This window comes from Semicossyphus pulcher, unplaced genomic scaffold (assembly GCF_022749685.1).
Source record: "Semicossyphus pulcher isolate SPU_LCO1_2020_fin unplaced genomic scaffold, fSemPul1.0.p SCAF_12, whole genome shotgun sequence".
NCBI classification, from domain to species: Eukaryota; Metazoa; Chordata; class Actinopteri; order Labriformes; family Labridae; genus Semicossyphus; species Semicossyphus pulcher.
The window spans coordinates 10118821-10259346 of record NW_027211626.1 but is presented as its reverse complement, the minus strand read 5'-3'; the positions used below and the strand labels follow the sequence as shown (position 1 = coordinate 10259346).

At 40.7% G+C, this 140526-nt stretch overlaps 11 protein-coding genes across 12 annotated transcripts; 4 read left to right on the top strand and 7 right to left on the bottom strand.

Moving 5' to 3' along the window:
• The first annotated feature begins 421 nt into the window (after nucleotides 1–421).
• On the top strand, nucleotides 422–1898 carry sfr1 (SWI5-dependent homologous recombination repair protein 1). The gene is made up of 3 exons (XM_069658625.1): nucleotides 422–775; nucleotides 950–1315; nucleotides 1403–1898. Exons 1-3 carry the CDS (start codon nucleotides 680–682, stop codon nucleotides 1589–1591), a joined length of 651 nt encoding a protein of 216 aa, XP_069514726.1. The 5' UTR covers nucleotides 422–679; the 3' UTR covers nucleotides 1592–1898.
• Nucleotides 1661–19677, bottom strand: cfap43 (cilia and flagella associated protein 43). The gene is made up of 38 exons (XM_069658624.1): nucleotides 19649–19677; nucleotides 19222–19475; nucleotides 18959–19055; nucleotides 18682–18849; nucleotides 18343–18493; nucleotides 18003–18147; nucleotides 17781–17857; nucleotides 17558–17689; nucleotides 17329–17448; nucleotides 17146–17223; nucleotides 16860–17008; nucleotides 16548–16651; nucleotides 15572–15721; nucleotides 14548–14702; nucleotides 14234–14398; nucleotides 14013–14143; nucleotides 12584–12749; nucleotides 12188–12298; nucleotides 11113–11190; nucleotides 9826–9951; nucleotides 9638–9742; nucleotides 9438–9554; nucleotides 8718–8918; nucleotides 8393–8599; nucleotides 8143–8229; nucleotides 7912–7992; nucleotides 6303–6431; nucleotides 6083–6202; nucleotides 5740–5847; nucleotides 5454–5540; nucleotides 5287–5375; nucleotides 4952–5162; nucleotides 4651–4763; nucleotides 4345–4504; nucleotides 4020–4184; nucleotides 2918–2998; nucleotides 2685–2838; nucleotides 1661–1946 (listed from the first exon to the last, which is right to left on the bottom strand). Exons 1-38 carry the CDS (start codon nucleotides 19675–19677, stop codon nucleotides 1771–1773), a joined length of 4977 nt encoding a protein of 1658 aa, XP_069514725.1. The 3' UTR covers nucleotides 1661–1770.
• Nucleotides 19678–20122: 445 nt separating this feature from the next.
• On the top strand, nucleotides 20123–23523 carry LOC138588544 (glutathione S-transferase omega-1-like). The gene is made up of 6 exons (XM_069658732.1): nucleotides 20123–20222; nucleotides 22013–22121; nucleotides 22229–22451; nucleotides 22555–22656; nucleotides 22804–22910; nucleotides 23167–23523. Exons 1-6 carry the CDS (start codon nucleotides 20195–20197, stop codon nucleotides 23315–23317), a joined length of 720 nt encoding a protein of 239 aa, XP_069514833.1. The 5' UTR covers nucleotides 20123–20194; the 3' UTR covers nucleotides 23318–23523.
• Nucleotides 23524–24270: 747 nt separating this feature from the next.
• On the bottom strand, nucleotides 24271–29091 carry itprip (inositol 1,4,5-trisphosphate receptor interacting protein). The gene is made up of 2 exons (XM_069658731.1): nucleotides 29005–29091; nucleotides 24271–26873 (listed from the first exon to the last, which is right to left on the bottom strand). The coding sequence occupies exon 2, from the start codon at nucleotides 26802–26804 to the stop codon at nucleotides 25197–25199; it is 1608 nt and encodes a 535-aa protein (XP_069514832.1). The 5' UTR covers nucleotides 26805–26873; nucleotides 29005–29091; the 3' UTR covers nucleotides 24271–25196.
• Nucleotides 29092–30357: 1266 nt separating this feature from the next.
• On the top strand, nucleotides 30358–31530 carry LOC138588870 (cholesterol 25-hydroxylase-like protein). The gene has a single exon (XM_069659117.1). It carries the CDS (start codon nucleotides 30358–30360, stop codon nucleotides 31165–31167), a length of 810 nt encoding a protein of 269 aa, XP_069515218.1. The 3' UTR covers nucleotides 31168–31530.
• A 3057-nt stretch (nucleotides 31531–34587) lies between these two features.
• Nucleotides 34588–42237, bottom strand: fas (Fas cell surface death receptor). The gene is made up of 9 exons (XM_069658052.1): nucleotides 42105–42237; nucleotides 41557–41654; nucleotides 40976–41110; nucleotides 39519–39639; nucleotides 39328–39398; nucleotides 39122–39223; nucleotides 38917–38945; nucleotides 38586–38613; nucleotides 34588–36132 (listed from the first exon to the last, which is right to left on the bottom strand). The coding sequence occupies exons 1-9, from the start codon at nucleotides 42173–42175 to the stop codon at nucleotides 35846–35848; spliced, it is 942 nt and encodes a 313-aa protein (XP_069514153.1). The 5' UTR covers nucleotides 42176–42237; the 3' UTR covers nucleotides 34588–35845.
• A 21280-nt stretch (nucleotides 42238–63517) lies between these two features.
• LOC138588433 (phosphatidylinositol 3,4,5-trisphosphate 3-phosphatase and dual-specificity protein phosphatase PTEN) lies at nucleotides 63518–75086 on the bottom strand. Of its 2 annotated transcripts, XM_069658560.1 has the most exons (10): nucleotides 74297–75086; nucleotides 69205–69289; nucleotides 69048–69092; nucleotides 68902–68945; nucleotides 68487–68725; nucleotides 68005–68146; nucleotides 66391–66459; nucleotides 65672–65838; nucleotides 64728–65009; nucleotides 63518–64635 (listed from the first exon to the last, which is right to left on the bottom strand). In XM_069658560.1, the coding sequence occupies exons 1-10, from the start codon at nucleotides 74373–74375 to the stop codon at nucleotides 64450–64452; spliced, it is 1338 nt and encodes a 445-aa protein (XP_069514661.1). In that variant the 5' UTR covers nucleotides 74376–75086; the 3' UTR covers nucleotides 63518–64449. The 2 variants fall into 2 exon arrangements, with proteins under 2 accessions (XP_069514661.1, XP_069514662.1); XM_069658561.1 differs by lacking the exon at nucleotides 66391–66459.
• Nucleotides 75087–77429: 2343 nt separating this feature from the next.
• LOC138588453 (bifunctional 3'-phosphoadenosine 5'-phosphosulfate synthase 2-like) lies at nucleotides 77430–88643 on the bottom strand. The gene is made up of 12 exons (XM_069658589.1): nucleotides 88484–88643; nucleotides 86112–86226; nucleotides 85753–85988; nucleotides 85529–85667; nucleotides 85274–85392; nucleotides 83605–83718; nucleotides 82548–82659; nucleotides 80406–80611; nucleotides 79977–80112; nucleotides 78854–79122; nucleotides 78523–78752; nucleotides 77430–78013 (listed from the first exon to the last, which is right to left on the bottom strand). Exons 1-12 carry the CDS (start codon nucleotides 88508–88510, stop codon nucleotides 77872–77874), a joined length of 1845 nt encoding a protein of 614 aa, XP_069514690.1. The 5' UTR covers nucleotides 88511–88643; the 3' UTR covers nucleotides 77430–77871.
• Nucleotides 88644–90320: 1677 nt separating this feature from the next.
• Nucleotides 90321–97466, bottom strand: LOC138588582 (multiple inositol polyphosphate phosphatase 1-like). Its single transcript, XM_069658786.1, has 5 exons — nucleotides 96859–97466; nucleotides 96581–96775; nucleotides 94301–94398; nucleotides 93634–93764; nucleotides 90321–91234 (listed from the first exon to the last, which is right to left on the bottom strand). The coding sequence occupies exons 1-5, from the start codon at nucleotides 97445–97447 to the stop codon at nucleotides 90862–90864; spliced, it is 1386 nt and encodes a 461-aa protein (XP_069514887.1). The 5' UTR covers nucleotides 97448–97466; the 3' UTR covers nucleotides 90321–90861.
• Nucleotides 97467–98980: 1514 nt separating this feature from the next.
• LOC138588953 (multiple inositol polyphosphate phosphatase 1-like) lies at nucleotides 98981–102882 on the bottom strand. Its single transcript, XM_069659210.1, has 5 exons — nucleotides 102321–102882; nucleotides 102047–102241; nucleotides 101470–101567; nucleotides 99453–99583; nucleotides 98981–99359 (listed from the first exon to the last, which is right to left on the bottom strand). The coding sequence occupies exons 1-5, from the start codon at nucleotides 102880–102882 to the stop codon at nucleotides 98981–98983; spliced, it is 1365 nt and encodes a 454-aa protein (XP_069515311.1).
• A 4030-nt stretch (nucleotides 102883–106912) lies between these two features.
• On the top strand, nucleotides 106913–129690 carry sgms1a (sphingomyelin synthase 1a). Its single transcript, XM_069658946.1, has 6 exons — nucleotides 106913–106999; nucleotides 122886–123768; nucleotides 123851–123968; nucleotides 125543–125696; nucleotides 126428–126594; nucleotides 127286–129690. Exons 2-6 carry the CDS (start codon nucleotides 123161–123163, stop codon nucleotides 127460–127462), a joined length of 1224 nt encoding a protein of 407 aa, XP_069515047.1. The 5' UTR covers nucleotides 106913–106999; nucleotides 122886–123160; the 3' UTR covers nucleotides 127463–129690.
• The last annotated feature ends 10836 nt before the right edge of the window (nucleotides 129691–140526 follow it).

Here is a 140526-nt window from a genome sequence, read left to right as displayed (position 1 = left end):
TTAACCTGGAAAAATCCCATCCAATGACCTTCTGATATCTAAAAAAAAAAAGAGCTGTATTAATCGTTTCTTAATTATTTACTCAAATATATGTGTTGTTATTATTTTATGTACTTGGTTCTATTAAACATCTAAATGACTTATATCTAGGGTGTCTAACAGAGTTTCTGTAGTTTTTTTTCTAAGTCCTACTTAAGCCCCTTGTATGTGTAAATTAACTTTAAAAAAGGAGAGAGGAATAGTGGATACTTTTGCGTTGTTTAAAGAATAACATGGAAATTTGGGGTCTAAAACGTGTCTTCTGCTGTAACGTATCTAGTTGGCAACAACTTCAATTCCCGAGATGCTTTTCGGCAACGCGTCATCGAATTTGGTCCAATCGCTGACTTTGGAGGTTTTCTTGAGCTGTAAAATACGGAAACACAAAAACCTTCAATCGCTTGCGCCGTTTTTATTTTGTAGTCGTTGTTTAGTGGCACATGTTTGTGCTGGTTGCTCACGAATTATATAGAAAGCGTTCACTACGTCCTGCGTAGTGTTGGTTAGTTTATGTTATGTTAAAAAGCGTTTTTCGCGTATGTTGAGGTCGACTAGCTGTAAGTCATCAAGCCTGCTCAGGTAACCCTTACTGTATTAACAGCAAACGTTATGTTTACATGAGTCAGATCAAGTTTCACCGATGGAGATCACTCCTAAAGCAGCCAAATTAAAGTCAGTGTATTCTTCACCCTGCGATTCAGTGGAGGCAAGCCCCTCTGAAAACAAAGAGGAAAAGGTAGGTTCAAGTGTAATATGTCACAAGTCTGTAGTCAGGTGACGATTGCTTGCTTTTCTGTAGCTGGGAAATATCCAGTGAAAACTATACTCTTGTTATGTCACTATTGATTAGAAATTATATAATATCTACTATTATCAATTATTGGTGATTCATTCATCGTCATCTTCACAGCATCATCAGAAGCTAAGCTCCTCTCTGAAGGAGAGGCTGAAGAGAACAAGGCGCTCCTTCACCTCGCCCTTCTCTGTGGCCAAGCGCCTTTGTGTGGATGAAGAGGAGGAGGAGGAGGAGGAGGGCCGACAAGTTTCAGCAGATTCTCGGGAGACAGTTAATAACTCTCACCTGATCATTCCTAGTGTTGATGTAAACAGGAATGAAGTGGGAACAGGGAGTGAAAAGTTTGCTGGACACATTCCCAAACCAACATCTCCTGTTTCAAAAGACTTCGCACAACAAAGAGACCAACTGAGGAAGGAGGTTAAAGACAAGATGGAGACTCTGCGCAGACTCAAGATGGTTCAGATGTACAGAAGCAAGGTATCAGCTGCGTTTAAAATGTCTGTGTTGCTCCTCACATGAAAATAATGATTTTTTTATGACACATCCCCCTGTCTCTCTTTCTAGAATGATTTAACACAACTCCAGACCTTGATTGACAAGTGGAGAAGCTGTGCTCAGGCTGCACTGTATGAGCTCCAGACAGAAGTCCCCATAGACGGACAAAAGGCCAGCCTGTCGGAGCTCATCGACCTCTTTGGTCTGGATGATGGTATTTTGCACTTTGATCGCACAGAGGAGGACTTCACTACTTGATAAATGTTCTTTGAAGCACAGTGTGCAAAAATGCTACAAAAGAAAAGTCAGATTTCAAATATCCTGAGTTAACTTATTGTTTTATTTGTTGCTACTATACTGGTTAAGTTGTAAATGTTTAACTGCTTTATGAGAGAATAATAAATAAAATCCGTTATCTGTTAAAGAGAAGTCTTTGCTCAGTTGTGTTTCAGCTGATCAAGTGAAGGAAAGTTCTTCCTCCTCAGACGCTCCACTTCTGCTCTGAGGAGAGCCAAGTCCTCCGCCTGTGCTTTGGCAAAGTCCTTCAACTTCGACCTCTGAACAATTTCTTGGTAGCGCTCCTCTGTTGTTGCTGCCTGGTTTTCCTCTGAATCTAGATGCCAAAAGACAAGCCATATATCAGAAGAGGTGGCAAAAGTGGAATCTTTTTAAAAGAAAGTTGGTAAAAGTAGATTCAACTTCTTCACCGAAGCAAAGGTGATGAAGTACAGGTAGTAAAGAGTAGAACTTTACAGGACATTTCTTTTGGCCCTCACGTCATATTTGGGAGACTATTAAATTAAAATTATTCTTTCAAACAAATTTTAAGAAAAACTAATATACTAGAAATAATTAATAACTACTACAATGTGCAAATCAGTTGGACAGGGAATGTCTTGCAGCTGTTACAAGTTCTTTCTGTTCTTCACAGACATCACGTTGACTTGACACCTCTGCAGTCAAGTTTCTTTGTCTGTCTGCTTTGTTTTGATTTGTCTCTTCCATTGTATTTGTCCTGTTGTGTCTGTCTGTGTGATTAACATGCTAAGAAGTTTCATGTGTTGTTTTCCCATCAATTTATGTTGAAATCGGTCTTGGTCAAATGAATTCAAGCTGAAGTAATGAGGTAGTTTTTTAAATGTCAAAATGAGATATTTGTGTGTTTTAAATTAGGGGATAAAAGTAAAAAGTTGTCGGCAAAATATATACTCAAGTACAGCACAGATAAATAAAAACTGTTCTTCAGCACAGTTACAAAGTATCTGTACTCACTAATTACAATCAGTGATTATCAGTCAGAAAGTCATTTGCAATCTGATTCAACTGGGCTAAAATTATGTTTTTCTTTTACCCATTTCTTCGTAGACGTGTCTCCTCTCGGCCACAGCCACCTGCATGTCGGGTAGCTGCTGTTCTACAACTTCAGTCTTCTTAGCCCTAACTGCTGCCTGTCTGTAAAGCTGTTCAATCTTTTTTTTGCGGCGCTGCACACTCTGTAGATGAGTCTAAAAATACAGAATAATATGTATTAAAGTACACAAAACACTGCTGATTAATGAGATCACATATTTACTTTTCTGTTACCTTTTCCTGGAAAGCTATAGTTTTCTCCAGAGAGGAAAGCTGCTTGGACACGCGACTGTCTTGATCTGTGTTGTCCAGGTACTGTGAAAAAAAGGGGATAACTGACATGTATGAACTGAAAAGAGCAGCAACATGTGTCTCATCTGGGTTTTCTATCAAGTTGCTATTCTTGCGCTTTTGTCGAAAGATCCCACAACAATCGTGGAAGAAAAAGCGTCATAAAGTGTTCACGATCAGTCAGGATGGGTTTGTTTATATTCAAAGTTTTTCTTTGTCAAGGATTCGGGGCTTAAACAATGACGGGAAGCTGTTGCCACGTCTCTGCAGAACCACCTGAAGCGTTTTGCCAAAGGAAACTGGCATTCCGGCCTGGAACATGTTTCTGTGTGCCAGGCCATGCCATGAATAAAGGATGATGGATGACTCATTTGATTTTTATGTACTTTTTCATTGCTCAACCTCTGTTTATATCCAATTTTTATCAATAACTCACAGCACTCCTTGTGTTTTATGATGTGCTTTAAGGGGTTAATTGATTGCAACACTGAGAGAAGTGTCTTCTTGTCAAGCTTAGTGGTCTGTATTTAATTAAACTGCCTCAGATTGACATTTGCTGCCAATTGAAGCAGAAACAGGCTTTTCTCTGACCAGGAATTTAGAATCATGGCATGAAAATGGCTGCGATGTTAAAACAGGAATAAAGACAGCATACATAGTTTTTAACCAGTGTCCTACTATTTGGTTACAGCTTTAAAAGATGCTAAATATGAAAAATAAAAGGGGTGTGGAGCCTGCATGAACAGGGAATGTGTTTGTGATAATAGATCATCCATCTGTATTCGGGGATGGTAACAATTTTCTGTTCGCAAAACATCTGCTGCTGCCAAAACCAAAATACCTGCCTTTATATCGCCGACTGAGGTCTGGCCAGGAATGCTAACAGGGCTAAAGTTTCACCCCAAATGCAGAGATCTCATTGTCTTTTCAAGCAGATGTTGAACTTTTGACGTATAATTAACACGTCAGAAGTAGATTCAAAATCTATTCACGAAGTGTAATTTTCTTCTCATCTCCAGTAGCAAAGTATCCTGATTACACTCACATCCTGTTGCTCCTTAGTGAGTTGTAACTTCTGAATGTCCCTCTTCTTGTTGTTGAGGTCCTCTATCTGCATCGCCATCCTCCTGTGCTCCCACTGCAGCTGGATGATGCCCTTACGGAAGTCTTTGCACTCCACCATGGAGGCGATCTTCTGCCCTCCGAGGGTCTGATCAAATAGATAATCATTTATCAAATACAGGTGGATTTGAACACAATTTGGCACCTTTTATCAAACAAAAAATATTTCTTTGTTTTATTTTCATTGTTATTGCCTTGCCGTCAGAGTGTGTGTGCATGTGTGTGTGTGTCTGGTGTTATAGGCTGACCCTGATGGTTTTGTTGAGCTCTTCCACCACACTCTTGGGGTAAAGCAGAGAGTCACTGTAGTCGGCAGTCATGTCCGTGATGGACACCTCCAACTGGTCGGGTTTGAGCAGGACCTGGACCATGAAGTCTGTCAGGAAACGGTTTTTCTCCTTATGCAGACTAGAGACAGAAGGACGATAAAAACCACCAAAACTATTGTTACCGATTGTGGAGGATCAGACAAGATCTCAAATTAAAGACTTGTCACTTGTCTCAGGTCATCGTAGAGGAGCAAATGCTTATCAGAATGAATGGCACAATCATACCGTTCAAGCTCATCAGAGAGATTTTTAATTTCCTGTTGAGCAGCCTTATCCTCATCCCTCCTCTTCTGCAGGAATGCCTGCAGCTCAGCGAGAGTCAAAGCATTTACTTTTACCTGCAAACGACATTTGGAAAACACAAAAAACTCTGTATATTAACTGGTCTGAACAGGGCATTACAAAAGTAGTATATGGTAAAGATCCTACATCAATACATAAGTCCTTGTAGATTCAGTTAGTATACAGATTATATTTGTAGTGTGAAATGCCTCTAATCTTTAACCTTTCAATGTCCTCATTTCACCTTTTGCTCACTCTCCACTTTTGCTCTGCGAACAACACAAAACTTCTCCCAGATCGATCGGTTCGAGCCTTCCGGCATATTCTCCGGTGCATCCAGCTCCTCCATGGCCTTCAGCATTTTCCCCAGTGCCTCAGGAGCCAGAGAACCGCACAGACGCTGCTCTTTAAACGGGTTGGAGTTGTTGTCGGTCTGGATCCTTATCTTTTGAACCCTGAGGCATAGAAGACGGGTGTTTGCAACAACTGTTAATCATTTCAATTTCTATATATAAGGCTATGAGTGAGCACAACTGCTATTTGAGTCATGTATATAATTAAGTCGTGAGTATGACTAACCTGGGTCGACGTTTGAATAACTTGTACAGGTGATCGATCACATGGCCTGGAACATTCACAAAGTCCTTCCTGAACTCTTTATCAAGAACCTTTGGAGACGTGGATGGATGTTATTCTCTTTATGTGCATACAGTCAATATGATTTCAGTGTTTTATAGCTGACGTACTTTGTCTTCAGCTACAATGTTGTTATAGGTGTCATGAAACAATTCTACTTCTTCTTCATGTCTCTTCACCTTCTCGCCAATTTCATCCTGTCAGAGAATTACATGTTGATATAAACTGGCAGTATTTAAGCATAAATAAATGAAACTGCTGCACAGGTTAGCTCTTGCAGAACAAGCCTGAGCGATGGGCGATGTTGTACTAGAATTCACTCAGATGTCTCCCAAATTACTGAATCTGAAGGCAGTCATAAATTCCTTCAGCGTTACTGTGCATGACTTTTCTGACCTTGTATGCCACCGCGTTTTCAAGTTTGAGCTTGAGCTCCAGCTCTCGATTTCTCATCTCCCCTTCAATGAGGACTGAATAGACAAGATAAGTGATCTTGAGCTCTTCCTGGAAAATACATAAAAGACAGGATATCTTTAAAAGGTGACACATACAAGAGATCATATGTCATAACTCCCACGAGGAGGAGACCACAAGCAGAAGAAAGGCCCTTCGTGATGTGTGAGGAAAAGAAAAATGAGGTGATGTGAGGCAGATTGACTTCATGGGTGTGTTACGAGTCTGACCATGTGTCTCACACGTGTACTGGGTGTGCGTGTGTGAGAACACTGTGCTGGCTCACCTGATATATCGCCATTTCACATTTCAGCTTCTTCTCAAAGAGCTGTTTCAAAGTTTCATCAAACTTTTGAGTCGCATCTTTGGTGGCGGCCTGCAGTTTTTTTATTTCAGTCTCCATTGACTGCAATTACAAAGTTCACGGATGATTTACATTGATCAATAATGAGAATTTGATCATTTTTCTGATCATAACAATGACAAACTGCTAATGACTGTTATACCTTTTTGTATTTCTCCTTCTCCTCACTCAGGTCTTTGGCTTTCTTCTCGTACTCTTTATAGACTTTCCTCTCCTCCTCACTCCAGTGGATGGCAGGTCTGGTCAAAACAAACTCAGGCGGAGGTATTTCCTGTGGAGTCGATTCAATAGAAACTATGTGCCCCTTTGTGCTGATTTGTCTAATTCAACTGACAGTGCTTAGAAAAGAATTTAAGTTTCAAAAAAAGACGTCATTCGCCTATTTGATGAGGATTAACACTCTGATTTTGGCTGCAGTGAGATGTTGAGTTCTGTGTACGTCATAAGAAACGACTGCAGGAGGCAGGGGAGATTTATTTTTTCTGCTCTTGTTTTGTGTCATTCTCGCCAAGATTTTCAAGCTGTGTTTAGTTTAAACTCTGTGATACAATTGTATTAAAAATAAACATGCAATAATCTCTTTTTTTTATCTTCCATTTTTTTTCTTCATTAATAGATAGCATAGCTTAGTTTACTATATAAATAATAATAAAAAACGTGAAATGTCTGTTTTCTCTTCCACAGTCTGAGGAGAGATGGTTTACTTGTTTAATGTGGGACAATGAAAATGAGCAAATCTTCACATTTAAGAAGCTTGTTTGAGCCATTTATGCAAAGAATATCGCAAAGTAACTGTTCAAGTAATTTAATTGGCTGTTCTGTTTACACCATATATGATTGCACTCAGCCCCTCATTGGTTAAGGTATCGATCATGTGGTCTGAGCATGTCCGAGTAATTTAGTCGAAGCTGTTGTATTTTGAGTCATTATTTTGCACAAGAGAAAAATATCTTCAGTAAACAGTAAAATGAAGAACGGACTACGGAGTTTTATTGAAGCAAGATTTACCTACACGCTCGCACTCTATAGCGTTGTGTGCATTAGTTAATAATGGGCGGAGTCACACTTACAAAGCTGAAACCAGAGAATCCTAATATGTGATTAAAGACATGTAACTATTCTTGTAGACAGATTTAAGCCTGCTGATTTACTAATAAGCATCTGCCCCATTTTGCTTTTTGATAATAGGTGTGAAACAAATAGACTTTAATTCCTTTTGTAATCAGCAAATCCTCCAAAAGGCTGCAGGTGTTTTAGCTTCTTCAGGACGTGCTCTTTGTTCTCTGTTGTCATCAGGAAGCCATGATGTTTAACCTGTTTGTAATACTACTTTAATACTAATTTTAGACTGCTGGGTGCTCCTTTGGTTTTTTATATTTCTTATAGAATTTTTATCCTTTTATTAAGACTGATCCTTTTATTGTTTTTACCCAGTTTGTCTATTGTCTTTAATTATTCTCGATCTTATGTATAATTTATTGTTGTCTGTACGTCGCTGTTTTCCTGTCTTCTATGTACAAGCTGCTCTAAATCAATTGCACCTAGAGGAATTAATCAGGTTGTTCTGACTTTGAATTGAACTTGCTAACAGCTCCTTACATCAGCTTAGATTTCACATGGCTTTCTGTAATTTCAAATGTGTAAAGGAATCTAAATTAACTAAGTGAGAAGATAATATATGACAGAAAACAGAATGTCTGTTATTCTGTGTGATTCTGGCATCAATCTATTACATCATTTTTTTGACCCACCATTTTCAAGATGTTCTCTTTTTTGACTTCAAGCGCTCCATCCATCATGTCATCAAGAGCCCTGTCTCTCAGGTTATCCCCCTGCAAGAAAGAGACAAAAACCTCATCAAGATGAAACTAATGAACTTCTTCTTACTATGAATGCAGCTTGTTTGTGGCAGTATGTGAAATGTTTGTACAGATGGACAAACATGAGTCGAAAACAAAAACATATTTATCGCAGCAGCATACTTTGGCAGCCAAACGTCTCTGCTCTTCCAACTTCTTCCTCTCCTCCTCCTCTTTCTGCTCTGGGGTGAGGTACTTCTCTGCTTTTATCTACAGTGGGACATAATATAGCTTGACTGTGAATAAGTACTTTTTTACATTTGAAAAAAACAAAACAAATAAACCACAAAGTAGTTATATGTGTATGCTTTGTTCGTTGAACTATATATGAACTCTATCAATCGTTCAGATGTTTCTCGAGGAGGTCAGTGACCTCGGAGTCATCCACGGTGAGCAGCCTCTCTGGCGACTCGCTGACGGTCAGACTTGGCTCCCACAGCGTCTCCTTCATGTCCAGTTCCAGCATGATCTCCCTGATTTGTCGATTCCTGTCCCTCATACGGCTGAGCTCCTGCACCTTCTGCCTGTGCACTGCATCAAAGTCGGCGTTGAAACCGGTTTTGATGCGATAAATCACATCCTGCATACAAGAGAGAAATTTGACACAACTACAAAATGACAAAACACATTTCTTATAATTTTTCATGTGCTCTTTGTTTGACACCCTTTTTCCAACAGTTTGTAGCACAGGTTCCCACCTGTAGCAGAATGATCTGGTTGATCCTCTGTTCTGTGGTTTGCAGACCAAACTGATCATAGATGTGCGGGTTTGAATATCCTAACTGAGCGGAGAAACTTCCTGTTACAGCGGCACTCTCTGCCCCGTGACCTTCCTCCCCCTGCTCTTCCTCCTTCGCCCCGGGCGTGTTGGAACTTTTCTTCAGGCTGCTCTGCTTCAGCTGAAAGATGGGGGAAAAAAACTCTGACTGAGAGGGCTGGAATAAACATGGAGGAGGGAATCTGTGGCTATAAGATTATAAACTTCATCCCGAGAATATTATAGCTACGAGAACTATCTTAACAACTCTCCTCTGGCCACGCAGCCATAAATCTAGGACAGTTTCAACAGTGGTGGATTGGCACGTATTCAAGCATTTAAAAAGTTACAACAGTGTAAGTTCACGCGTAGGACTGTGATTCGAAGCATCAAATTATTTTCCAGCTGTAAACCTGTTTTGACTTGAATGGTTTACCATAAAATGTTCTTCCAGAGAGTGTAATCCGACGTACTGAAGAGGCTGCATTGTCACTTTCGATGCGTTGTTTGCTGTGACTTTGCATGCTGCCTTTCTGTTTCTTATTAAAGACAGTAAATATATCATCTATTACTTTCTAACTCATCACACGTGCTTCTATCTGCAGTGTTAACAGGAATATAAACCACAGATTGTTCAGGCCTGTGGATCCGTTTTGCTTACGGTGCAGGCAGCTCTTTCAAACTTCCTCATATTCTGAACCCTGCGAAGGTCCTCCTCCTCTTCCTCTGTGTGCTCCTTCAGAGGGTAGTTTTTCACCTCGTGTTCAGAGTGAAAGGCCTGTGGTAGACAGCCAAAGTGATTTAGAGCTCTGAGCACTAACATACTGTTATAATTAAGCACTTGTTCTTGAGCCATCTTACCTTTATTGCCTTGCCTTTGACCTTCATAGAATCCCAGCACTCTTTCTTTAGGACATCCCGGAGGTAACTCTTTGCCAACATGTCCTGTTTGATTTCATTTTTCACCTACAATGGGACTGTGTTAAGAATCACTGCCATCTTTACCTTAAAAGCTAAACATTGCATTTGTGTTTGTGCATTTGAATTACCCTGATCACTTCCTGCTCCACCATGGCCTCCAGCCTCTTTTGGTCTTCAACATCCAGGTTGAATTCTTGGAGTTCAAGACGCTCGATGTCTGGCAGGGTCTCATTTTCACGCATCATGCCCTGGATCTGACAACACCAGAAACACAGGCAAATGGTCAGACAGAGTTTTCATTAACATTAAAACAACTCTTGTGACCATAATTTTGTACCTTAGTACCTTAGATAGACTATTGAATGTATTATATCTTTAAAGACCCCCTCCAGTTTAACCTTGTAAACATCTCCATTTGGTGTTCTTCATGCACTACAAGACATATCAGGGACAACATCAGCATCATCTCCATGGCTGGGCCTGTCTGCTTTTAAACTGCAGTGTACCAAGGACAGGCTGAACAACATGTTTTCAGATTGGCAGGTTTGAGACGTCTCAAACCTAAGGAGCCAAACCTGTTAATGAACGGGGTGATGCTATGCATTTCATTATGTGTAACCTATGGCAACCACTTTGGCGATGCTCGAGCCAGCTGTAACCGTCATCGTCATTTTTGCAAACTCACTACTGACTAACATTAACGTTACTAATACTAACTACTACATTTCAAGCTCGCTAAGTTTCAACAAGTTGCCACTCAATGACGGCAGAGATGGGGTTTGTTTGGCGGTTTGAAATGTGCATAGTGGGCGGGGACTATGCAGATTTGGGAATTTTTAATGAGGGAGAAGGAGGAGATGCCTTGGGAGGACTTTTACAAGGTAATTAATTTAAGTAAAACATTTTTTTGAGTATTAACTTTTAGCAAACTGTGATCTTTATGTGCTAGAGACAAATAAAACTGGAAGTTAAAAAGGATTTAAATGGGTTATATATTCCTCATAGCCATTACAGCTGTCTGCTCCATAGCTTTTAAATATATGTACTTTCTTTTTTTATACTTGAAAACTATCTCAATAATGTCTTTATCACGAGAATTTCACTTACAGTTTTATCCTTTTAGTTTTAGAGTGTTTTTCTCTGTGATGAACTGTAATTTGTTTTTCTCAAATTCACTCTGTGTGAATGTGTTTCCCTGGGTGGGGAGCTGCTGTATGTAATTACGGGTCTTATTGAATTAAAAAGCACGAGCCTAACATGTTAAATGATGCAGTATTTCTGCTTACATGCACTGTAGATGTTTAGTCAGCAAGTTTTGTGTCGCAATCACTTCTTGTTTTTTTCTTCCTAGAGAAATGATGAGTATCTTCTCAAGTAAGGATCGAGATGGGAATAAATCAGTGTCATAAACTTACAGTGTCACGTAAATCTTTGATGCTTTTCCTCATCTTTTTCTTTGTGTCAGAGTAATGCTCGTTCTCTTCTTTTATAACCTGTTGAAAGTATACAGATTGAAAAAACAGTAATGAAGCATGTACACTGATATCAATGTCTCATCAATCAAAACGAAACGAACAAAATCAAAAAGAAAACTAAATAACAAACCACACAACCTGTAATTTAAAATGTATATATTATCACTCAGGGAGGGGGCTGCACGGTGGTGCAGTTAGAAGGTCACCGGTTCAATCCCCGGTTTGGGCAAGGTGGGCCTTTCTGTGCGGAGTTTGCATGTTCTCCTCGTGCATGCATGGGTTCCCTCCGGGGTCTCCGGCTTCCTCCCACAGTCCAAAGACATGCTCGGAGGTTAATTGGTGACTCTAAATTGCCCATAGGTGTGGGTGTGAGTGCGAAAGGTTGTCTGTCTCTATGTGTCGGCCCTGTGATTGACTGGCGACCAGTGTACCCCGCCCTTCGCCCAATGGCACCTGGGATAGGCTCCAGCCCCCCGCGACCCTGAACAGGATAAGCGGTATAGATAATGGATGGATGGATGGATCACTCAGAGAGTAAAACAATTTATATGCAATCCGTCGCTTCAACATTCAACATGCTGCAACTTGACTAAGACAGAAGTCCTCACGGTGCACATGAGTCAGATCATAAAGCATGTTGTAGCATAAAAGCAGGAGTGAAAGTGTCTGTGCAACTTTCAACCAGGTGTGAAACCCACAATTCAAACACTGCCATGCCTTCTTATCAACTATTGTTATCAACAAAGCACTTAATGCTTATCTGTAATAGCACATAAACACTGGCTAATTTTTTCGCTGTATAATAATAGACGATAAATCAAGCTGTTGCGCAGAGAAGAACTGTGTGCCAAAAGCGACACAGCTGCTTTTTAGATATCACACACAGGTGCAAAGGCAACTTTCATAATCTTCCACCTGCAATGTAGTAAAAACACAAGAGGGAAATCTAAACATAGTTAACATGATACACATGTTATGCCACCACCACAAATATTAGAGCGTGGTAGTCACTGACCGCCTCTCGTCTGCTTTCCAGCCATGTGAGGTGTGAAGGTGGAGCAGACAGCAGGCTGTTATAACTCTCATCCTGCTCCGTCACATCCACAGTCTCTGCTCCGACACCGACCTACAGTGTTAACAACACCGTGAAGAATAACACACACAGAAGATAAAGATGAAAGCATTTTTTGACACAGTGCTAAAATGTTAGCATAGTTAAGTAATGAAGAAGGCCTTTAAACAAGCAATAAATAACATAATTTAATATGTTTTGATTGTGTAACATTGGAACCAGAGCTGAACCACAGTGCTTTAATTAAAAACACAAACTTGTTCTTGTACCGTTTTCAAAAGCAACAAAAACCAACAGACTTAGTAATGAAATAAAGAATTAAAAACAGAACACATTTACCTCACATCCCTCTGCTTTTTCAGCGCCAGGAGTAGACCCTTTGTCCCACTCAGGCAGCTCAATGAGGACTGGATTCTCTTTACTAAATATTTCCTTTAAGAAATGATCCATAGATTTGCTGTACAGAGTAGCTTCATTTGTCTTACCAGCATCCAAACCTTTGTTTCTGTATGGGGTCATGGAAAACATGCACGCATGAAAACACAGATATATGAAGATATTTGTTTTGGAGGTTGATGGACAAATTCATACAAATACATAAACAACCTATTTCTTTAAAAGTAGGACTTTTTGATTCCTGATGCCATTTTTATATTAAAAATCAATGTCACAGTTGTTGTAAAAGTTGTGTCCAAACAACTAAGATTGAGATGGAACAAACTGTAAATACAACCTTCCTCCGGAAACTGAATAGAAAACATAATGTGGATATAGAAACATTCTGATACCATTTGTACAGTAGATTTTAATCCCTAAACTTGATTATTGATCACAATTTAAGCAGTTGATGGGTTAGACACAGTGAACCAACACCATAAAAGGAAAGTTCACTTCAATTGTAATACTTACAACCTTACAAGTGTTGAGAAATAAAGGAGTCTGGGTAGACTTAAGCTTAAGCACATACAGTACTGTTGCATTGTTCTGACCAGACCTGATCTTATACCTTATATATGATCTTAATGTGTTATTTTTGCTTAGTGTCACATTTCTTTTATTGCCAAGTAGGTTAACACATACAAGGAATTTGTTTTGGTGATTTTGGTGCAGAACAATTAACACAGAACTAGAATAAAAAAAGTAAAAGACTTAAATAGAATAAGATAAAAAAAAAAAAGGCAGTAACATAAGAATAAAAATATTAAAAGCAATATGTATAATACAAAATATGTACAACAGGTGTAATTAAATGTTGTACAGGAAATATGCAGGATATTAGTGAGTGCAAAAAGCTTACAGTATAAAGTAAATAGTGCAGTAATGCTCTTAATGTTCTTAATGCTCTGCTTTTAACTGTGTAAGGCACTTTGAATTGCTTTACGTATGAACTGTGCTCCATAGATAAACTTGCCTTGTGATTTAAGATAGTCGAAAAGTAGTAACAGCTTAATAAAAAAAGGAAAGGTTTTTCAACTTGAGAACTAAAGTATGTTGAAGCAAGTACAGGAGGCACATGTGGAATGTGAGAAGGATCTGATTCAGTGGACGAATCAGTGCTGAGAAGTGTATAGCCATGACCCTCCTCGACCCACCACTTATGTTGTATTTATTTACTATTGTCCGTCTTGGCAGACACTAAGAGAGGAAAAATCCTGCTTTATGTACTCTATATAAACTCCCTGAGAGTGACATCACGCCTGTGAGCAACAGTTCCCTCTACTGTTCACAGTGGTGCATTATGTAAGCGTGACGGAGTGCTGGGATTTACCTGAGATTAGAGCACAGAAGAGAGTCATCTTTAACGCCAGCAGTGAGGAGCGTCTGGCTGTCTGCAGAGAAGGACACACTCCGAACGCCACCAAGACGGTATGAATGACACTGAAGCTCAATGTAACGCTCCTGCATGTGCAGAAACAGCATTATAACACACACTATGAACAATAGAAACTTTATTCAAACGTCTACAAGAAAAAATAAATGAGCTCCCACCATGTTAGCAGTTTTTCTGATGCGTAAAAGGCCATCTCGGCCCACAGAAGCCAGCCATAAATTGTGAGGAGACAGAACCAGAGAGGCAGGGCCAAGAGGATGACCCTTCACTTCCTGCTCTGGTGTCAGCTGGACCACCTCCTGACTGGAGAGGCCGTCTGTGTCCTGAGCAGGGAGAATCAGGGAGCAGAATAATGATCTCTAAAGCGTACATTAAATTTACAGAAATATTCCAAAACACAGAGTTACAAAGATATTTTCTGTAGATAGAGACCAAGGATCATAAAAGTCGGACACATAAGGTAACAGTAAACCTGAGGAAGCTGAAATCGCTGAAGAGTTTTCCTCTTGTGGCAGTAGGCAAAGACTTCACTGACTCCCAGAACACAGGATTCAAGAGGATGAGGCACTTCGTATCGGGACACTTTAAGGGTGTTAGTGGAGAGACAACCATGTTTGTCTATACAATCTGGACCTACAGATACATAACAAGAGGCATATAAAGTATGAAACACTCCTTTTTATGCAGTTAAAACTACTACAGAGAGCCTGTTAATCCTCTTACTACACACTACACAATAATACTAAAGAAGTCTACTTGTGTTTGGATGGTAAGAGTGCTGTATCAGCTCAATACTACATATAAAATACACTTATAAACAGGAACCAAAACTTTTCCTTAAAATTGATAACCGCCCATCGCTGTTGTATTAAATCATCGTGTAGAGCGTTCCTTAAAATACCCTGCAGTCATGTTTTTAGTGAATCACGACTCTCACTGCAGCCACTCCCTAGACTTAGCAATGTTTGCTCTTTCCTCCAGAGATCCGTCTGTCTCATGGTGGATCTTGTTCAACATAGTTCTCCCGGCTGTATAAACAAAGGGTGTGTCTCTGTAAACTGTTCAGTCGTTTTTCTCTCATTTTTTTAATGGTGTTGGTGACAATGTGTCTAAACATTAGGATAAAAAAGTCCAGTTGAGGGGCTTTTAATTGGTCATGCTACTGTGTCTGGTTTTATCTTTGGACATGAAACTGAAGTCCGCTGTCAGAACCTCACCATGGATGAATGAGATTCTGAGCCTTCAAACAATAGGATCTATAGGGCACGTTCACTGTTTAATATTATTTACTGCTTACAGATTTCTTAACGGTGCAGTAAAGGAAGCTACAAGCTACAATATTAGTACTCTTTCTCCTCTGGACGTGTACTAGATACTTTTATAATGTCTTGTGTTCCACAAGTGCTACCCAATTTCCATAATGTTCTTAATACAAATAGAATAAGTCATTTAAACAAAATAAGGAGTGAATTAATTAATCTAATCCAGTCCTGTACCTGAAAGACCCCTTGCAGGCAGAGAGAGCACAGTGAGCAGACTTCCATTATGACTTTTACCCTCCTGTCCCGTGCACAGAGCAAGAACTTTCACCTGCTCAGAGTCCCTGATGGTCTGAGTCGACAGCGACAAAATAGGTCCAGGAACAACTGGGTGAAAAAAACACAAATGACAGAAGCGTGCATGTGGGCTTGATCTTTCTCTGTCTTTCAATATTTAAACATAACATTATCAAAATCACAGTCGCTAGGAAACTGTTGTCATTATATAGTAAGTCTCAGCTCAAATAACACGTAGAAGCTCTGCATAAGCTCTGCATTAACATGTACAGTGCTTGGTATGCACAAGAGGTATGACATGATTGTGCCAAGTAGGACATGTTCCAGGAATCATGATCCAGGAACACTGGGATCAACCAATCACAGTCTTATCAACATCAGTGTGCTATTTCTACAATGTCTTCATAATGCTAGGAAGAAAGCAGCCACACCCGCCCCCATCACCATCAGCGACTCCACTGTTTCCACTGTGGAGTCTTTCCGCTTCCTGGGGACCATCATCAGCCAGGACCTCAAGTGGGAGCTGAACATCAGCTTCCTCATCAAAGAGGGACAGCAGAGGATGTACTTCCTGCGGCAGCTGAAGAAGTTCAACCTGCCAAAGACAATGATGGTGCACTTCTACACCAAGAGATAAGAGGCACGGCTTTGTCCACAGGGGGCGCCGAAATAAACACAAACCAAAAGTTCCTAACAGGAGCTTTAAAGACGTGCAATTAAGGATTTCAATCAGTATTTTGTCCAGTTGTTCTTAATTTAAAAGACTCCTACAAAGTACAAAGGAATTTTCAAAGTGAAGGTGGAGCTGATGATGATGTAGGAGAGCTGTGATTGGTTGACAACCAGGAACATGTTCTACTTAGTCGTGCCCCCAGAACAGCAGTAGCTTATCTACTCAATTAAGAAGAGTATCTACCTGTGTATCCCATGACTGAAAACCTCTCTGATGGCTTTGCATCAAGTACATAGATATGTGAATCTGAAGCACCGGTGAAGAGATAGTGTCCTTCTTGATCAAATCTGTAAAGGTAAAAAGACAGAATGCACACGATAAGAAAGCCTGTAACCATTTAATGTGTTTACTGTTTATGGACGAGAAGCGGAGAAGCGATTATCTTATCTATGTTTTATTGGTGGAGATAAAACGGATAACTGTTTTATGATGAGATTCTTTGTCTCTGGTACAGTCTTAAACTAAAACTGCACCACAGGGATAGAGGATACTTGCACTAGGTGATCCACAGGTGTACGGTAGAGGTGAACTTGATGCACCAGACGGGGCTGCTGCTCCCTGTTCAGGTCAATAAAGAGGACGGATCCTGAAGTCGTTCCAACAGCTGCGTATTGTGCAACAGGACAGCAGGCCAGACTGGTCACCTAAACAGACACACAGTACAAGTTTTAAGACTGCTTCTATTCAGATGAATTTAATTCACTTCCACACGCGTACAGAACAAGTGTATTGACGTGGCTCTATTGATATGTCCTGAATGACAATATGTTTTGAATCTGACCTCAGCCTGAAGAGACACAGAACCAAGACAAATGCCATCCGTGGACCACAGCTGCAGTTCTCCAGACTCCCTCACTGACTGCAACCAGCAAAAAAACACAAACATCACTGCTCAATTAAGAGACCCAAATTACACATCACCATGAGCAGACACTGTAATTCTTGAGCAACACAAATGTTTTACCACACAAATGTTTCTGTCTGTGCACGACAAAGCTGCTGCCACAAAGTTGCCACTGAGAACATCCAGAACCTTCACAATCTCGCCTGACGTCTGGGTTGGGTTCAACATATAGATTTGCCCCTGAAGGACAGTAAGCTGTTAAGTAATATATTTTCTCTCACATACAAGTGTTTATTTTATGAAATATTGTGTGTTTTTCTGTTGCACCATGTTGCATTTAAGTACTTACTTTATTAGAGGATAAAACTAACGTCTCATCGTCTGGTGAGGTCATCACAGTTGTGACAGGACCTTCTATTTTCCATGTTTGGGTGATGTTGATTTGAGTTCCTTTAAATTGCAGACATTGCACCAAACCCTCCTGTAAAACATCAGCATTTAAAATGATTTTAGATTAAAGTAAAGGTTTCATACTCAGCCAAGCATATATTAAGAGGTGCATTGATTTCTACCTTTCCTACAGCGATCAAACCGTTCTTGTTAAGGGTTAAACTTTGAAAGTTGCTCTGTCGGAGTTCAGGCATTGCATCTGCAGCTGAAAAAACGCACACAAATCAGATGCGTCAAAAGTCTTTTCTATTACCAAATAAGAATCAGTCAGTCCTACTATGAAAGAGAAGAAATACTTCAAGTGACTTTTTACCAGATCCCAGTGTGTGTGTGTCTGTGTTTACTTGTGGGGTTGAAAATGACAGAGACACAGAGGCTCTCTGGATCAACAAGCAGCAGAAAGCCTTCGGCACATCCCACATAAAGCTCTGATTTGGCTGTCCAGCAGATGGCAGTAGGAGTCAGTCTGGCTCTGGTGCAGAGTTTAGTCTGTGCAAACATACAAGGAGTTGGGTTACTGTTTACATTTTGTCTTTGTTTGTGTGCCTGATATCAGAATTGTTTTCCGAACAAATACAGTCAAAGATCCAAAAATCACAGCTCTATCAACAAAACAAACATGTGAATTGGTGAAAGTGTATTTATTTTGTAGGTATTAATGTGGAAGTAACAGTTTGAAAATACCACAATGCTTTCTGCTTTGTCTCCCTTAAGCCCCGAGATTGCTGATGGAGGCATCTCTGGACCAAAATAGGGAAGTTTCTCACTGACAGTATGAGAGGTGGGAACCAAACCCTCAATAAAGAATCCATCAGTTGCTGGAAGCGCTATTACACTGCAACAAGACATATGACATACACAATACCGTTTGACCCTGAATTATTCAGTTTGTGCATGTATTTTTCATGCCAAATTGCAAAACAAACTTTAAGAATAAATGCAAGTAATTTTGTGAAATTAGATGCAATGCACACAAAAATGGATATACATCATAATTACTTGCTCACTTGCACACTGCTTTACCTTGGTTTCATAACATGAAAGCTGCCACCCTTCTCAATATTCCAGACAGTTAGGCCTGTAGTGCTCAAGGCACAGAGCTGGAGGCAATTCAGGGGGTTGAACAGCAAGGAAACGACCCCTTGTCCAGCATTTTGTTGTGTACAAACTAGAACTGCATTTTCCCAGTTCCTGCATCACACAGGCATGATTAGAGTAACAGAGATGCTCATCCCACATAAACAAAGCTGAAAATATGCGACTCACAATCTAATGTAGTACACAGCACTCAGTGGCTTACCACACTGTTATGGTGTGATCAGGAAGAGAAGAACAACAGCCTAAATAAGAACCACCATCACTTAATGTTAGAGATGTGTTGTCCAGTTGTGCTGTTCCTAGATAGAGAGGGCAAAGAAGAATTAAAATTAGGATGGATGCATATAGCTTGTGAGGACTTTAAAGTAGAATCATGCATAAAAACACCAACCACTTTGAATTGTATGATAACTGTACAGATATACTCTACATAGTTATTTAATGTAGGAAGAAATATAATCTTACCTTTAAGTTTATTCTTTAGGTGAAACTCAGGAAAAGTGTACACAAATATAGATGGAGATAGCTTTTGCTCAGAGAAAGCAAAAATCCCATTGTTGCCATTGGCTGTCAATACACCAACGCCTCTACCAGTGCTCTTTAGCACACTTCGAGTTTTTTTCTCCAGATTAAGGAAACAGATTTGACTCCCACACGGATAACATATTGTTTTACTGTCGACAAACTCGATATTCTTGTTTGTAAAACCTTGTATCCACCTAGAGGGAGTAAAAACAGAGCATGCATACGGGTCACAGAGGTAACCATCACTTGAAGTTAACATCAGCTAGCTTAACTGCTAAAGAAAACTGTGATACGAAACAGTACAGAAACGGTGTATATATAACGTAATGGAGAAAAACAAATAGGTTAGTTTGAAGGGGAGAAGTACCTGATTTCTAAACTGCCAATGGCATCCATTTTAGGTAACAAATAAAATAAAATAAAACACAATAAAGTTTTTTTTCACCAACGCTACAGGGAAACCAACTGGCAAGTTGTCGCGTATCCCTGGAAACCAGAAAACTCTAGCAATCTGCATTTAATGCTATTGGCTGTTATTATCCCTGCACTCTTTACGTGATGTTAGAAAAGTAGGAAAAATGATTCTCCTCGTAGGATCGGCTCCCTCTTGTCGGAGCAACATCTGGGAAACTGAAAAAATATTGTGATACCCGACTTGTCGAGTTGAAAGAATTGAGCAGAAATATGATGGGCCATGGGTCATTTCTTTTATTTATTTACGTGGTGCCTGGGATATTTTTGTCTCATTTCTCATCGAGTATCTGAGGAGTACTTGAATGCAGGGTCTATGTGACACGCCCATACCGGAAGTACTGCACAATAAAACACTGAGGACGTTCCTTTTGCCGTTGTTTTCTTCATTCGTGCCAAGGCCATTTGTACACTGAGTTTATTTGCCATCTGAAGCAAAAACATGTCTACTGAAAAGTGTTTCGCCAAAGGTAAGACGTACGGCTATTACAAGGCTGACTTCAAAGGCTTCTTGCAAGCCGACCGCTGTTATTAGTCGCTTGCGAGCTAAACTACAATTAGCACAGTTATACTTTATCACTTCCTGTAATTTGATAGTCACGTGCATATATCAGAGGTGTATAAAATTATTTCTCATTTCACATTCTACTTTAAATAAATTGGGATACTAAAATGTACACGCTAAAAGATATTGTGGAGCCACTTGCAAGATGCTAAAGGAATTGATCAAATACAAGTTTCCACAAGACCAGAACCCTTACCCCTCTCAATTTCTGCACAGTCATTGTGGTTATGCTTTTTGTAACTTCTCCTGTTGCCTGCGCAGGCCGCAAAAATAAAAGTAAAATGCATTGGTCCATATATAATCAAATCCTATTACACTTGAGTATCTTTTGCTTTATTATGGAATTCAAACAAAGCAAGAACATTTTTCTGTTTAAGAAATTGTACAAAAATACTGTGGATAATTTTATGAATTACACTTGTAAATAGCGACTTAAATATCCAGGATCATTTGAAAAGAACTCATTGTAAAAGTTACTGCAGTTATCTGTAAGAAAAGATCACATGATCCCCTTTGTGTAATTGTAATAGGCTGAAAGGGTAGAGTTCAAATAGACTGTGTCACAATCTGATAGAAATGTGAAAGAAGTAAAAATGCATTTTAAGGTAGGGCCGTTTAAACAGGTGTGATGCCACCAGGCATTACATAAGCAACACCTTATTGCAGCCTGGTGGCCTTATATTTTTTTTTCCTGTGGTTTTCTCAGCCAATATATTTTGACTGTAATCACCCAAATGGTAAAGAAGAAAAGTTAGACTAATTAAGCACTGATGTAAAGAAAATTCCAAGTGTGTAGTTGTATCAGCCTTTTGATAGGTAAAAGCTGTAGGCTTGGACAGGGATAAGCGAGCCTGCTGTTTTTGTAACGTTCCTCAGGGTGGCATCAGAGGACCATTTCTAAATTCATTATTTACTAGTAAAAAAAAAGTTTATAGACATATATATATATATATATGTCCATTAAGAGCAGGCTCAAAGATTCTATTTTAAAGAATCTATTCTTGGTTTAGGAGAACTGTGTGATTTAGATGTTATACTAAAGCTTAGGGCAGCATTTTATTTGACTATTCTTATTTATTCAAATTTTGCACACCATTAAAATGATTGGTTATGGCTGGGCTTTTATGACTTGCCAACCGTCATAAAAATCATGATGGCAATGATAATATGTGCTCATCTGCGCTCCACAATCATAATGGTAATTGTACTGATAGTGGTGTGTTTATTACACCATAATCACAACTGTTATGATAACCACAGGTGTGATTTTCTTCAGTGTACCCAAACAAATGGCAGCGGAGAACAGTGCTATATTAGTCTGGTCTGCCATTTTTCTGTACTAACCGGGTAATCAAAAGTTAATTACTACTCATGATGCAGAAAGCTCTCTGTACAGTTGTTATACAATCTGGGTTATTACAACTGATGCATTACCGTAGATGCACATTTAAATGATGTAGCGGGTTGAGGTAAAGCAAATTTTAAACTGCTTTATGTAATTTATATAGTTTATCATGTGTTTGGTATTTAAAATATGAATCTACAAAGACACTATTAACTGTAGTTGTCAGATACACATAGATTTTAAAGTATATTATCTGAAATTATTGTAAGTTTAAGTACAAAATGGAAGCAACCAAAATGCGCTTCATTAAACTTTGTCCTTATTGGAAATTGTCTTTTTATTTCTTTCAGGAAGTGCTGCACCTGCACCAGTCCCCAAAGACCACATCCGACTGTACAGCATGAGATTCTGCCCCTTCGCTCACAGGGCCAGATTAGTGCTGAATGCCAAAGGGATCAAGTAAAGACACGTTTCATTATACATTGTTTTAAACCAAAGCATCACTAATATGAGTCCTATCATTTGTCTGTTTGATTACATTTGCAGAACCTTTTTGTGTGTTTCAGGCACGACACAATCAATATCAACCTGAAAGACAAACCTGACTGGTTCCTCGAGAAGAACCCCCTTGGCCTTGTCCCAACACTGGAGACCCCTGCTGGTGAGGTGATCTATGAGTCTCCCATCACCTGTGAATACCTGGATGAAGTTTACCCCGAGAAGAAGCTGCTTCCTTCCTCTCCTTTTGGGAAAGCTCAACAGAAGATGATGCTGGAGCATTTTTCCAAGGTATCGAGGTTAAAGACTCTAATCCAAATCATGGGGATTTGTTTGTATACTAGTGTGCTGTTACCTTCATCTGATAATCAAATCAGTAACACTCTTTTTACAGGTGACTCCATACTTCTACAAGATCCCAACAGGGAGGAAGAATGGCGAGGATGTCTCCGGTCTGGAGGCTGAACTGCAGCAGAAGTTTGCCAAATTGAATGAGGCAGGTTGCAAAGTTGGATGCTCAATTTGCCCTTAAAATGAATGAGTGCAATTTTAATGGAAATTATCCATGTGTAATAACTGTACTTAGCTAGTTGAAATATTTTTACTGGATACAACGCTGATGAAAAAAATCGTTATTTTATAGGAGCTTGTTAACAAGAAGACCAAGTTCTTCGGTGATGATTCCATCACAATGATCGACTACATGATGTGGCCGTGGTTTGAAAGGCTTGAGATCTTCGAACTGAAACAGTAAGTTATCATTTCTGAGTACATTTAAAAAATAAGTTAATTTTATTCCTAGATGCTTGCCAAAAACAAGGTAGAGTACAAAGGTAAAACCTGTACAATAAAGAGCAGAAATCCTCACAGGAAGATGTAAGGGAAGTCATTTTATCAATCTTTTCTTCACGACAGCTGATATGCCATTTCTTGTGGTTGACTTTTGTCCAGTGGCTGTTATTTGCTCTGAATGCTCTGAATGCTTTGATTCCCTTTGTCCTTTCAGGTGCCTCGACAGCACTCCTGAGCTGAAGCAGTGGACTGAGCGCATGGTGGAGGACCCGGCTGTTAAAGCCACCACTCACAGTCTGGACACCTACAAGGCCTTCTACAAGAGCTATGTCGACGGGAAACCCAACTATGACCTGGGCCTGTAGAGACAAAGTGATTGAAACCTTAAGCCTTCTTTTTTTCATTTTATCCACGTCTTTAGTCACTGTTATTTAAAGAAGTTTACCAAGAAGCAAGTTTGACAGGCTTTATTTTGCGTGAGCCATTTCTTCCTCAGGCTCTGTGCGCTTTCCCTTACAAGGGGGCTGTTTGACGCATCATTTGACTCTTCTTCCCAACAATTGTAGCAATCACGTCAGTCGAGAGGAAGTCGTTGCTGTAATGGTAAGGATTTACAAAATGTTATTTCTGCAAAAAAGCAACACTTTTGCTGCATTTAAGTTAAAGGAAATCTGACAGAAAATAAGTATAAATGTGAAGTTACTATATTTATTATACAACTCAAGTCACTCTTAATGCGTCCCTATTGTTTTATAACACGACTACTATGCATTGTAGAGCTCTTAAACCTTTAACTTGATACAGCATACTTAACCATTTAAGAATTGCATTTAGGTCAGACCCTATCCAGCAGTATGTGACAATTCCTTTTTTGATTTCATCGACTGAATATGTTCTGTGATAAATACCAATAGACAAACCAATTCTTTAATCTGTTACATTTGCTTCGGAAGGCTGCAAGTTCTATCTATAGTTTTCACCTCTGTAACTGCAAGCACTCCTTCAGTGGCTGTACTCACGCACAGTCCAATAATTTTGCTATTATAATGCACTTCCTCAGCTGAGAATCATCATCGCTTATAAAAATAAGTTAGTCAAAGAATTAGTGAAAGGACGGCGCTTTTTATAGGCAATTTGAATCCAAATCTCTGAAGTTAACCTCCAACAGAGCAGTTTAGGACTGCAGCGTAAGATGCCATGGTGAACACCTTGATGAGATTGAAAACTTCTTCAAAATAACTTAAAAAACTTTCAAAATAAAAGAAAATATACCGAAGAAAAATACACTGAAATATCAGAATGAGTTTACAATGTTTTTATTGGACATTTAAGACTTATTTTTGTAATGAGGTTAAAATATGAACTCACTCTAATGGGAGTGAGGCTCAGTGAGGTTAATATGACTCAATGTATTTTTCAATAATCCATTTCAGAATTTGGCACTTATTTTTTATCAAATATTGTACATGTAACATCTCTGGCTTAAATCTGAATTTCCCATCTGTATGACAATAAAGAAGCAAAAAGATGCATCCTGTTTGCCTCACTTATTTATTTAAAAATGAGCTTTACCAAAGATGTCACATCAAAACTGTGGAAATTTTAGAAGCAACACTCTGCCTTCCAATAAACAAAGTATTTTACAACATTTAATAGCTGCCATGATACATTTAATAACATGAATAAATACAAAACACTGATATACTGTTAGGTAAAATATTCCTGTTAGACTGCTGTGATACAAGAGGTATTTGTGGTTTATTGTTTCCCCCAAAAAACAAAAGTTCCTTTTTTCAGGAGAATGGTGAAAAGGATGATCCTTCCTGTACATTACTGTTGCTGCTTATTTTAGAGGCAGTAGTAGTTATAAAACTAGCAATAAGACTTGAAAGCTTCAGGAACAGTTCCAAAAGATGAACTCTACACAAGTAAATCCTGTAGGACACAGATTGTCCTGCCAATAGATTTTGAAAACAAAAGATCCCTCTGCTGAAATGCTGCTAATGTTGTTTGGGGGAGATATTCTCAATACATTTCTCACCATGTCAAGTGTAAAGAAAGCAGCAACAGAAAACATGTCTAAATATCAGCCATAGCAAAATAGCTGCTGCTGTATTTTCACCTTTTCATCTCACGGCTTTTATATCTGGTGCAACTTGTTACATTATTCTTAGTAACACTGAACGACATGTGCAAGTGCTAAAAATAGAATAGAAATAGAAAATAGACACACATGTCCAAAGCTTACAAGCTTTCATCTGGGCTGTGGTGTAAACCTCCGTTTGACAAGTGAGGTGTGTACTCTTGTATGAGCACATTTGCATTTCTCAACATCTCTTGAAAATGTCTGACTGTTGCTGCATAAAGCTTCCCCTGCAGCACCAGAGATCGCAGCAGATTGACCGGCTCTGCTCTGCAGATTACCTCAGGAACCTGGACGTCTTTTGGCACTTTACTGTTTCCAATAAGTACATGATGGAGTCTCTTCTCCTGCAGACTCCTCTGCAAGAAGCAAAACATGTCCCGGAGCCTGTGCTCCAGGCTCTCAAAGCCCCAAGAATAGGAGCTTTTACTCAGCAACAAGTGCAACAGAGCAGTCTTAAAGTGGTAGTTTGTGAATGCACTTTTTCCTGTGAGCCCTGTCTGCTTCCTGTGTAGGAAAGTAACAATCTGGAGGCAGTGCAAATGACAGGAATGTTGCGGTAGGCGTTTAGCAAAGTATTTCAACAAATTCCTCTCGTACACAGCTAAAGAAAGGGGCCAGTATGGGTCAGGAGGGCTCTCACACTCTGAGGGAAAGTGGGAGACAAAATAAGCATCTGTGTCCTCCAACTGGACCACCGGTATGATGTTCATCACAATGACCTTCCCAGAACGGAATCGAATTTTCAGCGCGCCGGCAGCATCCAGGTTGCGGAAAGTCACCTCAAAGTCGTATTTGTGAGAGATGCGTCCCCATGCTTTGGTTACAGAGATCTGGAACCACTTCATGACTTGATCTTTGGCGAGGAAAGGTGTGTTCCTGGAGCAGAGGAGCTCGTCAGGACTGTGGTCCACTTTGAGGGTGTCGTTCCTGCTGTGCAACAGACAAAGCATGTCCTCTCCCAGGTTAGCAGAGCCACAGAGACAGCCGTCCTCGTTCTCGTTGGTTACCTTTATCTTCCCACAGGCCTGCATGTCAGGAGGCACGTCACTGAAGGGGCTGCACCAAAGGTGGAACTGAAAAGAGTGCGGATCTGGAGGCGAGAAAGGCACTAAGAGGTCGCACATCAGCGGCTTGCACACCTTCCAAGATTCGAACATGCTTCCAATCCCAACAAAGTCCCCCACTTCCATGTCCGCCTCCCTGTCACACACGCTCCTGAGCGATTCCAGCAAGTCGTCAGCAAAACCCTCGACAAACTCCCTCACCCTCCAGTTTTCGTGGGCTGAAGTGTAGGTGCATTTGTCACAGAAGTTGCGCAGGACGTCCTTATCCAGCACCATCGTAAGAGGACTGACAGATCCACTCTCTGATATTATATCGTCATCCTCATTGGGCCTGATTTCTGAGTCAGAAACTTCCACCCTGCACATCTCGATAGTGAAGAAAATGAGGAATGACACAGCGCTCCAAAAGTACCAACCATAACCCTCCTCTGGGCTGGTTTCTTCCTGCTTTGACTCCAGCTGTGAAAGCTCTTTCTCCAGCCTGGCCTGCTCCCTTTGCAGCCTCTCCTCGTGCTCTCGCATGCGAGCAATGAGCTCCTCGTCCTGGTCGGGGAGTGTGGTGTTCTCTTGAGGAAACAGCGAGGGATGGTTTAATATGGCAGCGGCCACCACCATACACACTCGAGCAATGGCCCCCTGCATCTTCTAGTTGTTTCTAACCCATGAGTTTAAAAGCACTTTACAGACATCCGGGCAGCAGCAGGTCAGATCCTGAAACAACAAAAGTCGATTTAAGACAAAAATATAATTGGTGTACTGAATAAAATTTATGCAAATAATGGTTTATATTTTTAAAAATTCAGTTATTTCTGTAAAGCACTCAACCCCAGGGGGAAGCACAGATTGTACTCTTAATATAGAGGCAGTGGGCTGAGTGACGCACTCGTCCAGTATCAGACTGTGCAACATGGGAGGAAGGAAGATCGAGCCCTTCAGAAGGTCGTGCCCTTCTCTGATAACCCTATTTAGTAACAAACATGTTGCCTGTTAACATTCACATCCTGTTAACATTTTGTCCAAAAATAAAAATATAAGACACCTCCCCTTTTGGAAATTATCCACAGGGAAAAAAGTGAAACGATGTGGGAAACAATGACATTGACATAATTATATTCTTTCCTGGACGTCATACGGTAGCCGTATGACGTAAATATATTGTATGCAATATATTGTACAAGCGAGGAAATTACATAAGGCTCCTGCTCATGTTCCACGCCCTTTAGCACAGAGAAAACTGCTAACTCAAACTATCATCATTGTAAAACATAAAACACTTATGACATGCTCAAGGGGACTTCCTGCAAATAAGTGAAACCAGAAATGGGAAGTGCACGCGCATCATGATCTCACTTTAAGATCATGACAGTTTTAGCTGTTCTCTGTCAGAGTTAAGCTTAAAATGGCAGAGCAGTAATAGTAGAGTATGTGAGGCCACAGAGCCAGGGTAACTTCCCATGACTTACTCACTGGGATGTTTTCCAACACTTGCATAGCTCAGTCCATCCAAACAAACATGAAGCGGGCCTCTGCTACGGCTAAAAACAATGTATTTAAGATCATCTCTTGTTACATAACATTGTCTATTGACGTCAACATAAACAACAATGGGGAAAGACTGAGAAAAAAGACATTACTCAATTTAAAACATTAATTGGTTTTGATGCTACAGCCTTTGTCTGATATGAACACTAGCTTAAAGATGCTAATGTTAGCTAATGTAAGCAAACCAGTTTATCATTATCCCATTACGTTAAGTACAAAGACCACTTTGTGGAAATACTCTGGTACAATCAAAATACCACGCATTAAAAAAAAATGTATTAACAGCACAGTATTTATATTATTGGAATATTATGTATGTGTACATGTATTAACATGTAAGTAGCCTTTTGCAGCTTGTCAAGTTGGAACTGACTTTAGAGTTTAACTCATACAAATACTTTATATTTGATCATTTTTGTGTAAGAAATGTTAACCTTTTTAACCTGTTTTGTGACCAGTAAAGTTACCAAATTCAAGTGAACCTAGTTAAGTAAAAAGTAAATTTTTCAATAATTTTATTTCCACTAGGTTATTGCTTTATACACACTACAACTGCCAGCCAAATACTGTACCTTCAGTCTAGAACCTTCACTTTAGTTACTCTGTACTTTGGAGATTCAGATTAGTAATACAACATATTATCAACCAATGAATCATGATATATCATTAAAGAATCAACTACCCAGAGGTAGCTATATATAATGTTATAACATTTATGTACACATCAAGGCAAGAAATATATTTGGAAAAATCCAATAATATATTAGAAAAACGAGATCCTTAAATTGATCATTCTGCATAAAAGCACTTGGTCCTTTTTTACTTATTCGAGTACATAATTTGAATACTATTTTAAAAATGCACTACAGTACATGAGTAACAAAGTAAATATATCTTGAGCTCTCGATGTCAGGGTGTAGCTAAATAACCAAACTCTCTCATGCTATAGCGTCACTTCATACGTGTGAAGTGATGTCGTTTAGACACATTGCCAACGGTTCCCTCCTCAGTTGTCGTAGCAACAAAATAGTGACCAGCTCATCACGGAAATGTGTTGACTGTGAAAACATTATTCCAGACATATGAGTCACTTACAGCAAACAAACGGTGCTTTATATGATGCTTTGTAAAACTTTTAAACGAACTAAAGCAACAACTTTATCGTTTACTTTCCGAAAATATGAGGACAATGCATACATTTAGCATCTTAATCTGCATGTTTAGCTCTTCGTCGATGTCCTAGTCAAGAAAAATTATAATTTTAGAAGATACACGGTGTAAAAGAAGTGGCTAACCCTACCTTTGCTCTCTTCCCTAGCTGAGTTCATGCTGATAAAGTCGTGTTTAACGGGCTCTACGGTGAGAACAAGCTCGTCAAACTCACGAGGCAAACGAGAAACAGTTGTACAGCTTTTTTCTTACACATTTCCTGCCTGAGTGCTCCACCCATACAGAGAAAGACCGCCCAGCTTCCTCTCTGCAACCAACATGGATATTTTTAACTGTGAGGAGCAGTTTCCTATAATGTGTGCACAATCACAGTGTTTTACTTAATGTCATCCAGTATTTTTTTTTTTTAATTAATTAGCCAGAATAACAACATGCAACTGCAAATACACGCGTGATGCTGTTAACTGCACAATTTTTATGTAATTTTTTTTTACTATTACGATAGTTTTAATCCACTAGCTTACAGTTAAATTGCTGTCTGGATCAAAGAGTCATTGGTCTGGGTTAAAAAAACAAAAACCCCGTCATATTCAAAATGTGAAATTGTTGGCTATAAAGCAGCTAAATGTAGCTCTTGGTTAGCAAAAGTACCTATATGAATATAGTCAGCAAATTGGAATTAAAAGTATCTAAAGTACACAAAGCAGAAAAAATGGCCCCTCTGCTTGATAATATCATATCATATAACACTATATAAGACTCCAACTAGACTATACACAATTTTAATTACAGATTAATCTGCATCAATCAATTTTTGTCTTGTTTTGGTCCAACAACAAACCTTAAAATGATAAAAATTATTGAAATACTTAACTAATTTAAAAGTGAAGCAGCAAATCCTTACATTTCAGAAGCTGGAACCATAAAATGTTTTGTCCTTTAAAAAAAAAAGAAAAATTAGGACATGAATCGGGATGCATCGAAGTGTAAATCAAATTGCAATTAAACTAACTACAATAAAAGTAAAACCCTCTCTCAAATGTAACATTTAAAAATGAACAAGTTGGGCCTTTATGTTGGTTAGAGGCTGCCTAAAATATCTCAGCTATTCATCCACAAGGTGGCGCTTTATGTTTGAGCAAAAGGGAAAAGTAAAGGAGTGCAGGACACAAAAGATGCAGTTTGAACACAACTTGTCGCTTAGACTACTTTCACCAACTTCTACACTGGATCATATTCATTCTTTGACGACGACGACAAGAATATGTGTCTACGGTGCAATAAAAGGTAAAGTATAGCAGCTTTGATATGACTGGATAAATCTGTCATGGAAACACTGTGGCACTGCGTTTAGTGAAAACCCCCCAGGAAATTCTTCAAGCAAGTATCTTGCACAATGACTCGACACTTCATTTCTACACTTTCACTCATTCAGCTGTGATATAAAAGGCATCAGACGGTGAAGTTTTCTCAGTCTGCAGAGATGACCGACTCAGACAGTACACAGAGGCTCCTTCTGCAGAATCTTTGGGACTGGTTACTTCAACAGAGCCTCCTCAGATCTCCATTTTTCCCTGTTTTTTTCTCCCTGACTGTTCACCTGAGCTGCTGCCTGCCTTACATTTGCCTGGATATGCTTTGTTCCAGACTTCCCCTGGTACGTCGCTTCAAGGTCCAGCCTCAGAGCAGGCTGACATGGGCGATGGTTCGGAGGTGCTTGTGCAAAATCCTCCACAACCACGTCTGTTTCATTCTCCCGCTCTCTGTTGTGCACTGGTACTGGAGACCTGTGTCGTCTCCTCCTCTGGCACCTGAGATGTGGTCTGTTTTTACGGATGTTCTGGCCTGCCTCCTCCTGTTCGACACGCAGTATTTTTTGTGGCACCTGCTGCATCACAAGGTGTCCTGGCTGTATCGATTCTTCCACAAGGAGCACCACTTCTACACCTCCACCTTCTCCCTAAGCACAGAACACACAAGCGCCTGGGAGATGTTGAGCCTCAGCTTCTTCACAACCCTGAATGCAGCACTCCTCGACTGCCACCCGCTCACTGAGATGCTCTTTTATATCACTCACATGTACCTGTCAGTGGAGGCCCACTCAGGATATGAGTTTCCCTGGTCGCCACACAGACTGGTACCCTTTGACCTCTATGGAGGAGCTCGGCATCACGACCTCCATCACCTCAAATCCAAAGTGAACTATGCGCCGTATTTCACGCACTGGGACAGACTTTTTGGCACCCTACAAGAAGGAACACACAGGAAATCAGACTCCTTAAAGAGGTTATGATTCTCAATATATTGTTATGTGCACCTGTACCGGAGACCTGCCTCGTCTCCTCTACTTATACTTCTGATCTGGTCTGTTTCTACGGATATAATATGGAGACATTTCATGCAGCATCTGATTCAGATCAACATCCAACTTGTTCATTTTCAGGTGTGATGTAAGAAAAAGGTTTTACTTGCATTGCAGCTAATTTATTTGTAATTTCATTTTCAATTTTCATTTTCCTTATTCAAGTAATTTATATTTTTTCACCGTCTGTTCAGCAGCAGAAAACACATGATTACAAAGATTGACTTTTATTTAACCTTGATACTCGAGGATGCTGTCATTTTTAAAGTATTTAAAAAGACCTAATGTTGTGTTTCATGCTGAAAATAATAAATAAAAATAAATTGTGTATTTCGGGCTGTTTTTGTTATTTGCAACAGACAGAGCATCTTAATTAATAGCAGAAAAATTGATTTTATGCAGGAATTACTTTGAAATTTTTATTGTATTTTATGTATTATATTTTAATGAAATCAAGCTGATCACAACATCCATTCACTATAAGGGAGAATATTTAATATTGTTATTAAATAAATAGTTGTGATATTAATTCTTATTTTAAAAACTTGTTGGCTTTGGTATTGATTTTTTAAAGGGATATTCCACCAAAAATTTAATCTTAAAAGATATAATCGCAAAGATTTCCATTTACATAAATGTCTGTTCAGTCGCTATCTATCGCCGAATGAGGCCTATGGCCCACTGATGAAAGCCTTTGCATTTGCAGTATATAGTATTATTATGGACTGGGTGTCTGTGGCGACATTTGCAGAAAAGTGAGGCGTTTTCCATCACCCAGCAGTGGTTGGTCTGCCAGAGAGGGTAGGCGGAGCTAAGCGGCTGCTTTTCCGGTCTCTGCAAGTGTTGTGAGAAAACAGTAATCTACTATGGCTGAACAAACAAAGAAAGATTGATGACTACAGGTATAACTTCAAAAATAAGTGAAAATCCAAAGAAAAAGAAACAAATTCGACGCTCAAATGAAGGCAAACTTTCTAAAAACGAAATCGACCGTCAGCGTCAAGAGTTACAACCGTTACGAAGGGAGCCAACTGTAGATGTCTAGATATCGGGGACATATGAGCCACTGATTGCCTTTTATCGCCATATGGTGCCGCCAAATATAACGAAACAGAACTGAGATTATATCTTTAACTCTAAATCTTCCCTCCCTGTATATATTGCAACACAAAACTGACAGGTTAAGGGACTGGTTAAATTTTTCTTATCAATAAATAGCCAAATAATAGTTTGTTTAAGTTATCAAATAGAGTGCAAAAGGCAACTTAAAGCTATTGACCTTTCCCCTTTAAACCCAGTCAGTTTGGTAAAAATTGCCCTTTTCTGTTGCGCAGGAAAAAGGAACTTGAACCCAAGAAGCAGAACACAGACACTGAGGCTGGTTTCAAAACAAAAGGGTGTATTACAAACTCAAAAAAAGGTACAAAGGTGAAGGCAGGGCTGAGGTAAGAGGAGCCAAGGTTCTTTTCCTGAGGGAGTAGGCTGGTGGTGGGAGCAGGTCCAAGGCACTGTAGGCAGAAGAAATAAGGGTAAGAGAAACAGGAATGCAAAATCTGGAGAGCAAGAGGCCGAAGCGTAACGACTGTCGAACTGAGCCTACGATCTGGCAGTGTGGTGGTGAAGAAGCCGGGTATTTGTAGCTGAGTTGATTAGATGATTAGCAGCTGCCGACTGGCTCCCACACACCTGAACCCACTCCTGTAATTAAGCAGAGACAGACACACAGAAACAGGGAGGGAGAGAAACCTCCACTCACCGATAAAATTAATTAAACTTGATGTTACTCACTACACCAGTGCTCAGTTTTGATAAAGAGTGTTAAAAACTCTTGCAGAATTGAAACATCTTTTGTAGTGGGACAAACAAAAGTGAACAAGGGCACATCGATGCCAGTGTCGCAACTTTGGGCCGAGTGATGAGAAATGAAAGTAGACAATGTGATCGGCAGCCCCAAAATAACCGGACTAAACAGATGGTCTTCCTTCCTCGTTCATTTACGGGACAGAAACATGAATATGGTTTGGTTTAGTGTGCTAACTTTCATTTATCTGTAAGGGTTTTCCTAAAGTTGAAACCTAAAACACTGAATGATTATGTGAGAATATTCTTGTTTTTTTAATGAATGAAATAGTGATAGTGTAGTATCTAGTTTTGTAGAATAGGTCAGAAATTTGCCATTTTAACTTTAAAGGTGATCTTCATGACTGTACGTGTAAGAACTAAAAATAGCTCAGTCAAAAAGGTTGACGCCACCTTCTTGTTACCGTGACCACTCAGGGTTTCACAGAAAGGAGCCCTGATTGAGCAATTAATCAACTATAAACAAAAGGGAGAGTAACTACATGTCCTGGTCATGTCACCACATCTAGCCCACATATAGAGTAATACTGATTAATAGATTGACGGAAAGTTAAACACAATTTTGTGATTCATATTTATAGTTGGGGGTTGCCCAGTGTTGCAGTGGTATGCGCTGTCATCTCACAGCTAAACAGTTGCTGTTTCGAATCTTGAGGTGATGGCCTTTCTGTGTGGAGCATGTTCTCCGTGTGCATGCGTGGGGTTCCTCCAGATGCACCGGTATACTCGGTATAAACCGGATACTCCTCCCACAGTCCAAAGACATGCTTGTTAGGTATTTTGGGGATTTTCCCGTACATGTCAATGTGATTGTGAATGGTCTCTATGCGTAAGCCCTGTGATTGACAGGCAACATGTCCAATGATAACTGGGATAGGCTTCGGCCACCCGCAGCCCTGAACAGAATTAGTGGTATAGATAAAGGACTTACGGATATTTAAGTTGTTAATTGAGAGTTAATCAACACAAGTTTTGGCCGTTTTGATACTACACCAATTCAGTAATTCTTTTTTTTTTTTAAAAGATTATTTTTCTAGCTTTTTGCCTTTAATAGATAGGACAGCTGAATAGAGACAGGAAATGTGGGGAGTAGGGAGTAGGGGGTGACACGCACCAAATGATCGGCAGACCGGGAATCGAACCTGCGATCAGTGTGTTGAGGACTGTAGCCTCTGTATATGGGGCGCCTGCTCTACCGACCAATTCAGTTACTCTCAATGTAAAAGTTACCAAAAAAGTATTTGTAATCTCCTTTTTGTCTTCTGATATTACTGGATATGTAACAATTGCTTAGGCATTAACACAACAATGGGTGTGCAATAACGTGTTCATAAAAAAGAGAAATTACTTTACTTTAATACTTACAACTTCTTTAGAAGTGGAGCTTATGAACTATAGAGTCACTTAGCAAATCCATTTGATAATTATGCCTCAAGGACAGCTAAAATAAAAATCAAGTTACAGTTTCACAACAAATAAGTAATCAAAATCCACTCTCATAAAATGTGTTTATTGGTGTTGATTGCACAATAAACAAGCTTAGGCAAGCTTCAAGTAAAAAAGACAATGACACATAGAAATTCTGCTGAAACATAATATGTCAACACAGGATGGGAGGCAGAATTCTGTGCATGCATTGTGATAAAAAATAATTTGTGGAAGTAAATACTGACACACAACTTCTCAATACATTACTTATAAGGAAATGACTCCTCCACTGTAGCACCGTGGAAGATCACAGGACCCTTACATTCTGCTTAAAATCTTTTCTATTAATAATTCAACTCAACTATGTAAACATAACACCTGGTACAAAGTACAAGGCGAGAATTTCATGTTGCAACTATTCTGGCAAAAATAATTGCGGTTCAATACAGTTTCCTATTTATCAACATATATGCTTAAAAACTCTTAAAATTGCACTAAAATATGCTGGAATCACAGTGCTTTTACACAATCACAAATAGGACAATCCTGTTTATTAGTCCCCATCCCTAAAGTAAAAAACTATCTAAAAATCCTGAATAAGATGATCATAAATCATGATCCCCCCCGCGTCCATTAAGGTTTAAAACAGGCAATATCGACCTATATACACATACACACACACACACACACACACACACACACACACATAAACTTATCATGACCTGGATGACACGATAAAAATCCTATAATACACAGCTGTGTTCTAATTTGATTCTGAATAACAGCATTCCGAGGTTTGATATTTCTTAATAGCATACTGTTACTATGAAGAACCGACCTTTGCAAGAGATGCAGCTCTTATCACAGAATCTAGAGGACTGACAGCAATAGACATCAGACATCATATGACATCAGCAATAGAGGTTAAAAGACGCTAAAACTGCAGACTCCACCAGAGATGAAACTGATGAGGGTTACGATGGTGTTAAAGATGGGTGGAAAAGAAAAAGTCAGCAGACTCTGACAGTGACAGGAGAGAAAGCCTTCACTGGGTGTTGGCTATGCACGCAGCTTTAACTGTGAGTGTAAGACTATTTTTAAGTGTAATAAATATCATTTTTTAATTATTAAAATTATTTCCAAAACAATAATTTGTGTAAATTGATTAATTCCAAAGTAAATATTCGTGTAACAAGGGTGATCATGTATAGTCAGCAGGCTGTTTTAGTGAAGAAACCCTTCTACCTTTACATATCGTCCCATACCAACACAAGACATCATTGCAAATATTCAAACAGGTGCTGAAAGCAGGAATTTGAAATCAACCAGCCTTACGCAATATATTCAAAACTGCATCTGCTGTGGCATTTTTCTCACTTTTTTCTAGCAGTTCAATCAACTTTCCTGGAGCCTCCTTGCCCTGTTTTTCCACCCATTTCCTCAGAAGTTGGAGTGTCGCTTCCTCAGAATCATTTGGGTGGTCCAGTTTACAACAATCAATAGTAGTGTTCGCTATCTTGATACGCATTGCTAGTTCCTGCATGTCCTTCCATCCAATTGCTTTTGCAATGTCAGGCATGAGAGGCTGCAGATCCACATTTGGAATTTCTGTGAAAGACAGGAAAAAGGGAATTAATTAAACACATTTCTCTTTTTGTGAACAGTTAGAAGAGCTAGAAGTGAAAATCTGAAGTGAAGAAACAACATTTTAAAAGAAAATGTATAGGGCTGTTTTAGTTGAATCAGATTTGGTTATACAAACATCGACTATTTGTTCCACTGTGTCAGCACCGCACCAAGCTCCTACATCCTAAACGTTACATTAAAACATTCTTAGCCGACTACTTTCTTAGTGTTTCAAGTCAAGTCACTATCTTTTTTTACCGTATCATTTGACCGGATGAAAGGTTCAAAGCTAAATGAGCTAAAGTTGCAGCAGTGCAGCAGAGAGATACTGATTTTTAAAGTAACAATCTCTTCCTCAGCGTCACTGCTGTAAAAAGGGTGTGTGTCTTCTCCATTTCTTTTCTGAAGTGGACTTTTGTTGTTTATGTGGCTGTCTTTACTCTGTGCACTGCTCTGCGTAATTGTTAAGTTAAAGTGTACCTTGGACTTTAAGGGCTGGGTTGTGATCCAGCTTTGTTGCTACATCATAATGTGATATTATTTTATTGGATTTTTATTATTAAAGTGATAATCTCCAAGATTTTCATTTAAACAAATGTCTGTTAAGTCACTATCTATCGTCGAATGAGGTAACACAATGGTGATTGAGCCTATGGCCCACTGATGAAAGCCTTTCATTTGCAGTATTACAGACTGGGTGTCTTTGGGCAAGTTTTGTGGAAAAAAATCTCAAGCAGCGTCCAGTTAGTGACGCGTTTTCCATCACCCAGCAGTGGTTGGTCTGCCAGAGAGGGTAGGCGGAGCTAAGCGGCTGCTTTTCTGGTCTCTGCAGGTGTTGCGAGTAAACAGTAATCTACTATGGCTGAACAAACAAAGAAAAGAGCGATGACTACAGATACAATTTCAAAACTGAGTTAAAATATAAAGAAAAAAACAAACAAATTTGATGCTCAGATGAAGCAAACAGTCTAAAAAGGAAAGCGACCGTCAGCGAGGAAAATCAAGAGTTACAACCGGAGCCAACCGTGGACGTCACACATGCAACACTGTCTGGATATCTGAGGTATAGGTGCCGCCAAAGAGAACGAAACTGACATGTTCAAGATTACAACTTTAAATTGAAACTTTGTTAAGTGTCTTTGTTGGCTTATAATCACCAGGGCTGTTTATTTTGGAAAGGAGACCTCTGCGGATAATATCATTTCTGACGTTTCCGACTGCTAAAAGTTTTTATTGCCGCTGTTGCAAAGTACTCGCTAATTGTGGTATTACTGTAATGTTGGGTCTCTCCTAATAATACAACAAAGAGTACGGTCTAGAGCTGCTCTATTTGTTAACTGTGAAAAAAAATCTTTATCTTCAGAAAATCTTTATCTTTTAGAATCACCACAGTTTTTATGTGTCATCAGTTCAATATTTGATGGTCATGGTCTGCTTCTGTTTTGCCAAATGACTTTTGACCTGAAAGTGATGACCTTTTTTTGACCTTTGATTTTAAATGTGATTGCTTCTACATTTTTTTCTATATGAGACATTTGAGGGAAACATTGTCATCTGTAGCAAATGAGTTAAGGCCTAAAACAGTTCCAGCGACTTTTAGACTTAGACTTAGACTTAGACTCAACTTTATTGATCCCTTTGGGATGACTCCCTCTGGGAAATTCAGTCTCCAGCAGCTTATACAGTACAATACAATAGGAAAGAATCAGCACACAGAGGGTAAAAAATAAAGATCAAAATATATATATCTATCGATATATATATATATATATATCTATCGATATATATATATATATATATATATATAAAAAGTACAAAATTAGATAACAAAATATATAAAATATACACTCTTAGAAAATATACAAGTAAACAGTGGGTAATTGATCTGGTATTTAGTTCGATTAAACTAAATTAGGTTATTGCACTGTGGTATTAGGTTATTGCACTGTGGTGAGAGATTATTGCTTTTTATTGCACATATGACCCTTTGAGAAATAAATAAATGTTACTGTTGAATAAAAGAAGATAACTACTATTAACTTTGTGAGGTGAATTAGTGGCTACCGCTTGTGAGAGAGTCTGTCCCTGTTACCTCCTCCCCCTAAGTGAGGAGTTGTACAGCCTGATGGCATGAGGGACAAAGGAGTTCTTCAGTCTAAATAACTGAAGAGCTACTGGAGAGGCAGCCGTCTCCCACAGCGCTCAACTACTCACCCAACTCACCAAACTCTCAGAACTGATCAGTCTATCTTTGTTGATTAATTTGAAGATATTCCCGTAAGGGCTTCCTGAGATATCGAGTGGATAGTCAAAACTTTTTAAAATAAAACACTTTGAAACAGAGAAATAATCCATTCTGATTATCACTATAACATCTGACAAGCTCAAAATATATAAGAAATAGCAACAATGATGTAAAAATAAAAAATGCTTACCTTTCTTACCTCCAAGAGGCTGCCCCTCCTGGAAAGCAGAAGCAGATTTAGTGTTAGTAAAAGATTTACTACTTAAAACTGAATCAAAGAGACAAACATGGCACACCACAGCACTACTGACACAGATCGACAACACCAACAGCTTCAGACAACTAACCTGCACCTCCTATAGAAAGGAACAGCTATGCCAAAGAGACAGAAAGGTGTTTATCATACATGTACAAGTGGACACGTGTGAGTGTGACAGAGGCTGTTAGATGGACTCTGAAAAACAGGACAAAGTGCAAACATCCTAAAACTTTTTAGAGTTATAAAAAGGACTAAAACTTACCTCGTCATTTCCATTTATCGAGATGTCTTCTATCAGATAAATGATGAGATAACGAGACACAAATGTTCATTAAAGTACAACAACAGAATTTATATGAATTCAATGTACACAGAACCTTGGTTATTGTTACTGTATTCGCTTTAACTGAGAGACACATGATGTTCTAGTGCCCTCTGCTGTCGTGTATCGTTGTAGAAATACTCACCTCGTTTTGTCTTTTTCCAAAAGAACACAGCAGCCGCTACTAAAGCAATCAAAGCTAAAACTCCAATCACTATGCCGGCTTTTCCTCCTGCTGAAATTCCATCTGAAACACAAAGATGTGTAATACGTTAGTAAAACACAATTATGACATTTCTGTTGATAAATGACCATCATGATTTAAGTTTAACTAAAATAACTAAAACATACCTTCATTCTTCTCATTGCAGACCGTATTATTTGTGCCTACACAGGGTACTTTGACCCCCTCAGCACCGCACCTTGAACACAATAAAAAAAATGAGCACGAGTCAATAAATTGGCGACTCTTTTTTGTGTTTTCTTGCATTTTTTAAACAATGATTTTCTAAACAACAGATATTTGAGGGACAACAACTTACTTGTGACAGGTTTGGCAGAGTTTACAGTCTTTGTCTGTGCCACTGCTGCAGTAGTGATCCTTTTGACATCCACACTTTGCGTCGCTGGATTGGGTACAGGGCTCGGACACCGCTAGATTTTCTTTAAAGAAAGTATAACCAAAAACCTGTCATGAAAGGGGCTGACAGACCTTTGCATTGTTACAAACTGTATTCTTCTTTTAAAAATGACATATTGTGTTACTTGTTAAAGGCTGTTTTACACATTAATATATCAAGTATGTCCTATCTAAATATATATAGATATATATATATGATATATAATCAGCTCTTTGTGAGTTCATGTCCGCATCCTAGAGTAACGCTAGGGACGATCGCTAACTCAATGTTTATTTGAATGTTACACTGGCTTCCTTTGTGTTCTGTAGCGTTATCATATCACGGTCATCCTGTAATTAATCATGCTAGTGGCGGGCTGGAGTAACATTCATAGTAAAATAAAGTGTGCTAACGTTAGCCTGCAGCAGTGCAATGCTGGCTGCGGTCTACTGCAGGTTGAGCTTGAACATTCTGCCTAGATGAGCCTGTACAGGCCTACCAACCAATTTCCATTGTTTGCTCTGTTATATCCAATTGCTACTACATAGTAGAACATAACACTTAGAAATGTCTCTGAAACGGTACAGCAGAATAGGCAGGGCGGAAAAAGTAGCAGGTTGTAGGTTGGCGGAGGTGGCTGCTGTATGGCGGAGGTGTGGCCAAACAGAGCGTTTGTTTTGGTTTCATGCTGGTGCTCAGGTGCAACATCTACTGGACATTACCAGAATCTTCTATATAAAACAAGGTATTTATTCTAAACTTTTCTTGGATGCTTTTATGTTGATATCCGTATATCTCACAGTGTGGTATTAATTGCGAGTAGGGCAACAACCATGTATGGTGTTCTTATCTCTTCCACTTGTCATTGACGTGTGTTATGTGGAACATGTGCAACATATGTTGTTTGTGGCTGTCAGTGGTATGTGCTTCTCTGTTTACATTAGGGCTGTCACTCTGTTTACATGTTGGTTGTTTGTTTTTACTGTTTTTTATTTATTAATATGTGGAGGCAGATAAATTCAAGGTCAATAGAAAATTATATTGTATCATATCATAACCAACCAAATCACTTTCATAATCAGTTATTCTGATCTTATTAATCCTAGTATAGAAATGTCACAAGATAGTGAAAAATGTTAAAAAGAGGCTGTGACTACACCTCACTCCTTTACTGTTATTGTCATATGAATACATTTGACATTTCTTTTGTAGGTTTGTAAACTTGTATTTCTTCAAGAACAGTGACAATAAAGATTTTTTGAAGGTTGGTCACTCGGTCTTCCAAATGATGTCAAGTTGCAGATGAGATAAAAGTAACAAATGGCCTGTAAAACATGTCTACAGTGAAAAACAGTTTTGTCTGATTGAGGTCTCCTTACCATTGGGGTGTGAGCAGGATGTGCAGAGCTCACAGGACTTGTCATTACTGGGATGACTGCTGTACTTCCCACTTTCACAGGGCTCACATTTTCCATACTGTAGGTGGTTAATGCAGTGCTTCACCACCTGCAGACCTACAGTATGGACAAAACATATTCTCAAAGCCAATTGGGTGCATATTATGCAGTACAGACAGACAGACAATACGTACACAAGATATCCCAGTAATCTAACTAAGAATTTGATTTATTAATTATATAAGCAAACAATTGATTTTTTTCTTCAAGAAGCAGCCGTGGTAGAATTATCCAAGCCAGTCAGAAAGCAACACCATACAAGTTAATGGATGTGTGACTTTGTTAAGGCTACAGAGATAAATTGAGTAAAGGTTTAAAATAGGCCATACAACAATGTTATTCACATTTTACTTAAGAATGGTATCATAGCCCCTTAGCCTCAGCCTTTGACTGAGGAAGGCATTTTAAGTCTGCTCAGATAAAAATACGTAGCTAAGATAACTGTTACGTTAACTGTTTTTTTATATTGCCATTCATGCCATTCTCATAAAATCGACACTTACCTATCCCACACTTGCAGCAGTCCCTGTTCTCGTGCCTGTATTTGCCATCTACGCACTGACCTGTCTCTTCAGTTTGAGATGAGGCTGGAGAAATGGACCTGACACAGCGACGGAAAGCGAAAGTGAAACTAACAACATACAGTTTAACGCTAGCTTAAAAATAAATATATGATAAAAAAGGACATATATTGTTCTCGTCTACTCTTAACGGTTGGTTTCACGTAAAAATTTGAACTCAGGTGTTATGGTGAATCCTGTTACCCGTCGATTTATTTCCCCCACCGAGCCCCACCTTACTTAGCTCAAACACCTCCACCCTAACTTATATTAAACATTTTTCTTCTCGAGCTGATACATATATCTTACCAGTAACCTCTAAAGTTACATTCAGCGCTTTACTATGGAAGACATTTGTTTAAAAAAAACACAGAAATTCTAATGAGGCACTAAGATGCCCGTTTCAGCTAACGATACAGACTTCCTTGTAACGTCAATCTAACGACAAATAGCTCACAAACTTTCTCGCTTTTGTCTGTTACTTTACTTACACGAGTAGGAAGAGTAGGAAGAACAAAGCGTAGATAAAACAGGGAAGCAACTTGTTCGACTTTGCTGCCATCGCACCACCCTGAGCTGACCTTAACAAGACTGACTTCTCAAACCGCCCTAGTACACAACAGTACAGTGATCACACCGGCGCTGCGCATGCGCATGCGCGCTTTCATTTTTAAGTTACAGTCACCATGATACCAGTCATCATACATTCATGGTATTTAGTTTTGTGAACACAAACGCAGTTCTCGACGTTTTTGTTACGTTAGAGAGTAAATATAGACATATGCTTATTTTGTGTTATGGCTAACCCCCACAGTACTAACCAATTATAACAGCTGAGGTCATAAGTGAATCTTCCCTCTATGCTTCCTCTCAGAAATTTTGTTTTCATTTTTTGAGAGAGGTGAGGGAAGTTTGGGGAACTTCTCAAAATATATAATTTATCCAATGTTATTTCTTTCATTTAATTACCTGTTCATTTCTACTTACCATACAAATTATTTCCCAGCATGAAGGTCTGAATTGTGTTTCAAAGTCATCTCCAGGCAGCTGAAAACATTTCTGGGGGAGAAATGCTGAGGCCTATATTCTATTAACCTAATAGAAGTTGCCTTATGAGTTTAAAAGATGTGAAATCAGTTGATTAAATAATCACCACATGTAAGTTTTGACAGCAGAAACACTCATAGATTTAGTTTTAATTATTTCATTTCCTGTATAAAAAAAACCGTTCATAACTGCATTACTCTGTTGTTGCCAGTAGGGGGTGTTACAGCTCTTTATTTGTAGGTTGCAAGGAATTAGGAGAAGTAGCTGATTAATGTAAATCAATGAAATAATATGGAATTTCTTGTATAAAACACTCAGTACAAAGAGTGGATTCTTGAAATAAAAAAAAATACGTAGCAGCAAAATAAGGTATATATTGAAAGTCTTTAATTGGTCAGAGGACTAAGAAAATTGATATAATTAAATTATAACTGATAGCAACTGATTACTGTCATGCACACCACAAAGTAAGAAACAAAAAACATCCAACAATGTTTTATGTATTATGTTTGTAATGCATTCCTTTGCAATCATGTTCATCATTGTATTTATTTTACAACACCCATTCATTTTGAGTTACAGACATCTGTGTTTTGTTGTAAGTGAAGTTTAAAAATTGCTATTTTGAAAGCCAAATAAAAAAACACATTTCATAAGCTTTTAACGCGCTACGTCAGTCATTTCAGCAGCAGGAAAACCTCTCTGTCTTTGTCTCTGACCCCCACAACCCACACCCTAAAAGCTACAGTACATATTTGTATGATCTCTGCCAAGTGAAGTTAACAGCAAATTTATCATCGAACAAAAGTGAAGAAAAAAATAATTCATCTGGGGAATAAAAACTTAACTTGGAGGAGAACTCTCTGGGGAATTTTTTTTTTTCCAAGTGTGTAAAATTTTAGCCCTATGTTGTATCCGATTTGTACCAGTCTGCTGCCTGCTTGTTTGGCCTACTTAGAGAGCAAATTAACACATTTTACCATTTCCTCACTGAACAAAAAAGCAGAATAGACAGTGGACAGAAAAAATCACGGGGGAAATTGGGCCATATTTCAAGTTAGATTAACATATTTCATAACCCATTAACTACCATCAGACACCGTCAGATGTTTATTCTCTAGATTTTCGGCGCGTAAGCAGCACCAGACGTGTGTGAGACTTGCGACTGAAAGCACTAACTAACCTGTTTTCATGCATTTAAAATGAAAATAAAGGCGTCCCACTGTTGTCATGCACACGCCAAGCTTCCAGTGACGCTGTTAGCGATCATCCACTTCATAGCTAGACAGCTAGCTTGACAGTTGATGATTGGTAACGTTACCTTTTGATTATGTTGAACAATACGATTGAAAAGGCGTTAAAAATGTGTTAGCAAGTTAGTGGTTGAATTCTAACGTAAGCTGTTGTCTGATAGAAGCTAATGCGCTATCAAATGTATTGTTTTTGCAACTGTAGGTCTGTTTACGCCTCTCCTATTGTGTCTCATAACACTTTTCAGGGTCATGTTAGCATTTAGCCACATTCTAGCTAACAGTAATGTTAGTGGCTGAATGCTAACATTATATTTTAAATGCGTTGAACGATAAGATTGAAAAGTTAAAATTTGCTTGCTTCAGTGTTAGCAAGTTAGTGGTTGAATTCTAATGTAAGCCGTTGTCTGATAGTAGCGTAATAAAATGTTTTGTTTTTACAACGTCAAGTCAGTTTACACCTTTCCTTTCATGTCTTAAACATTTTTTAGGGTAATGTTAGCATTCGGACACTTCCTAGCTTACAGTTATGTTCTTGGCTGAATGCTAACATTAGCTACATTTTGATTGTATTGACCGATAAGATTGAAAAGGTGAAATTTGCTAATATAAGTGTTAGCAAGTGGTTGAATTCCAATGTAAGCTGTTATCTGAGCTAATGGGTAAATGTTTTGTTTTTGCCACTGTAGGTTCTATCTTAAAACACTTCTTGGGGTAAGGTTAGCATTCAGCCACTTCCTAGCTAACAAAAATATTTGCTAAGAAGTGGATGAATGCTTACATTAGCTGTTGTGTGATGGTAACTAATGAGTTAAAAAAAATTATATCAAATGCTTTAACTTGAAATTTGGTCTGACTTCTCTCGGATTTTTCACTGTTCAATGTCTTTTCAGTTACATGTTACAACTACCTGGAGCACAGCAGTATAACATTAATAGTATTTGAGCTTCCCACCCTGACTGTATAACATCCCAGGAAAATGGATGGTAAGACAGTGCCCCTTTATTATTCTCCTTTATCTGTATCTAGCACCATTACTGGGTAAAAATGCAATGAACATGTACATGTGCAAAACATTCCCATCTGTTCTACTTTATGCTTATAAGAAAATCATGCTGATATGCTAAAAACTACCATGCATATTAGCATGCTATTACTAGCATTTAGCTCAAAGCGTTTCTTGTTACAGCCTCACAGAGCCGATATCTCTTAGTCTGTTTGGAGCCATTTCCTTGTATAGCAAATCTTGTAAAAGCAAGTAGACCATGCTGGATCTATGATGATATACAAAATTGTAACATGAAAAGTGACTCTTTACAAGGTGGGTTAATAGGTACGAAAAGACTAAATCTCTCGAAGGATGGTGGACATGGCCTTTGAGTCACTAACTCATGCATTGTGATGCCTCATTCTCTGTTTTGAGTGAACTAATGCTTTATGTAATAATAACAACATATATAACTGTTACTATTTGACCACAATGAGAGCATTACTCCCCTTCATTCTGCCGTGCTGCAACGAAACCAAATGGCTGCAAAACCACCACCAGAGACGTGCAGCTTTCTGCTCTACGGAAAGACATTATCATCCACGGCCGATGTGTTTTCCGCCTCCCATCGCCCCCAGGTCATATGCAGAATAAGGCAGAGTAATAGCTCCACTGAGATGAAGAAGAGAAAAAAAAAAGACAATGTTTTTGTTGTTTAGAAGAAGCTGCTGGAAGGGACTGTGTTGCAAAGCGTCCCCAGAGACGCAGAAGAAGAGGGAGGAGATGAGGCGGGGAAGCAGTAGGTAACAGCTCTTCTCTTTTGGTAAGAGATGCACCAGAAAGAAACAGAGTAGACCGCAGTGGTTGTCATTGCTTTTGTATGCTGAAGTTCATTAATACTGTATTTCATTATAGTGTGTTTCATAGATGTAGTTATCCATAGTCACAACGTGCTTGTCTTTTTTTGGAAATTGGGTCACAACAAGCAAAGCAACAAGTTTCTCTAGCAATTTAATGGCATGCACATCAGTGGCACCTTTTGTAGCAACTGAAATATTTCCCCTGGAGAACATGATGCATTTGTTAACTTAAAATTTCATGCATGTTGTGGAAGAGTGCTTCATATTTACTTCCTTGAGGTTGAGCTTCTTCTTTAACTTGAGCTGCAGCACTTCTATTATAGAGCCAACGCTTTCAGGCCTACAGGTAGAAAGAGTCAATGTGATAACTATACTTCCACTGGAATTAACTTTGCTCTTTTGGTTCTGCAACTCATGACCGACATGACTCCCAAGTTCTGTATTTAGTGCTCATGATGACAAAGCCATGACATCGGCAGGGACATCAGTAAGAATATCTTGAATGCATTAACAGTGACAGACGAAAGACTTAATGTGAGGCAAAAACACTCATTTCGACTGGCTTTTCTGCTTTGTAATCTATGTTTAGTAAAGCGATTGAAGCTGGGACTTCTGACTCCTCATGCCTCTTCACATGCAGAACAGGAAGAGGGTCATGCTGCTCTTCAACTACAGGAAATAACCTCTGTGCTGATGACGCAGGTCTCAGGGGAAAGCTCAGCAAGTTCTGTAGGTCTGAAGTATACTGTACGCTCTGTGACTGCATGAGCGTCAGGGCTTTGCAAGGCCGTGCAACATGTTGCAGCAGGGACACACACGTTGGCACATTCATACTCAGCCACACATCTCTTGGACGGCTGTTTTGTCCCATACATTAAAAGTAAATAGTCCAAAACAACTACAACATCTCCCTGACTTTCTCTCCCTCAGCCCCGGCTTACACACATGCACAGAGACTAGATGAAAAGACGTAAATCTGTAAAGCTGCCACTAGACGATATGTCTGTGCAGAGAGATTTCCCCCCGCAACACGTCCAGCGGTCTGCCTAATTAGAGTCGAGCGTATCTGCGGGCAAGGGAGTCTGTGTCTGCACATGGAAGGGGGATTTGGCCAAGAGCATTCATTCGCTGGGCTGTCTGCTGGAGAAGACAATAGAGAGGAGTGCATATTGGATGTCTTGTTCCAAACTGTGCCGAGTGCTTTTCTCCAGCGCAGAGGACTGACAAGAATAATGCCGGTTGAATATCCCATAGAGATGGATTTATTGGGACTATTGGTATTGGAAAAATCCGGTTAGGGACTTAGTCAAAGCAGAGGCAGCAGAGAGAGACTGAGCTGAGCCTGTCAGCCTGGCCAAACTGATTTCAGCTCTGTCTGTCCTGTCCTTTACCTGTCCTCGCTGTCCTCACAGTGGGTCCACTCCAGTCCTTTGTCCCTTAAACTATTATTTGACAGGACATCTTTCCACTCTGACAACCACTCGAACATTTTATATTTCTGTGGTCCAAATCTACCCCTAGGGCTATACGTCTGACAATGTCAGGGGTTCAAAGTAAAACTCTGGAGAGAAATAAGGTTGAAAGAGTTAGCTAAAGTAATAAATAATAGGTAAAAGTTAGTTTAAAGTTATGGATAGATGGTGGAAACAGAAAGCTTAAAGTTATTGCTACCGTAGATGGTTAGCTAAACGTGGGGCTAATGGATAAATGGTTTAAACAGCTACATGTAATTAGGCTACTGAATATTTGGATAAAAATATGGATAATAGGTAGGTTAAAGAAAACACGAAATCATGTGCTAAATAGAACCAACGGAAAATTGATGACAGTGAGAGCTAAACTTAGCCAACGTCCTAAATAGCTAGCTAAAAGTAATGAATACAAACCATTGAAATAATTTACTAAAACTAATAGATGTAACTTTCAAAACACTTCAAAACAGTTTGAAGTAAATACTACATAGCTAGCTATTTGGTGAAGTAATGGGTGGATGACTGGAACCGCTAGCTAAAAGTGTCCTACGTAGCCTACTCAATAGCTAGCTAAAAGAAGTGGACAAACATTTTAAATAATAAGCCCAAAGCAGGCCTAATGGATAACGGTGGAAACAGTTAGCTTAAACTAGCATAAATACTAATTAGATAATCAGTTGACAACTACCCAAAAGTAGCGGATAAACAGTTGAAACAGTTAGCTTAAAGTTATTAGGCTACTAAATAGTTAGCTTTATAAAAGTAATGAATGAATGATTAAATTGTTTGCAAAGACGTAGCCTTAGTATTAAATAGTTAGCTGAAAGTAATGGACAGTTGGTTGAAATAGTCGGCCAAAAGTAGTGGAAGTATGATTAAAGTCCATTATTTACTATAATTTTATTACTATTGATGGATCAAAGGTTAAAATTGGTAGCTTAAAGATTGAAAAGGTTGAAGGTTAACTTGAAGAAAACAATCTTAAAAATGAAAATTCAACTGAATGACAAAATACAAACATTTTTAGAGCACGGCGTGTGGTGTCAGTGACGGGTACTTGAGTTCACCTGTATAGAGCTGGTATGTGGCAGAAAAGGTTGTGCACGACTGATCTACATAAGTTGACTTTCTGTGAATGCATGCACACTGCTTTAAATACAAGAAAATGTTTTGGATCAAAATACACAGACAATAACAGGATTCCACCAAATGTGATTTTCTTTTAAAGATTTAACAACTTTTTCAGATGTTCTTACAGACATACCAACCAATGAATCTTAGTATACTCCCCTGAAGCGAAACTTTTCTGAGAACTGAGCAACATTTTACATGAAACTTCTCCCCTTCACCCACACAGAAAATACAGTGTGTAATCAAACACACACACACACACACACACACACACACACAGAGCTCACACACATGAACACACAAAGCTATCACCTCCCACCCACCAGCCTGGAAAATATTAACCTTTTCATCTCATGTCACCTTTCCGTCTAACTGTATGCATCACGCTTGCATGCCTACAGACACATGCCACACTGCACACATGCACACGATGAACCGGTGTCAGTCCACACACGCATTCAGATACACCAACACACTGAAAGTCAAGCGGCTGCAGACATCTCAGAGGATCTTCTGAGAATTCAGGGAGTGGAGAGTCATTTGGTAAAGAGAGGACCAAACTGCAGGAAATGAGAATCATTGACCCTCCCCTGTGACTGAATTTACAATCTGTGCCTGAAATCAGTCGGAGGAAGAAAGAAAACAGAGAAAGTTATCTGGAGAAGGAAACGTTTGAGCGTCTATAAATAGAAGACCTACGTTTGAAATGACTCTGAAAGGCGTGCAGTCATTTATTATTCAGCCCTTATTGCTGCATGTTTATCACACTGAAACGTATAAACTTGACAATGGCAGATTTAAAACTACTGATTAGCTTCACTGAATCTCATTTACATGCGAGGGGATTTAGTGCGGCGTTGAAATAACACAAACTTATACCGTGTGCTGCAGCATGAGAACGCAACCACAAAAAGAGACACACAACTGCTTTATTTGATCAAATATTGTATTTGCCATAAAGTCGCTGCAGCCATGTAAAGCATAAATAAGTTAAGGGACTCAAATTCAATACCAGGCAATCTTATTGTCTCAGATCAGCTCCTACTTTACATGTCGTATGTGTGTGCATACTGTATATGCCATCTGCTTTGTGCACAGCTTGACTGTCCTCAGACAAAGGGGATTTAAAAAAATGCCTCTAAAACGCTCTCCTCACCTTCATTTAAAATTTTTAGCACAACCAACAATGATGACGGGATGTTGCGTTTGAGCGTGAGGCATTAACGAAAACAAACAGTATATTGTGAGCATGAAGAGAAGGAGCCTTTTGCATTGAAGAGGTGCGCGAGGCCTCATTCATAATTCAGAGGCGTCGCAGCGATATGAGAGAGGAGGACGCATCTGTCTGCATTACGCCAGCGTTGCCTCTGCGTTGCATCACCCTCCCGGGTGGTTCGTTTTCTAGAGTTTTATACGCTCCCTATCAGTTGCGCTCTGGCTGTGGCTAATTTCAGCCTCAGATAAGAGCCTTTATTTGTCACCCGGCTCCTTTGCCCTGTCACACAGCCTGAAAGTGCCTCCTCTGTCTGAAATCTTTAAAGGAGTGCTGACTGGATGAGCTGCTGTTGTCTTTATTTTACTTGTGCCTGCTCAGTGTGCAGCATCACAAGTGAGGATATTATGAACCCTCAATGCTAACTCGAAACCCATCCCCCACACACACATGTATAGCTGTCTCCCCACACAAAGAGAGGCGCATGTGCCTTATTACACACACACGCACACACACACACACACAGCTGGCTGCTGGTCTGTCTGACCTAGTTTATTTCTGTAGGCTGCTCTAATGGAGGGAGCTAGCATAGCGTATTATCTGACTGCATCTGATTTGCATTTCTGCCCTGTCACTGGCAGATGGCACCAGAGGTCGAGAGCAGAACTTTTCAGAGGCCCTCTCACACACACACACGCCATACTGCACGTACACACAAACACACACACACACGCGTGCAAAGAAGTTTCACACATTAAAACACTTAAATGAGACGAGAAGCTGACTTACTACATATTAAATAACTTTTACATCAAGGAAATGTAAGTGTTAGAGACAAACACTCACACACGCACAAACACAACCACACACACACACACTGTATGTATGCTGCTCATATGGTGCCTGCTCACAGAGGGGTGGAGGGCCTGGTGTTCTGAACTGTAGCATTCGGTTCACACCCTCTGCGCTTGCAGTGTTCATGCTCAATAGGAAGGAAGTGATGAATCACGCTTACTTATTTGTGGTAGTGGTGAGTGTTGGAGAACAGATAGGGCCTCTTTTTTGACACACTCTCTCTCTCTATCTCACACATATGTGCACACACACGCACCCACACACACACGCGCACATACTTTCTCTCTCTCTAGAAAATCACAGAGGAAGTGAACAGACATGAAACCTCAGCACTTTCTATCTGATGGAAGTCTGTCATGGGTGAAGTCATTCAAAAAGATACTGGCTTTATTGTGACGCATAAATAACATGTAAATGTCTCTACAGTTGCATCAGCACATGAAAGACGTCGTCACACAGATGAGAGCTGATGTGGTGCATCTTCTCTCTCTCTTTATGCAATGCTTCGTATTCATCTAAACTGGCTTTGTGTGTTGTAGAATAAATACACAGATGCAGAAAAGTGTGTCCTCTTGTCCTGCTTAATCTGACATTTCAAACTTGATTGAACCACATTTCAATGCACAAACATTGCAGACGTGTTCTTAGCATAATGGTATACAAAGGAAAGGTCAATATGCCTTAACATAGATGCATTTCGAATAAAATAACAGAAGTTTTTTGCCATCTTACATTATTAATATGACATTTAACACACCAAGCAGTGGAATGACAGGCCAGGACTCAAAGACCATGTCTACAAGTACACGGGTAGTTTTTCCCTCCATTGTTTCCCAAATAAAAAAACCTGTCCACACAAGCACGGTTATAAAAAAATCCCTGTCCAAATGAAAACGCAAAAACACAACAGAAACGCTGTCATGAGAATGCCACACTAACAGGTGGCGATATAACCCAGTCATGCAAGGAAGAAAAAGAAAATCGCGGCCAATCAAAAGTCTGTAAAAGGCTGTAATGGCACATCGAGGAAGGGGGACGATATATCAGTATAGTGGACGAGTAACTGTACATATGTGTAAACGTGTAAATAGTTCTGTTAGCGAGGTTAGAAGCATCACTGTTTTTGTCACGTCGCCTCATTTGTGAAGCCTCATTAAGGAGATAGCGGCACACAGCCTGACGTCACGAGCCAAAAAGCTGTGTACCCCGTCTACACGTCTCCGTGGAAACATTGTTTCTGAAAGTCTTCACCCTGGCCGCAGTTTTACATAAGATCCGTTTTCAGTGGCGTTTGTGTGTGGACGAAAGACCAAAAGTCAGAGGAAAAGCTACGTCTTGAAAAATACCTGTGTACGTGTAGATATAGCGTCTTTAATGTTCAGTCCAAGGTTCAGTACACAGTCAATGCGATCCACAAGCAAACTATTTCACAGGAGCAGGCAGAGGTGACACGATAAACACAGAACGAACTGGCAACAAGAGGGAAGACAATATATATACAAGGACAATCAAGGGAGGACGAGACACAGGTGAGGCCAATTAGGGCAGGGCTGACACAGGTGGCAGGAAACACAGGCACGGGGAAGTTTGAAAAACAGAAGCTGTGTCTCAATTCTGCATCCCTCAAAGAAGGTGGTGTACGGAGGATGCGTCAGTTGTAGCCTCTTTAGACTGCTAAAGCCGAAATGAAATGAGAAAGTCTGGTTTACAGAGGATTTCCTGTTTGCGTCACCAGCTGTTCTCGCCCTTTCCCTTGCCTCACCAAACGCCTAGCAACGGGTAGCTAGCGGGCTAACTAGCTATCATAACGAACGACACGTAACTTAACCTATTATTTTAAAGATCATTTGTTTCAAGGCTCCTTTCGTTTTGAGTTTATACAAAAAACTGAATTGGCGCGCAATTAATGTTGGGATGCGCTGGGACCAAGGATCCATCGGGTGCATCCTTCACGGCCCGGGAAAAGGAGGACGCATTTGTCGGTCGCATCTGAAGGAGCCTTCAAAATAGGACAGCTTTCGACATGGCGCTGTGTTGCAATCGGCTTTCAAATACGACCTTTGGAGGCCCCTGAACTGGGACACAGGTACTGACACAGGTAAGTTTTAAAGTAAAACAGGAAGTGACTCAATGAAAAATACACCGAGACTAAAAAATAACCAGCTTGATGGGTGTGTTACACACAGTATCAATATGTTTACAATGAATCAATCTTACATTCATTATGTTTAAAATGACACTTTTACACTTTAGTTAGCTTAGCGCAATATTTATTCTATAATCAAGCCCAAAATGCATTTGAGTGTGTGCACTGGTAAAATAAATGCCACAGGTAGCATGTGCATCCTCAATGTATATCAATGCACACAGCGGTTTTTAACAGTAACAGTAACATTTGCACTCTGCACACACTCACTGAACTCGTGCTTATATGCACCCACGCACACACCAGCCATCAGTCTTTATTTGGCGACAGGAAACATCAGGGTGTGCTCTTACTCTCTTTACCTCTTTCTCTCTCTCTCTCTCTCTCTCTCTCTCTCTCGCTCTCCCTCTCTCTCACACACACACACACACACACACACACATTTAACCGTTATTTAAGGGTGTGGGGACATTTTCCATGCGGTTTGAGTGGTTAAGCTTTGCAATTGTAAAGTGTGAAAAAATTTTTGCCAGATCTGCACGACGTAAAGACACAAATGGGGGGTGAGACTTATTAGTTTGAGGGCTCGTTGACATTTTGGGCAAAAACTGGCAGCTCCCCAGTAGCCTATTTTTTACACACACACACACACACACACACACACACACACAGCCTTGTCACGCCAGAGAATAAGTTTTCCGTGAGCTCTGGTGAGTTGAGGCTGACTGAGAAAGGATGACACTGTTATAATTTTATTCTCCGAGTTCAAACAGAATGCGTCTTGCACTTCAGAATCCCCCTCTTCCTTCTTTTGTTTTTAGCTTTCACAATTTTTCTTTGACATGGCCACCTCCTCTCTGACTCATCCTTCAGGTCTCTGGTGTATTGTGGCGAACCGCTGCCGAATTCGCTCCTCTTTTATATCCTTTTTTCTCTCCTGTATCTCGCCTTTTCTCCCTCTTTTCATTTGCGTTTGATCTCCGCCTGTCTCTCTTTAGCAAAGGTTAAGTTCTAGTTCACTCTCGATAGTGTTAAATAATCTATATTTCCATTTAAACATAAATGAGCTAGCTTTTTTAAGAAAGAAAATATTGTAAATTATGTATGTATGTCAATCTTGTGTGTCAGTTCAATATTTGTACAGATATGCAGGAAGTAGCAGAAGCATGGATTAAGTTGCTTCTGCAGCCTTCTGGGGTTTTTACAAGCGATGAAGAAGACTTGTCGTTAACTTGCAGGGAGCTAATTGTGTGGTCGGTGCTGCAGTTTAAACTAAGCAACACGTGGGTGTATGCGTGTGTTTTGTACTTTCATACAGGTAAAAAAAGGTCAACAAGGTCAGCCGCAGAGGAGTTTAGCTTCTGTTGAACTTCATCCCCGAAATGTCAGACTCACTTTACGTGGCTTCTGTGACAGTCTGAGGGAAGGCCGCATGACATGCTGTCTCTTCACACCCGCCATTGTGTCATTTTTACCTCAAAAACCTGTTAGCCACGCAACAGTTTGGGCCTCTCACGTCTTGCTTAGTAGCCTGAAATGGATGCGAGTGGAACCGACATAAGCCTCTGTGTGTTATTGTGTGCAGCTGTGAGCATGTGCTATGGGTGTGTTTGCTCGCCTTCATGTATGTGTTTTTTTGGTACAGTCGATGTGCATGCCATGGATGTGGATAATATGTGTGTGTGCTCGCTGTGTGTTCTCATTTACTACCAGTGTTTGTTTGGGGTTAAAAGCCCCTGTCTCTGAGGGTGTTAGCGGGGGTCATCTAAACCGGATCTGCAGCCGAATCGCTTGAGAGGCAGAAGCATAATCTGTGGCTGGCTTTGTGCTCCCAGATTAAAGTGATGATGTTTTAAACCTTTCTCACGGCCGCAATATGCCTTCCCTTCCCTCGCTGCTACTCAGTATGTGTGTGACAAGAGATCCACACGGCCGGGTTCAGGAAAAGGACACCTTCCTCGCTATTTATGAAGCGGGGAGCTTTAGCACATTATCTGAGTCGACGCACGCATGTTCTATTCATCTATTAATTTGCCATCAGCGTGGTGTAGCTATAGCGTATCTTCTCCAGTGTTTGAGGGGAAACAGCTGCTAATCCTAATCCCCCCGTCTCCCCCCACGGGATTCTGTCAAATCACAGGCCCTTTAAAAAGCTCTGGCTGGCTGGTTCCCGGGCTGGTTGAGTGGCTGGCTGACTGGCAGGCTCTAAATGAGAGGACGGACCACGCTTACCCACTCCCGTGACTGACATCCACTTGGCCTCCAGAAAGTATGTCACTTGTTTGTACAAGTATGTTCATACACACACCAGAAATTTCCATCGCCTAGTGCTTCTCCAGAGATCATTTCCAATACGGTGAAAATAGCTTTATGCATAACCATTTTCAGACATGAGGAAGATTGGAAAAAGAGTGACTTTTTTAGTTTACTCAAGATGAACAAACTTTGAAAAACTCATCTAAAAGGAAACTGACGAAGTATCTAGGAAACTGTAGCTAACGCGTTGCTGGTTTTAACTTCTCTTTTTCTGTCCATGTTTAAATGAATAGTTTAACCTTTGGGCAAAATGCTTATTTGCTTGCAGCTTTCTTGCTGCAAGGAAATATTGCTTGTTAGTTAACATAGCATAAAGACTGGACACGGGAAAACACCTAGTCTTATTACACATCAGCCCACGTAAAACCTCGACTTTCCATTTTTAGTCTAAGATATAACGTGTTAGTTTCTGAGCTTTAAAAGGTGTCGATAAGCTTTTTTTTAATCCTTCAGACAGATCAAGACTACTTGATTCCCCTCCCTTGTCTGCATGCTAAGCTTAGCTACCCATCTACTAGCCTTAGCTTTCTGATGTATTCAAACTCTTCAGTTGACTTTTCAGTCACATTTTTACATGTATATTTACTATGGCAGTATCCATTCAATTTGTTTTATTTTGATTTTATTTCTATAAGACACTTTAACGATTCAGTTGAGTGTAAAAAATATTTGCCCAAGGCTGATTCATTAGCAGGCTTACTTCAGAATTGAAGATATAAGCTAACATGCCTGATATGTTGAAAGCAGATCTGCTCATTTTCATAATATAAATAAAGCACAGACATCTTGGATTGTCTATATTATTTGTCCAATATTTGCATGAAAAGGCTCCAACACTAGGTCGAGTTCAATTTGTTGATGCCTAGCAAACAGCTAGCTGTACCCACCTGTCGATGGAAGCGGTGAGGCCCTAAAAAAAGCAAACCTTTAAAGCTAATTAAAACAAGTTAGCTATAAATGAATTTGCTAATTTTTGAATAGGAAAATTTGCTATAAAAACCAAAACCATTTTTTCATACAAGGCTGTATATGTATTTATTTTGGCTGTGAAGTTAAACATTTTAACATTAGCCTGTATGGGGACTGACTCGCTTTTAGAGTCAGCCCCAAGTGGCTGTTTGAGGAACTGCAGTTTAAGGATAAACTAATAGGTTGGATTAAAAAACTGCAATGCTAAATGCTGCAGAGCTTTTGATACATAATTGGCTAAAGGTGACGCACTGAAAGTCAAACAAACCCTTTTCAAACCACCAGAACTCTTACTGGATCTCTTATTCTGACTCTGTCCTCCACAAGCTCCAAAGATGTTCAGTATATGTTGTTTTTCTTGGTGCATCTCAAGGACTATAAAACCCTGAAGCAATTTCTCTCCTCTGAAACTCTGAAAGTCTGCAGCTCCATTTCTAACTTTCACTCCCCGGCACAAACACTAATATCGGTGTTGTCCATCAGCTATTCTCACATCAGTCATTTCAGATAATGACTCTCAGCTGGGAGAGACAGCGAGCGGAGGGACTCGGAGGCTGAGCGAAGAGTATCAGCCGACACGCTTGCTTCTTCCCTCTCTTGTTCTTGGTGTGTAAGAACGACGGGGGATGAGGGGTGCGCGCGTAACTATCAGTCATCAGCGTGAGGATTAGGGACTGTCATCAGCAGCCATATGCCTCGTATTACCCTCCTGATGACACTAGATGGAGAGAGGGAAGAGAGCGAGGAAAAGGAGGAGGCTCAGGGGAAGTATTACGCCCGCTCGAAGATTTCAGGGTAAAAGTCAGGTAGAGAACAGAGCCTGTCAAAGTAGAGGCTGATACATGCACAGACTCTGGTGTGTGCATTTTCACTACACACAGATGCACATGAAAGCCCTGCAGTAGGAGCACTTTTCACTGCTAAGCCCCTGTAACAGAAACACAAGTTCCTGCTGCCCAAATGTGTGTGTATGTGTGTGTGCATTAACATACAGTATGTATTAAGAGCCTTATGGTAAAGCTGATATCTTGCCATGTTTTTCGCCTCTGGCTACGCAGGCCGACTTTTATTCAGTACAATGGACATACATGTGCTCTTCATTGATCACATAGAGAGAATAAAAGTGTGAGTGTGCATGTGAGTGTGTCGAGGAAGGGGAGGGGTCAGTGGTGACAGCAATACAGTAAGTGTTTCCATGTGCTTCTCAAACTCCTGAACACACACACATAAACACACACACAGATTGTCAAGCATGCTGGCAAATCCATGTCAACACAAACTCGCACACAGAAACCGAAGCAGAGCTCGTGTGACTCATTAGGGTGACTCAGGTCCTGACGGTAAAAATAACATCTGAAAACATTTACCGTATGTTCATTAAACAGTTGGTCCAACTCATGACGAGAAGCACTTTAATGGATTTCCATCAGATGCACCTTGCCAGCAACTCGAAATGCTGCTGCTGCTGCTGCTCAGTGAGCGTACGTGAGGCTACGTGTTTCCAAACATCTCCTTCTTCTTCCCAATTCCACTTCCTCATTCAACGTAGTTCCCGTGTGCTATCGGCTATTTTGGTGCATTAGCACAAAAAGAAAAAACACACAGAGCAACACACTCCCAGACAAAAGAATGACTCTTTTAAGTGCTAAGATGTTATACAATGCTTATGCAAGGAACACTGATGTATTCTCATTAAGGTTTTACTCCGATTCAAGCTGTTTGGATGGTACTTTCAAAGGCGGATTATGATTCTTTTATATAATCCAGAATGTGTCTTTTGTTTCTTTGATTCATGAGTTTGGCCTTAAGGAAACTAATCAAGAGTTCTGCATAAAATGAAATATTTGATTAAAAACTACAACATAAATTTGAAAACCAGCTGATAAAAGCGGAATTTGTTTCATATTCTTCTTGATGTCCTTCAGAGGAAAGCTGGATTTGATTCCAGTTTTATTAAAGCAGTTGATTAGTTTTACAAAAAGTTGGACCTTTTGATTTCCAGAGTTTCTACTGGAGGACGGAAATCATAGACTGCACACAAAAAAGTGGATATAGCTACAGTAACATTACCAGTTGTTTTGCAGACTGCTGTTTTACAGTGTAGTTAGTCATTTTGGTTTTAGCCATCTTGTCTTTTTGGAGCCAGAAGCAACCGTATTTGGACAGGTGGGTGGAGCTAGAAGGGTTAGCAAACGCTACGTGCGCTTTTCATTAGCAGGCTACCTAGATAGTCAACAAGCTAAGCTTCTTGATCTCCTTCAAATGCAATGTGGATTTGATTCCAGCTTTAATGTAGTTGATTAATTTACTAAAATCTGAACTTTTTTATCATTTCCAGAGTTTCCACTGGTGGACAGAAACCATAAAATGTACAAAAAAGTGGACATAGCCACCAATTGGTTTGCGGACTGCTGTTTTAAAGCCTTCGGACCAGAAGTGACCATATTTGGACAAGAAGGCGGAGCTGGAGAGGAGGAAGGGATTAGCAAATGTAATGTGCCCTTTTCATTAGCAGGCTAGCTAGCTAGTCAACAAGCTAAGCTTCTTTATCTCCTTCAAAGACAATCAGGATTTGGTTCCAGCTTTAATGCAACTGATACATTTATAAAGTCTTGAACTATTGTTATCATTTCCATAGCCAACAATTGGTTTGCAGACTGCTTTTTTGAAGACTAGAGTTTGGCACTTTGGTTTTCGCCATTTTGTTTTTTTGGGGGCCAGAAGTGACCATATTTGGACAAGAAGGCGGAGCTGGAGAGGAGGAAGGGCTTAGCAAGCGTTACATGCACTATTTATTAGCTGGCTAGCTAGATAGTCAGCAAATCTTTAAGCCCTTTAAAGACAATCTGGATTTGATTCCAGCTTTCATGTCATTTAAACAGTTAGGACTTTTAGAATTTCAAGAATTTCCACTGGTGGACAGAAACCAATCTTGTTTTTTTGGAGCCAGAAGTGACCATATTTGGACTGGTGGATGGAGCTAGCAAGTCACATGTTTTTCGTTAGGAGGCTAGCTAGATGGCTAACGAGTTTAGGTTACATGTTAGGTACGGTGACACAGAAAACTCTACCTGCTCATTATTGCTAACATATAAATGAATTAACATTACCGAGCAAAAAAAGTGGAGCACAACTTATTAAAGTTTTATTATTATTATGGTATTTCTCAGATGCATGCTGTTTAGATGGCTCAAAAGGCGGATTGTGATTTGTTTTTTTATGGTCTAAATTGATTCCTGTACTTAATTTGATTCATGAAGTTTGGCCTTAAAGAAGTAAATCAAGAGTTACATAAAACTAGGAAAATAAATGATTGGAACTATAATATAACTTTAAAAACATGCCGATAAAAGCTGTAATTGTTTAAATATTCTTCTTTTTCTACTTCAAAGACAATCTGGATTAGATTTCAGCTTTAAGCATGCAGTGCTCTTTGCAGTGAATTAATTTAAAAATCTGTGCAAGAAATCAAGCGTTTGGACATCTCTGGTTTCCATATTTGTGTACTATCAAAGTACATACACAATGAGTAACCAGAGCATCGTAGAGGTTTGTGTTATGACTATTATGTTTGTCATCCCATAACTGAAATACTACCAAACCAGCATCATAACACTGGCAATAACTCCAACACTGATTGAGCGTGTTAGCCAGTTTTCCTCATCAGCCGCGGCAGCAGACCACCATGAAGAGGGGAGGAGAGGCAGAGAGGCACTTAGCATGTAAAAAGACCATATGTGTGAGCCGGAGTGTGGGCACAGGGAAATGATACGCCTGTGGTCCTGCCTGGGCTTATGTGAGTCTGTGGGAGGCAGGCAGAGTATGACTTTGTTCATACTGTAGTATATTTGTGTGTATTTCAGTGCGATGGTCTACACGTGTGGGTGTGTGCACTTTTTCCACAGGCTGTCACTCGTGCTGCTGCTGCTGAAGTCTTTGGTAACTTACTCTCTCCCCCCCCCCCCCCTCTCTCTCTCCCTTTCTGTGTATGTGTTTAAGCTTTTGTTTAATTTCTACTTCCTGTTTTATTCTTGGCCTAATCCAAACGCAACACAGCTGTGCAGTCAGCCAGAGAAAGAGGGCTTGGGGGATGGGTTGCCAGGACCTGGTGAGTGCGGCCATGCTCTACAACTGCTACCAACAGATGGAAGGGAAATGGGGTTACCAGCTTGGGCTTATCTTCTCTTTGTAGGCCAGACTGACCCCCCCACACTCCCCCGCCCCCTCATTTGGTCATAATACTGTACTTAAATCTCTGTATTTTGGTGTTAGCTTTTTTTTCTTTTCACAGTTGTATGAAGGGTCTACGGAAGGCCAAACGTGCCAGAAAATAAGTTAACCAAGGATGAAAAGTTAAGCATGGGAAATGTTAAAGGTAAAGTGGCGACTGACTTTTTGGTAGCCGCCATCTTGGTTTTTTGGAGTCAGAAGTGACCATGGTTAGACGACTGGTTATTACTCATTGCTACGTCTGTATGCTAGCTGACAGTTGCCCTTGGTAGCACCTTTCAATCACAATATCCATATTATGAGATACTCAGTCATAATTTTGACGTACAACCTCTTTTTGGATGGCGACTCATTTTTTGGTAGCCGCCATCTTGGTTTTTTGGAGTGGCCATTTTAATACTTTTCTTATCAGTAGGCAAATGATTTAAGGTGTTTTAACAGCTGATAAGACACGTCACAGCAACATCACGTGAGTCTTCTGAGGAAGACGGCAGTCGCAACATGTCAAGGTAAAAAAAACAACTTAAATCATTTGTCAATTGTTAAGAAAAATATCAATAAGCTCAGTGAAGACAAGATTAACCTTTTTGGACGATAGAAGTGACTATGGTTTGACGACTGGTTAATACCCATTGCTACGTCTCTATGCTAGTTGACAGTTGGCCTTGGTAGCGGCTTGTCAATCACAAGTAACACATCCTGCTTTACCTTTACTCTAAATGGTACCATCATTTACAAACCATTCCTCTTCTGTGGAGCTTTTTCACACTCGACAGAGGAAAGTTAAAGCAACATTATGTAAGAATTGGTATTTTTTGACTTGGCGCACATGAGCTAACAGTTTGGGACTGTGATTCACTTTCACACACCAATGAGTAAAACCCAATTAAGGATTTACTGTTGTCTAACCTGTTACTTGGTCACTTTCTTTTCCTCTTCTCCATCAACGTCCTTTTCCGGCCTCTTCGCCTCAGTCGTGTTGTCCGTTCTGAAAAACTGATCTAAGACCAATGTAGGGAGAAGTTTTCCTTCAGGGCTTTAAGCCGAGCAGTAAAGTGTTGTTCACTTCTATTAGAGACGAGGTACACTTAGCCCGAGTTACATGGTGGAATAGCAGGTGTTCGGGTTGCAGAGTGGGGAATTTTTCAATATTACTTGTCTTTGTACCATCAAAATGACTGCAAAATTTTACAACAATTTTACCCTAAAAACCATGATCAGTCTCCGCTTGGTGTTCTCAGTTACAGACATCGAGGCAGAGGCAAACGAAGGAGACGCTGATGGAGAAGGGAAAAAGAGACAGAGTCTGGTAAAGACAAATCTCAGACTGGTTTTTACTCGTTGGCCAGAGAGTGAATTATACTCAGAATCTTTAGGGGTACAAGATCTTAAAGGTATAAAAAGTAGGATTTTCCTAGAAAAATAAAATATAGACTTTTACAAATATAATATAATGTGTGCAGACCCTTGTGAGACCCTTCCCTCTGCATCTTTTCTGTTATTTTGCTTTGCACAGGACGTTTTCAGGAGGGGCGCTGTTGTGGTTCCCTGAGCTAATCACAGCGTACAGGTGAGTGTGGGAGTGGTTCAAATTAGCAACTGGGCCCCATTCAGACAGGCGAACATGGCGAAAGAGCGATGCAGAGTTGTTCCTTCTTTCTGTTGGACAGGTAGATGCCTCAATCCGGGTAGGACAAGCTAACCAGCGGTAAGCATGCTAGCGCAAAGCTAGCCGGCAGTTAGCATGCTATCGCAAAAGGTAACCGTGATGCCGTCGGTATTAGCTCGGCGGGGTGGGCGTGTTCTCGCACGAGAGTGAGAGCGAGCTTCTGGTGACGAAGAGCCCAGGAGGAGCGGCGCAGTTGCAAGGAAAAATCCTACTTATTTATCCTAAAGTTTGGCAGGTTGAACTCGCACAAAATATTTCATAGATTGCAGCAATTCCATTGGAAAGAACAACCCTAACCCTTTGACACTATTTGACACACTTATTTGCTAGATGTAAAATAAAGCAGCCACATAAGAGAATGAACAAAGTAAACATTTCACCAAATATTCTCTTTCTCCTTTCATGTCTCATCTCAGGAGAGCTGTTTCAGAAGACAACTCGAGTGGACCCGGCGCTCCAGACGCACAAATGAAGCTGTGTTTTGATAACATTAATATTTCAGATCATGTCAGAGGTGTTTGTGTTTGTGATGAGCAGGGCAATCAAAAGCAAAGACACGGACTCTGGAGCTCCACTGAAGCCGTCCCTCTTCAGTCTCGCCTGCCTACGGAGAGCTGAGGCATCTCTCTCTGGTCTCTCTCTACCCTGCACAGCACAGCACATTCATTATTAATCTACCACAGTCTCTCCCTCCTTCTGAGCTCAGCCAATTACAGCCGGGCCCCTGCGACTGCTGCCTGTCTCATTTGACGCTGCACTGGTTGGCTTTGATGTCTCTATCAACACACAAGAGCCGGGGACTGAGTCTTAATAGAGCAGAAGGGGATTATGTGACTGCCTGCCTCTGGGGGTGGAACATTTTTTTTAATATATAAAATATATGTTTAATTCATACTTTATTTTATTATCAGAAGACTTCGGCTCCGGCTTTAGCCGGGGTCTTGCTACTCTCTGCTCTGCTATCACAGTGACATGGTCGTTAATCCTGTTACTCGTTCATTTGGGGAGTCGCACAAGCCTACAAGCGGAGCAGGCTCCTCCACCCGAGGCCTGGCGCTCCTCCCTCCTGGGCTGGTAGCCTTTCCTTCCTCTCATTTCATGTGGAGAACGCCTTCATTAACCAGCAGCAGCAGCAACTCGGCATGCAACACTGATGGTTTGGTAAGAGGTCAGGCTGCTTTTGGCTCGAAAATAACAGCTTTTAATCAGAGTTCAGAGGCCAGTGTTGTGAAATATCCGAGCAAAAACTACAATCATGGAAGTAACAGCACCAAAACCAACAGATTTAACAGATTTACATCCACAATCGAGCCAATAGATGAATCAGTTCAAAGTAGGCTCTTCGCCCTCAGCTGAACTTTTAATAATAATCCTTCCATCACTTCCCTACCTCAGGTCCCACCCGCTATTTGCAGAGCTGACCTTTAAAGCAGGAAGTGACTGTTAACACAGCCCCGGCAGCTGCACCGACGACAACCTGCTTTACAGCATTTTTCTCATCAAGCACGACACTCGTGTACAAGATTTTCCTCCCCGACTCGCTTGCACACGCTCCACCTCAAACTTTGAAGTTGTGACCTCAGCGCTGGTGTCGCGGCCGAGGCCTCGCTGGACACCTCGTTTGATGACAATAGCACTATCCCACTATTATTTCCACTAACAGCGAACAGCGGAGGGAGAATCTTACATAAACCTCTGATGTAATTTCAAGCATGACTCAAAGCACTGGGGAACCCCACGCAGAAGACTCAGAGCTGGTTTCTTTAAGAAAAGACAACATTGCATACATTTATTAGGGATGGACGCCAATTCCAATACATGCAAATCACCATTGTCCTTTATATGTAGTGTCGACATTATTGCAAACACTTGTCTCCCTGCTGTTTTGTGTATTATATTTTTATTATCTTAGGATAAAAAAAAACATTAACAATTACATGGGATGCCTTGTTCTGCATAACTTAACGTATACACAGTGGGAACAGGAATGGCAATGCTTTAGACATCATCACAGCCTCTTCATAACCCCCCGCCCACCCCCAACCCACTGCCCGCATGCAGTTTGCACTGCACAAAGACCAAAAGTCACGTGAGACAGCCTGCAAAGAGCACAAGAAGCATTCACAGTAAAGGAGGAGAGGAAGGAGGATGGGATGGAAGGGGGGGGGGAGGGAAAAAGATGAGAGGAGAAAGGGGGGAGGAGGAGAAGAGAGGGAGTGAAACAAAGTGACTGCAGCACTGGCCTTGGTTTAGACAGGAGAAGGAGCAGCATAGTCCTAGTATTTCATTACTTCTCCACACTTCAACTCCCGTCTCCTGATTGTGGTACTCATTGTCTTTGACACAAAAAAAGTTTTATATATGCATGTATATATGTATATATGTATATACATATACGTATGTATATATATAAATACATTTTTATAGCTACAGCACCTTTTCCCATGGGGCAACAGTGTCAATACCTCGCACATGGTTCATGGCCGTGCCAAAGAAAAAAAGAAAAATAAAAAACAATATATTGGTCAGGATATTTATCTTTTTTTCCCTAAAATTGGCATTTGACAAGATGATATTCTATTGCCGTCTGGGGGAGGGAAGGGACAAAGGTTCTTCTTTTGAGTTTATATTCAAGTTTTCTCCTTTTTTTCTGGTGTATAATTTCTTCTTTTCCTGTTTTTAAAAAGAGTTCACACTTTTGTGATTTGCGTGTGCTGCTCTTCATCAAAAGGTTCATTTTCCGGATCAGAGTCAGTGGTGTCAGAGTATCGATAATGGTCTGGCTCATTGTCGCTAACGTCCGGGGTGACGGATGTCGAAGTGCTTGCCTCAGAATTCGAAGGCTCCTCCACGGTTTTCGTAAAATACAACTTCACCTGGAAACACAGAATAAAACCGACTTCAGTCTGTGCGAGGAAACAGAGACATCTTATTTGCTTTTATGCAGCTAATATCTTAAAATCTTTACCTTGAAGTTTGGCGAGAAGTAGCGGTTAGCTTTGTCTTTGTTGGCCTTGTCCAAGTCGTTCTTCGTGAGCGTCAGGATGAGGTAGTCCCTGTCCCGGTCGCTTTCCCTGCCGCTTTCCCTGCAGCTGTCCCTGCACTCGGCGCTCTGCTGCTGGCCCTGGCCCGGTGCCGGTACCCCCTGCTGGCTCTCTGCATTGTTCACCGCCCCGTTCTCCATCTTGTCCCCGCTCTCCTCTGGTCCGGGGATGAAGAAGGTGTTCACCCAGAAGTGAAACATTTTGTCCTGGAGGGCGGCGGTGATGAAGAGAGGAGATGGGATGAGAAATGAGGCATTCAAAGGAACTTTTGATTACATTTACTTACAGGCTGAATCCTGTTGGCTACGGCTGCTGTTATTTAAGGTTCTTATTAAACCCAACAATGTGTTAGTCTGTCTCTTAATGCTTTTCTCTACCCGAGCCTGTTTGTTTGGACTGAAAATGTTAAACTTTGACGACAAATTAAGTTTAATTTCTTTCTTGGAAAATGTGTTTGGCCTCTAGCGACTGCGACTGTTGTTTTTCGCAAACAAGAGGGCATTTGTTGGGACTATTTTCAGCTGATTAATGCACAACTTGCTAATAAGTGAGCATTAACAGCAGCAGGACAGTTGAGCTACAGCGTCTGTGCTAATGCTAATAAAGGAAGTTGTCAACCAGTGTGACGGTGCAGCTGTGTTTTTTAAAGTGGAGTTTTAACTAAAAATAAGCGACATTTTCAGGATTTTTGTCTGTTTGCATCCAGCTAAGATAGAAAATGCACACTTTTTTATGTTACCAAGCAGACGTCATGAAAACAGCTGCAATGAGCTCGTATTTAACGACCTACAGGAAAACTTGTCAGCAACAAAAAAGGGCCCAAGCACACACACACACACACACAGACACACACATAAACACAGCTAACCTTCTTCATCATCTTATTCTGTTTATGGAAGAACTCCACTTTGATGTCTCCGCAGACTGGCAGCGGCTGGGGGAATTCGAAAAACATGTGCTTGTCCTCGCGCCGCGTGTGAGCCGGGTTCGACGTGTGAATCTTCACTTTCAGCTGGTACACCACAAACTGGGGATCTGCAATGAAGTGTCAATGTTGCACACAGAGAGAGAGAGAGAGAGAGAGAGAGAGAGAGAGGGGCGGGGGGCAAAGATTATGAGATTCGTGAGGGGACGGGACAGAAAAACACAAAAAGAAGAGCGAGTTAGGGAAAGGAGCAGGTATCATATCATGAAAGCAAGACAGGATACCAGTGTTATTACATGAGTTTGGAAGAAAACAGCCCAGCACACCATCACCTCCCCACATTCCAATAAGTGCAAAAACATTCTATTAAAATTAGGAGGAGACAGGGAAAGTTAACAGACCACAACTCTTACACCCAAAGAGACCCAGAACCAGAGACACAGGACCCTATTCTGACAGACAGTCACAGCTCGGCCTTTTAACCCTTTACTCTGCCTTGTCAGGCAGGGCTTGGAGATGACATCATATGCCTGTGAGCTAGTCCTGTCCTGCTAAGCAACATGTCGACCCTCAGACTGCTCCTGCCTGGTGGATCTCCGGGGCCATATAAAAGCAAATCAGTGAAATCATAACAACAATAATGGATTAAAAGGCTCATTTACCCCAGTGCCAATTCCCTTTCTTGAAGCCCTGAGGGGTCGGCTCGCTCCTGTTTTTAACGGTACTGTCCCCTTAGAGAGAGAGAAGGAGATTATCACAAACAGGGCAACCTGGCCGGCCTGTCGGGGGCTCGACAGCACAGCAACAAACACAAGAGCGCGACAGACATATTTACAGATGTTTGCATCCATGAAGGGTTTTCTTAAAAAGCATACGGCACTTCAGCTTTGTTGTGTGCATCTTCAACATTTTGACACGAGACCTGGTGTGTGTTGTGTGTGTGTGTGTAAGTGTGAAACACAAAGGGGAAGGAGGAAAGGGGAAACTTTGAGATTGCTGACGATCACAAACGACCACAAAACATCAAGAGATATGTGTGAGTTAAAGTAACAGATGAGTCAAGCTAGCGTCTCCTCTTTTATTAACGAGGTGAGCTAAAACCTGAGGCTAGAAAAGTGTTGTGTGGGTGTGTGTGTGAGTGTGCGGATGTATTAAGACGTCAAACTCAGAATAGGGCCTTTTTCTTTAAAAAAAAAAAAAAAAAAGGAGAGTTAGGAGGAAAGACAAGGATCAATACAGTCATGGTGTTAGGGTGAAAAAGCCACAGAAAGAAGGCCGAAGAGGCACTTTTTTCTGACCGACAGTTAAAAATGGACAAACTCAGGTATAAGAAAAGCACAGCATTGTTTGTATCAGACATTTTTGAGCAGAAAAACAGGATTATTTTGACTTTTTAGAGCATAAAGGAGAACTAGTAAACAGCCGAGTAGTTTTAGGAGAAAATATGGACAATAAAAGCACATTTCTACTTCTTAACTTGCATAAAAACATCACCATGGTGCTCACAAACGCTTTAAACTTCAAGATGAGCTCAATTAAGAATTTGGTTTCAGCCGACTTTTAAATCAAATCTGCCTCGTGCCAGCATCACTGTCGCTGAATACAGAAGACGACAAGGGCTGCTGTTTGCATTCACAGCATTTTACAACTAAGTCATAGCAATCAAGCTTTAAGCAAACAGTGTTATGTAGATACTCATGACTACAGTGACTTATTAACACTTGAGTGCTGTGCTGCTGTGTGCTAAAATAAATCACTGGCCATGGTACAGGATGTCAGAATAAAGCATGTAAAAGTCATGCGTGTGCAGCTTCTACCGACAGTCTGCTCTACTCATTAAATATTAGCATTCCTCTAATTATTGTGCACAGAGTACGATTGCAAAGCAGCAGGTGCAAACGGCTGCTCAAATACCTCCGTGCTCAACTTTGCCAAAGTTTGCAGGAACTAAGTTTCAGTTTCCGTGCGACAAACTGTTTCTGAAGCGGCCGCAGAATAAGCTGGCCTCGTTTTACGCAGCAGCAACCGGACTTAATCAATAAGAAGCTGCCCTTGTTAGTCAAAAGGTCCAAAAATACTGCAGCGAAATTCAGCCGCACTTAAAAAACCCCCGGCGCAGGACTCTGCCGCGGATGACCCTCTCTGTTCTGCGGGCGCTAAAGCCGAGCGTGGGTGAGCCCTACAGTGCACAACACATCCAAGGCTCTCGTTCCGTTTGAACAGCGGTGTGCATTGCCTACGCCCTAGTTTGGAGTTTGAACATGAGCGTGACTCACTGCAGGTGCCCCCGCTGAACATGGGGAGAGTCTCGAACACCATTTTGTGGAAGAGGAGCGCCACCGGCTTGTACTCGAGCTGGTTCTTCAGTAGGTGGCTGTAGTAGTAGACGTAGCGGCGCTGGCTCGGGATCGTTACTCCCTGCAACAACAGAAACGATGTTTAGAGGTTTCCAGTGACAAACGAGCTCTCGTGTTCGAGTGTTTGCAACTTGAGCTGAAAGTTTATCAACAAAAATCACATTTCAGGATAAAATGTCGAATGTTTTCTGGGATCGGCTGCTTTTAAGATCCAATTTGCTTCTGCTTTTCTCGGATTTGTATAATTTAACTGGAAGCAGTAGATTTTAGAAAAGGCTGCTTGGGAAATAATTTTTCAGACATTAACTCGCTTAACCAAGGACTTAATTTGCATTAAACAATATTTCGTGCACCAATTTCTCTGGATGATAGAGCCCTTTTCTCTGAGATTAACATCTCACCTTCTTGTCCCTTGTCCTGACTTCCCCGTAAAAGTCGAGCGCTTCTTGGGCCTCCAGGAATTTGCCCCGATGGAGGAGATAGGCGCAGATCATGACTCCGGTGCGGCCCTTCCCGGCCTTACAGTGGATGGCCGCCACGTGATTGTCATCCTCGCTGAGCCACTGGTCCAGGTCTTCACAAAACGGCTTAATTAGCTCCAGCTGAGGAGGGTTGTGGTCTTCGAAGGGGTACTGTGCAACTGATGCGTGACGGGATGCAGGCCCACGCAAAGTTGTAACCGGAGAAGGGAGAGGGGAAGAAAAAAAAAAGGGAATACGGACAGGTCAGAGGAGAGGGAGGAATAGATTTTAATCGATCCTTTGTGTCATCAGTTTTATGAGGGAAAGCATCTCTGGAGCACGTGAAGCCGCCTACCTCTGCAGTTAAATTTGGCAGCATCGTAGTGTCTTTCTGCACAGCTGAAACGGGAAGAACAAAATCCAGTTAGCCGACGCAGAGAGAGGAAGTTATTAAATAAACAAAAGAGCAGTTCAGGTAGGAACAAAATGTGGAACACTTACAGGTTGTAGATTTTGTAATGGTTTTTATGCTTTGAATCCAAAAACCTGTTTGCAGGAGAGAGAAGAACCTTTTAGAAAATCATTGTATAATAGAAGATGTAACATGTTATGTGTTACACTTCCCCTTTCATATGATCACAAGGCAGACAGCACTCACCGTACTACATCGTCTATATTGTTTCTGTACACTCCTTCGAGTCTCTCTGCTGGAAAGCCCATAGCAATGATGTTTGGGTAGATATCTGTTCAGGCAGGGGGTCAAGGAAATGCATGACTGTGGAAGGCGCCAGAGGTCTAGCTACGCTTTCAGCAGCTCTGTTACAAGACTTAAATGAAAAGCATCTCTTTACATGAAAGAATCCGCCATGTTTACGAGAACGCAGGGACGAGCAGCGGAGCGTGCGAAAAGTTGCAGCCAATGTCAATATGAGGGTGTCATCGTGGTCATGGATAGATGGGAGCGCAGATCAGTGTGTGTCTGCATGCGTGTGTGTGCGTGTTGTGACAGATGGCCTTGACAGTGAGGAGCAGGCAGAGAGGACGGGAGTTAACAGCGCTCCTGCATGAGCCAGGCCCACATGTGGGTGCACGAGGAGACTCTCCGCTCCATGACCTGCATTTATTTTTAGAGCCCAAAGTTATATCGGGCTGATCGCAAACGTTCGGCTTATCTCTCTTCCGAGCTCCGCCGGACCAATTTGAATTTCTACCAGACCGGCCGACGTGAAGACACACAGGTAGAAGTAAAAAAAGGTTCCTTTAAACAAGTGATCCTTTGTGTTGTGACTTAAAAGTTGCACATGCAGCAGGAGTAACGCGTTCATGATTATGACAGTCAAAAGAAATCACACATCAGATTCCACCACAAGTTTAACTTCTGGTCGCACCACCTCCTTCCTGCTGACACCTGGCTGCCTTTCCGGCCGCTGTACCACCACGGAACGGGGCTGTGCATGTCAGCGAGGTATAGCGATGGAAAATATCGTGGCCAATTACATGGTGACACACATACAATCTTAAAGGCGCGCATCAGTGTCACGTTGCAGTGAAAAGAATAAATCGAGGTGGCATGCGTGTCTTTGAGGCTTCGGCTGCGACGCCTACCTGTAACCGAAGTCTGCCTGTCGCCATAAGCTGTGAGATTTCACACTTTAACCATTGACTAAAGGGCAACCTTTTCTTACACTTCCTGTGCCACGGTGTCGAAAATAGAAAAGCTGAATCATTCTAATTGGATGTGTCTGTTTCGTTTTGAGCAGACCTTATTTCTCCAAGAGTCAAATCACTTTTTAACTGGTCAGAATAATTTGACACACGCATCTGACAACTGTGGCGAGAAAGCCGGCTCTACACAACCCTGCTGCTGGGTGCACACATGCCCGAGTTATCTCGGCTATAAATGTACTTTAACAATTTATTTTTCAGTTTAACTCTAACCTGATCATTCCTAGAAGTGTAGGAAAATAGGACCAGTTTTAATTTACTCTGTTAAAGCTCCTGTGGAGTTTTTCGCTGGTTATGAAACAGGTTGAAATTACTTCTGATTGCTCAAACCAGACCATCAGCGACAAGATTGATTATTTCTATACAGTTATTCTTAATGCCTGAAACCGCTGGTGGGGGTAGGTGTCAGACGAAGCGGTTAACTGCACGCTGCCTTTGTTTACATTTTCCAGGGCAAACATTTAAAGTGAGTTAAACATCTGACTGTTGAACTGCTATTGTTTAACAGTCCAACTGTTATGACTGCTTGGAGATTTTCATGTAAATAAATGTCTGTTATGTCACTATCTATCGCTGAATGAGGTGACACAATGGTGATTGAGCCTATGGCCCACTGATGAAAGCCTTTGCATTTGCAGTATATAGAATTATGACAGACTGGGCTTCTGGTGCGACTCGTGACAAAGCCCAAGCAGCGCCCAGTTAGTGACGTGTTTTCCATCACCCAGCAGTGGTTGGTCTGCCAGAGAGAGTAGGCGGATCTAAGCGGCTGCTTTTCAGGTTTCTGCACGTGTTGTGAGTAAACAGCAATCTACTATGGCTGAACAAACAAAGAAAAGATCGATGACTACAAATACAACTCCTACTACAATCCAAAGAAAAAGAAACAAACTCGACGCTCAGATGAAGGCAAACAGTCTTAAAAGGAAAGCGACCGTCAGCGAGGAAAGAGTTATAACCGGAGCCAACCGTGGACACCACACATGCAACACTGTTTGGATATCTGGAAAGTGTGCTCCCGCAATTACTGTTTATCGCCAAAGGTGCCACCAAAGAGAGCAAAGCGGAAGTCTTCCAGATTAGCACTTTAAGGATGTACAGGACAAAATCAGCACAGAGATAAGAGGTACAGCTTTGTCCAAAAGGGTCGTGGAAATCGACAAAACCCCTGACAATTCCTCACAGGAGCTTTAAAATATTCTATTTGAACTTTTAATCTTACATAAGACAAAATAATATCCTCCATAGAAAGTACCTGCACATGCAAACACAAAGAACAAGCTCTTTCATGGTGCGCACACACAGATCATCATTCAATCAGCTATTTCCCACTCCTGGAATTCATCTAGCTGGGATGGAAACATTCAGGTCTCCCGAGCAGGTAGATGCATATGCAAATATTGATGCAATATCAAATATTTCCTCTGAAAAAAGAACAAGTGGCAGTCTTCAATAAACCCTGCTGGTGTAATTCAATAAAAGCCCTCATGCAGCCGAGGTAAAGGCAACACAGGCATGAATTCAATGAGCCCAACAGCAAATCTAAGGCAGTTTTTGCATACGGCCAAGCTACTTCCCTGTAGTAACCTATCTGTACATACTGTACTATAGTCCCATCCATTAATGCCTCAAGACCTAATTAGGAGCCCAACACAGGTTTTCTTTGCTACTTGATGGGCTTCTCTAACCCTGGGACCTAATGCCAAAAAGATCCCAGTCAGACTATCATAAGTGTTTTTAAAAAGCTCCAGAGCTCCCAGGAGAGCGTCAGCCCAGAGCATGGGGGGCTTGGTCTCTGCAGCTGGGAGGAAATGCACATACGGGACCCCCTGACGGAAGCTCCAAGTAGGAGGGAAAAAAAAGGGAAGAAAAAAAAAAAGCAAATCTGCCGTTTCAGGCACGCCTTTTCTTTAAAGCCAGCCCTGCCTCGGCTCTATGCATACGCCAAATCCACAACTGAGAGCAGGAGAGAGGGTGGGGGGGAAAGGGAGAGTGGGAACCGGCGAGCGCTGAGCAAGGAGGGGGTGGGGAGGACAGGAAAGGAGGAGAGCAGAGGAAAGGGGGCAAGCAGAGGGAGGGAGAATTAGAGTGGGAGTAGTAAAGAAAAAGAGCAAAGGAGAGGTGGTGGGTTGAGAGGGTAAGAGAGGGAGAGAGCACTCAGACAGCAAAGCTGATACAAGATCACTGGCAACTCTATTTTAAGGGCAATTCCCAGAACTGTGATACTGCATTACATAACTGCAGAGAGCCCATATTGTTTTTAGACACCATGCCAAAAATGATAAAAGGGATGTATGAAAGAGCCCACATCTGAACAAGAGGAGACTGTAAGCCCAAAGAAAGATGCCACTTTCCAGCGGCATGCCCCCTTCACACCTGCACAAAGCTCTAGAGCCTCGAAGAGACGTGACACAAGCTTCACATTATAAAACCAGGTGAGAAACACGGCGGTGCACAAGTTTCAACATCTGCATTCACACATACAAAACCGCTGACAGTTCAGCCTGCAATCAGTGTTATCTATAGAGGCAGTATTTTTTTAAAAAGTGACCAGAAATCAGCTTAACCTTTACATTCTTCCAGAGAACACCGCTACTCAGCACTGTTATCAACTTAATGCAACACTGCTGATAATAACCAGAACCATGTCCATAAATACCAAGGCCTGTTTAATTTTTTACATGCTGAACAGAACTAGACGGGGCTGCAGCTTCATATCATTATTATCGATCAAGCTGCCCAACTGCTTTCTCAATAAGTCGATTAATCACTGGGTATATAGCATCAGAGTTAGTGAGAAGTGCCTTGAATGGTTTACCAAAGTCCAAGTTGACGTCTTTTTATGTCCTGTTTTATCCGACCAACAGTCCAAAACACAAACCTATTAAATTTTCTCTCATAAGTGGCAAAGAAAAAGGCTAAATTATTGAATCTCAGAAACTGGAAGCAATGATTCTTTTGCTTAAACAAATCTATAAACAGCAAACAATCGATCATCAAAACTGTTGCGGATGTATCTGTGTCATCACTTCATGGACTACCTCTTCGAGCTCTGAAACCTGAAATATAAAGATCGAGCCTAATATAGGCTGAAAAGGCAGTTACACATCCTGATACAAAGTCATGTGAACATCACCCACAACTACGACCACAACCATGACCCACTGACACTTTTGATTTTGCATTGAGTTGGCCAAACATATCAGCTCCTGATCTAGTTTATCTCCAGCCAAATAAGTAAAGATACCGAGTTTAGTAACCAGACGTACTGCACTGAGGAACCAGGTCAACTATTATCAGTGGTAATAGATGAGGAATGAGTCCTGCAGAAGGGCCAGAAATAGCAATACTTCAACCTGGAAATTATTTTATCGCCATAGATAAAGGGACCAGTTAATTCGATTTTGCGCATTTGCTGAAATCCATCACTAAATATTGACCCATAGAGGACACCTGTGAGGTGAGCTTGCATGAGGGATGTTAGTTATTTCAGCTATTTGCATTTTAAACCAAAACCCTACCACATAAGGGAAGTTGCATATTTTCCATCAAGCTGTATGATCACACAAACATAACTTCAATTGAAGGACATCCTGAGACACTAGAACCCATCTACCTGCCTTCAAACAGCAGCTGATTGAAAAATTAGACCTAATGCCACTAACAATTTCACAACCTCAAGCTAGGTCCACCACTGGGGGACTGGTATGCAAGCTAAAATGCCTTGTCGTTATTTTTTAAACACACACTAATGTCCAGTTGAACGGGCTTTTCCAGTTATAATAAGACTGTGACATTTATGCGTGCTGGTTTGACAGATCCACCATCTTTCAAACATGCTGGGTGACAGCAAAGCTGCGCTGTCTGACCAACTAGCCAGCTAGCTAAGTAGCAGGGAAGCTAAGTACCTCACGTTACTGCACTGACATTTCTGGTTCCAGCACTACTAAACTCAATGCAACTATCACACATTTACTGGTCACTGTTCAGGGTGCTGTGAAAATAAAGATCACAAGAAAGGATACATGTTAAGTCCAGGTCGAACCCATCCTCTTGATATCTCCTTTTGTTCCGGCTGACCATTTCTTTTATAAACATAGCCATTGTAGCAGGTGACAGGAGTCTATATGGGGCAAATGGTGAAAACAGGTTTTTCTTGTGTTGGCTGTCTGGTCGTGTGTGTCGCAGACAGTGGGGTCTGCTCACGGTCGCTGCCTGCTCTCTTGAATTTTGCTGGTCCTCGCAGAGACGTGCTAGCCAGCAGAGCTAGCAGTGGCTGTCGGTAGGATTAGAAAGGCTTCCTTTGGATCATAAAGACGGGCCTTGCTCTGCTCCTCCGTGCAGGCCCGACTTTCCCAATCCTGCAATTCGTCTTGCAAACACCCCCGAATAAAATACATGCAGTTATCCTCAGAGAACCCTTTGGATGCCAGACACGGTCCAAGCCGATGGCTTAATCGCAGCCGCTGCGATTGACAGCGGGAGGACAGAGAACTCACCGGTTCCCGAAACCCGTATCCAGTCACTCAGACGTAGCTAGCTCGCTAGCTAACTAGCTAGCTAGCGCAGCTAGCTAGCAACAATAGCTAATGCTACCTCCTTTTTCGATCCAAAAGCCTCCTATCGATTCAGCATTGTCATCGACTGATTGCCAAGAACACATCTGAAAAAAAGTGACAGGCTCCACCTTAAATGTATATAAACTATACAAAGATCAGAAATCTGCACAGATTGGTTTGACAGTTCCGTCCCGAGGAATCATCTTCTTTTCTCGCTCCTCTCGCTCCAGCTGAACTCTCAGGCTCCCATCATGGCCTCCACCGAAGGAAAAAAAGAAGGTAGAGCAGGCTGGGATTTTAGAACAAATATCCCACCGCCTTCACTATATAGTTCCACTGTTTCATTAAAATCGCCACACACTGTATTTATTTATACATTTCTAACAATTAATAGCAGATCATAATGAACAACTGCTGAAGTATGTAATTGTTCCGACCCTAAAAAGCGCAACAAAGCAGTTATTTCGTGCTTATGGCGGAAGGATAAAGTGAGCCGCATGCGACGCTCCCTTCTGTCAAAGTGGTCACGTGTGCCTGTAATTAGGGAAGTTTCCAACATAATGTCACTTTTCGCGGTTTAAACTGTCATTTCAGGCTGTATATAATATATATTTTTGAAACATATCAATCTATAACACTAATATTATGTGTTTACAATAAAAAAATATATTACACCTTCCCGAACCGTCATTGTCTTCTTCATTCCATTTTTTTAAATGAATGCAAAATAATACTTCACGTGAGCAATTTCATGGGCCATACCTCAGTCCATGGGCCATACACGGTAATGTTAATATGAACATGCTTATCATTGACGCATAGTAAAAAATAAAAATAAAAACACGCCCCCCCAAAAGGAATATTGTTGACACGTTATTAGTCGATATCTAAAGATAATATTTTAAGGATAATACAATCATTATTACAATTATTAACACTTTACATACACACTTGTTGATAAATTGACAGGAGATGAGCATGCAACCAAGATATTTTTCAAAAGTAGGGATTGGATATACAAGGATTTGTTTAAGACAATTAGACTACCAATCAATTAGACCACTGGATCAATGAAAAGCATTTTTATGATTGTTTAATAGTTTAATTGCCAAATTCTACTGGTTCAAAATGCTAAGACATAAATATTAACTGGTTATCTTATCACTTTGATGGTTTTGGACTGCTTTTCAACATTTTAAAGGACAATCCTAAAAACTGGAAAATAAATGGCTGATAATTCAATAAGAAAATGAACCATAACTTTCAATCCACATGCATTCCCATTTATCATTGTTAGGGTGAGGGCAATTTCATGTTAATATTAACCTTGCACTTTACTTAAATGTGACTTGTGGAGTCCCATTTGAACACATCTGGCGTGTTAAAATAGGGTTATTTAGAAACATTAGGCCTGAGGAACAGCAGAGATTTACAACAGTAGCCTTCCTGGTCATTTCTCGGTGACATGACATGTTGGATGCACATTAGTTGGGAGATTTTATTTAAGTACTAAGGGTCCAGTTCAGCATATTTAAATGGAGTTACCTGGAACATCGCAGATTAAATGATCTCATCCCATGTGAGGCTAATTAGGAATCTGCTTCTTACAGGGGAGATAGGTTTTCCTCACAGAAGAACACTCATCTCAAGCAATGTAAGCCCTTACAGCTTAATGACAAAATTAATCAGTCCTTCAAGTTCAATTAACCATCTCTTAAGTGTAATTTGAAAGCATCTCATGATCTCCTTAATCTGCTGTAAAAGATCGAGCTGGCAAAGATAATCCAGAGCCAAACCGAGTTTTTTCCTACATAAAACATATTAGACTGTTCTATATATCTTATTGATCACTTCTGGTGTAAGTTCACCACCATTTATTTGGAAAAATCAGAGAGCAGATAGAAACACAGGAGGATCTTTGGCTCATTTTAAATGCATGTACCGTACTTTCATGTCTTTTGTGTTTTTCTGCACCGGTTGTAGCCAGCAGATGGCAGCGTTGCACTTCTGGTTTTGCCGCCCCAGAATGCCTCACTGCCCAGTCGACTTCAACCTTAAATCGATGTGTGTGCACTTTGTACAGACAAAAGTTAAAGCGAGGTATGTTGCATAACCAGCTGCACACAGATGAAATCAGGACACACATATCAGTGAACAGAAATCATTTAAATCTATTACATTAAAGTGCATTATATCTTATCTTATTAACGAGTTATCTAAGCACGAGGGAGTCACCAATGATTTCAGAATAACAAATCATCTTGTTTATTACTGCACTGGACAACCTTTGTCCTCCCTAAACTGCAGGTCTTTATTATATGAATGCACATGCCCACTTTATACGATCACACAACTCTCAGAGACAAGTCAGGCCAACACCAGTAAGACATTTAAACAGTTTCTGGTTAACAATGTTGACATGTTTTCAGAGTAAGGCACTTTCACATTATTACACATTTATGTCTATGTCGTATTTCACAATCATATGAAACATTAACATGATGAATCAATCAACATCCAAACATGTCAAACAAGTAGGCACTGTAGGTAGTGATAAATCTGCAAGTTACTTTCATTCAACTCTTACACATAACATTTCCTTGAAATGCTCTAAAAAAGTGAAATTGACATGTTTTTTTTGTAAGTCATCCTTCAGATAATTACATGTAAATATCAGAAATGTTTTCTCTTTCTTGGAATGTGCTCCTAAAAAACTAAAAAATAAAAAAGGAATCTCTAGTAACATTAATTTATTAAAATACATAGTTTAAGTTAAAATGCATATACACATACAATGGATTTATAAATCACATTGTTTAATAGGAATGTAAAGATTTCATTTCTTAACTACTGTAAGAGAAGTCGTTTTGGTTTGGTGAAGACTTGAGTCAAACTGAGTCATCATTTGTACTAAACCCTTCTTTCTAAATGCTTATTTTATAGAAGATTAAACAAAAATCTATCTAAAATACCCTCTTAAAAACTGATTGTATCCTTCTATAGTATGCTGCTGTTGACAGGCGAGCCGATCGCCATGATAGTTACTTGTCCTTCTGAAGAGAGGTGTAGTACTCCACCAACACCTTCCAGGCCTTGGGGGCCATGAAACCATCCGGAGGGTTCTCTCCGCTCCGAGCCATGTTCCTCATCTTGGTGCCAGAGATGAACTCAAACTCAGCATTTCTAAGAGGGGTGAGACAGCAGCATGGTTTATTATTAACAATCTTTATAACTTACACCGTCAAAGATTTGGGAGTTGTCTTAAGATTTTTTGCTACAACGAATCGCAGAGCTGACAGGACGACACACGAGGTCAAAGGTGGTTCATACTGTCATGAAATTATTTTCTGCCTTAAAACAATGTAAAGTAATTCTGTATTAGAATTTCATGGCAGGTCTGAAGAATGTGCACACAGCTGCAATGATTACTCAGTGAATTAATAGGAGGAAAAAAATATGGTAGATCAATTGTTTCAGTAATTTTTCAAGAAGAAATGTCAGCTGGTTCCAGCATATTTAATGTTTTTATCTATCATTCATGACAATCAATGAGGAGCTTTTGGGTTTTTTGGGTTCAATGCATTATTTTATTTTGGGCAAATATTTTATTGATATATTTATATGTTGCTGCTGAAGCTCATATCTGTCAGGCTGTTTCCAGTAAAAAACTGCATAACATTTTCCTCACTCACCGCTCTTTGTCATAGAAGTCCATAGCCTTCTTAGTCTTGTTGTAGGCAGCCACCCTGAAGGGGATGATCTCCACAGAGGTGAGCCCTGGGGCCATAGTGAGGACCTTGCCCCCGTGGGTGGGTTCATACAGGTCCTGTTTGGTCTCCGGATGAGGCATGCCAGCAGGGTCCCGGCCAACTATGTAGAAGTTTGCCCCCGCGATCATTCTGGCTCGACAGTGCCACTGAACCTGGTGAGAAATTGGAAGACATGAAGGTTAATATTCAATCAATTTACACAGTCAAGCTAAAATGATCCTAACATCTGACTAAAGCTGACATTTCTCCTCACCTCTGTGGGTCCAGCATACATCATAGGCGAGGGAAAGATGGCCACAATGGTGTTGGATGGGTCCAGGACGCCCTCCTCCAACACAGCAGCGTGCTGCCTCATCCGCCAGTCTAAAGGCACGTCATCGTCTTTGGTCCAGCCGCCGAGTGGGTGCAGCAGAAGGACTGGATTCTTGTAGCCTCGCTCGAGCAGACGGCGCTTGGTGTCCTGCATCAGCAGGGCGTGACCATTGTGGACGGGGTTACGCAGCTGGAATGCGAATATGGCATCTAAAGAGGACAGCATGGAGGAGCACAAAATAAAGTTAATACAACGGGAGAATTTGAAGTTATAACTATGCTATTACAGTACAACAGCAGCAGTATCATTGTCAACAAATCCAATGAAAAGACCAAAACCAACAAAAAAATGAGTATTGTCTGAGGCAAAACCTAATATAGCTTATTCCTCTTTGTCACAGCTCTATTGTTGGCCAGACACTCCTAAAAGTTTTGCCCCCTTAATACTCACCAATATACCAAATATGCAGCAGACAGTAGTCCCCCACAATGCATTATTTTATTGTGGGCTAAAACAAAATGTAGGCCTCTTTAGCTATAAAAGTATATACTGTATTTTGTCTTGGGTTTGAGAGGTACAGATGGGCTGGGCTAACTGGCAGTATGATGATCTTTTTATGGGGTTTGTTAACACTACAAAAACAAAAACAAAATATTACTAGCCCTATGCATTAACTTCATATCACAACATGCTTTCACACGTTTCAAAATAAGGGACCACAGAGCAGCAAAGAATACTACTAAACAAAAATAGCCAAAATTTGTACTGTACTGCATTGTGAAGTAGAGAAATCAATGAAACAACAATCAACAGCATTCACTTCAAAGAGAGTGAGTCAAAGTAAAACTAGGTGATCACATGTCACAAACATCACCATGCAGCTTTACATTTTACCATTTAAATTTTTTCATCTGGTTGTTGTTGTTGAGTTCTTCTGAAAGACAAGTGTGGCACCGCAAAATTAAATGCTATCATGTTTCTTGATTTTTAAACCAGAAGTGATTGACATTTTATTAGTCCACTTTTTGTTTCCTGTTTTGTGTATATCTTAGGTTTTTTTAACCTGCTTTCATGTCTTTGAACTTCTGTTTGAGCTGCTGTGGAGTGAAGCGGTACTGGTCTAATCCATCGTTCCACTTGATTCGCTCCAGAACCTCCAGGTCACCGCCTACCAGCCAGTCACCTCCCTCCATAACCATCTGCACAAGGTAATGAACAGAGAAAACATTTGAGTTTCCGAATCAATAATGCAATTAATATTAGTATCCTCGTGAAATTATTGCCTGAAGAAAGTTGGATGGTGTAGTATTTATTTGAGGCTTAATTTATGTTCCATTTGCACCCAGTTACTAAGACTAAGTTCAATACTGACACAGTGAAAGTAAACAATGATGTAGGAACTAGCGGATCTTACTGTCCACTGTGTAATTATGTTGTTGACACTGTGATTATAACTGTGTGTGTTGAACATATTTGATCAATGTTGTATTACCTTAATGTAAGGGTGCTGCGGACAAGTGGTGCCCCACTGTCTGGCACAGCGCTCCTCCTTGCGATGTTCGTAGAACTCTGGGTTCCTGAGGATAGCCACACGTGAACCCTGGTACTCGAGAGCTATGGCCGAGCAACTGTCCAGCCGCTGCTTGGTCTCAATGTTGACAGGCAGGACAATGGGAACAGTAAGGTTTATGGCCCCGCCTGAGACAGAAGAGGAGGCAGGGATCTCAACCAGTGTACCAAAGCACCTATCATTTCAAAGGGTTTATTTACAATAAGCAAAGAAAAACAATTACAAAGAACTTTACGCTCGTCACAACCAATTAGTATGTTTGGAGAACAACACAAGGAACATTGATTCCCATACAAGGTGTGTTTGTGCAGCTGTCAGAGGGTGCATGGTAAGAGGTGCAAATAATTTGACAATTGAAGCTTGTTGCTACAAAGAGTGAACTAGTAAGCAAGCAAGAGAAGTGTAACAGAAGCAAAAGTAATGAATAAAAGCTCAAATAGGTAGCCAAATGGTTTTAACAGTTAGCTAAAAGTAATGTACAAACAGCTTTAACTGTTAGCTTAATTGGACAAATGGTTTTAAGTTAGCTAAAAGTAATGAAAAAACAGTATAAACAGTTAGCTAAAAGTAATGGACAAACAGTTTGGACGGTTAGCTTAAAGTAACGGACAAATAGCTTAGATGGTTAGCTAAAAGTAATGGACAAACAGTTTGGACGGTTAGCTTAAAGTAACGGACAAATAGCTTAGAGGGTTAGCTAAAAGTAACGGACAAACAGCTTAGACGGTTAGCTTAAAGTAACGGACAAATAGCTTAGATGGTTAGCTAAAAGTAATGGACAAACAGTTTGGACGGTTAGCTTAAAGTAACAGACAAATAGCTTAGATGGTTAGCTAAAACTAATGAACAAACAGTATAAACAGTTAGTTAAAAGTAATGGACAAACAGTTTGGACGGTTAGCTAAAAGTAACAGACAAACAGCTTAGACGGTTAACTAAAAGTAATGGATAAATGGATGAGATGTCCAGTTACTGTCACCAAGTGGTAGTTGTACAAATTCAGATAAGACCAAACCGACCTAAATATTGACACGTAGTATGAAAAAATACATTTTGATATTGATTCTGTATTTAATGGTGTTAAACAACACTTGGGATATGTTGGAATATGTCAGACAGAAAAAGTTTGGAACTGATTTGGATTGATAAATTCATATCATTTTCGTTTTAAAATCTAACATTGCTCTCCGAGTTGTCTAGTGAAGCTCCTGGAGGTGTAGGTCAAACTTTGCTCTCTAACTCTTAAAAGGGATGTGAACAGGTTAAAATCAAACTGGGAGATACTTTTTGTGAGTAGATAATGGTTAAGTACTTGCACAATGACTTTCAGAAAGCAGGATTGAGGAAGCATACATTTTGTTTTGATTATTTCTTCTTCAAAAATCACATAAAATATAAATGGCAAAATTTATGAAGACAAATTCTCGATGATATGGCTTAATCAAAGGAGATAAAGCTCTCTGGCCAACATCTTTGTGGTATCTTACCATTATGTCTGGATACAGGACATTTTGGTGGTTTGGTGGAACTGGATCTGACTTTTAAGTATGTTAGTTTAATGAGACAGAAAAGACATGCACGTTGTCCTATATAAAGTCATTCTTAGAGACAAGCTTTTCAGGATGGACCATTTCAATTGTATGATTAATACTTTCACATATAAATGAATGTCATTTAGGGTGAGTGACTTATTAGAAGAATACTTCTAAGTATATTTTCAAATTTTTGTTTAAATGAAACAATGACATGAAAACACATCAATTATATTGACTTCCATGTTGCAGTTTTTCCAGTGTATCTCTCAAGATTGATTCCATCACTGTTTCTTTTCCTTTGCTCTATTTCTAAGACAACCACTTGTGTGAACCCCTCTCTTAGTCTGTTATATTTTTTTATAGTCATAAAATAATAATTCATTGACATTCAAGTTCCCTGTTTGTTAGGGAACACTCAGCTGATCTGGTTTGCTGCATTGCTGTGTATTTGTGTTCAGGCAGGTTGCCATAGACACAATGTCCTGGCAGGTTTAACAAGAGTAAGTATAATTTTGTGGTTATTTCTTACCATCCAGCAGGTTGCCAAAGTGTAAGACTTGCAGGAACTCTCTCTCTCTCATGAAGCCTTTCAGAGGGCTCGCCCAGCCCTCTGCCAAAACCTGCACCCACTGCAGATCCAACTGTGGACAGAGAATTGTCTCTCGTCATGAACAGCATGAAATTGAGACGATACTGAAGACATTTCTACAGCATCTCAGAAAATACATGGATTCATCTGTAGTGATTGTATTTAGTGTTCTGTAGCAAATTTAGATCCACTTATCTGTCTGTAATTGCCCTATTAATGACTCGATGAACACTGCTTTCTTTTAAACCGAAATACTGGCTTTGACCTTTTGACCTTTCCTCCACTACTGAAAGCCCTTTAGTCAAAACATATAAAAGCCTCATTGTGCTGTGTTTGAATTGGAGATGTGGCTGCTAAAGTAATTAGGATTAATATTACACTCCCTCCCTGAATCAACAAGATGGTCTAAGCCTGTGATCTCTCTCTAAATTATAGACTATTATGTATTTTTTATGAGCTGGCTTTCACCATATTAATAACAAACAACAGCTCACATGACTGACAGATAAAGATGGATCAGTGTTATGAAGAATACTGTATTATTGTACAGCATGTATTTTAACAGAGGTTGATGGCACTCTTTATGCCCTGAATGTGTTTTCCGGACACTGACTGGTAGAGGGCCATATGTACTTTTGAACTTGACCGATTGATTGTGATCCTAATTTGTATTCAGTTATACTGTTGCCACACTGACTGCAGTAAATCATTTTACTAGTGGTACTACTCTGTAAAAAATGTGTCATAATAACAAAAGCGACTATTCTTCTCCTGCTAGAAATCTTCATTCACCTCCAGGGATCTGAGCTGAACGGTCCGTAGGTTTTTATGTCTTTAATAGGACCCAGGGAAGTCAGAGCAGACCATTAGCACACAGGGAACAGTGGGGAATGTTTATGGGCTCATCATGAGCAGCTCTCTGCCACCTCCAGTCCTGACCCCCTCGTCCGTCTGCCGGGTGATAAAAAGAAGCGTATATACCGGAGCGGTGGGTTACCTTGGTGATGCTGATGGTGGGAAGCGTGTTTGCGTCAGCCACGGCGAGATTCAGCTTGTTCTCTGGAACAAAGAGCTCATTCACCTCCTCCATGATCTCGTTTGGTACGATATCCTACATACAAGGAGGAGAAGGGCATATTAATATTATAGTTGGATAAGGTTGGTAATGCAGAGAGAGAGAGAGAGCGAGAGAGAATTTTTATAATTGATTCATCAGGTGATTAAATTGATTGTTTTGTACAACCAATATTTAAAAACCCAGACATATATCATTTGCATCATATATGATTTAAAAAAAAAAAGCAGTTCATAGTTAGTTAGTTAGCATAGTTGCCAAATAAAATGTCAATCAATCATTTCAGGTCTTTGGTTATGTACCTGTACTCTGTACTTGGACCTGGATCTCCAGTAGGTGTTTGGTTGTGAAAATGATTGAAAGATAGTTAATCCCTGCTACTCAAACTTTCTCTATAAATAACTCATTTTTAAAAAAACACTGCTTTTACATGAGGACAAAGACACATGTCAGGCATCAAGCAGATGTATGACTCTGTACAGTATTTTTTTATGGTTTTGATTTGAGCATGTGTACACGTTTGCGTCCCCATTTCGTGTTACCCAGCATTAAAACATCTCCTGTGATCGTGAACACCACGTTCAGTCTCATACAGGTGCCCAGTTGATTACTGATACTGAATTTTAGCAGATGACAAAAAGTTATGTGTCATTTTACTCTTCAGGTAAAGTTTCAAAGAAGTCTGCACTGTCACAGTGAACACAGCAGATATATTTATTCAGGCGTTAAGTTGGCAATGTACTCAGGGGAACAGGAGGCAAACATTAGGGAGTTTTTTCCACAATGTTGTCTCATGATGTTGACACAGCTCAATTTAAGATAATATAATAGGTATTTAATTCATAACAAATGACCTGTGCTTCTGTGACAAAAGCTTTTGTCGTCATACATTTACTTCAACCGCAGCCTATCCATCAGTTAAGCTTTAACATTGGCAGCAGAAGAATTGTTACATCCAGCGTGTGTCCAGTGTTTTAATCTTTCTCCACATCTGTTATTTCCTTATCTGTGAAAAGCGGAAACCAAAGTTTGACACATATAAAAAGCTTTAATTTGGATATTCTATGTTTTTGATATGTGCTTAGCATGCTGTAGTTTTTTTCCTCAGCTAAATCAGTACTTTTGACCTACTCCCCTCACAGTGATCAATAGTGTCATCTAGCTCTGAGCAACCAAACACCATCCAATGGTCACCATGGTGTTCTTTTGCCTCTGGCAAGTTGATACTAACCCCTCCCCTTGCATGTGAAAGTCTTCATTGCTGGACTAGAAAATCCAGAACGGACAAAGAACACTTTAATCTTCTTTTATTAACTAAATCTAAAATCAATGTTTGTTTTAAGGACGCAAGTGAGTACAGTCCATCGCTTTACATACTTTATATACACACTAAATTAAATATGCTGTTGGGCTTGAGCTGCTTGTTTGAATAGGGATTCTACGGAGGGTTAATAGGTATTAGCATTTGACATCTATGAATGATGATGAATGATGGAGGCCTGTGTGAGTACATCACAGTAGGGGTTTTCTGCCACACAAAAACTGGACAAAACTGTTTGACAGCCCCATGATTCTAATTAGTTTCACCCACCTGTTCCCTGAGCATCTCCAACACCTGGTGGAGGCATTCGTTCACTGAGAGCTCTCCGGTTTTCAGCACAAGATCTGGAACCTCGGGGCGCTCATAGTCTGAGTCGATCCCAGTGAAACCTGGACACAAACCACAACAAGAGTAAAAGTAAAAGTAGCTGTAGAATGAGCTTGGCGTTACTTGAATGATTGATAGAGTGGCAGCGCCCAAAAAAATTGGGAGAAAGTTTACTGAGGTGAACATTGCCACACAGACCTTTGATCTCTCCAGCGCGAGCCTTCTTGTAAAGTCCTTTCACGTCTCTGCTCTCGCACACCTCAAGAGGAGCGTGGATGAACACCTCGAAAAATGGCAGCCCGTTACTTGCATGGATCTTCCTCGCCTCCTCACGATCCTGTGGAAGGAAATATGACATATTTAAATACAGTCTTAAATGTAGAGATATGTGCCTGATACGCAGTGCGGAACTATTTTCAGACCTTGGAGAAAGGAGAGATGAAACTAGTGACGCACACCAGCCCGGCGTCGGCAAACAGTCTGGCCACCTCGGCTATACGACGGATGTTCTCCTCGCGGTCTGTTGCAGAGAAGCCAAGATTCTTGTTCAGGCCGTGACGAATGTTGTCTCCGTCCAATGAGTAGCAGGGGATAGCGTGGGAGACAAGATACTCTTCCAGGGCAAAACTGATGGTTGTCTTCCCGGCCCCGGACAAACCTTGTGGGGAAAAGACGTTTAAGCATGACACTGAGCTGAACTACGTACTGTTTTTTAAATAGTCCATATCAGATCCAGACTACATGAAGCTAATAGACATCATAAAAGACTATAGAGATATACCAGTGAGCCAGATAGTGCAGCCTCTGAAGCCTCCCCTGGTGCCCACGACCTGCCCCCTCTTGCTGCGGCTGACATGGTGGGCCTGGTACACCACATTAGTTGACCTGTTGAGATCCTGAAATACGAGAACACATGCTCAGATTGTAAGCTAAATAAAGTTTTTCTTGGTAATTGCTTATGATAGGGATAGCTTCATCAAAGACAAATAGAATAACCGGACCTTGCTCCATGTAATTGTGTTTACACGGCACGATGTAGCAATTATAACTAATAGCATAGCTGGTTTCCCATGCTGGGTCAAGACGACTATGTGGACCAGGCTGTGGATAAATGGGGCTGTATTGACTCTTAGAGGGGAGGGGTAAAGGGGGGAGGGTGGCATGGAGGGAGGGAGAGGGACTGACTGGACAATGTGACTAGTGTGCTGCCTGCAGCCCAGCGATGATGTGGCAGTGCTCGTGCCCACACGTTCGCCCTCTGCATCCACTCTTCCTTCTTCCCTACACCCATCCCATGTCTCCACTTTTTGCATACTCACCCCCTCCCAGATGACTAAAAGCTCTCTGAATATTTGGGTCTCGCACACAACCATGTCTGTAAAAATCAATGACCTTGACACGTCACTCATAAAAGTGTGTTTCAATCAAAGATGTGAGAGGACCAGTTAATAAAGTTATGCTTTGTGTCGTTCCTCGTGGAGGGGATACATACATTGAGTTTATAGATAAGCAATCTGCCGTTGATGATGATAAAAGAAATATATAAATCACATAAAAAAAAGTTGAGAAGTTTGATAAGAGATGTGCCGGGTAGATATCTTTATATTGCAGCGTTTTAAGATCGTTAAAATGAAGGCCAAAGTGTGTAGTTCTCATGTTATCACTTGTATGATGAGGTGGCATTGTTGTACCTCGATCCCAATTCAAAAAGACCTGCTGCTCCAACTCCACTTCAAGAAAATAAGTCACACGCTCTAATAATGACTATAATTCTCCCCATATGACACGTAGCCTCCGCTTTGTGCATGTACACACCCACACGATGTGGAACATGCAACACTATTCTTCAAGACATCAGAGACACCTTCTCTCCTTCCATCAAAGACTCGCTCTGCCAGCAGACCCGCTCCTTATCCTCTCTTCCTTCCTTTAGCTGTGATGGGAACATGATGGGTTTTTTTATAACACGTGACTTCATAACTGTGGATTTATTTAAAAAAAACCCAACTTCTTTAGAAATGCTTTTATAACTTCTCTTTATATTAAATTAAACTTTTGCTTGCTTTTGCATTTAATTATCTCGTTGAAAAGTTAACTGCATTTTGGTGCAAGAAATACGCGATAAACTCTACAACTAAATGTTTTTATCCATTTCAATACCTCATGTAACTATTCTTCTCTTTCTCCAACTTACATCCTGTTTCTCAGGAAATACAACTTGATAAAGATCAAGTGTTGTGAAATTCTAACTGAAGACCTATGTGCCACAATGTAAATTGCACGGGCAATTTGTTAGATGTCTTGCACCACAGTATTAACAATGATTCTCAGGGTTGCACATACTGATTCATTTTCATCATCAAGTGCTCTTGAGATGCTGGAACAGGCTGACAGTCATATTTCTGCTTTAAAAGTGACTCAATTCTCAAAATAGTGTCTGACCATAAAACTGTGGTGACAGCCACTGTCTGCAATGGTGCACACCTTAAGTTTTATATGTACAAAATACAGCTTTATGAGACAGAAAACACATGACAGGTTCGTGCATGACAAATACTGTATGAGCTTACAGTTTATGGTATTTCCCCTGGTTTCTCGCTAGTCTCATTCTTAGGATAGCTCCACGTATGGTCTCCAAGTTAGCAGCATTCCTGTGCAGCATCAGACTGCCGTTTCACAGTGGCTCCTTTCTCCCCCCTTACAAGACACCCTCCGTTATGAATGGAGCAAATTGACATGGATACGTTACTACAACAACCGGTCTATTCAGAGTCAAGGCTGTTACCGTCACACCTGGGAGTAACTGTAAAGCGGCAAACAAGTGAAGAGATTTAGAAAAGCAGATCTTTAAGAACAACAGTCCAGGGTTACTTTGAAGGGAAAAGTCAACTTTGTCTTGTACTTTAACTGCTTTTCTGTGCGATCTTAGAGTACCCGTAGCAAGGAGGACATGTAGCGGTAGTCAGACTGTTATTATTGTGTATTAACATGTTTGACACACACTTGGGAGGAGTTTGAACGCTTCATCTCGGGCGCTGGCGGCTCACTCACACTCCGCTGCACTTTTCACAAACATTTCAGGCTCAAATCTGATGACAGCTTGAATTTCAGTTGTCCCTCTCTCCTCCCCGTTATCTCTCCGCATCTACTTACCGTGCAAAGCTTTTTCATTCCGGACATTTTTCCCACGAGAGTAACGCCGCCGACGGACTGCTGAACACCGGGCTGGTCCGCTTCACACACAGGCCTGGGAGGATGAAGGAGTCTGCCGCCGGTCGCTCGAGTTGTAACCTCCAAACTTTTTGGCTGCAGAGATCGAAGAAGACGAGGGGGGTTTAAAAGGGACTTCCAAGACACGTAGCATTCCGCTGGCCCAGCCTCCAGCCCTCCTCCTTCGACGTCCAGAAATCTGCATAATGTGCCGTATACCAGCCAATACTCAAGCATAACGACATGACGGGGCTGAGCATTGAAACTGGCAGCACTTGGCTGGCCGGAGTTTGGACATGATGTTCATCACTGTGCTGTTGAATTACACTAGTACTTTCTTCAGGGAGTTACTCAGTGCAACATTTTCTTCCCAGTTTATTTAGTTCCTGGAGCCTTACTGTGGCTAAAATCACACACAAATCTGGCAGGCTACTAAACTGAACCGTTAAAAACACATCAACTGGCGTCAAAGGTAACGGTTACTTTTAAGCTTAATTTTATCGGAGGAAAATGGCGTGCGGTAAAGATGTTTTTATATTGGAGGTCAAGGTACAATAAACACATGAATTGAGTTCAAAAGACCATGGCATTGTGTCAGTTTAAGATTTTTCTTTTAAAGCTCCTGTAAGGAAATTTCAGTTTGTGTTGATTTTGGCGACCCTTGTGGACAAAGCTGTACCTCTTCTCCTAATCTCAGTCATATGTTTCACTCGATTTACATTTTTGCCCTGGAAATGCAAACAAAGGCAGCAATTAACCGCTTTGTCTGACATCTACCAGCAGTTTCAGGCATTAAAATAACTATATAGAAATAATCCATCTTGTCACTGATGGTCTGGTTTGCTTTTGTCATACAGAGTAATCAGAATTAATTTGTTTCATAACCAGTGAAAAAAACTCCTCACAGGACCTTCACCTGCATGCTGCCTTTGTTTGCATTTACCAGGGCAAAAATTTTAACTGAGTGAGACATATGTTTAAGAAAGCAGGATGAGATTTTTTTGTTTAAAAACACTACTTAAGCATGTACAGGACAAAATCAGCAAAGAGGTACCACTTTGCCCACAGGATCGCCAAAATCTACACAAACCCAAAGTTCCTCACAGTAGCTTTAACATATATTCGGAAATATTTCTATTACGATGGGCCAAATTGACTAAGTTGTTAATGAAGTACCCAAGCTTTACTGTTAAACGAGTTTTTGCTACACGAAGAAGCCTACAAGGTTAATAAATCCCAGAAACATGACATTAAACGTACTCTGTGTAATGAATGGCATTAAACCTGTGCTAATAAATATGATAAATGTACAGCAGTAAACGGACAATATGTTAGAAATCCTGTATTACTTGTGCAATTTGAAAAGTCTCAAGTGACTTCCTGAGGGTGCAAAAACACAACAAAAGTGCCCTATAGGATGCGCCCTATGATATATTTTTTAAAAAGGTGCCCTCCAGAGTGCCCTTTCAGTGGGTAAAACATGATGAAGTGCCCTCCAAAGTGCACCCGTAGTTGCAAAAATGTGGCATGGTGCACTATATCAGATTAGGAAATGGTGATGAAAGTCCAACTGTCACATAATGATATATCTTACCCTGTCTGGGATGTGGACCATTGAAGACACTGTTAACAGGGGGAAACAACACTAACCGGAGTAACTAACTTTAAAGATATATTGTGCTGTTTAAAGCAAAATATCATCAATTTCAGAGTAGCAACAAAACAGATGTTGCAATTATACTTTACAAAATCACTTATAATAACTCTTAAGGCATTGTAATGCAATAAACACCACCAGTTTTATTCAGTATTTCACAGTGACCTTACAATCTTTGGCTCACTATATACAAGAATGACCACAAAAGGTTGCTCAAAATCGCATCAGACTTGAGAAAATGATCCAGTTCTTCTCGAAGATCAGGAAGCAGCAAAGTGATGAGTCTAGATGCGTAATCTTTGTACGCACACTACATTTGATATGTACGCTGCAAATAAAGTCTTTATTTCCTGCTTTTAACTTCTGCATTCGTGGAAAGAAGCCTTGCACAATAGAGAAGTAGTAATGCTGTAAAGGTGAGGATAAACTTGAGATCAAACCCCTAGGTTCAGTCAAGTGGTGTTTAAAGGATACAAATCTGCCTTTTCTCAAGCAAAAATACAATTACTAAATGCTACAAAGGCAAAGTCCAATACTGATATGCTCATGTGTGCATAGTAAAAGCATTCAGGCTAACAAGCTCCCTTTAGGTACCACAATTTTCACTCCGTTTGGCAAGTACAACTCAAAAAAGCTACTTATCCTCTCTATCTATCTTGTCTCCCTAAGCAGGATTCCTGAACAGCTGGCACTCAGTCTCAAAGTCACATCCTTGGAGCAGCTCCCTGTAGCGCTCTCTGACGTCTTGATAGAGCGGCATGGAGGCCTCAGCCACATCAGGGAAAGTCACAGGCTTCTCGTTGAGCAGCGGCTGCAGTCTCAGGTCACCGTCCCCACAGTCGTACAGCACCAGGAGTAAGTTAGCGGCGTAGGGTAAGGTGTGGCTGGTGCGGAAGGAGCGCTGGCTCTGTGTGGCGTAGTTGGTGGAAGTCAGGATCTCGCTGTCCTTGGAGAAGCCGAGGAGGGTGAGCAGGGGCAGGAGGGTCTCTGCATGACCCACCTGGATTGTCACTGCTTCAGTTACCTGCAGGCCTGACCTGACAGGACATACAGGAATATATTAAGGGAAGTTCAAGTAAGGTGTTGAAGATATATATAATATATTAAGCAAATACCAAGCAATCTCTGGCTTCAGCTTCTCAAATATAAAGATTTTCTTTTAAACTATTTTCTGACATTTTGTAGGCTTAGCAATGGATTTATCAAAAGAATAACTAACTGTTTAATTGATAATGAAAATAAACGTTGCAACAGAAGTAGATATCACAAGAAACACGTCTGTTTCCAGCCTCTTGTATTGACAGCCACGTTGAAAAGCAAGCAAAGACCAATTTCAAGTGACTAGTTATGTAACTCTACAGTCATGTGAAGTAATATGTTTGTACAGATACCTTAATTATCGGGAAGCATGATTATGGACGAATATAGACACGCTGAAAGTAAATAACTGTGAACGGAAAACACATGACAGGTAATATTAACCCTGTTTGCACTGAAACCTGTATCTGGTACTGTCTTTGACATACAACAGAGGACACTACTCTCAAGTTTAAGTGTACATTAAGTGTATGGCAAGGCTTTATAGACAAGAGATTTATATCTTTTATTAACACTTCTGATTTTTTTAGTGCTCTGTTGTGGATTAAGCATTTTCTCACCCCTCCTTTTACCTTTAACCTCTCCTCATCCCTTGTAACTCAGAGGAGAATAATTAGCTATTTGTTATTGGAGCAAGGACGTCAAGTTCATCTGTGGGTGTGTGTTTGTGTGTGTCTGTGTGACTATTACTGCATGTGGGGCTTTTGTCAGTTTAACAAGTTGTGGCTTGTGCTGCATGTGGCATTCCTTACCGGGTTCACATTGTGCTTTCAAGTATTCTCTCAGATTAAAGGCCTACAATCAGTCACACATTTTTAGATTCGAGATGTCGGGGGGTCAGCAGAGATTTGGTACCAGCCCTGGTACTTGTCAGTACCAGCTGATTTCACCACTAATAGACGCTCATATATTTATGTGAAAGTAATGGCATTGCAAACAAGGTTAAATAACATATTGTTGTAGTGATACCAAACAAACAAGTCATAGTATCCGAAAACAAAATGAATGATGCCTGAATTTCATACAGGATCAGGACAAGATAAATCAATTATCAAAATTGCTGGCAATATTTCTACTGATTGTTCAAATAATTGTTGTTAAAATTATACCAGCCAATTGATTGAAAGTAAATAATACATGCCAAAGATAAGTCTGCTGATATCTATTTTTTATCATGAAAAGACCAAAACTAGCCATGAACAGACTTTTTCCTCCGTGCCATCATGATGCGTCATAGTGTGAAAAAGGAAATCGGTAAACTTTACGTTCGCTTACGCAACTTGTGGTCATTTCATTAGAAGTGACATGACATGAATAAGAGTGACTAAGTGAACACAGTCTCTGCCAGTCAAGACGGTTACATAACCATGCCGTTATTAACTGGCAATTGTTGAACAATGAAGACAACAACTCCCATGATCCCCGCCACGTCACTGCGTCATCAAACTACGGCTTTCGTTATCGTTTTGCTTGAGAGACCCCTACCAGTTGAAATACAGGCTTTTCTTTAACATTAACATGCAATGTAGTTTATTTTGTGTGCTTCCCACATAAGTCCTTTTTACACTGCGGTTCTGCCTAAGCGCTGTAAAGAAGCTCCGCTGTCATGCCACCTTTGCCATTTTACATTAGACTGAGCAACACCGACGTAAAGCCGCCCCAGTGTGTGTTGTTACACAGCGTTCCGGCGTTAAATACACACACACACAGTGCTTTTCTGCCCTGTTGGCTCCACTGTGTACACAGACACCGTTTCGCCTCTGTTACTACCTCCGATGGTGGCTCAGAGGCAGAACGATTTCGTCCCACCGTTCTGGCTGCAAAGTAAACATCTCCATGTGGTGTTTTTTTATGTGCTATAAGACATATCAGGGACAAGCAGTCACCTCCATGGCAGGGCCTGTCTGCTTTTAAACTGCAGTGCACCAAGGAACGTTAACGTTACTACTACTAATTACTACATTTCAAGCTAGCTAAGTTTCAACAAGTTGCCACTAAACGACGGCAGAGACGTGTTTTGTTTTCGTGATGGAGGGGGCAGTTAGAAATTTGCATTGTGGGCGGGGCCTATGCAGATTCGGGAATTCGGGAAAGAGATGCCTTGGGAGGAGTTTTACAAAGTAATTTAACGTATTTTGCAGAAAAAAAACATATCAGACACAATTTAATATTTCACGCAGAGCATTTTATACGTCTTAAAACATGAGTGGAGCTGGTCTTTAAGAGATGGTTGGTTTTTGACTTTAAATGGGATTTATACACATGGGAAAATTTTACATTAAAGTATCACCACCCTTTGTTTTTTTTATGTACCAAAACACAACCAGGTTTTACTCACCTGTTCTCGCTGACTGCTCTGTCCAGTCGACTGAACACATCATGGAAGAGGATGCAGCTCGCCTTACTGTTAATGTCATGACCATAGCCTCTTTTCCAGTATTGTTTCAGGTCATTCGCGTACTCCATCACCTGTTGAACCAGATAGAACCATTCATTGCTACACTGGGCTCTATGTGCACACTTAAAAAAAAAAAGATAACAATCTTTCTTTTAAATGTGAGGTAACATTTCAGGTTACCTGAGTGTCAGGTCAGCTTGTAACACGAGACACTCTTTGTGACATGAATAATGCCAGTTTCTCTGTGGTTGACAGACAAAGCATTACCTACTACTTGTTAGGTACTTTAAATTGTCTTGAATAGGTCTGCTAATTTGTCCTGTTTTATTTCCGTCAGATGTTATTTTTCAATTATGCTCCCATCTACGTTTAGTCTTGTTTTGCAGACTTTCTAGTGATACATTAAAGCAAAGTTTAACCAAATCATCCACTCGTGCAGAACAACTGTACACTTTGTGCACATTGTGATAACTTTGTCAGGTGTGCAGGAAAGCGTTTTTCCACCTTCCTAACTTCCATTATCAGAAGAACCTCACGTTACTGATCTCTAACCTTCATGACGCTTGACGCTTTGAATCTACAAGCACTAAATAGCTGAGGCCCGTACCTGTGCGTCCACCTCGTCGAAGAGCTGACACCAGGGGGAGTTCACAGTCTTGATGGCAAACTCATAAGCGCACAAGTAAAATGCAGCTTCGGCCATATCTGGAGGAGAAAGGGTACATTAAAATGTTAATAAGTAGTAAAATAAGACAAACCAGGAAGCCATAACAACAAGCAAAGTGACCCAGTTTATCCAATGCTTACTAATTGCAGCAGTTAGAGACCTGTGAGGTTTAGTCAAGGTCACAAAGTCAATATTGGCTGCAGCTCAGTCTGAGAGCTTAAACACTTTTACATTAGAAAACAGCTCCCCCTACTGGGCAAATGCTAGAAATGTGACATATGATGAAAAGGTTTAACACTTTATTTCAGCGGGCCTATTGTTTCCTATAATTGAACTGATATGAATCTCTCAATTAATTTCATGGTTCCTAGAAAGCACTGTGTCATTAAGTACTAATTAGCAAAATGGAGACTATGTTCAATTGATGCACGTATAATTCATCATGTCCAGATATTAGCAAGTGCAGCCCTTAAGAGTCTTTTAGTCGGTGCAAAGCAGGTCAGGATAACCACCCAAAAATGTGGAATTTGTTTTATTATTAAACAAGTTACAAATTAATTTGAACACTACCACCCTCAGTACTCAACAACCATTTCTCTCATATGCCCATGAAAGACTGTTTGCCTTCATCTGAGCGTCAAATTTGTTTCTTTTTCTTTGGATTTTCACTTATTTTTGAAGTTGTATCTGTATTTGTTCAGCCATAGTAGATTACTGTTTACTCGCAACACTTGCAGAGACCGGAAAAGCAGCCGCTTAGCTCCGCCTACCCTCTCTGGCAGACCAACCACTGCTGGGTGATGGAAAACGCGTCACTAACTGGGCGCCACTTGTGGTTTTTTCCGCGAATGTCGCCACAAACACCTAGTCCGTAATACTGCAAATGCAAAGGCTTTCATCAGTGGGCCATAGGCTCAATCATCATTGTGTTACCTCATTCGGCGATAGATAGTGACTTAACAGACATTTATTTTAATGAAAATCTTCAACATTATCACTTTAATAATAAAAATCCAATAAAATAATATCACAATATGATGTAGCAACAAAGCTGGATCACAACCCAGCCCTTAAAGTCCAAGGTACACTGTAACTTAACAATTACGCAGAGCAGTGCACAGAGTAAAGACAGCCACAAAAACAACAAAAGTCCACTTCAGAAAAGAAATGGAGAAGACACACACCCTTTTTACAGCAGTGACGCTGAGGAGGAGCAAGTAAACAGCTAAGGTTCCTAGAGATTAGCATCCTACGAGCTGTCATCAATATCACACATGTTCACCCTGCTGACAAAAGCTCCGCAACGAGCTATTCTTCTTAAGGAAACCTAACACAGCAAAATTCCTGTGCCAAGTTCCTGTTAACTTTTCCATAGGAATCTCCACCCTTAAGATTACAAACTGGTATACGTGCACGGCCCAGGGCGGGAGGGCTCTACTGCAGGTGATTAAAGCTGCCTAGAACATCATTGGGCAGAAAGTTGTAATGCATCTATGCTGTAAAATCATCACATCCTAAAATAAGATTAGGTTAAATATCAAACCTGAGATTAAAGTATAACTGCTTCATCTGTGTGATAAAACAAAAAGGGAACAATAAACTATCCAACCTTTCAGAGGCATGTAGAGTCTACAACTAATATAGACTATGGGGCAAAACATCTCATTCAACAAGTTTAAATGAGCTCCAAAACTTTGTTCCTGGATTGGCACGGTTCCATGTTGTCTGTGGTTGTGCGGATGGTTGGATGTACTGCCAAACTCTCTGAAACAACATTTAACCTGAGCTTATGTCAGTGAAATGAACAGTCAGTTCACAGGAAACGGTGAACATTCCTGCAACCAGCACGGCAATTTAACACTCCCTCAATATTTGCTACATCTTTGTCATTGTGTTGTGTGCACATGGCCTGTTGTCGTGATTGTCGTGTCTGTTTAATCAGCATCTTGAAAGGCCACACCTGTCAGGTGGACTGATTTTCTTTGCAAAGTAGAAGTGCTCATTAGGATATAAACAAATTAAAGAGAAACAAGCTTTTTCCTTTGTGTAGAAAGAGTCTTAGATGTATGTTAAATGTATGTGTAGCGCTGAGGAGGCTACAGCTGCATTTCATTATATAACCCTGTACTGAACAAGGCCAGTAAAGCTGAACCTTGAACCTTATTAATACTTAACTAATAACTATTAACTATAGATTTGAATACTTCCTCCACTACTAACCGTCTGTTATGGTATTGTACGGCACTCTGAGGCGGTCTGCGATCTTCTGCTCGACCCTCCTCATCTCTGGTCCATACTTAAACTTGTCCAACTCTGACAGAGCTGAGGGGTTATTATCGACTTCCTCCACAAATCTGGTGCACAGGTCAAAAAACCTCATGAGAGCGTTGTTCTCTACATGGTCAAACTCCTTATCTAGGTAGACAGAAAGGTGCAGGTTATTAAAAATGCAACATCATAATACAGTAGTAGCCTATATTATATCATCATGGTCCTACCTGTAATGGTCCACAGCTCCGTCAGTCCTGCTATGAAGGACAGTGTGCTGTTGACACACCTGTGCTTTGAGCTGGTTATGAATTTGATGAATCCACCTCGGAGCTTCTCCTCTGAAAGCAGTGAGGGGAACAGCTTTGACAGCCTGACAGCCAGATGCTTGTGATCCTTCACTCCTTTCTGGACCAGTCTGCCGTCCATGTCCTCGGTGTACCACATCGTCCACTGGGTCTGGATCTCACGCAGCCAGCTCTCTTTACCTGAGGCGCTGCTCTTGACCAGATCGGAAAGCTTCTGCATTTTCTTCACGTTTTTCACCGTGGGGTACCTCGTCCCGTGTCTTATTATCGCAGTCATATGGATTTCTCGGCATTGTGCGGATGGAGGCTGTAAAATAGATCTGTTTACAGCCAAAATGTCCTCTATGAGGTACGGGTTCACTTCTTCGTACCTCCCTTTGGTGCTGAAATATTTGGCGATAGCTGGGATGTTTGCATTGTTCTCGGGGTTCACATCGTTACGGAAACAGCAGCAAAAGCCAATTATGGTCATAAAATGAACAACAATTACTTTCCTAACAATGTTCGTCATGATACAGGCTGGTAGCTTGTTCGTGTGGACTCGTGCACCCCCAACTTCCCAAAACTGAGTGACGTAACTCATGGGGCGGGGGGGGGGGGAGTATGGGAAGCCAAAGATGCCATAATTCACCTCTAATTTCAGGCGATTTTTTTTGTTCTGTTTTATTTGATGAGCTGCATGTTGGACACCTTAATGTGGGGCGTGTAAGTGGCAACTTTATTAGGACCATTAAACCTACATACAGTTTAATGAAGGGTATCCACACTATTGTCTTCATAAATAAAAATAGTCCACAATCATGTTCTGTAGGCAACCACAACTGAAGGCTAACAGGCTACCAGACTATTACTATTGTTGGTTGTGACTACGAGGACACTTATGAAAGACGCTGAGTCATCTGAAACATATAGGGTTAGAGAAGAACAGTGGGAAAGCAGTTCCAAGTGTAGTTCTTAAAAATTTAAATGTATATATAATATAGTACAATACAGTAGTTTTACCAATAATTTAGGTAGGTGTACAGTATACAATAGGGGTGGGACAAAATATCGAAAGATATCGTCGTCCCGACTGGCCTGATACAATTATCATTTTGCTGGGCAAAATATCAATATATATATATATTTCATAACAGATCTCCCTGCCAAGTTAAGTCACTGCATCATTGTTTATCTCAATTTGTGTCAAAATCTGTGAAACTGAGACCCAATTGCAGTGACCAGTACATTAATTCTGCACTTCAACCTTTTTAGGGGCATTTTTGCATGTATCAATGATCGCTGAATCACTGTATCGTGATATTATCATTATCGTGGGCCACGTATCGTATCGTGAGTTACCCTGCGCTTCCCACCCCTAGTATACAGTATAAACTGTTCTTAGCATTGTCAACATTTGTTTGGGTTGCGAATAATACTGAGAAAGTTGGTAAAGGGACTAGAAAGTTTTTAAATTTACATTGCAATGGCAAGCACCTTCTTTCAATACAACGCGGTTACATAATAGGCTGTAATGGACATTGACCCCTTTTTATCATGTTGGTGTTTGTGCTTATCTTCATTTTAACTCTAAGAGGGTTTTAACTTCAACTTTAGTTTTTAAAAGTTATTCTTGTGGCCAAATATTATTTTATTCCTCTCTAAATTCTAACTTTTGGTGTTTTTGTAGGAAAAAAATCACTTTAGTGTCTTTTATTGGTTTGGTTGATTTCGCTCCACCCTCTGATTTTCTAGTTTGACCATGTTTAAAGAAACCACTTTGTATAATCAGAGTAATGTATCAGAATAACACATAAAAGTACTTGTTTTCCTGAAACTCTGCCTCTGTGACTGATGCATGTTTATTTAAGACCCTTATAAATGGACTTCCTGTGTTGAATTCTTGACTGGCTGCAACTATGATAGATTTTTTTATTCAGTGCCTCTTAAGTGCTTCTTAAAAATGTTGATTACAGTAAGCAACAAAGCAACTTTTCTCAGCCAGTTACATTTTCATACTAGTAATAACGCAACAATACTCCAGTATCACCTCCAGCATATCCGTTTAAACTTCAGCAGGATTCTTGAACAGCTGGCACTCAGTCTCAAAGTCACATCCTTGGAGCAGCTCCCTGTAGCGCTCTCTGACGTCTTGATAGAGCGGCACGGAGGCCTCAGTCAAACCAGGGAAAGTCACAGGCTTCTCGTTGAGCAGCGGCTGCAGTCTCAGGTCACTGTCCCCACAGTCGTACAGCACCAGGAGTAAGTTAGCGGCGTAGGGCATCATGTGGCTGGTGCGGAAGGAGCGTTGGGTCTGTGTGGCGTAGTTGGTGGAAGTCAGGGCGTCGCTGTCCTTAAAGAAGCCCAGGAGGGTGAGCAGGGGCAGGAGGGTGTCTGCGTGACCCACCTGGACTGTCACTGCTTCAGACACCTGCTGGCCTGACCTGACAGGAAAGAATGGGATTCAGAATGAAACATGGTCTTCAGAAAATAAAACACTCTTGTATGGACTTCAGGTCACTTTAAATTTCACCTACCTGCTCTCGCTGGCTGCCTTGTCCAGTCGACTGAACACGTCATGGAAGAGGTTGCAGCTTGACTTGCTGTTAATGTCATGGCCGTAGCCTCTTTTCCAGAATTCCCTCAGGTCACTATCGTACTCCATCACCTGTTGGAGCAGATGTAGTTCAAAGATAGGCTGTGTGTGGCTGTGCTCTTAAGACTTTCGAAAAGAAGAATATCCCGAGAGAGTCTGTTTAGCATTCTGAGAGATGACATTTCAGGTCAGATCGTAATACAAGACACAATCGCTCTTTCTTGTACGCATAATGTCAAGGGGTCTCTCAGTGAAGGAAGAGCGTGGCAAACAGAGATGGTAAAGCATTGCTATTATAAGCTACTATTCATAGTCCTCTTCCCTTCTTTTGAAAGAAGCAATAGGAAGTAAATGATTTGTCTAATGTTGAGGGTGCGCAGTACCTCTGACCTACATTACATGGGGCTATTTGTTTGCTCTGTCCTGTTTGTGTTGGATTCAATAGTTGTCGTAGTTTCTGTACATTCCTGTGACCCTGGTTAACCTCAGTACCCTCGGGTTGGCCTAAAGTGCCCTGTTCGATACATTAAAGTGTCTCTCTGCACACTTGTTCTGATGTAAATTCAAAATAAAACCAAAAAGACAACCCTAAAATAAAGCTTTTCCTCCAGTCTGAAAGTTTATAGCAGACTAGCTTTGGATGAAATATTTACTTATGTCCAAGTACATCCTGTTATTTACTTGGTGAGAGAGAGACCTCAAAAAACAACACACTTGTGAAAGTAAAATAGTGCATGAAGTCAATGCTAAAGTTGCAGAGTTTAAACATTCGAGCTGTTTTCAGCAGTGTCTGATGTGCATGTTGTGGCGATGTGGAAGAAAACTCTAAATCAAACAGGCCACTGAGGCACAGAGGAAGTGGATCTTGCACAAGGTCAAAAATATTAAAGTCCAAGCTTACAGTTCTTTGGCGTTCATTTCAACAATTTTGGGGCCAACAAACAAAGACCTTTGGCGTCTTCCTCGTTCCTTTCCCTGGTTAAAAAACACAGGCTGCATAAAAAGATGGACAACATGACAGCTCCCTAAAAGTGATGCTAAAATATTTTGAGCGCCCCCTGCTGACAGGCTGCAGTATACGTCATAAAGCCCGCCTCCTCCATGTTAACAGATGGGACATGAGTTGCTGTAAAAAGGATGATTGACAGCTCTGTTGACAAATGCGCCTCCTGCAGCCGATCTGTTCCGGATGAGCAGAGTAAAGGACGATCATCGAGAGGAAACGTAACTAAAACAATCACTACAGTCTTTGATGTTTACATATCTGTGAACTTTAACCTCAGACCAACACAAAAGCTATTCTGCTGTTAATTACGCTGACGTGCGGGATGTTTGCGTTTTTTTTCTCTCTCGGTATGTTAAGTGTGTGTTTTGGTTAGCAGAAGTGGCTAAGGCCGCTCCACATGCCGATCTCTACTGCGCAGACTCTGGCTCCATATTTTTTGTACAGTGAGAGCAGATGGAGACGCGTCGTCCATCTGCATATCGGTCATTGTTAAAAACCGTGCACCTTCCCCAGTGCCTGCCCAGCCCATGCTATCTACCAATATATGCCAAAACAGCCCTGTTCTTTCAAGACAAAAGCATTAATAAATACTTGTTATCAAACTTAATCAAATTTTTAAATATATTTTAACAGAAGAAATTTTAACATATCACAGAAGAGAAACCGCAGACGAAAATAATAAATGAATGATGGCTAATTTCCAATAAGATGTGTCAATTTCAGGATCCTGGTATTGTGCCATTACAAGACCTAGAGGGACACTTTAACGGAACAAATCTATCATGAATGTTATAAATAACACCTGTGTTTTTCTTTAATGAGAAAGACCTGTGAAAAAAAAAATTGTTCTCACTGTAATGACTCCATAGATAAATGACCCTGAAACATTGAAGCATTCGATGCCGCTGCCACGTTAAAACTCCTCATACAGTTGTCCACTACTCGCTCCTACCTTTGCATCCTCCTCGTCGAAGAGCTGACACCAGGGGGAGTTCACCGCCTTGATTGTAAATTCATAACCACACAAGTAAAATGCAATCTCAGTCAAATCTGCAGGAGGAAATAAAGATTGAATGTTTAGCTCGGGTTAAATTACACAGGACACGCTGCCATTTAGAAACCTGTAATACCACACATGTGACATCCCTTCAAAATAAACTACTTAAAGGAACACTCATTGTTTCTGAAAAAGTAGTTTGTCTTCACCCTTTTTTTAAGCTTTGATACTTTTTCGACCTAGTGAACTACTTCAAAATAAGAAAATAGCTCCACCCACTGGACACTGACTACTCTGCTGTGTTAAATTTGAAGTAGTTCATATGCGGTATCTAACCAATATGCATTCAATATGTTGTCTTTTTCAGGCTGCAATGCAGGCACATATATGAGGTATAATACCTGGGACACATATAGTCTTTAAGAAACCCAGTGCATAGATCCTTTGGAGCTATCAAAAGGATAAATACATTTGAGTACATGAACACAACACAATCAACAAAGCAAAAAGGTAGTGTTTCTGCAGATATGACCATGTGTGATGAGGCTGTACGGCACCCCGAGACGGTCTGCGATCTTCTCCTGGACCCTCCTCATCTCTGGTCCCTGCTTGAACTTGTCCAACTCTGACAGAGCCGCAGGGTTGTTATCCACTTCCTCTACCAACCTGGTGCACAGCTCAAAAAACTTCATGAGAGCATCGTTCACTTCATGGTCAAACTCCTTATCTGGGCGGACGAAAAGGGGATGCTTAAAATGCATGTAAGTGGTGAATCATAGTAGTGTTTCATAATATCACAGTCCTACCTGTAATGGCCCACAGCTCTGTCAGCCCTGCCTTGAAGGACAGTGTGCTGTTGACACACCTGTGCTTTGAGCTGGTTATGAATTTGATGAATCCACCTCGGAGCTTCTCCTCTGAAAGCAGTGAGGGGAACAGCTTTGACAGCCTGACAGCCAGATGCTTGTGATCCTTCACTCCTTTCTGGACCAGTCTGCCGTCCATGTCCTCGGTGTACCACATCGTCCACTGGGTCTGGATCTCACGCAGCCAGCTCTCTTCTCCTGAGGCATTTTGCAGGACCATGTTGTAGAGCTGCTTCATCTCCTTGATGTGTTTTGTCAAAGGGTACCTCGTCCCGTGTCTTATTATCGCAGTCAGGTGGATTTCTCGACATTGCGCAGATGGAGGCTGTAAAATAGATCTGTTTACAGCCAGTATGTCCTGTAATAGATACGGATTCAGTTCCTCGTACCTTCCTTTTGTGTTGAAATATTTGACGATGGCTGGTGTGTTTGCATCGCTCTCAGGATTCACATAATTATGGAAACAACAGAAGAAGATGAGGAAATGAAAGAGAAAAGTCATAATGATGCACCTAAAAAGAGGCCTGAATAACATCTGTGCTGTGATGGTGTCAAAAATGGGAGAGAGCAGAGTCCAGTACAGATTGTTAACCCCAAAGTACCTCAGTAGCGTATCCTGAAATTAAGTAAACACAATGTGTGTGTTTGTTTGGCAGACTCGCACAGCAGGAAGAGGCTCAATCCATCCGTGTGTCTGTCTGCCAGCCAGTCCTTTAAAGTTCTTTCTAACAAACTGGATTCATCTTATCATTTACCCCACAAGTCTCCTTTCACACGCTCGGTTCGACTGTTCCCAGGAGCTTGCCGCCAGAAGTCTCCTCTGCACTGCTTCATGGGCCCAAATCCAATCTCCACCCCCACTGACTCACGGTCTTTTAGGTGTGTTCTCAATAAGTGTGTGAGTGCTCACAGCTGTGCTGCTGTCAAATCATCAAGTGTCCGGGGGCTCTGATGTGGACTTCTCAACGCCAAATTGCAGACTTTCTGTGAGTCTGCATATCTGCAGACTTTCCTTTGTTAGTTACCGAGAGTTCATAGCCAACTTGGTGACTAACTAACCAAGCAAGCATGGGCGTGACGGGAACTGCAAATCAGAAAATATGTTTATCTGTAAATGACAAAATGTAGTTGATCACTTTTGTGCTTATTTAATGCACGTTGTTAGAGATGTTTCTCATTTAAATATTTGCCAAACATTGACATTAATGTCTTTCTGACTTTTAAACGTTTGTTAAAAATGCTGTAATGTGACACACACAGTTACATGTAGGTTGGCTTTTTTTCTAATTAATGGCCCATGATGTTTTCAGTGATGCCTGTCCCATTCCTCATTTTTATATTTTTATATACACTGCATGCCTGACGTCGCCATAGTCTGTGAGGGTTCATTGCTTGGGCTTTAGGGTGGAGATTGAGATTTGGCCTAGAATGCCTCTTATTATCGTTGTACAATTTATTGTTGATCAGTTATTACCTTTATTTTACTTTGTTTTTTCTTTCTTTTAACTTCTTTCTGTTTATGTTATGTTTTTTTCATTTCACTTAGTCTAGTGGTTCTTAACTGGTCTGGCCTCAGGACCCACCACCACCTCCTTAGTAAAAAATGGTGCAGTTTGGACCTGAGATGGAACGAAACATCACAGTATGTCAGCTTCACAAAACACACCGGTATAACAGTGTGACAAAATGACCAGCAGGTAGCAGTGCGAGGAAAATATTCCCTCTACAATTTATTAATTTAACAGCCTTTTTTCAACATAAATAAACGCAGCATAAAAGCGTTAAAGTGCAACATAAATGCAACTGTTGTAGGGCTCGTCAAGTTTCAAGAATGTAAATGTAACTGTAGCCGGGATTACCCAATCAGTCATACATAGGGTGTGAAGAAACGACACGACTACTGCACTCACGTCATAGGAAACCCATGTCCTTCAAAATAAAAGCGCAGCAGAGACCTATTCCCACACCTTTTTTTCTTTTCAAGCACCCACTGAAAACAGCTTTGTGACACACTTTTGGGTCCCGACCCACCAGTTGAGAACCATGAATATAGCAGATACTTTGAATGTTTTTACTTACCACAGAAACGAACTAAGCACATGTATATTGATAAAATACTATACCAGAATATTTCGTCATTGACTTTCAAGATTTTATTGTAACGTTATTGTGATCTCAATAAAGTTTTGAAAAAAAAAACCGAAAACAGGGAACAGCCAGAAAAAAAACGGAAGAATGGGACACACTATTTTTCTACTTATTTATTGGGTATCTTGTTTCTAGGCAACATGTGATGTCATGATGGGATGGGCATTGGACTGAAGTGAAGGAACAAACTAATAGGCCCAAAAAAAGAAGAAGGTCTCACTCAGAACATTGAACTTTGTGTATTATGTGTATTGCCTGTAGACGAGAAATTCACTCGGGGGGGTTTGGGATTGTTGTTGGATGTTAATCGCACCGTCACTGCTGTATAATACACTGTGGGGAAATCGAATTGTGCTGTGTTGTGTGTTTTTTTTTGGCTTGCCTTTGATTTGGCTGGTGTGCTTTTGTTTGGGAAAGGGGTTGGGGGCTCTGCTGACTATTTTGTAGGGAAGCTGCTGGCAAATTTATAATTGTAGTTTCATAAGAAAAAACTTGAACACGGAAAATGAAACTATGCACAGATGTCTTGTGAGATTATCAGGTTTCTTGTAAATCAGGATGGTGTAGTTCCTCTTCACCCTCTTTGAGATCAAAGTAGATAAAACGTTCACTCCACGGTAACCTTCCATATTTGCCTGAAAAGAGGAAGGACTATGTGACCTCATAGACAAAAGTTTCTCTCAAAGTCACAAGAGGTCACAAACTTGATTTGTTGAGTCGTTTATGTGTAGTAGGAATTCTGTTTCATTAGTGCATTACTTTCTTTATTTCAACTGATCCTTTACAGCAATATACCTCATATGTTACTCATTAGTCTTCCCAGTGGTGAAAAGCCAAAAGTATTCTATGTAATTTCAATGCTCTTTGAACCTCTCCAATTTAAGAGGGACTGAAAATTAAGTAGTTTTACTGAAATTTCAACTTTAAATATGACATGCCTGCACCTGCAATAAAGCGTTAAACACAGCATCCATACAAACATACTGTATTATTATCAGTAACTCCGAAAAATGCTTGTATTTTCTTTTGTTATGTCTGTGACATAATTACACGCTAAAAATCAATGGTTTAAAACTGACCCAGAGTGGGTTAATTTAGCACCAACACAGCACTTGGTTAACTTGACCCAGTTCCAACAGGGTGTTTTGACCCAGTGCTGATGTTATTTTTACATTTCTGTTGCCTTACAGGATCAAAACAACCCTGTAGTGTGGTTTTCTACCCACAATCTAAAACCCACATTGGATCAAAACATCATTATCCCAACCACTAGTTATTAGGATTCCTTGAATACTATACTATCTATTATTTGGTGTTCTAGTTTTCAGTTCAGCACAGGACTCTGCAGTGTCCTATACAGGAGGTCCCATGTGGCATTTGCTGAATAAATATCAAAAACTGTAGTAACTTTTGAAGTGAAGCAGGAGCCTGTAAAGGTTTTATGTCTAATGTTTTTTGGAGACTTCTGGACGTGTAACATATTAAAGAGGCCTTTTAATCTCTGAATAAAACAGATTAATTGTTGATCCATGATTGAGTCACATATCAGTAAAGCCTGATTAGGATGTAAAGTTAACTATAGAGACGGTGAGTGATCAGTGGGTATTTAAGATATGCCAACTTAATTATCCTATCTCATCAAGCAGTTTAAGCTGATCAGTGCCATCAAAGTAGCTCAAATCTTCATTAAGATGTCACCACTCCTCTACTCATTCAATTTTATAATTATTAATAGTGGAGCGGTTTCACAAGAATTGGAATTTAAAAGGAAAGGATTTGAAGAAATTGAATGTTTTGTTAACATTTATTAAATGGTCATCATTGTGATATAAATTCAACCGTTACTAATTGCTCCTTATTTCTTCTCCTAAAATTTGCTAGTTTACTGGTGTAATGACTTAATTTGCTAAATAATCTAAACCATGAGTCTTCATCTCAGCCTGATTTCAGAATTTTATGGTAAAAGCTAAATTACCTTTATTATTTCAAACATTCACCGATAGATGGCTTCAGATGGGGCAGACGAGGGGCTGGCTCGTGCTGCTCCAACGCTGCTCCAACGCTGCATTTTTTGCGTAGTTGTCACAGTTGCTGCGTTCAAGACATCAGACATCAGAGTTCAAATGCGTTAACATGTCTTTTCAAGCATTACTTTGCTAACCAAAATCCGGATGAACAAACAAAAGATGAAATGCGCGGGTAAACGTATTGTTAAGTATTAAAAGAAATACTAGTTTTTTCTTATGTCTTAGCCCATTACGCCTTTTTCCGGCTTTTGTCTTGCGGGCACTGACATTTCTGATGGTCGTTGAAGGCACCACGGGTGACGGTATGACGGGAACTCCCCGCTTCTCCAGTCACAAACCGCCTACCCATGAAAACACCGGACAGACTCACAGAGGGATTCGTGCCACATTGCGGTGATAACCACTACAAATAGAAGAGGAGTCCTTCAACATTTCGACGGCAAGGTAATTGCTTAACACACATAATACTTTATTATTCTTTTGTCGACAGCAGTGCACGCTAAAGGGCCCATTTAGCCCTTTGTGAGGTGGGTTGGTTAACGTTAACTCTGGCTCCAAGTCTGGTCTGGGTATCTGTTGGGTTTGCTGTAACGTTAGCTCAAACTCTGTGTTGAACACCGTTGTATTGAAACATAACCTGAAGCTAAAACCATTTATTTACAGTATATTTACAGCCAAACGTAACGGAAGCTAACTAATGCTGCCCACTGGCCTTGTGTTAAAACATTTTATCAGTTGACGACCGAACATCTCCCGTTATCGTTAATCCTGATCCAACGTGATGGGCAGGGAAGCTACACTCAGTCCCGCTGTGTTCAATTTAACCCGAGCAGAAAGGTTGAGCTGGAAACAAAGAACAATTTACAGTCTTGTAATCCACAATCATGTAGCTAACCGACACAACAAATCGCGCTAGACATTCAGACACCACTGTGGGCTGTTTTAGCTCGCGAGCCCACTGTGGGCTGTGTTTTAGCTCGCGCGCTAGCTAACTGAAACACCGAAGACGCCAGCTTGCTATCTATTTTTAGGTGGTCAGACTATAAGCTCTTAAGCCACGCTATACAGTGATTGCCGAGGCCTTGTTGTGAATGAAAGCACTGTTTTTAGCTTTACATGTGTCCGCCATGATTTAATGTAACGCTATTTCCCAGGTGTGTCTTCTAACCTTACAATGGCAGTGAATGTATCCCCATCTGATCGCTCCCTCTTTCTCTGTAAATATTAACTCAGAGCAATAACTGTAGTCAAACATTTGTTTATGCCCTGCGTCTCTTGACAGGGTTTGAAATATATTTCTCCTCGTTTCTCCAAAGAAGAGGGTGGAGCGGGTGACTCGATTGAGCCTTGTTTTCCGCAGACACGTCTCTTCCCCTTCAGGGAAAAGAGGGGACAAACTTGATCGCGGATGTGTTTGAACAGTTGTGTCGCTGGAAAAAGACACGTCTGCCCTGTTAGCAAGACCAGCTGACTGTTAACCAAGCTAGAAAATGAACACAAGCCACCAAAACATGAAGCTTTACTTGTACATTTCAGACACAAAAGGTGATTTTCCCCTGAATGGCTGGTGAAGGCCCACAGTAGAACTCCCTGTACTGACAGATGAGCCAAGAGAGACAGTGATAGAAACAAACAGGGAGATGTCTGTGCAGCGGAACTGGTGAGAAAGCAACTTTTCACAGACATAACAGTGTGACTGCAATGAGAGTCAAAGGGGGCAAAATGTTAAAGCGAGTCAATGGGGTTTATTGTTAGCGCTGCATGCAGCCCAGTTGCAGAGCCAGCCTCATTGCTTAAGCAAAGCATGTCAGAGTATCAACAAGTGGAAACAATGAGTTTTCTGTAGGCGACTCAGCACTGATTCAGCCTTGGAAAAGGGTCTCACCTGGAAACCGAGCCTATTGACTAATAGTACCTTAGATCAGCAACTTCCTCTTTCCTGGATAAAGCTCTTTTTTGTCAATGTTTTCTTTAGAGAATAGTTAAACTCAATTCTTAGTTGTTTATTGTGTTGTGCTGTTAATTTTTTTTGTTTCCCTTACTGGATGGAGCACAACGTTTGCTTTCCTGGGGGGGACTTTTTCTTACTTCAATAGGCTGCAGATTACTTAATGACATTTTCATGAATTAAATCAGCTTAACTTTACTGGATGTGACTCGGTCACAACTCCAGATGTAACATACCCTAGTTAAATAATACAAGCATGCCTATTTGTGATTTTTGCACCTATCTGTAACCTGTGTTAGTGTTTGCTCATGCAAATATCTGACCTCTTTATTTAAAGGAGTGAGAGAAAGAGAAACAGGGAGCACTGGGAAATTAGGAAAGATACAAATATCAACAGGATAAGACAACAGAGACAGATGAGATTATTAAATAAACTCAGAGAAAAGGAATGATGTAGCAACAGACCACATTAGATATGGAGAGACAGGGAACGGATAATTGCACACATTAAGAAGAATCTGTTGTCTGTGTGTCAAAAGAAGTAGTGAGAGAGATATTTTTGGTGTTTTTAAAGGTGAAAAAAGTATTTTTTATACCTGAATAATCACTTCCTATAACTTCTCCACTGTCTCAGAATGAACTGAACAATACATTAAACAAGTAACAATGGTTTTAATTACATTTAGATTTAAACATTATCAATCAATAATAACAGGCAGACAGCCAGCAGTGCACTGGAATGAGTTTATGGAATCAAAACTGCAGTATAATGGAGACGATCATCTGCTAATGTTCTATGCAGAACAGTTTAAAGCTGCATTGGTACAATATATTAAGCAGAATCTTTAAAATGGTGATATCACACCTGCTTTTCAAGCTAATGTCCCATTCCATCCATTCGAGAAAGGATTGACCATCAGACCACTGAGCCCCCCCAACAACATAGCATTATAATTAAAAAGCTGCTAACAGATCTGTAGCTAATGAGTCAATCACAGTGGAGAGTAGAAGAGCATGTAGTAACCTCGTCACTGTCTGGTTCAAAATTGGTTTAACTTACTACGCGACAGCTTCATATGCCAATTGGGTAGTCATCACCCAACCCTACTGCAAGGTCAAACGAAGTTTGCATTAACTGCATGACCATGTTTGTTTACCTGACAAAGCCAGAGGAAAATCTTTTTTTGGATCCAAAGTTGCTCAATTAATACCTTGCTATTGATTCAGTGTGTAGGTCTCGAATTACCCCAACATTTAGGCTATTTTGTTGTATTATTGTTTTTTTTAGGTGACAACAACGAAGGGATGCACTGATACACATATCGGATATCTGGCGGTATCGGAGCTTAAGTACTCGTACACGTAAAAATAAGACGAGTACCGCACCCGTATACCACTTTACGGCTTGACGTTAGCCTCCCATTAGTTAAGCAGGGTGGCGGAGAAGCAAAGTTTAGAGACAGAATGATGCAACTGCAACTGTTGCTGACATTTTAACAATTTACTTTGCTACTGTCAGAAAGTGAGGAACATCTGATGAAAATGAAAACTGTAATGATATTATTAAGTACTCATATTCATACTCGGTATCGGCAAGTACCCATATGTAAGACTTGTGCTTGTACTTGGTCTGAAAAAAAGTGGTATCGGTGCATCCCTACAAAACAGTATGAAAAAAGCCTACCTGAATCGGAAAGCACTGTGTAGGTTTTCTGACTTTTGGAATCAAAACAAAGTCAACATTTAAAAAAACAATACAAAAAAAACAGATTTGCTAATGTGTTTATATGTTTCTCTCTGTGTATCTAAGCCTCAACATTAGCTAGCGTAAAACACGATTATGTCATGGCTTTGACCTGTTTGTTATTCAAGCCTGTGGTAGTGCAATGTTTGTGCCAGCCAATAGCCATTGATCATCTGATTGCCTGCATAAGTTGTGCCTCCAGAGAAACAATATGTAATGACTTTAATCTTGTTTCTGCCATAATTAGACACACATGAAGTTCAACCGCACTCACATGATGTCCCAGTTTCCTGTGGCCTATGCTGCTTTTTTTTTCCAAATCTAGGCTAGTAGCACTTAGACTTAGCCTATTTTTTGATTTTCAGAAAAGAAATTATGTCACAATAAAAGATACCATTTTAATTATCCTTGTGGGACAGAAAGACTGTGTTTATCTAGTCTAATGTCATCTTACTATGGAGTCTTTGTATGAATAAATGAAGAGAGCCACACAGACTTTTCAATGAATTTGGCACAATTTGACAGTTCGCAAGCATGCTTATGTGGGGGTTTATACTCCACCAGATGATGCAGGAACATGACAAATGTAGTGACAAATGCATGTGGACACGGGTTGAGAGTGGGAGTATTTGTTAGGAATTTTAAGTAGAGCAAGCTGCCCCTGTTGGTCAGCTTGTCGTCAGTTTTGTCCTCTTGTCTTCTCTGCTAACACCTGAGCTGAGTAACCATCTGTCCTGACTTGCTTTGAATAAGTTCCTCCTGCATTCCACTTGTCTATCAACTTTCTTCGGATGTTTTTGAGGATATGCGCATAATGAAAACTTTTGTTGTTGTTGTTGTTGTTGTTGTTGCAAGTTTATACATTTATAATCTCAGAAAATAACAACAAGTATTTGTTTCCTCTAAATTAATCCTGGAGAATTTCCAGGTTTCTTCTATTGGATTTACAACTTTAATCAGTTTCTTAACATTATTATGCTATTTACTTACAATGGGCCTAATATGGCATTTATTTATATAAATAATAATATATATAATATGTATACATAATACAACAACATGATGTACAGAAGGGCTGGGTGATATGGCCAAAATCCTATATCACAATATAGTATTTTATATCTCTTGGTAACGACATGAATCACGATATATCATGGCTATATGATATTCATGTTTTCTGGTAATTTAACAAATAATTTGTCTATATGAAATAACTATATGGTAAAGCCTACTTTTGGATAATCCTGTGTGAATTAAATACTTTCCCTTGGGCTGAGTCTGAGTCCTTTTACGGACTGGATCGCAAGGATTAGTATGTAAAGCATTGTCAAAATTGCTGTAAAGCAGTGACATTTGTGACATCACAACACATACGATAGATGTTTTCATATTGTTTTAAGATGTGTATATATATAGTCATATTGCTCAGGCCTAATGTACAGGAAGATAATGATGTGGTTGTTGGCGTTGCCCTGGCTCCTCTTGCCTAACCCATTTTAAAGCCTGGTTTAAACTTCACAGTAAATGAGTAAAAAGTAAAACAAATAGAAACACTGACTGCACCTGGAAGTTGTTTGTTTAAGGTTACACCCTCCCAGACACCATCACGTCGACTGTGATTAATGCTGTGAATGTAAAGTTAGGGACTTTTCCTTTCTATAGAAGAATGATTTTGTCATAGTGCAGGAGAGTTTAACGGCAATCAATGGTCAAGAAGTTCATATACTCTAACATAATCACACAGGCCAGTAAAAAGTATCAGGTTATGTCTTTTAATTTTTTAATTGATGTCTTGTCTCTTCAACTTAGCCCAAGAACGGTGCCCACAGCATAATAATGCAGAAGCAAAATATTCAAGTGTCAACCATAAAACCCACTACAGGTCTGTCAGGCTGTCTTGTTGACACAGTCTTTTGCAGGTTAGGTTGTTGATAAAAGAAAAGATGGGCCAAAAGCTGTGCTGCCGACTAATTACTCCCTGTCGTCAAAAAAAGTCCCCTGTGTAATACCTTAGATATAATTTCTGATGTGCCCGCAGCGCTTGCAGTTGAACAGAACGGCTTTGCACGTTATTCGTTGGTTCCTCTGGGGCTGTGAGGGCCTGACATCCAGATAAGTGACTCATAAAACCACAGGTGGTTTCCTCATTAGCAGACAGCATCTACAGTACAGTGGTTGTTGTGCCATTCAGCTCAGCTCCCCCTGAGACTTCTGCAAGAGCAATCTACGTTTTATGGTCTGTCTCATCTTTACCCTTTGCCAAACACCTAGCTCTGTTAATTAACAGACTGACTAGACATGACATTGTTCTGTGAAAGCTGGTGCTAAGGGCTACATGATGAAAATATTGCATCACACTATTCCATTGAACCCTTTTTCATTTACTACTTCATTGATTTAAGGGTTAATTACATGATCATGGTATTAAGTCTGAAAACCAACCAATTCTTGGCCTTTGTTTGTCGTCCTTTGCAATCCATTTTTAACATGCAACAAATAGGAACAGCAAACGCGCACTCCATAAGAAGCAAAGGTTTAATCTTTGTTACATTAGTGGTTCGAATAATGGTTAATGGTGATACAAATGCAGCCCATGATTTACTGGAAACATATCTGAGCGACCTGAGGAGATAATAGCTGCCTAACTGGTATTTTTCACACAAGGAAATGAGGGTGGACTTGTTAAACAATAACTTTATCAGTTTCATCTGAAGTTTATGAAGTTTTACGTCTAAGATTAAATACAAACTACCATGAATGTGGTTTGGTTACTTGACTAAAGCTGTTGAACATTATTTTAGACACATTTGTATTGTTAACCTGACATATAACTGCATACATAGTATCTTAAATATTCAAATACGAGTAAAAATGGCTGCTATATTTTCAGTTTTTGCCACTAAAAGTTTGTCTTGTTGTCAGACTAGCAATCACTTTTATAGTTAAGTGTTGAGCCCTGAAATGTTGCATTAATTGATGCTACACCTTCTGAATGTAGTTTAGTGTGTGTATTAGCAACACATACAAAGCAGAGAGAACCAACAGTGTCAATACTTACAATCACAGATCATTGAAACTTAAAAAGGTCCACATTGTAAATTATTTGTTTTTTACCTCTTGCTCAGAATGGAACCATTTTCAATCTCACACTACAACTGTAGTCTACTTATCTGACAAGATTGAAGTGCAATATTTCCAGGCAGTAGTAGGAGGATGTTATGTAATGCACGTGTTGGAGCTTCTGTAGCAGCTGTTAGGGCTAACACATTGATTATTCACTGACAAAAATACATATCAGACCTTGCTGCCTGTGGACTTAATTCACAGTGACTGTACTTATTTGATGCCATCTTTTTCATGTTTATTTTCTATTAACATGTAAGGCCGTTAATCTTGTAACACTCGACCTTTTTATTTTATCGAGGTTCAACGCTCAAGGGTTCTTTTAGAAGAAAAGAAAACCTATAACCTTTTTAATCAAAAATTTAAACAGGTACCAGAGAAAATATCAATATGAAATAAGTTTCACCCTTTTTAATATGTATTGACAGTCTACTTAGGTGATCAGAGCAATATGCGTCACTCACAGAAATATGCTTCACCCAGCTCAATGCGACAAATAAAAATTTAATTACAACAAAAATAACTCTCTAAATCAGTCCAATATATATTCACAACCAACTAAAAGTCCAAATCTAACGAAATATGAACTTAATTGAACGAAAGTTCACTCAAATAGTCGCTTTTGGTCCTTCTTTTCCCACCCCGAAAACAAACAATAAATCCGTCGATGTCGTCGTCCATTTGTCCCCAAAAACAGAACCTTCAGTTCGCTCACAAAACCAAATATAATCCACAAAAAAAACGATCGAGCGCGACTGGTACCAGTAGTCAAAATCCAGACAAAAAAGGATAGATCTCACCAAGAATCCGGAGGAAGAGTAATCCCAAAGTCTTTGTTCTTGGCGTCCTCATGCTGCGTTCAGCCGCGGGAGATGTCTATTTCTTCATTACATTTTTCCACAATTTGAATAGACTGTGTAGTAAAGGGCAGCTGCAGACTCTCGCCTGACGCTCACCAATTCAACCCTGCCGCGCCGAATCTCCCCCTTCGTCTACGTCACATCCCCCTTTATCACCTCGGCACAGACATATCTCTTAACTGGCACATACCCACATCCTTTTAATTTACAGTGGACAGTTTAATTTTCATAGCACTAAAAGGCAAAACAAACATTTTCACTCTTAGTGTCTTAGTTTTAATACCCTTCTAATGACAATTCATTTGACACTTTTTTTCTCTTCAATGTGGCTCTGTCACAATCTTACAAGACTGCTTTGACATTTCTAGTAAAAGTAAACCAAAGATTTATGTGCTATGAAAGGAAGCTAAGTTGTGTCTTCTGAAACAGTTTTCTGCTTGTTGCGTGCACGTGTTGTCCACATGTCAGATATAGTCTGTCGCTATTAGTCATTGTTTCCAGAGATGAAGAGTAATCTTAGGAGGCAGTTGAGTAGAGACAGCTTTGGAAGTAATCAAGCGTTTCTTCTCTATTGAAAACTAGGCGTGGAAGCCATTTGAAATCAGGGTGTAGTATAAAGGTTCACACCAGCCTTGTTTATTCCGATTGAGCTGAACCGTGGAGCGTTTGTCCCCTCGATGCGGTTCGTTTAGGTTGGTGTGTACGCCGGAATCGAACACTGTTGCAGACCAAACAACCGGACCAAGATCCACTAGAAAAGACGGGTCTCGGCCCGTTTCCAAAAGAACTTCGGTCCAGTTTGATTCATGGTGTAATATATTTGTTCATATTGATATGTGTTTGATATCGATTTAACCTGTTGAAGGTGCAAATATATGTTTTTGTCATTCTACATGTACATTCTTTTCTAGACAGAAATGGACGTTTGGAGTATTTCTTACTAAGCTCTAAGTATGTAAATGGAAGAAAGGTGACCTATTAACAGACCGTGGCAAGTTTTCATGGGTATCACATTACTGGCATTGTTCCTGGATTTGCATCTTTAAAGTCGAGCTGAAACGGCATTTCGAGAGTATCTAGCTTCCGTATCGTGACGTATTTCAGAGTGAAACAGGATGTGCGGGCGGGACATATCATTAGCGGGATATGATCTGATCGTTGAGAAGTGGGCGTAGACAGACGTTCTCCACAGCGCAGTAGCTAGCTAACTGACTCAGCGTTCTTGGTGCTCTGCGGCTAAATGTTGTAGATTGATTGGTTGGTTCTAGCTTACAGAAGCACACGGGAAATTTTTTTTTTACAGGAAGAAAAAATGATTGAATTTTGATATAAGAATACGAAAAAATGGATTTTCTGTATTTTGTTTTGGGCTATATTGTCAAATAGATGCACAATATTACCTTGGATGTGATCTAAAAGGATTAAAAAGACATTTTTCATTTCACCTCGACTTTAAGCTACTGGAAACCTAAATCCACAATAGCTGTCTAACTATGTAATTTCAGGTCTTATGTACTTAATAGTAAGTATCTAAAAAATATTAAGAATACGTTTCAATCCATATATTTTCATTTAAGTTTCCGTAAACCTGTCTGATATTGGGATTCAAGTGGGCATAGTTAGCCTTGTATGTTTATTATGTAATTAATTCAGGTATCCAATTAAAAGAAAAGTGCTGTTGACACCAAACGTAAGTGTCCTCTGCGGTTGTTGACTGTTAACAACAGTTGTGTATTTCCATAGGGGGAGTATTATGTGGGCTGTTAATGATGTTTTTTTCCGCAGCAGTTGTTGAGCGTTCGCCGAGGGAGTGTGGTTCTGTAATAGTATGGTCCTAGCTTATGCTACATATCCATCATTTAGTTTTGCATTCATAGCTTTGAAGAGTCATTTTTTTTAACTTGCCCTTTACTGACTAGTTAATGGTTATTTTCAAGTGGCAAGGCACCTGATTCCTCCTCTGATCTGACTCATATGACTCAAATATAATGTGTGGGGCCGCACTACGCTGATGTCGCATGATGCACTGTTTGTTGTGTTCGGAGCCAAGGAGATGTCAAACAAATTGCACACAGTCTTGAGTAATGGCCAACACAGCTAAATTAACTGTTGTCTAATCTAGGTTTTTTTAAAAGTTCTGTTTATTTTAACTCAGATTTTTGTGTATGCTTAATGAAATTTTCAACTGTGGTGCATTTTTTTATCTTTCTAGCCAAATTTCCAAAGGCTTTAAATATCAAAAAACCCTTCTGTCGCTAGAGTAGTGCTAATGAAAGTCCACGCAACTTGTATTTGCTTGGTGGCAGAAATCTCAAATTTGTGGCACATAAAACTGAAACCATCTCTGTTTTTTTGAGTTAGGTGACCCTTTTTGAATCTCCAACGTGTGGCACATTCCAAGCATATTATTCATCCCCTCTGTGTCCACTGAGGCAAACCCCTGATGAAACATTTTCTCTGTGCCTCCCAAATCGTTGAACTGAGACTAGCTTTGTACTGCCGGCCCCAGAGCATCTTAGAAGCTAACGGGGCATTACCACTGATTATGACATTACAGTTTCTGGAAAAGAGCAGGATACTACTCTCATAAAAAGCTTGGTGGAAGGTTATTAACCCATCTTAACGATAGGACTGAACTACTTTTTAATCTAGAGGTGGACGATACATAGTTAATTTTTAACCGTATATCTGTCACTTTAACCAGGCTGGCCCCAGTAGTGCAAATATTAGCCTTGTATTGTCATCCTGTAGTGAATCTGTATACAAGGTGTAAAGGGATACAGGTGAGAGCATGTTGTTCACCCATTGTTAGTTTGTCCATCAAGATAAAAAAAGAAAGAGATCTGTAAAGCGACACTGCTCTTTCAAAAACTGTGGATAAAGGTGAGGACAACACCCTTAGGACCCAATACAGGGAGACGGCAAACAAAGCATTCCTTTAAAATGAGGGAATATCATGTTTGTTTGACTTTTATGGTGACATAACGTGAGGAAAGCATATGATCTACTGTGGTGGTTGGTTGACGGCTCATATCAGGTCAAACATTTGCTAAAAACAAACGTGGTAAATGACCTGGCCAGATTACTTGTCTGCCTGAATGGAGCAAGACAAAATATACATTACTCTTACCTTTGTGCTGTCAGCAACCTTTATTCTCTTGCAATCTCAATTATTTCTGGTTAAAGCGTCACACTTGTTGCATGGAAACACTTTACAACTTTCCAATTCAAATTTGAATGTCTCTTGGAGGATTAAGCAGAAGTGCATACGTTTGTTTAAAAGATCGCTGAATCAAGTTTTCCATTTAACCACACCTCAAAAATTAACTCCTTGTTGCCTATAAATTAGGTTTGTTTTCCGAGGTGAGAAATCACCCTGCCCTTATATCCCTTGTTGGAAACACAGGAATAGTTTGTTTCAGCACCCAGCTCAAGCACAGACATGTTGTTGTTTTAAAAAGCCCGTATTATGACGGCTTCAGGACCCGGTGTACTCAATGAGACCTACTGTTACCTAAGAGGCCTACTGTATTTGTTAGAAATAAGCTACGTATTTCAGATGAGCTGGTATGACTGTGGACGGCAAATGTGACGTGCCTCAGGTTGACGTGCCTGCTTGCATACCTGTCTGTGTTTTGAGCCCCGAGGCTGTATATATCTGCGCTCGGATCTCATCAGTATTCATGCGTCTGTACTCCTGCCAGTTTGACGAGGGCCATTCTTTTCAATGGTAGATTTTAATCTCATGTGACGCAAGTGTTGTAAGGGCCACAAACAAATCATATACTAACACAGAATGAAATGAACTGCAGGAAACAAATGTGCAGGAATAGAGATAGAGAGTATTGTCAGTAGGTGCTGGCTCCTCATCAGACAAACAGGGGGGCGAATGAAGGAAGAGGTGGAAACTAAAAGACAGAAGGTTGTGACAGGTCAAGGAAACAATTTTCCTCCCCTCTGAGGCCAATGCTGTTGAGTCGATGAAAGGAGGAGAAGGAATTTGGCTAAAGCACAGGTGCCCTTTTATTATGGAGCTCAAATTCCCATCAGGCTTTTTTAAATGGGTTAAAAGTGTAAAGAAAGACTGTAAAGTAGCTTAGTGATACTCATGAGGGGCTGCTCTGTAGTATGAGTAGATTTAAGTTTACCAGAGCCAGTTGGGTAATGCGTTTGTCCTAAGTTGTCCAAAGCCATTGTGTGTGAGTCATCCGGTGCCACTCTCCGCTGCCTAAAGATGGGCTGCGGACGGTGTGTTTATGTTTGTGTCAGCTTGACATATTGCACTCTTGGGTGGGATCTTTTTCTGGTGATGTCACATGCACTGCCTCACACACTTCCCCTCCTCTCGCCCCCACGAAACTTCTGAGAGGGAAGATTTAGCACATGAGGGAATAGTGCCATTACAGCAATACTTCATTGGAGTCTGACACAGTCAAACTTACAGTTTCAAACAGCTTTCTTTTAGTTCACAGCTAATTTTGCTGTCTTGGTTCCACTCCTTTTACTCGTTTACTTTTACGTTTACTTTATTGGAATAATGCAATTTTGTATTAGATTTAACATCTGTGATTGGTCTGCTTCTTTGTGGTCTGTCCTTTTATCGTGATGTTTCTCATTATTGGTGTCTGTTTCCTCCAGGCCATGCTGTTGCATTCATAGCCTTTTTGTTATATATTCTTCCCTTTACAATACATAAAAAGCAACAATACTCTTCAGAGTAGCTGAGCTTCAACCAGTTTAAGGCTAAAATTGAGTCACTTAGGATTATAAACCCAGTTTATGGACTGACAAGGCACAGTGCCTCACCCATTAAGGTAAACTCGATTGCAAACAGCTGACAAATGGAGGCGTGGGATATAAAAAAATATGGCTCTTTTTTTCAACAACACATACGCATAATTGCATCTGAAAGAGTTGCTGTGGCATCCTCCGTAGACCATGTCCTTCGAAGGCTGCAGCCCCTGGATTGAGACACGGCTTATACACTGTGCTGCTGATGGTTTCACACCATTAGACTGATCAACAGTGGATCGTTGAACGCCAAGATATGCATCAAAATGCCATGAAAGACTGGGTAGAAAAAGACTCGGTACACAATGGATTGAAAATAGCGACAAACACACTTTTAGCCCTCAAGGATGTATTCAATAACATAACTTTTGTTTGTGTACAAGAAAACCCACAAGGCCTTTTTAAGCAGTGCTCCCTCCACTATTATCTTCAACACTGGGTTGGCCTTGAGCGAGTATCACTTGAAAAGTGATACTCGACCCAAAACCACGATGCTCCACTTCCTCCAGACAAAACGCAATTGTGGCTTGTGTGTCAGTTTACCCTATCAGAGTCAGTGAAGTGAAAGTAAAGTGAACTAATTGTATCAACACTATTATTTAATATCCAGGTGCCTGTCTGTACTTGTAAGTACTTTATTTTAGAATCAATGAACACAGCTGACTTTTGTCTCAGTTTCTGTGACAGAACAAACTATAAACCTTTTACAGCCACCTCTCAGGAGGGAGCACTGTATACTTTAAAGGTTCTGGGTGTGGTATCCCTTTTGAACTAAACTATTCATGAGCTGACAAAACAGACAAACTGTGTGAATGTGTAGCAAAGAGATGCTCAGTGAACCTCAAATGGGTAAATATTGATTTTAAGAGAAGCAAAGTTAGGTGTTGTTAAAATAATAATTGTAAACCAGTTGGCTTAGTTTTTTTTGGACATGTGTATACAGTTTAAGTTCCCTAATTCCAAAAGTGCAATAACATTAGAACTGAATTATTAGCGTTTTTGGAGTCTGGCTGCATCTCAAACAAGCACTGCAACGTGGAAAACAAATCATGTCACGGTACGATGACACAATACTCGAGCATTGATAAGAACATTTCCATACATAAAAATAAAAGCACCGAGGTTCATGGCAGATTTTGAAATGAGCTGATGTGAGCTGTCATGTACACTCGCACACTCACACACGTATCAGAGGAATCCAGAAATAAGTAGTTTTTCGTCTTCAACAGTTTCCTCCTGTTTATTGATATATTTGGACACAAGGATGAACTGATTCATCACTTTAGTAAGTGTGAACTCTGAAACTTAACGCTGCTCGTAAACAAACAGGCAAAGTCCAATCTGTAAAGCTCATATCGCTTTAAAACCCTTCAAAGACCCCAGCATTGTTATCTTCTGTGTGCGTGCAACCCTGAGTGTGTGCCTCGTGTTCTTTGTGATCATGTATAAAAAGTTAAAGGCCACTTCCCTGAACTCTTCAAACACCCTTAAATAAATGATGTCAGTTCTGTAAGTAGGAGCCGGCCTACAATGTGTAAACATACAACAATAGAAGTCCTTTCTCAGTAAGCACACACCTCAGCGTTTTAAGTACCAACCCTTCTCTTCTGTGTTGTCTTTTGTAATGTTTTCTAACTTGTCTGAAAGGAAGACAAAACTTTCAAGGTCAAAGAGTCATTGTCTGGGCAGCAGCTTCAGTGTTTTGTTTTTATCTTGTTTAAAATTCCCGACACAAGGCTGAAGAATTTCTGGCCTTTCCTCTGTATCTGCTGTTCTCTGCTTTCAAACAGTACTGTACTAAAGCCACACGTGGTCTGATTTTCACCTGCTTCCCTCCTGGCGGAAACTTTTTCCCAAAGCCTTGTCGACGTGATCATCATCAGGCGTTTGTTTACCTCAGTACACAAAGATTTGCTTGAGATTTTCCACCTCGTGTTTTTGCAGAATTGCAGTGTTAGCTCGGGGTCAAGTTACAGCCAATGAAAAGTATTCAGCTAATACATACCGTATGCACTCCAGACATGGTGTGTTTTCTCCATGTCTAGCTCTTTGCTTGCTGTGAATAGTAGTATCATGTCTTTACTAGAATACTAGAATAGTTTTTATTCTCAAGCAGTTTTACAACAACAACAAATTAAGTACAAATCAGAAAACTGCTAATTTTGAATTAAACTGAACACTTTAAAAAAAAAAAAATTGATATAGTTTCAGGATTAGTGTGTTTTTCCCTTCGCCAGATAAGTTGAGTGAGATTATGTCCTCACCGAGCTCGCTGTAAGCTGATTCATAGACCAAAGGTCTCCAGCACAAAGCTGACTCAGTGACAGCTAATCTCTGATGTGTCTGAATTGTACACCATTCACACTCTGATGCAATTCCTTTCCCACTCAATACTGTTCTCCTTTGCACTCTTCAAACTATGTAAAGATACACAGCTGGGTTAGTTTAGCTTTTCTGATGAGTATTTTTACACTTGCTCTTTAATGTGTGTTACACTTCCAAACAAGGGGGTTATAAGGTCAAATTGTTCTCCAGACCTCGGCAGGAATAAATCTGATGCCAGGTGTTTGTCGGAGTTGTAGACGACCTAGCATGTAACCCATTTATTTGGCCCTGTTTTTCTGGCCTAAATGAACAGGCCTCTGAGCTCAGCTGAGGGAAGAAGTGATGAGGTACTGATGTGCAGTTTGTTGTCCTGCCAACCAGCCTTTTGGCCACAGCAGAGCTTGGCTGGCTGGCTGTGTTGGGGCCTGACTGCTGGCTGATTGCCCTCTTCACAGGGGTGGGGCTGTTTCACTGCTCAGTGCTGACCTTCACTCTGATTTATGATTTCCTCCTTGCAGTCTTTCCCCCTCCCGTCCTCCCGTCCTCCCGTCCTCCCTCTTTCCTCATATGCATGCAGTAGATCAGGATTTGCCCACAGCTGTACCTCGCACTCCCCCCCCCCCCCCCCCCCGAACACAAGCACACAAGCAGGGCCACCCTGTGTCCACCGCTGACATCGCGTTGTGTAAACAAACGCATGATATGTAGCAGATGTGTGGGTTCATCTGCTTGTTAGCACTAGGCTCTGCTGTTGCCTGAAGCCTGACTGAGAGAAACACAGAGTGGAAAAAAACTGTTTACACGTTGAAAAGCTGGTTGGACAGAATTTTGTCTGCTACATTTACAGTGTGGGTTCTGCTTTCATATATTTTCTTAGGTTATGTGACCAATTAATCAATAAAAAACTGAATTAGAGGGTCAGCTGACTTGGCAGTGTACTCCATCAAACCGTAGAAATGAAGATTTATCGGTTTTGCCCTGCCTTTTCATCATATTAAATTAGTGATTGATCGCTGCCCCTTCATACATGTTCTCTTTTCTCTTCCCATCCATCATTTCTCTTGCCACCACTGCTGCTACACAGTGTTTCCTAAAAATAGTGGTTAGTTCAACAGAACCACTGCATACAGTACTTGTAGGAAAAGAGGGTCATGTATAAAACCATCACATTTATATTCAACTCAGGAAGATGTGGTCACTGATGTACAAAAAGGTTTTCCTGCAGCGAGGATCAAAGTGTAGAAACGGATCGATTGAGCCCTCTAACTGTTGCTGCTGTTAAAGTAAGAGCTTTAGAGCAATGTAAATTATTCATTCAGTGTTTAATTCCTGTGAAACTGAGCTCAAGTGGTTTACTTCTTAATTTTCAGTAATTCCGAGTTGGCCAAACAACCTGTGCCTCTTCCACTTTATTATTCAGTCAGAGCGCTGGCCATGGCTTTCTGACAAGGCGTCCGGTCCGTGACTACACCCAGTAGCGTTGAGGAAGTGGATGTGACTGTATTCTGATTCACAACATTTTACTTTTCCTTTTAACAGGGGAGCATTGTGTGGAGAAGAGCACATGAGGTGAAGAAGCCAAAGGAGGTCATTGTGGTTCATTTGCTGTCTATCACCCCTGACCCTGATCAACCCTGCCGCCTGCTGTCTCCCACATCGCTTTAAGAGGAGGCTGGGCTCCCTCGGGGTGCAGGAAACACCATGTGCCAAAACTGGAGAGGACTCACCGCTGCCCCCTAGACCGCAGAACCTCTTGTGAACGCTCCCCGCTAGTCCGAGGACCCTCCTAATCATCGCATTGCCCACCGGCCAACATGAAGAAGGTGGCACTATGGTCAGCAAAGGACGTCTCTGACTGGCTGAGCAAAGAGGGGATGCCGGAGTACATGGATGCGCTACGTGAGACGGGAGGTCCCACTCTGCTCAGGCTCACAGAGGCAGATTTCAAGACGCCTCCTCTCTCGCGGGTGTCATCTGATGGCGGGCAGCAACTATTAGAGCGACTGGAGACCCTGCGGATAGAGACTCACATCGAGGCGCACAAAAACGGGCATGCAAACGGGCATGCAGGTGGACTACCGAACGGAACCACCAAGCCTCAGAGGAATGGCACAATGAAGGACTTCAGGATGGAGATGGTCCACATCCCCATCCCAACTATGGAGAACGCGCGCCCTTCGTTCCCTGCAGAGTGGGGGAAGACGGGCATAGCGTTCGTCTACGCGGTGGTGTGCTTTGTTACGACCACTGTGGTCATTTCAGTTGTCCATGAGAGAGTACCACCAAAGGAGCACACTCCACCTCTGCCCGATAAGTTCTTCGACCTGTTCAACAGGGTGGAGTGGGCCTTCTCCATCTGTGAGATTAACGGCATGCTGCTGGTGGCGCTCTGGCTGATACAGTGGATACTTCTCAAGCACAGGTACACTCATGTTTGTCCACTGAGAATTTGAATTTCATCTGAATATAGATCTATTTATTCATTTTCTTTGTCCTTTTTTCAGGTCAATTATAGGCAGGCGGTTCTTCTTCATTGTGGGCACACTCTATCTGTACCGGTGTATTACAATGTACATCACCACTCTGCCTGTTCCCGGGATGCACTTCAAATGCTCTCCAAAGGTAAAAAAACACACTTTTATTCCTCTCTCTGTTGTAGGTTGTTCGAGCATGAAAGGCCTCATTGTTACTCAACTGCTTTCGGCACAAACGTGCTGAACGGCAAAACTCGGTGAAAAAAAAAAATCTCTTTTGTAACTAAAAGCCTTGGAGTGCTTTCCCTTGACCATAGATTGTAAGATAAGTGCATGTTCAGTTTTTTGTGCTTTCTATTAGATTATGTCGCGATGTTCCTCTGGTAGAAAAGCAGTTTCATATCCAGTTATACTGTGAGCCACTGTGTCACGCAGTGTGTTTGTGTGGTTAAACAATACAACAGGTTGTTTTAGGAGGTCATACTGAGTCTCAAAGTAAGAGATGCACACACTATAGGATGTAAATACAAATTCATTGTATTTAAATCAAACTCTGGTTACTTTGCATGAGAATTTGCATTAAATGAACCTTTTTACTCCACTAAATTTATCTGATAGGTTAAAAGTTATTCGACAGAAGGTTTTTAGTAAAAATATGCTGTATACATCTACAGCATTGCAAAGCTGAAAGCAGAGAGTACTTTGTATCTTTTTTAACTTTTGATAACTCTATCATTTGGTTGTTAAATCCTTTGTCCTTCAGTGAAAGACCTTGAGTATTTCTACACTTGTTTTCCTATGTAAGGATTCTAGTTATCTTTGTAACTTGGCCTCCTATGAGATCCGAATCTGAGAATTGGATAAGAGAACTTTGCAAATGCAATCTAAAATGAGGTGCGACATGTCCTCGCATGAATCCAGTCTCCATCCACTATTAGGGCCGTCACTTTTCAATCAAAATTCGATACAATGTTCGAACCTGGTGAAATATTAATAGTTCAAACTGTAATGATGTGATCGAGTTCAAAACTCAAGCACAGCAGATAACGTTTGCCCTCAAACAAATTAGTTATCTGCTTTCCAGCGTCCCAGAATGCTATCACATTTAAAGTAGTGTGCCTCGTATTCCAACAGATGCTACAAACCAATGGAGGAAACTAACGAGCCGAGCCGTTGTTTACCTTTCCTGCTTCAGCGTCCCGACTGTAGTCAGAAAGCACAGGGGAGACTAATTGTTGTTCTGCTCCGTGGTAGCTGTAGCTGGTTTTCGGGGCTAACTCCCGTCACTTTAATGCGCCAGCAGCAAACCTAAACTGTACATTAGTTCTGTCGTTTAAACAGCTACCGATCACTCTTTTCTCTGCTCTTCTGTTGCTTCGGTCCCCGACACTCGTGCACACACACTTCCGTTATCTCTCACTCGCTCTACCACCCCACTCTCACGCACTTAGCTCTTCCCAAAACAGAGCTCCGCTTGTAGTATAAGACCGTGCAACAGAACTGATCATCTCGACAACAACACACCTCAGCAGCGCTGTATGTACCACTACGTATGGGAAAGGTTGTTTATGTTACTGTTCGATATAATTCCAAAGAATTCCCTATCACGTTGAATTTGTTCGAACTTGATTTTTGGGAAAAGTGACAGTCCTTGACACTATTATCCGTCATTATACTTTTATTCATAATCTAAAGATGATGTCATGGCTGTGTGTCTTTCAGCTCCTCGGGAACTGGGAGGCACAGGCGAGGAGGATAATGAAGATGATTGCTGGCGGGGGACTATCCATCACAGGTTCACACACCATGTGTGGAGATTATCTGTACAGCGGCCACACAGTCATGTTGACACTTACATACCTCTTCATCAAGGAGTGTAAGTTGAATTTCTCTATGTAGAAGTTTCAGTTAAACTGTAAAGATTTACCCTCTAAGCCTCGTTGTACTTTCTCAAACTCTTTTTTTGATGACTTATGTGTAATCTAATACTCACTTCCATACTTATTACAACACATGCTCAATTTCACAACTTCAGTTCCAGTTTCAGTTCCATTTGCACCCTCCTGATAAAGTTCAGCTCTTCTGCGACCCGCCTCTAAGTAGTCTCAGGAAATGTAGACACACAGGAAGTGCAGAGGAAACGTTTTGCTATCCAGTCACACGCCTGTTAACATGTTAGTGTCAGCATGTTAAGACATCACTCTGTTACACAATCACATTTTCTGTGCATCAGCAGGCATTTCCATTATCTCTCTTATTTGGTTTGTACAGCCACTTTGTTCATCACTGAGCACAAGGGTCAGAAGGTACAGCATTTATACTGCTTGGTCAAGTGATAGATGTTGTTACAGCTAGCTTTTAGTCAACTCTTCAAACCTTCTCTGCTGAATCACATGGTTCTACAATGTTATTCCACCTGTGACAGCAGTGACATCTTGTGGTGAAAAAGTGAACAGTATGGCTGATATTTCTGCTCTTTGATCTCTTTAGGCCACACCAACTACACTCTACAGTCCTAATGGCACTTTGAGCCTTTCAATTTCTCTACAGTTAAAGCTACAGATTGATGTATTAACCCTGCTCATGTTTTTTATGTTGATTTGTCAGACTCCCCCAGGCGGTTCTGGTGGTACCACTGGTTCTGCTGGAGCTTGAGCGCTGTGGGGATTTTCTGCATCCTTCTGGCCCATGACCACTACACTGTGGATGTGGTTGTCGCATACTTCATCACAACACGCCTCTTTTGGTGGTACCACACTATGGCCAACCAGCAGGTGAGAGAAACAACATGCTGCACAAGTTATATTTTATTTTTCCTCTTAAAGATTTTTGCTTTTTGCTTATTTACTTTGTTGCCAAGCGGAATGACAAAATCAGTACCAGGCATATGAGAGCAGATACATCTAGCAGCCAATTAACTTAAATATAGATCTTAAATCTGACACATTCAGTAGATGCCCTGTTCTTTATACACTTTGGCTGTTGTATTAAACAATTTAGAGATGGTGTATTGGTACTTATAGGTTGATCTTTGGGTTTAGAGCCTGGCTACTTGCCTGTGTCCAGTCTTCGCGCTAACGCTAACTAGATGGCTGCTCTTTGATGTGTCATGTGTAGTCTTACAGAGATGAGAATGGTATGAAGTGATCTGACTCTAAGCAAGAGTAAAAATAAGATTACTTCCCAAAACCATTTAATATCTATATCTTAACTTGGTGTAAGTATCCTGAGGTATTTCATTCACTCGATTGGTGGAATAAACACATCTCTGTCTGGTTATATTTGCTATAAATTGTTTCTCAAAATGTTTTTACTTTAAGGAGTCAAGTTAAAAATCTTACACACTATGAAATGACAGTAGTACCTCAATAATAATAATAATAACAACTACAAATATTTCAAAGGAAACTGCAAAATTGCACCGTTTAATGAGCCCACTAACAGTTTTTGTGTCGTGTGTTTCAGTCGCTGAAGGAGACGTCGCAGAGTAACCCGTTCTCGCGGGTGTGGTGGTACAGACTGTTCCAATTCTTTGAGGAGAACGTTAACGGCACGGTCCCTCGTAACTATCAGCTGCCGCTGTCATGGCGAGCGTTGCAGTTGAACCGTGGCGTGAAGTACAGCCGACTGGACGTCCAGTGACCACTCATCATGTCAGCTGGCAGGCGAGGACTATGACTTCCATAAGTGCTGTTTTTACCCCAGTGGAGATGGCACTGTTAAATGTAGCGCTGTCCTTTCACCTCTAGTAACAGACACATCCCTGTCCAAATGGGTAGCACTGTGACCCATCTAGTATTTTTTTTTCTCCGTGTATGTACATACAGTATATATATTATTTTTGTTTTCTCTCGTCCTTTTTCTCTTCTGGTAGTTTTTGTCAACACAGAGCACTAATTTATATTTGTTTTCTGTCTTTTCTTCGTCGACGGCCACATCAGTTTCTGCTTTTTTTCAGCAGAGCTATGAAGCATTTCAGTCAACTTTTGAATCTCAAACGTTTTTGGCCAAAAAGGACTTAAATATTTTTTCTCTCTGCACAAACCCATAGTTATGTCTTCTCGTTCTTTTCAAGATTTTTAGTGCAAATGGTGTCAATCAAATACTTATTTGATAACCAAAATGCCATAAGCAATTTCCTTTTTTTTTTTTTATAGCAAATTACTTTTTGTAAACCGCCCTTGCTAAAATGAGTCAAAGGTGCAAAAAATAATTTTTTTAAGTATGTCAAACTTTATTTTTCAAAAACAAATGATGTCCAAGAAAAGATTTTTAGATTTTTACCTTTTTCAAGATGGATAACTGAGAGCTTAAGAATCTAATGTGGTAAAACATGAATCCAGTGCCTTCCTTAGCTTGATTGTAAAACAGTTCAAGTACTATGTGTCTTGTGTCTCTTTGCCACGGCTGTGACCACGCCGTGGTACGAGGTGGTACTTGGTTAACAGTCTCGTTCCCATGAATGTAAAAACAACTAAGCCAGCCTTACCAGAAAATCTCCCCCAAATTTAGGTGCAGTGAGTGAAATGTCCAGTTTATTTATTGATGCTTTATGATGTCAGTCTGGGTGTAGCTGGTGAAAAACAAGGACTGTTAATCGTATTTTTTATGTCCGTAACATTTCATTTCTTTCAATCAGTTGTTAAGCAACACCAGCCATGTTCAAAGCCCAATCATTGACGCTCAGTCGCCCACCATGTCTGCTCGTTTTACTTTCCACCCTGCTTAACATCACTGCCTGATTGGAAATAGGATAATAAATCTCTGCTGAGTTATACTGGACCTTACACTCTTGTGCATCATCGCTGCATCTCTCACTCAGGAGATAATGAGCCCGCCCCGCTCTTGTTCCCCACATTCTGAACTCCTCATTATCCTCATTACTGTCTTGTCTTGTAACTGTGTTAGGCGAAGAGATCTAGAGGGAAACGTGACGCTCCCTTTGAGTAAAGGGAATGTCAAAGTTGTGAAAACAGAAGCTTGGGTTAAAGTTTCTGAGCATGTCTGTCATGAATCTGTACGTGCTTTGTGTGGCTTTTTCTCGTACTAAAATCAAGCTGCTACCTTACAGTTTGAGGACGATGTATCCTCTACATTTCCTCCTTAAGTGCAACGCCACAATGATCTTCTGTCTAGAAGTAGCAAACACTTAGCATGGAGCTAGTTATGGGGAACAAGCCGACGCATGATGCACAGAGCTGGTGATATATTTGGATACCATTGATTTCCATGAATGTGAAAATATGTTTGAACTGTTAACTTGTTTTTGGCTCTTTTTCTTTGTGTAACTATGACTGAAAGTTTAAAGAATACGTATTGCACAAGTTCATCTATAGGGAAAGATTTAACTCTCAATGTGAAATTTCAAAATAAGAGATTTAATAAAAAACTGCACTAAGATTACACATATTTGAAATGAATAATTAATAAAGATCATGATTAATTTCTTTAGAGGAGGTGAGAAGTTAACATGTAAGCTAATGAAGCTAACACCTTTCAATGCCAACAAGAGTCTTAATGTTTGAGATGACTTACAGCAACGGTTTACCTTCCTTCCTGTAGCATCGTCCAATCATTTCACCTCTGCAGAGTTATTAAAGAGCACAGCAGGTTCCTTAAATACAGCCAAATTTTGTTTGTGTTTGAAGCAATGGTTTCTCTAATAATGTTCGAGGGCTTTGATAAAGATGACGGTTGGAGTTAATGTTAGTCCTCTAGTTTGCCAATCAAGGTTTTTTTTGTCTCTAAGAAATGAAAGTTTGTTATCCTGTATGTTTCTCTTTAAGCTCCTCTCCCTCTTTGTCCCCTTTTGTGCGTATACCAGATGTTTGTAAGATATGATAAAGGATTCTACTTGGGAGGCTTTTGAATAAAACATTTTACTATAATGTATTTCATTCACTCTCGGTCTCTTTCTTTATAAACATGCTGCAGTCTGTTTTTTTCTTCTTATTAAAGATGTTCTCATTGTGTCGACTCATTGTGCCAAAAGATGATGTCATTGCTGATCCACTATCAGCCAGCAGAGGGGGACATCGAGTCATAAAAATAAGTCCAGCATGGTGAGCGAGGGGTGGCCTCTCCTTTATAAATGTGTTCTTTCAGTATTTTTGTTTTCTTTACCTACTGCAAATATTTGGCATAGGTCTATGACCCCTTTTAATCCTTACATCTCACTCATGATTTAAACATAAGTCTTCCTCTCTCCTCCTCATACCAGATGTTTAAGTCAGCGAAACATAAGGTTTTTGAATTAACTCTCAACACCTACACACACTTCCTTATATTTTCTAGCCCTCTGCAGCCAGTGTTACATCTTTCTTGTAAAGTAGTAACTGTAAGGGCGGTGGTTTAAAGGAGCAATTCGCCCCTGGAAAAAGCCGCCGTCAGTCAAAGCTGCTCTTCTCGATGGAAGCAATAATATCTGAAATTGGCGCCATAGCTGTGGAGAAAGTTGTGCAAACAGCTTGTGGTTTTCTGCATTCCTACATCTCCCAGTGTGCATTGTGCCCCTCCCTCTGAAAGGAACGGCCAAGTGAGAGACGCTGGAGTGAAATACTGCCATTTTCCAATCAAGGACATTGATCGCTGCAGGCAACGGCTCAGAGCGGTAGAGAATCAGAAATATGACAAGAATATACCGGTGGATTGTCTTCGGGTCTGCAGTCTACATTTGACGATTTAGAACAAGACATGACATCGGAGGTGGGCGTTCTAGATTGACGAAGTGTAGTTGGAGAAGCGGACAGCCTTCTCCAAAGGCACAGAGCAACATTGCATTTCTTCCCACCATAATGGCATGATATTGAGACTGAAAATTGCAGACTGGCCCTTTAAGTCTTTGAGGGTTCTAAGTATTCAGGCACTTTTGATATTATATATTCATATATTCATATCTAAATGAGTAACAAGGTGAAAGCTTGGGGGTATAAAAGCAGTGCTGGGTATTTATTGTTGCATCGCAGCAAATCTGCTTTATAAATACGATAAAATGACAGGCTTTGCTTCAAATCGTTGTTAAGGAAATTGGTGGTATGATTGAATTCCCTACCATTAAAAGACACAACTAAAATACTTAAAAACTGATCAAACCTTGTCAGGAAAGTTGGTGATTGCGGAGGACTCCTTAAATCTCAGTAAGAAGCTGATGAAGAAATTTGGTTTTCCTGACTTTTAAGGCTGCCCAAACTTCAAATTAGCTACTGACTTACACCCAATTTCACCTTAGGAATCACATTGTGAATGTTTAAAGCTAACGTGTCAAAAAAATGTTATCGCACAAACAATCAAAGGTCTGCCTCAACAGCCTCCGGATATCTGAGCGATCCAAATGCATCTAATTAGATCACGACCTCAGCTGCTGATAAAATGAAGGTTGCGGCTTGGAGCCAAACTTTCTGCCGCTGCCCCCAAAAAGAGCAAGAGGTCCTCACCATTCCCCGGATGTAAAGGGGGCATATTTATATATCTAACTGGAGCTGGTTCCTCGGCCAGCTGGAGAATTCGCTGGCACCCTGGAGAGACTTTGCCGGTCAGCCAAGCCGAACTCCCACACACTACTACTGTACAGAGTCAAAGGAGGGAGCAGGAGGGAGGGGAGTCAGAGCTTTAAGCATCTTCTAGCTTCAGCTTACTTCATTAAATAGGCCAGAGTGACGCTCTCAAGATAGTTCCCAGCTTAATGTGGCTGAAAATATTTTAATTATGCAGGTGTACAGGCTGTACCGTGGACAGAAAACAGACTGAGAGCTTAATTACTGTCTCCTTGTTCTTGATTTGACAGTTTGGGGACGTAAAACGCTTTGTGTTGTAACATCACATTCTTTTAAAACATGAATAAAGTGTTAGCATGTTGAAACGTAGCCTCTTCTCTGGCGTGCACACTGCTGCAGCCTGTTTCCCAATCTGGTCTCTCTCTCTCTTCGCTCCACTGTCCATCAATCATTTACCATGGGAAGAACATTTCTACTGATTATGCCTTAATATTTGAAAATACAAACTTTATTTTTGCAGTTACACAACTACAAAATATAACGTCTACGGCTAAAGAGCAACCTGCCCTCCCTTACGGCTGTGACGCCAAGAAAAACAAAAAAAGGTCTGATTCATGGGTTCACAGCAAATTTGAGTCTATTCTCAGCAGTGCTTTGGCCTTTCACCGTAATACCATACTTAGTCTGTGGAGATAATGTTGTCGGAGTGCAAATGGTGTTTTGACTATTAATGGATGGCTCAGGAAAGTGGGTGGTATGAGAAAGAGGGATTTGGGTAATAAAACTGCCAGAGTGTATACAATCATGTTTGGGCCTGTGATTGTACAGCTGATAGTTAATGGATAGGAATATACACACTCGCATTTACTGGCATTAAGGTCATTGAATGGTTGACGTTTCGTGACGTTAGTTTTCATCACCATGTGGGTTTTTTAAGAGCAGCTCCAGTCATGTTTTAAGACATATAAAATGCTCTGCTTGGAATAATAAATGATGTGTGATATGTTTTTTCTGCAAAATACGTTTAATTAAGGGCTGCACGGTGGTGCAGTGGTTAGCGCTGTTACCTCACAGCTAGAAGGTCGCCGGTTCAAACCCAGGCCTTTCTGTGTGGAGTTTGCATGTTCTCCTCATGCATGCGTGGGTTCCCTCCGGGGTCTCTGGCTTCCTCCCACAGTCCAAAGACATGCTTGTAAGGTTAATTGGTGACTCTAAACTTGCCCGTGGGTGTGAGTGCGAAAGGTTGTCTTGTCTCTGTGTGTCAGCCCTGTGATTGACTGCCGATTGATTGTACCCCGCCCTAGGCTCCAGCCCCCTGCGACCCTGAACAGGATAAGCGGTATAGATAATGGATGGATGGATACGTTTAATTACCTTGTAAAAATCCTCCCAGCATCTCCTCCTTCTCCCTCATTAAAAATTCCAGAATCTACATAGGCCCCGCCCACTATGTGCTACGTTTCTCCTTTAGTAAATTTACAGCCAAAAACAAAACACGTTTCTGCCATCGTTTAGCGGCAACTTGTTGAAATTTCGCTTGAAATGTAGTAATTAGTAGTCGTAACGTTAACGTTAGTAGTCTGTAGTGAGTTTGGAAAAATTACGACAACGGTTACAGCTGGCTCGCACATCGCAAGTGGTTGCCATAGGTTACACATAATGATATGCATAGCGTCACCCTGTCCATTAACGGGATTGGCTCCTTAGGTTTGTGACGTCTCAAACCTGCCAATCTGAAAACATGTTGTTCAGCCTGTCCTTGGTACACTACAGTTTAAAAGCAGACAGGCCCAGCCATGGAGATGACTGCTGATGTTGTCCCTGATATGTCTTGTAGCACATGAAGAACACCACATGGAGACGTTTTACAAGGTTAAACACTTGATTTTCACTGGAGGGGGTCTTTAATTTTTTCTCTAGTGTTTCTGTGGTGCATGTGAACGTGTTACCTCCTCTTGTTGATATCAACAGCAGATTTCACGTATGAACTTTGGAAAATGTCCATTAATGTCTGGTTCAAATGATTCTGACATTTGTGTTGTGACATGCAGCTCTGCGGGGAAGTTGTGAGCCTAAGCCAGAATATGCTTAAACCTGAAGAAATTTTTGGCCACTAGAGGGCAGCAAATTGTGAACACAACACTGACACATCATCACCTTTTAAGTTGTGCGCAGGCTGCAAGATGTTGCAGTGGTTAGCGCTGTCGCCTCACAGTTAGAAGGTTCCTGGTTTGAATCCAGGTTCGGACATAGAGCGCCTTTCTGTGTGGAGTTTGCATGGTCTGTGTGGTGTGAATGGTTTTATTTATTTGTCTTTATTTACATTTTGTTTAACCAGGCCTCATTGAGCTTATAAATCTCTTTTACAAGAGTGTCCTGGCCGAGACAGCAGCAGCCCATCTTCAAGTTTCAGACATACAACACATAACAGTTACAAAAACAAGTCAGCATATTCTGGGTCACATAGCGCAAAGTCATTAATCAAAGCATCTACAACCTGATGCATGTTCCTCCAACACCTTCAATCTACCTTTAAAAAGATTTAAAGAGCTCAGCTCCCTCAGACCTAAATCCTCCTGCAGCAGATTTCCAGCAGCAGGAGCAGTGTACCTGAAACACCTTTTCCCCATTTCAAGACGTACTTTGGAGACAGACAGCAAAATTAAGCCTTGCGAGTGGGACACAGAGCGAAGACAGTATTTCAGATGAATAAAATTACATAAGTAAGGGAGACACAAGTTAAGAATTGCCTTATTAATAAGGACATGCCAGTGATTTAGTCTATGGTCAGACAACTCAGGCCAGCTAACTCGAGCATTAGTGAGTGAGGGCCTTAAGATTTGTAATAAACCACAATGCTCCGTGGCATGTCTTTCTTTGTGTGTCAGCCCTGTGATTGACTGGCGATCAGTCCAGGGTGTACTCCGCCTCTCGCCCAATGACCCCCCTGTGACACTGAACAAGATAAGTGGAATAGATAATGGATGGATAATAACAGTTATTACGCATTTACTTTCCCAGCAACAACGTCATTCATTCAAAGTTGTGTTCCCGTCCACGTGGTTTGAAGTCAAATTTTATCCTCTTTTAGCTCTGCTTTTGGTCTCCACCAACTGAAGAAGATAAAAGTCTCTTTAGCTGCTAAAACTCCATTATATGAACCAGCTAGTTGCTAACTGTGTCTGTCTCATGTTTGCTGCTGGGCAGGTTGGATACAGTTGTTTTTAAGACAAGCTTTGCTGCTCTAAACAGCTGCCTGATATGACTGAAAACAACATTAAATTTGCAGCAAAACAATGAGCTGAAATTACCTCGAGACTTCTTCAAAGGGCGACAGGAGCTGCATATTCAGATTCAGTTGATTCATAACAATGAGTGACCCATTTTATTTTGTCACACTGACTTAAAATTGAGAATTGTTGTTATACACATATTTAAAGCTGCTTTAAATGTACTGCACTTACTATTCTCTGTGCCGTTTTGGTCTAGTTTGCAGCGAGCACAGATCTGAAGAACTGCAAAAAGGCTAAAATAGCAGCATTCAGAAACATCAAGATTCTTTCTTTTTTTAATTCCCTTTGAAATGTAGTGAGGTCATAGAGATATAACTCTAGTTTGGAGGACTCAGACACCGAAACATTTCATTTCAAGTTTCACCTCAGGAGACGTGATATCATTGACGCACTTTCAGGCCCAGAACGAAAGACGTAGATGGCTGTAATGATGGTGGTTATTTTCATCACACACCCCATTATCAGGTCTGGAGACATATAGTGCCACCTCCTCCTTCTCCTCTTCCTCCTCCAGCATCAGGGCCTCCACACACGTCTCAAGATGCCATGAAATGACCAGAGCGTGTCATCCCCAAGCCCTGCTAACCGCTGAAGTTCACCCTCGCTTCACAGCTTCCCCATCACGCCACGCTCCGTCAGCTGGGCCAACACTCCCTACAGCCTCTGACCACTTGAAATTGCAGTTAAGAGTCCATCCACCACTGGGGAGGTGACTCAGTAAGTGGCAGTCATAACAGCCAGTGTGACAAGGTGCTGATTTTAAGTGGTGGAGCTCATCCTGCGGCCACACGTAATAGTCGAACTCCAGCTCCGACTTTGCTCTTAGGTTTGAATTTGTTGTGTGTTTTAACTTCCTCCAACGTCTATAATCCTTCCAAATTTGGACCCAGTTCCTCGTCAAACGACATACTGTGTGATGTATCACGTCAAAAGTCAGCTCGCGCCAACTGAGGGGACACACTCATGGCTGATGGAAACAGTTTCGGTGCCATCTGTCCGCAGTCCACGACACCAGTGCTGGCAAAGCAGAGCGAGATATATAGAGACGTCCTCAGACATCCCATCACTCCACCCGGCACCGTGATTTTTAATGCCTCATCCTTAAGCAGACATTTTGCTTTCTGGCAGCCGAGGAGTTTATTTTTGTTGAGGGATTTTTTTTGGAAACAGACCACGTTTGGGTGAGCAGACGGCAGACTGGTTCCTGTCAGATTCTGGATTTCAAAATGTCATTTAGTTAGAGACCACGCCGCTGCTGAACTGTGCCTCTAATGTTGATGTCTAACCTATTGATCAAAGAACTGCGGGTTTAGTTCGTCCTCATGTTCCGCCGACTTTCCTGATAAATGCCTCACTTTTAAGAGAATCTTAACATCAGGTTGAAAAGCGAGAGTATGACTCACCTCTTTGGATGAAAGTTTGCAGCTTGACCTCTGAACACATCCATCCATTGATAAGTGTGGTCAGCTCAGGCAGGGACGGTGCTTTGTTACACCTCTAACCTCACTCACCAGTGATGGAGTACATCTTTTAATCACTGCATCAAGGACATCCAATGAACTGGAAATCAGCAGAAACACATTTTTGTGGATGTTAAATTACTTCTTTGGTTTTTTGGACCTCACACCCTAACAGGCGCTTAATAAGTTGATAAAGTGAACGTCCTTGCAAACATTATGTGGATTTACACATCCAGCTGATGTAAAGTTTTATTATCATCCTACTTAAAGCTGTTTGTGATTTCGGTCTCAACTAATCTATATAAACAGATTCTACGTATAAATGAAGAATCTGTAGACCAGGGTCGAGATTTTAGGTGTTGCCGGTGTCGTGGTTCCCGTTTGTAGTATCATACACTCACGTTAGAGCTGCCTTTTGTTGTATGCAGGAAAATTGTTCGAGCAAAGGAGGCGGAAAACATCCCGAAATCCACCAGCTATTGTCCAATCCTGGATCCCGTCAGCTATCGTCAAATACCTGGATCCCGTCAGCTATCGTCCAATCCTGGATCCCGTAAGATATAGTCTGACGACGATATAGCCTCTGGGGACAAGGGTGAACATGCCGGGCGTGTAGCCAGCGGTTAGCGATAAACGACTTCAAACGACATGGCTGCATTGTTTAAAGAAAAATAAACCGTTTTTCTTGACAGAAACCAGAACACTTGTCAGCCCTAAAATCCACATCCCTATGTTGAATCTGTAAACAGAGATTAGCTACTGTCTTAACATTTTATCGAACTCTATAAATAGTTATCTGCATATAAATTCAGATAACAATTCAGTCTTCTCTCCAACTCTCGTCTCAAGTTGCTAGTCAGACTGTTAACGATGGGAAAGTGCACGGAAAAGGAAGTGTTGGCCTGGATATAATTTATCGCTAACTGATGGCTGTCCCTGAGAATTGGACAGCACTTCCAGAGGCTTTATTGTCATTAGACAGATCCGGGATCCGAGACTTGGTCTCTACAATCTCCATAGGGAAATAATTAGCTGCTGAATGCTCCACAAGTGTTCACTGTAAATTACTGTCTTGCTTAAAACAGCTGGCAGCTTGAAACAGCAATGATGAGCGCGAGAACAACGAGCTGAAAGCTGCTAAAAAGCTCATTCACACAGAGGGGAACTGCAAATTGGGTGCCATCTCCCTCTAGATTCATCACTATTAGCAGCACTTTTCACATTACCCTTCCAGTGTTGATCGAAAAATATTAATAAGACCAACTTAAATATAGTGAACAGACCCTGATCTTCATATATTGGTGATATAATTAAGAAGAGGATACATTTATTGATCATTCAATCTGGGGTGTGCACTTTGCTCAGGGCAGCCACAGCACTTGTGTGAGGCCTGGTACTGTACCGCTGTGAGGTCATGTGCTGTCACATGCTCATTTCCTGCATGACTCTGTACCAATCACTGTATATATAGATGGATGACGCGTCTCCATCTGCTCTCATTGTATGAAATTGATGCCAAATAGCCCCCGTGACAGGCGCTGCCATCTTGCGATGGTGACGTCGAGTTATGCAATAGAGATCGGTGGGTGGAGCCTCGCAGCCTCTTCCACTAACCAAAACACAGACTTAACTTACCAATAAAAAACGGCAAAGAGCCCACACGCCGGCGTGTTTAAGCGCAGAACAGCTTCTAGTGTTGGTCTGAAGCAGACGTTCACAGATATGGAAACTTCAATGACTGTAGTGATTGTTTTAGTTACGTCTCCTCTCGCCGTTCCTCCTCCACTCTGCTAATCTGGAACTGATCGGCTGCAGGAGGTGTATTTGTCAACAGAGCTGTCAATCATCCTTTTGGCAGCATCAAATAACTAATTAAAACTAAACCAGTCATAAAAATGAACACTTGGACGTAAATCAGCATGATAAGAACTAACTATAACGACAGAAACCAAGTTTGATCGAAATGTATTATTTTATGGCGTGTATTTTGATGTTATAGTTTGACTCATGTCCCATCTGTTAACACAGAGGAGGCGGGCTTTATGACCTATACTGCAGCCAGTCAGCAGGGGGCGCTCGAAATGTTTTGGCTTCCCCTTTAGCTGTCATGTCATCCATCTTTTTATACAGTCTATGCTCTGTACCTACAGCACATGCACAAGCATTATGGGAATCTTAGGTTGGCCTTCCTCTTGCACCACTTGCTGGTCAAATTCATGACCTCCCATAAGAGCCCATCATGAAAAGTTAATGAGTCTAAATTCAGAAACTGTTCCTTTTTTTCCATCAGCGTATGTTGAGTCAGAATCCCGACCTGAACGTGCTCCGGGAGGCCTCTCAGCGGGTCGACAGATCAATACAGAACGATTTTAAAGATGGCTGCAGCGTGGACTGAAAGCGAGGCCGCCTCCTCCTTTGATGATCCTCGGGAGGATTATGAGCCGCGCTGATGATGATTCTTGGCTGTTTTCTCATCGTTCCTATCCAAACACACGTCTGTCTCTCTCTGCTACACGTCGATCATTTCCAAACGCCAGCAGCCTCAAAAAGGCAGACAGAGAGCTGCCTTTGATTCGAGATGTCATTGTGACTTTTTTTCAGCTTTGGGATGGCATTTGGAAAGAGGAACAAAGCTTCGGTCAGCAGATGGGGAAATGGGGGAAATGTCAGCGATAAGCGCCGACTCTCTAAAGTATTACGTAACACTGTACATTACTGTCAACATTGCAGGGACAAATAATGACCATATATAGAGAGTGCTGAGGCGGGTAAAGCCAAAAGGCAAGGAAGCGTCCTTGAGCAAAACACTGGAGCACTTCCTGCTGCTCTCTAGTTCACTTGAGCACCAAAGCACATGAATAGATCTCACCCTGGCTACAATCTCCAAGATGACTGTAATTTTGAAGGGTCTGAACATCTTTCTGGGCCTCCTGCATGTACCAGGAGTTTTAACTAAATCTGGTGACGATGCATTTCTTTCTCTGGAACAAACTGCTGGCTCGCCTGAAATCTGCTGAAGCTTCATATTCTTTTAAAAGTAGTCTTAAAACATTGCTGTTTTCTCGTGGTAGTTTGTCTTTGTGTGTGCGTGTGAGTGTATGTACCTGCCTCAGAGTGTATGTTAAGTCTATGTCTGATGGCTAATCAAACAACCTTGTCTAGCCCTCTGATGTTAGGTGAGGACGGAGATGTCGGCTGCAATAATTGAAATGTAATTTATTGATGATAAACTCCGGTTGACTTTTCAGAGAAAATAAAACATAATCAGCTTTCCGCCATTAAACCCCTCATACAGACAAAAACACACCTTGATTAAAGGCCAGCGATCAGCGCTCTCACAGGACGCAGAATCCAGGAGGACACACACACACACACACACACACACACACACACACTCAGGTAACTATCTGGTAAGTTTCAAACAAAGGTCAGTAGATAGATTTGTCCCAATTCGTATTAATATTCAATAATTGAAATATGATAATATGACATTCACACAATGTGATTTTGAATTTGATAGTTTTTAGTTTTCTAACTCATTTATTTATTGTATTTACTCTTCTTTGGTTTACCTTAAAGTTGTAATCTCAAAGTTTCGTTCTCTTTGGCGGCACCTATGGCGATAAACGGTAATTGCGGGAGCACACTTCCCAGATATCCAGACAGTGTTGCATGTGTGACGTCCACGGTTGGCTCAGGTTGTAACTCCTAATTTTCGCTTTCCTTTTTAGACTGTTTGCCTTCATCTAAGCGTCGAATTTGTTTCTCCTTCTTTGGATTTTCACTTATTTTTGAAGTTGTATCTGTAGTCATCGATCTTTTCTTTGTTTGTTCAGCCATAGTAGATTACCGTTTACTCACAACACTTGCAGAGAGCGGAAAAGCAGCCGCCTACTCTCTCTGGCAGACCAACCACTGCTGGCTGATGGAAAACACGTCACTAACTGGGCGCCACTTGTGATCTTTTCTGCAAATAGACATGCAGTCAGTAATACTACAAATGTAAAGGTGGGCCACAGGCTCAATCACCATTGTGTTACCTCATTCGGCGATAGATAGTGACATTTATTCAAATGAAAATCCTCAAAATGATCACTTTAAAGCACGTGGTTTACCTCTGCACGAAATGTGCAACACAAATCACATTAAATTGAAGGACTCTCAAGTAGAGTCTATAAAAGCAGGTTCAGTCCCTGTTTCATCTTTATTGTATCTTAAAAGCTGATTTATGTTCCTGATACTTTCAAGTCCTCTGTTATATAATCATCCATTCTCTGCCGTGGAGACTTTATCTTCTGCTCTGCTAATAAAAGTAGAAAGTTCGTCTCACGAATTCTGGAGATCAGATACAATCGAGAAGATGTAAATCTATACGGGATGATGAGTGCGTCCAAAGAGCGGTGCTGTTTGTCTTGTTGAGCATGCACGAGGTCAAAGGGTTTCCATAATGGGAGACCGGC

Excerpts from the sequence above, each read along its gene's own strand:
- sfr1 (XM_069658625.1), top strand. The coding sequence starts at position 680 with ATGGAGATCACTCCTAAAGCAGCCAAATTAAAGTCAGTGTATTCTTCA. Across the intron at positions 776-949 it reads CTGAAAACAAAGAGGAAAAG|CATCATCAGAAGCTAAGCTC; the intron begins GTAGGTTCAAGT and ends TCATCTTCACAG. Across the intron at positions 1,316-1,402 it reads TTCAGATGTACAGAAGCAAG|AATGATTTAACACAACTCCA; the intron begins GTATCAGCTGCG and ends CTCTCTTTCTAG.
- cfap43 (XM_069658624.1), bottom strand. The coding sequence starts at position 19,677 with ATGGATGCCATTGGCAGTTTAGAAATCAG. Across the intron at positions 9,952-11,112 it reads TCAAAGATTTACGTGACACT|ATCCAGGGCATGATGCGTGA; the intron begins GTAAGTTTATGA and ends TGGTGTTGTCAG. Across the intron at positions 5,376-5,453 it reads ACATTGTAGCTGAAGACAAA|GTTCTTGATAAAGAGTTCAG; the intron begins GTACGTCAGCTA and ends ACGTCTCCAAAG.
- LOC138588544 (XM_069658732.1), top strand. The coding sequence starts at position 20,195 with ATGTCTACTGAAAAGTGTTTCGCCAAAG. Across the intron at positions 22,122-22,228 it reads CTGAATGCCAAAGGGATCAA|GCACGACACAATCAATATCA; the intron begins GTAAAGACACGT and ends TGTGTGTTTCAG. Across the intron at positions 22,911-23,166 it reads GAGATCTTCGAACTGAAACA|GTGCCTCGACAGCACTCCTG; the intron begins GTAAGTTATCAT and ends TTGTCCTTTCAG.
- itprip (XM_069658731.1), bottom strand. The coding sequence starts at position 26,804 with ATGCAGGGGGCCATTGCTCGAGTGTGTATGGTGGTGGCCGCTGCCATA.
- LOC138588870 (XM_069659117.1), top strand. The coding sequence starts at position 30,358 with ATGACCGACTCAGACAGTACACAGAGGCTCCTTCTGCAGAATCTTTGG.
- fas (XM_069658052.1), bottom strand. The coding sequence starts at position 42,175 with ATGGCAGCAAAGTCGAACAAGTTGCTTCCCTGTTTTATCTACGCTTTG. Across the intron at positions 39,224-39,327 it reads CTGCAATGAGAAGAATGAAG|ATGGAATTTCAGCAGGAGGA; the intron begins GTATGTTTTAGT and ends TTTGTGTTTCAG. Across the intron at positions 38,946-39,121 it reads TTGGAAAAAGACAAAACGAG|AAGACATCTCGATAAATGGA; the intron begins GTGAGTATTTCT and ends TTTATCTGATAG.
- LOC138588433 (XM_069658560.1), bottom strand. The coding sequence starts at position 74,375 with ATGGCTATGTTTATAAAAGAAATGGTCAGCCGGAACAAAAGGAGATAT. Across the intron at positions 69,290-74,296 it reads GTTCGACCTGGACTTAACAT|ATATCTACCCAAACATCATT; the intron begins GTATCCTTTCTT and ends CTGCCTGAACAG. Across the intron at positions 68,946-69,047 it reads CATTACAAAATCTACAACCT|CTGTGCAGAAAGACACTACG; the intron begins GTAAGTGTTCCA and ends TTCCCGTTTCAG.
- LOC138588453 (XM_069658589.1), bottom strand. The coding sequence starts at position 88,510 with ATGTCCGGAATGAAAAAGCTTTGCACG. Across the intron at positions 82,660-83,604 it reads CCACCATCAGCATCACCAAG|TTGGATCTGCAGTGGGTGCA; the intron begins GTAACCCACCGC and ends CTCTGTCCACAG. Across the intron at positions 79,123-79,976 it reads GTTCAAAGACATGAAAGCAG|ATGCCATATTCGCATTCCAG; the intron begins GTTAAAAAAACC and ends TGTCCTCTTTAG.
- LOC138588582 (XM_069658786.1), bottom strand. The coding sequence starts at position 97,447 with ATGACGAACATTGTTAGGAAAGTAATTGTTGTTCATTTTATGACCATA. Across the intron at positions 93,765-94,300 it reads TCGACGAGGTGGACGCACAG|GTGATGGAGTACGCGAATGA; the intron begins GTACGGGCCTCA and ends CTGGTTCAACAG. Across the intron at positions 91,235-93,633 it reads AGAGCAGTCAGCGAGAACAG|GTCAGGCCTGCAGGTAACTG; the intron begins GTGAGTAAAACC and ends ATGTCCTGTCAG.
- LOC138588953 (XM_069659210.1), bottom strand. The coding sequence starts at position 102,882 with ATGACTTTTCTCTTTCATTTCCTCATCTTCTTCTGTTGTTTCCATAAT. Across the intron at positions 101,568-102,046 it reads GTACAGCCTCATCACACATG|ATTTGACTGAGATTGCATTT; the intron begins GTCATATCTGCA and ends TTCCTCCTGCAG. Across the intron at positions 99,584-101,469 it reads TCGACGAGGAGGATGCAAAG|GTGATGGAGTACGATAGTGA; the intron begins GTAGGAGCGAGT and ends CTGCTCCAACAG.
- sgms1a (XM_069658946.1), top strand. The coding sequence starts at position 123,161 with ATGAAGAAGGTGGCACTATGGTCAGCAAAGGACGTCTCTGACTGGCTG. Across the intron at positions 123,769-123,850 it reads TGGATACTTCTCAAGCACAG|GTCAATTATAGGCAGGCGGT; the intron begins GTACACTCATGT and ends TCCTTTTTTCAG. Across the intron at positions 123,969-125,542 it reads ACTTCAAATGCTCTCCAAAG|CTCCTCGGGAACTGGGAGGC; the intron begins GTAAAAAAACAC and ends TGTGTCTTTCAG.